Source organism: Bos grunniens, chromosome 24 (assembly GCF_055505025.1).
Source record: "Bos grunniens cultivar Pamir isolate PY7600 chromosome 24, Bosgru_T2T1.0, whole genome shotgun sequence".
In the NCBI taxonomy this organism is placed as follows: Eukaryota; Metazoa; Chordata; class Mammalia; order Artiodactyla; family Bovidae; genus Bos; species Bos grunniens.
In genome coordinates, this window is record NC_141188.1 from 43,483,932 (window position 1) to 43,626,685 (window position 142,754).

Sequence of the window (142,754 nt, forward strand, 5' to 3'; positions counted from 1 at the left end):
TGAGTTGGCTCTTTGCATCAGGTGGCCTAAGTATTGGAGGTTCAGCTTCAGCATCTGTCCTTCCAATGACTATTCAGGGTTATTTTCCTTTTAGATTAACTATTTTGATCTCCTTAAAGAGTCTCCTCCAGCACCACAGTTCGAGGAGATCACAGAGGAGACCTTAGTAGATGGTTGTGGTGGCCGAGTCATAAAGAGAAGGCTGTGGCTGGGGACGACCTGGAGGAAGGGGGTAGGAAATATGGTTTCAAGTCACCCCCCTGGATGGGGCACTCGGCAGGCAGCCCAGCCCAGTATCAGGAGTGTGGGCTCGGAACCTGCCCCACAGATGAGCTCTGGGACCTTGACTTGGTCCCATAACTTCTCTAAGGCTGAGTTTTCTCACTTGTAAGGTGGAGATCATAATGGGACTTACCTCAGTGGTTTGTTGTAGGAAATAATGCCTGTGAATTCACTTCAGGCACGGCATGGCCCCACACACAGAGCAGCCCCAAAACGCAGAGTGTCATGAAACTCTCAAATGGGACACTTGTGAAAACAGAGAGGGCAGGCCGGCTGTAGGCTCTACCCCAGTACAGGTTGTTACTTGACATATGATGTTTGGTTGGAGAAGGTCGAAGGGGATGGCCTTGCTGGTGCCATGAGGCACCTGTGAAGTAGGGGTGGGTAGAGACCAGGAACTGGAAATGGAAAGTGATGAAGCTGGGGTCCTGGAGGAACCAGAAATGAGGTCAGACAACCAAGGAGAAACAAATGAAGGTGAGGATAAAGGTCAGGAGGAGGGAAGGGGCTGCTTTGGGGACCTGTGTGCTTAGGGGGTCAGCTGCAGTGTCAAGCTAAGCAGAGAAGTTGTAGTTAAAGGGGAAAAAACCTAGGTGAAGATTACATGTAATCACATGCTGCTTGGTCTTGTGTGGAATATGAGTATGCAAATGAATGTATCAGTTAGAAGACTACCTTCACGCGCTCTAAGAAGGACTCCTGTCCGTCTTCCTTGGAGTAGATGATCAGAATGCTTTTATTTCTTCTCTGATATTTTTTTTTTCTTCAGAAAGCCCATTATTACAGGTTATGTCCAGCCATGTGACTCTCCAGGTCCCAGCACACCCCCTGGAGGCCTTTGTCCACGAGGTCAGCAATGTTCAACGGACACATGTGGGGGCATCCGAAGCCCTGCAGGCTGTGCACACATTCCCACCTGAGCAGAGTGGTGACACCCCCAGCTCTCCAGCCCAGGTTGTCCTGCCTAAGCAGGGGGACTTTCTCAATTCCTCAGCAAAAGCCGTCCCGTCCAACCAGGCTGACACTCCCAGTTTCCCAGAAAAGACCATTCTATCAAAAGAGAGGGAAATTCTCGATTCCCCCCAGCAGAACATTTTGCCCAAGCAGGCTACCACCCTCAATTCCTCAATCCAAACCATTTCACCAAAACAGGGTAACATTCCCAATTTCCCAGAAAAAACCATCCTGCCAAAAGAGGGTGACATTCTCAATCCCCCCAGTAAAACTACCCTGCACAAGCAGGCCAACACCCCCAATTCTTCAGAAAAAACCACCTTGCCCAAGCAGGGCGACACCCCTAAGCCCTCAGCCAAAACCATTTTGCCCAAGGAGGCTGATGCCCCCATCTCCCCAATCCAAACCATTCTGCCCAATCAGTCTTATGCCTCCAAATTCTCAGAAAAAACCATCTCGACAAAAGAGAGTGACATTTTCAACACCCCAGCCAAAGTCATTCCATCATGGCCGGCTGACTCCCCCAATTTCCCAGCCAAGATCAATCCATCACGGCAGGCTGACTCCCCCAAGTTCCCAGCCAAGATCATCTTACCCAAACAGGCTGACTCCCCTAACTCCCCAAACCAAATCCTCCCACCCAAGCAGACTGACTCCCCCAGTTTCCCAGGCAAAATCATTTCATCACAGCAGGCTGACTCCCCCAAATTCCCACTCAAAACTGCCCTGCACAGGCAGGTGGACATCCCCACTTCTTCAGAAAAAAACATCTCACCCAAGCAGGACAATACCCCCAATTTTCCAGCAAAATTCAGTTTGCCCAAGAAGAGTAAAACCCACAAGTTCACAACCAAAGCCATTCTGTCTAAGCAGGGTGACACCCCAAAGTCCTCAGCCAAAACCATCGTGCCCAAGGAGGGTGAGACCCCCAAGCCCTCAGCGGAAACCATTCTGCCCAAGGCGGGTGAGATCCCCAAGTCCTCAGCCGAAACCATTCTGCCCAAGGAGGGTGAGACCCTCAAGTCCTCAGCCAAAACCATTCTGCCCAAGGAAGGTCAGACTCCCAAGTCCTCAACCAAAACCATTCTACTCAAGGAAGGTGAGACCCCCAAGTCCTCAGCCGAAACCATTCTGCCCAAGGAGGGTGAGACCCCCAAGTCCTCAGCTGAAACCATTCTGCCCAAGGAGGGTGAGACCCCCAAGTCCTCAGCTGAAACCATTCTGCCCAAGGAGGGTGAGACCCCCAAGTCCTCAACCGAAACCATTCTACTCAAGGCGGGTGAGACCACCAGGTCCTTAGAGCACACAGTCTGGCCCGCAGAAGGCAATAGCCTGCAGTCAGAGGAAGACACAGAGCTCCTGGATGACAACCTGGTGAAGGTGATCCTGAGCAAAGATGACTTCAAGGTGGCGCTAAAGGAAGCTGGGGAGCAGCTGGTGGCCGTGGACTTCTCGGCCACGTGGTGCCGGCCCTGCAAGACCATCAAGTCCCTCTTCCAGGCCCTGTCCCTGAAGCACGAGGATGTGGTGTTCCTGGAAGTCGATGCCGACGAGTGTGAGGAACTGGTGAGAGAGTGCAAGGTCGACTGCATTCCAACCTTTCAGTTTTATAGAAAAGAAGAAAAGGTGGGCCAGTTTTCTGGTGCCCTGCACGAAAAACTTGAGACACTCATTGCAGAATTAAAGTGATCATGTGTTCCAAAAGCGTTAGAAATAGTCGGCTATTCATAGCTTCTGATTTTCTTATTTATGAAAAAAGATGAGGGGTGACAAAAGTGTGTGTTCAAGTGGCACCTGCTTGTAAATCAGAAACATTGACTCTACCCTTTCTGAAAAGCCCTAATACCTGTTGTGCCCATGTCCTTGTTGATGGAACGGCTGTGAAATTATAATATCATTTCCTCTGATGTAGATGGGAAGTCCGGCTGTCCTACTTCCCCCCACCTTTTTTTTTTGGCCGCACTGCATGGCAATGTGGAATCTTAGTTCCCCAACTAAGGATTAAACCTGTACCCCTTGGACTGGAAACCCAAAGTCTTAACTGCTGGACCATCAAGGAAGTCCCTGTCCCCTATTTTTTTAATCTTGATTTTTTTTTTCACTCACTCTTGAAAAAATTTGTTTCACTCACTCATGTAGTCCTAGTGGCAACATTGGAAATTTAGATCATTCTTTTGTTGTTGTTGTTTAATAGCTAAGTTGTGTCCAACTCTTTGCCACCCTATGAACTGCAGCATGCCGGCCTTCCCTTCCTTCGCTATCTTCCAGAGTTTGCTCAAACTCACGTCCATTGAGTTAGTGATGCCATCCAACCATCTCGTCCTCTGTCTCCCTCTTCTTCTCTTGCCCTCGATCTTTCCCAGCATCAGGGTCTTTTCAAATGAGTCAAACAGGATATGGCAAGAGTGAACATCAACATTTTAGGAATCAGTGAACTAAAATGGACGGGAATGGGATAATTTAATTCAGATGACCACTGTATCTACTACCATGGGCAAGAATCCCTGAGAAAGAAAGGAGCAGCCCTTATAGTCGACAAGAGAATCCAAAATGCAGTTCTTGACTGCAATCTCAAAAGTGACAGTGATTTTGGTTAATTTCCAAGGCAAACCATTCAACATCACAGTAACAAGTCTATGCCCCAACCTCTAATGCTGAAGAAGCTGAAGTTAAATGATTCTATGAAGACCTACAAGACTTCCTAGAACTGACACCAAAAATACTCTTCTGTAGAGGGACATGATTTAATGATGAGTGGGAATTTCTTTTCTGATGTTCATGAACCTTTGGGATTTCTGATAAGATATTTTTGGAAGTAAAGAATTTGAAAGAGTCACGTATCTAACCTCCTTCGTGTACAGGAAGTACTATGGTGACGTCAGGGAATTTCACAGGCTCTGTAAACCTCTAGAGGGTTCATCGGTGTCAGAGCTGACATGGAGGCCATGGTTCCAGATTTTAAGTTCGGACCTCTTTCTACTGACCCATGCTCACACAATCTGAGACAACGCAAAACTTGTGATTTGCTGCTACCAAGAACTTTATGATTCAAATTTCAGTTAGTGTGACCCTTGCTGCCATTATGACATCAGCACCCTAGTAGCAAGTTCCTGCTTTGTTGTTCTGGCAACTGGGTTTCTGACACCTGCTCTCAGGTGCCTCAGAGTATGTGTGTATGTACGTATATGCATATGTATGTACTCATATGGGCTTCCCAGGTGGCTCAGTGGTAAAGAATCCACCGGCCAATGCAGGAGACACAGGAGACGCAGGTACTGTTCCTGAGTCAAGAGATCCCCTAGAAGAGGAAATGGCAACCCACTCTAATATTCTTGCCTGGGAAATCTCATGGACAGAGGAACCTGATAGGCCATAGTCCATGCGGTCACAAAGAGTCAGATACAGCTGAGCACATACATACACACACACACACACACACACACACATATATTTCATGTGTATGCATGTAGTTAAGGGACGGGTACACAACTCTGGGCAGGCAATTCTGGGGGCCTGAGACACCAGGAGCAAATGGGTGGCTCTTGAGGGTCTAGTTTGATCCATGGAGGAAATCTACACTATAAGAGAACTGGTCCATGCTCCTCAAACCACCTCAGCACCATTCTCTTGACTGGATAATGATCAGACAGTGGCCAGGACAGAGTCATGTTCTCTGTACTCAGAAGACTCAAATTTGGACACTCCATTTTGCTAACTAAGAATCATGTACTATGAAAAATGAGCCAAGCAGCTGTTGTCACCTCTAATCTTTAGCATGAAGGAGAAATAAGACACACTTCTAATTAGGAGCATGATTCCAGATAATCGTCTTGACTGTGAATGATGATAAATCTAACTAGAGTCTTTGTAAGAATCAATGGAAAACCTGTTTGAGTTGATAAGAGAACTTGACAAAATGGTGGTATTCAGAGAACATCCAGAAGTCAACAGTGTCCTTTTGATTCAGTGATAAGTGATTGGGAATCTTCATGGGAAAATAGTGATGAAAAAATACCTGGCAACAGTCCTAACTAGAATGGTAAGGATGAGTAAGACTAAATCTAGAAGTTTGAAGACATAGTCAACAAACAGGTCTAAATGAAATGAGACAAGATATCGATTCTTTCCACTTAATTAGCAGACTATAATTCCCAAGCAACATTTCAATGAGTCATTGGGAGAACCTGAAAAAATACTTAAAAATCATAGATAGGAACAAACAGGAAAAAGTTTAAAAAGAGAAGAAATGAAGAGAAATTTGCCCCATATTAAGTATATAGTATAATTATACTGCTGCTGCTCCTGCTGCTGCTAAGTCGCTTCAGTTGTGTCCGACTCTGTGAGACCCCATAGATGGCAGCCCACCAGGCTCCCCCGTCCCTGGGAGTCTCCAGGCAAGAGTACTGGAGTGGGGTGCCATTGCCTTCTCCAATGCATGAAAGTGAAAAGTGAAAGTGAAGTCACTCAGTTGTGTCCGACTCTTCGCAATCCCATGGACTGCAGGCTACCAGGCTCCTCCGCCCATGAGATTCTCCAGGCAAGAGGACTGGAGTGGGTTGCCAATGCCTTCTCCGATAATTATACTAATATAATACTAATATGTCCTGGCTGTTCTTTGGAAGGACTGATGCTGAAGCTGAAACTCCAGTACTTTGGCCACCTCATGAGAAGAGTTGACTCATTGGAAAATACTCTGATGCTGGGAGGGATTGGAGGCAGGAAGAGAAGGGGACGACAAAGGATTGAGATGGCTGGATGGCATCACCGACTCGATGGACGTGAGTTTGAGTGAACTCTGGGAGTTGATGATGGACAGGGAGGCCTGGCGTGCTGCGATTCATGGGGTCACAAAGAGTTGGACACGACTAAGTGACTGAACTGAACTGAACTGAATATACATATAATTAGTATAGTCATTGTGTACAAGTGTGGTGATACCAATAGTAGTATTGAGGAAGGAAGAAAAGAGAGCAATGAATCATAACAATAACCAAAAATCAGAATTTGGTGTGTAAATAGTAGTATAGGAAAAAGAAAATATTTCAGTTCAAAGGACCATGACTAGATTATTATATTTTTAATTGTATAGGAAAATTTAGATCTTTGAGAAAAAAATCAGTTGACATCCTTATTCCCATGCCAGATACCAAATAAATAAAAAACTGGATTAAATATTGAAAAATAAAACATGAAATCATTTAAAAATTGAAGAAGATTTAGTTAAATCTTCCACCCATCTGATTCATGTACGGGCAAAGAATTTTTCAAATACAAGTGCAATTAAAGACTTCTGAACGTGTAAAACATTTAAACATTTCCATGCTAAATTAGAAACACAATAAGAAATAAAAGCTGAAAAAATATTTGCCAAATATATGACATAAAATTCAATGTTTTTACTCTAAAAAGTACTCTAGTAAATCAGTAAGAAAAATGGAGCACCTCAACAGAAAAGTAAGCCAAAGGCACAGTTTATATTAGAGTAAGAACAAATGGGTGATAAACGTGGACATTTTTTACTGATAGGAAAATAAAAGCAAAAGTCACCAAGACTTTGATAGCAGGATTCACTGGGATGCAGGAAAACAGCCATTCACCAGCTGCCAAGAGTTAAGATGCTGCCAAGCCTTGAGACACAGCAGGATAAGAAAGGTGCAGACCCTTTGTGAACCTGAGCCTGTGCACACATCTGCTCCAACTGCCGTGGCTGCCGGGACACAATCCCACACACCATGGAATTAAACAGACACGTCTCTCTCACGGCCTTGGGGGCCGGAAGTCCGAGGTCAGGGCGTCGTCAGGGTTGGTCTACGCCGAGGCCTCTCCCGGGCTTGAGATGGTTCCTTGTCACTGTTTTGCCTTCATGCGCAGGCCTGGCATCTGTGTGTCCAAACCTCCTCCTCTTATGACACCAGTCAGATTGGACTAGAGCCCACCCGAACAGCTTCATTTTAGTTTAATCAAGTCTTTGAAGAGCTTATCTCCAAACACAGTCATTTTATGAGGTATGGGGGCTGGGAATTCAATGTGTGGATTTGGGGGAGGACATAATCTAACCCTCAGCAGCTCTAGCTGAGGCTCAGGGTCTGCCCTCTGGGCTGAGTCTCAAAAAAAAAAAAGAAAAAAGGTCATTTCCAGGGAGATATAGGAGCTCATATCTGGACACTACCAATCAGGGAAGGGGGTGTCCTAAGAAACTCTGCCTCAGGGCCCCATGGAGTCAGCCCAACAGCACCAGCGGGGGCTTCTCCAAAGGCCCGGGAGGACATGGTGCCAAGTGGTCTGTGGTCCCCCTGGAATGCAGGCCTTGAAGCACAGACCGAAAGACCATGATGCTGAGGCCACAGGTGCAGTGAGGCCAGTCAGTGTCCATTGCTCCAGACGATTCCCCTACCTTGAGAGAAGCCTCGGAGGGCTGGGAGGGCTGGTCACCAAGCTCCCATACTGCAGGGCAGAAGGCCTGCGCTGACCTCTTACCCTCAAGCAGGCTGGCCAGGGGGGAGGCGGTGTCAGATCCCCTTCTGCTCCCCCTGCAGGAGGGAGGGGAGTGAACTCAGGGTGGTCAGGACCAGGTTAAACCAGCATTTCTCAAACCACCAGTAATAAAACCACATGCAGGGCTGCTAAACACCCAGATGTCCAGGCATCTGTTCTTGAGAAATCAGATTCAATTGTACATCCAATCGGATTTCCCCTGTAACTATAGGCCTTAAAAATAAATAAACTCTATGCTTTATTCAAAAGACAAATTATAACACTCGAGTTTCACAAAAGATAGCACATGGAACATAAATCCAAAGAGAGTAGGAAACGCTTATGAGCTAGGCACTCAGAAAGATGCAAAGGATACGAGCAGGGTGAGAGAGTTTGGAGGTCTGCTTTTCAAAGTGATGCTTTAGAAATGCATTTTTCTCCAAGTGTGAACAATTTAATTTCATGGTGGGGATCCACACAGAGGTTGAATTCATAGGGGATTCATCCTATTCCTCGGATGCTTAACATGTCTGTCTCTTTGAGGCAGAAATGTTCAAATGTTTCAAATTATACTCAGTAAATACGTAAAAGATGTTGGTAGACTGTTGCTTAGAGAATCCCATTGTGATTTGGGGCAGGTTTTTAAGATCTTGCAAAGGAATTATGAAATGGTACATTCCGTGGAGATAGAAGTTGACTAAAAAACAAAATAAATCAAAAAGTACAAAGAGAAGGTGGCTGCAAATTCTAAAATAATAGTGGCACTTTAATCAGGAGCTCCTTTACACCCGTGGTGAAAAAGAGTCAGCCACGGCAATGATGACTATAAGGATCAGTGTAGCAAGGAGCCAGGTAAAGCTCCATGGTTCGGGAAGATCAAGATTTTCAGCTTCTAGAGCAGAAAAAAATGATTGATTTGAATATATGAAAACATAGAGAGTGGTGAACATGAGGTTAAAGTTGGTAAGGAGAGGCAGTGATTGAAACGAAAGAAGGTGAATTGTTAAAACCGGGAGAAAATGTGATTTTTCTGTTGCCTATCGGTAGAAATTTTGGTGCTTTTATGCTCAAATGTCAAGTCGGCTTCTTTTAGGTTAAGATGGTGATTTCAAGCAAGGGTGAGACGTGGCCTGGAAAGATGGGAGAGGAGCAGGGTCGCTCCGGCATTGAGCGTGTCCATGGTCTTGATTGCTTTCACTAAACATCTGGGGGCCTCTGGCCTCCAGAGACCACTTACTGGTGGGGTTTGATGAGGGTAGACAGGAGGGCAGCTTGAAAGGCAAAGCTAAATGCAGCTCTGATGACTCATAGATCAATATCTTTCATGGACATTAAGATGGCTTGGAGGAAGTCACCAGCCAGCTAATGATTCTCAGAAATGGCAGATGAAGCCAGTCGCCTCCCAGAGAAGGTTTTAAGGAGATTTCCTTTAACTCATGCCGGTTAAGGAGGGCCAGGCTGTGGTGTGTTGTTAGGCTCTCACGGACAGCCAAGTAACTGGAATCGGAGAAGCCTCTTAGTGAATCAATTCTACATCAGTGGCTTTTGGGGCTCTGCTTCCTATGTTCATCTCCTTAAATAATTTCATCTCTCCCTCTCAGCTTGAAATCACTCTTATGATAAAAGTGATTACTTTCAAATAAACTTTGTTTTTGTATCTGAGTTTTTTTAAAAAAAGCATTTACAAATCTGAACAATAACCTCACTTCATTTTGGATTGCTACTTTCATATATGCATTTAGATGTAAAGATGCTAAAATAAAATCGGGAGTTTTGCACATTGGATAACAGCTGCCATCATTTCTCCTCTGCAAGTCCCACCCATGGTACTGATTCTTTCCTAAAAAAAAAGGGCCAAGATTTATTATATATGGTTCAGACACTACACATGTTTATTGTTGATATTCGGGTTGAAGGCAAAAAGATGGGTGCATATGTCAGAAATGAGCTCTATTCAGAGCCAGTCGAGAAACTGTTTTGAATACAATGAATACTTGGAAATCATAGGTTCTCCTCTGGGAAAACTATTTAGAGATTCATAGGACACGGAAAACTCCTCTGTTTCCAATTAAAATTAATAAATTGATTTGTAATTCTTAGGACTTTTCTACACCTCATTGACTTGCTTAAATGTGAGATCTTGATAACCCTTGTTTATCTCCCAGATGGAGATTTCATGTCTTTGCAACACTTCAAGTGAAATACATCCAAACATCCCCTCTGTGGGAGGGAAGAGTTGAGCTGACCAGCAGGGGCATGGGGACTTCTGCAGGTCAAGGGTGAGTAAGATCTCTCTCACTTCTGGCAGCAGAGGATGTCAACAAGCAGAAAATGAAGCAGTGAAGATGAGACCCAGGAAACTGGGAGGGGTCTGCAGAAGTTGCCAAAGCCATAGGGGTGATCTGTGGGTACAATATGGAACCTGGTTACTGGACATGGGAATAAGATAAGCTCAAGGGAGATGACGAGGGAAAGGATGAGAAGCGGAGGAGGTGGTCAAGCGGCAATGAGTGGGGCAGAGGTACAGCGCAGAGCTGGGTCATTCTGGCTTCAAGGCCATAGTCAGGACGGATAAACTCTGATGCTGCTCTTTTAATACATTTGTGGTTTAGTCGCTCAGTCATGTCTGACTCTTTGCTACTCCATGGACTGTAGCCCACCAGGCTCCTCTGTCCATGGGATTTCCCAGGCAAGGCTGCCATTTCCTCCTCCAGGGGATCGTCTCCACCCGGAGATCGAACCTGTGTCTCCTGCATTTCAGGCAGATTCTTTACAGCTGAGTCACCGAGGAAGCCCTGCAACACACTCATGATTTCTTAAATAAATCATTGGGCAACACCAGAACTCTAGAATTGTATTGCTTATGAAAATGTGAGAAACTGGATGGCTGTAACTAGAGTGTATTTACCAATCTTACTCTAAACTAGGTAATAGCCTGGGTGGCCAGAAACTCCATCTGAAATATAGTATGTTTAATCCTGTAATGGGGTTTCCCGTGCCTTATGAAAGACAATAAAAAGTTTGCTAACGTGTTGGGGGAAGGAATGAGCTGGATCTGAGGCAGCCTTGGGTATTCTGTGTACTTCAACTTCTGATAATTTTCAACCATATTATTTAAAAAAGAGAGAGACGCCTAGATTTGTTTAGTAATCACTGGCAAATTTACATATAACTTAGGTAAATATTACTTTTCACAATGCCTCAGTTATTTTTATAAGAGAATTAGAAACAGGGAAATAGTTTTCACATCATATAAAACAATCGGTTGATTGAATGTCTTTTATATTTTCAATGAGTAGTAATTATACCTTTTCCTGTTATTACATTTCTCTACGTTGAGTTATCTGTCAGAGATGATTTTAACCAAATTCTGAAGTTGATGTGAAATTTGTTAGTACGCACAGTAGTGGACTAAACGGTGGCTCCAAAGATATTAGATCCTAACCCCAGGAACCTGTAAATGTTACCTTATTTGGAAAAAGGGTCTTTGCAGATTGTGATTAAATTAAGGGTCTCAAAATGAGAAGATAATCCATAATTATCTGGGTGAATCTTAGAGGTCTTCAGCGTGGAGTTATCCAAGAGAGGCAGAAGGTGACTCAACACACACACTCACACATAGACACACGAATGCACAGAGAAGGCCATGTGAACGTAGGGGCCGGAAAGGACTGCCAGCAACCACCAGAAGGTGAAAGGCTTCACCTCGGATTCTTCTCTAGCATCTCCAGAGGGGTTGCAGCCCTGTTCACACCTTGACTTTGGACTTCTGGCCTCCAGGGCTCTGGGAGAATAAGTATCTGTTGTTTTAAGCCACACTTAGTGGTAATTTGTTACAGAGGCCACAGGAAACTAATATACTGCTGCTGCTAAGTCGCTTCAATCGTGTCCGACTCTGTGTGACCCCATGGACAGCAACCCACCAGGCTCCTCTGACCACGGAATTCTCTAGGCAAGAGTACTGGAGTGGGTTGCCATTTCCTTATCCAGGAAACTAATATACTAATGAATAAAATAATTTTACTGTTTTGCAACAGGTGCATAAACATAAAACAGCAATGAGAGGTTGGTGTTAGGATACACTGAGGATCAATGTGTTACTGCATCTGAAATAAGCATTTCTAGCATGATGCTTTCTTTAATGGTCTAAGAAGTTTGTATTCTGTCCAGTTATAAGAATATTATTCATACACATCTTTTAATTATTTTTGTTCATCATAGGGTCAGGTAGAATGCACATGTCGGCTATTTTATCATAACCCACAAACCATTGCCTGCAAAATACAATTGTATGTTTTATTATATTTCTCTTTTTATTTAGCTCTTCTGCTAGTTTTCTGAACCAAGAGGATGGTCAATATCACAGGTCCCACATGAAAGATGACGTATGAATATTTTTTTTGACAAAAAGATTTTAATTGTTTAAAAAATTTAATTTTATTCAAATTTGGTTGATTTCTCTCTATATATGTATGTATATTCTTTTCGATGGTAGTTTAACATGGAATATTCAATATAGTTCCCTGTGCTGTACAGTAGGAACTGTTTAGCACAGTTTAGGAACTATTTATCCATCACATATATAATAATTTGCATCTACTAATTCCAAACTCCTAACCCACCCCTCCTCTAACCCCCTCCCTCCTCCATGGCAAATACCAGTCTGTTCTCTATGTCCATGATTCTTTTTTTATTTCATAGATAAGTTCATTTGTATCATATTTTAGATTTCACACAGAAGTGATATCATATGGTGTTTGTCTTTCTCTTTCTGACTCACTTAGTATGATAATCACTAGATCCATCCATGTTGCTGCAAATGGCATTATCTTATTCTTTTCCATGGCTGAGTAGTGTTCCATTATATATACGTACCATATCTTTTTTATCCATTCAGGAAGATGACCTATGAATATTAACACATTCATTGGAAGGCAAACAAAGCTATAGGAAAACAGTGGTGTTGGAGCAGGAGACATTTCTAGGCCTTCCCCCCAGGATGGGTGAGAGGGTATGCCCTGGAACAGAGGAGCAGTTAGCCAACGGAGCTGCCGGTGCTCTGTCCAGGATCCACTGATGGAAGAAAGGCCAAGTCCCCAGGAGGAAGGAACACTGCAGTGATTCCCTCAGAACTACCCCCAGAGGGACCCCTGGCCATTGACTCAGGTCACTACATACCAGGGAGAAGGAAACACCCAGATTTTCCAGTGTTTGGGGCATAGTCTTAGCTAACATGTATACTGCAGATCAGAAATGCCACCAGACACGTATCCTTCAGCCTGCCCCCTGCTATAGGGTGCCTTACCAGTGGCCCCCTTACCACCACACCACCCACCTGATGGTCGTTTTCTTGGGCCCTGAGTATAAAATGCACATCTCAATGATTTCCTAAGAATGTACAGTTAGGGACCAAGCACCTTTTACTGCACTGCCAACATGCAGTAATTTATGTGTAAATATAAATTCTGGAACTTATATAATCATTTCCAAAATTGCACCATTACGAGGTTGTCTGGGCAGGCACACTCTAATTTCAGCTTAACATATTTCTTCTGAAACTGAACCACACTATAAGCTGGATCAGTGATAAACCCCACGCTCTCCGGGCTGGACTTTACATGGAGCTACAGACTCTTAAAGGACAAGTCATTCACTTTAAAATCCACTGCTAGCATATGAATTGTGATTTCATTCCCACTCTTCAGCCTGACAATTCTTCACAATTCATGTTTCTATTGATCTTTGGCCAGATTAAAAATAGGAATAATTATATCTTGGTTGCCACATGCTTGTTTTATTTCTCTGAGCTTGTCAACTCACCCTCCTGGGCAAGGACAAAGGGCAAGAAGCAGTCTGGCAGCTCAGCCTGCTGCTGACTCTGGTCGGGGCGCAGTGCGGGTGACCCAGGCTACCTTGGAAGGTGAAACTGGCCAGAGGAGGAATCGAAGCTGCCGTGGAGCCCGGATGTGTGTGTCACTTGTTTTTGCCAGCAGGATCCAGCCCTGGGCTCAGTCATTTAAAGAGAGCTGGGAGGCGGTAAATGGCGTGTGAAAAAGATAGGCATGTGTGCGTGTTTTCAAGGGTTCCAGGCTTTTTTTTTTTTTTTAATCACCTTTATAAGGAAGTAAAACCTTGAAATCACTGAAACTAGGATAAATTAAATTTCTCAGTCTTTTTTAAAAAATTGAAGTAGAGCTGATTTACAATGTTTTAAATTGTGCTGTACAGCAAAGTGATTCAGTTATATGTATATAAAATATATTCTTTTTTAAAAAATATTCTTTTCGACGGTAGTTTATCATAGACTATTGAATATAGTTCCCTGTACTTCCCAAGTGGCGCAGTAGTAAAGAATCCACCTGTCAATGCAGGAGACATGGGTTCGATTCCTGGGTCAGGAAGGTCCCCTAGAGAAACAAATGGCAATCCACACCAGTATTCTTACCTGGAGAATCCCATGGACAAAGGAGACTGGTGGGCTACAGTCCATGGGGTTGCAAAGAGTCAGACAGGACTGAGCATTAAGACCATTGAATATAGTTCCCTGTGCTATTCAGTAGGACCTTATTTATCCATTGTATATATAATAGTTTACATCTGTCTACAAGCCCTTTAGTTCCAAGGAAGGTCCTCTATCTGAGGAAGCAGCTTGGTGAGTTTCTATGATACAGCTGTGTGATTGCATTGGAATAAAATTAAATCTATGTACTTGGCTTTGATTTCTATTAAACATATAACAAGTAGACAAGGGCTAAAGCCATTGTACCAAGTAAAGTGCTGAGGATATTACAGTGTTAATGCTTCCTCTATCAACTCGATGTATTTCTTTCATCATACAAACCTGCCAGATGAGTTCATGGGGGTCAGTAGGGTCTGGCCACGCCTCCAGATCCACTCAAAAGATGGTTGACTCCAGGGTTCCTGCCCACCTCACAGGTGTTCTGGTGGTGGTGTGTGAACTCATCCCATCCACATTTAGACTGAACTTTCCAGGTTCCTGATTGTAACTGCTCAGGCCCCATAAGGCTGGGTTTCTACATAACCCTGGGGTCACCCAGCCTTCACTCAGGTCACAGGCTTAACCCACATTAGTACAGGTCCTTACTTATCTCTGCACTAAAATGCTAAGTCACTTCAGTCGTGTCCGACTCTGTGCGACCCCATAGACAGCAGCCCACCAGGCTCCCCCGTCCCTGGGATTCTCCAGGCAAGAACACTGGAGTGGGTTGTCATTTCCTTCTCCAATGCATGAAAGTGAAAAGTGAAAGTGAAGTCGCTCAGTCGTGTTCGACTCTTAGCGACCCCATGGATTGCAGCCTAACAGGCTCCTCCGTCCATGGGATTTTCCAAGCAAGAGTACTGGAGTGGGGTGCCATTGCCTTCTCCGTCTGCACTGAAAAGTGACCCGAAAATGCATTCTTATTCTTGTTTTTTAATGTCATGGTTAGAAACTTACTTAATATGCTGACAAGATAAATCCAGACTTGGGCAACACACAGGGATCAACAGGAGAACTGGACAGAATTTCTTTGGAAGTAACTATTTGTCAGAGTGTGCTGTTGAGTCTCCAGTGGGATCAGCTTCATTTTTAAAATTATTTTTTTCAGATACATTTATGATTCTAAGGAGATAATACAACTATATAACCTCTAAAAAGGAGCCAAAAATGAATGTTTACCCCACCTGAGAAAGAGCAATTATGAAGTAAATAACAGCAATGGTGACATTTAGTATCTTACGAGTGCCAGACATTGTATTTAAATGTTTACAAGGCTCCTCTGCTTTAATTTTTACAACAGTAAATAGTTGTATTATCCCCTTAGATACTAAAAGGCCAGGAATTGAACCCAGATTGGAGTGAGCCTAAGCTCAGATCCCCAGTATTGCTTTTAAAAGGCCAGGAAAAGTGATGTAAAAAAAGCCATTAAGAAGGAAGGAGATGGCCAGGGCTCTGTTACAGAAGGACCTGATTAACTGTGTGCACTGAACAAAAGAAACGCTTTCATTCTTTTATTTTATTGTGATAAAATATCTCTGACATGAAATTTACCATTTTAACCATTTTTCCAGTGTGCAGTTCAGTGGCAGTTTGTCCCAAACAAGACCTCAAGCAACAATTGAAATCAATGAATAAAAAAAAAAAGTTTTATTTTCAGAAAATCCTACAAAATTATCTTCTGTTTAGGAAGTATCTCATTAAGATGATGACATTTGGTTGTGGATTTAAATGTCTAACAACTTATATATGTGTATGGCTGATATTTCAAAGGAGCTATCAAACTGTGGGATCTATCTTACAACAATCATTTATTAAAAGCTCAGTGTTTGCTAACTATCACACTGAGCACTTTGTATTCATCAGCAAAAGTAAACAGAAGTTGGAATGTTGCCATATTATAGATAAGGTCATGAGTATAACTGCAAAACATATAACAGGGCAAAAAGTGATGGAGCCTGGATTCTAGTATCAGTTCAGTTCAGTTCAGTTCTGCCGCTCAGTCATGTCTAACTCTTTGCAACCCCATGGACTGTAGCACACCAGGCTTCCCTATCCATCACCATCTCCCGGAGCTTGGTCAAACTCATGTCCATAGAGTTGGAGATGCCATCCAACCATTTCATCCTCTGTTGTCCCCTTCTCCTCTCTGAGAACCCCAAGAACAGTATGAAAAGGATTCCAGTATGTTGATTAGCATATATGTGCTGTCTGCCCTGGGTCCAGGTTTTGGAAGGCTCTCCAAAGAAGCCTGTGTTCAGAGATTACAAGGAGTCAGATAACATCAAATGGGGATTTATTGTTCATAGGCATCTTTGGATTTCTTCTTGCTTGCTTTCCTTTATGAATAAATATATTTGGGGGCTTCCCTGGTAGTCCAATGGTTAAGACTCTGTGCTTCCAATACAGGTGGCATGGGATCGACTGCTGGTCAGATAACTAAGATTCCACATGCTGCATGGCTCAGGCAAAAACTATTTTTAAAAGGAATAAATGTATTTGTAGGAGAAAACACATTATTAACTGCAGAGAATCTGGGCTTACAGGGGCTCTGGTCTTTGTAACCTAGAGAAAGAAAATGGAATGAACAGGAGGAGAAGATAGATTCAATGGGAAAGAATGGATTGAGGAAAATATACCATTTTGGAGGCCAAAACTACTGACCCAAGCAATCCAAGGAGACATACATGCCTTTTCTTTAGTCCCTGGTGTGGAGAGGGATCTAGCATTTGGTGAGGCTGGGGGCACTGGGGGTGTGGGGGAGATGGACGCTCTCCTAAGTCCATGACTGGAAATGTGAACTGCTACAACCCTTTGGATGAAATGTGTGCCATATGTATCGAAATAGGAAATAGGCTTGATCCAGAGGTTCCCACCACTGGGCTTCTCCCTGTGGAAATAAAAGCATTCCTGTGGAAATGAAAGCATCTTGTGGTAAGGACACATGTTTATTGCTGTGCTGTTTGTTGGGATAAAAGCCTAGGTCAATTTACATGTTCATCAATAAGGGAACAAGTGGTACCATAGTAGGGTCATCTATTCTGTGGATTCAGCTATTAAAAGACTGAGTTAGATCTTTGCCAATTGACCTGATTAGATATCCATACTAAACTGTCAGGTGAATAAAGCAACTGGATATGTTTTTATATATTTTATAAGAATTCTTATTTTAAAAAACCCCAAACTAGCCATATTTTTCTAGTTCTGGATAAATTTGGGGAGCGGCACACAATCCAGACAGTTATACTGGTCACCTGAAGTGGAGTGACAATTGCGAGATTCAAGAGGAAGCTTCTTATTCATATGCTTTTTGGGTTGTGTCACTTGTTACAATAATCACATATTGCTTCTACAGAATAGAAGATTGAGAAAACATTCTTCAAATTGTTTCTCATAAACAAAGATTATTCCTTCTAGTTTTAACTGCTTTCCATAGTCATACAAGGGGCTTCCCAGGTGGCACAGCAGTAAAGAATCTGCCTGCCAATGCAGAAGATGCAGGTTTGATCCCTGGGTGAGGAAGACCCCTGGAAGAAGAAATGGCAACCCACTCCAGTATTCTTGCTGGAGAATCCCATGGAGACGAGAACCTGGCGGGCTATAGTCCTTGGGGTCCCAAAGAGCTGGACATGGCTGAGTGACTGAAATGTATCCTGGGATACATTTTTTTTTTTCTAACTCTTCTTCCAGCATTGATTTGTATCTGGTGAAGCTTCCACCTGCCTTCTCTTGGAATCTCTATTTTTCACAGAAGTCTGAAAAATATGCTATAAGGAGTACCCCCAACATAGCCACACTTTCATCATTGCTTCCCTGGGGTGCTTCCTGACCTCATGCTTGTTTCAGGCGGTTCTCACTCTCCATCGTATTTGAGTGTTTTAGAAAGAGTCCCTCATGCGCAGTGACTGTGTTCCATTTCCGTTTTACCCCAGCTCCCCCTTTTACACCCTTAGATGGATGGTTCCTGGTCTTGCCTTATAAGACCGCTCATTAGATTTCTACACCTCTCACCTTTCTTGGTCCACTCCTGGCTTCCCCGACACCTCCCTCTCCGCAGCCTCTACTATTATCACAGGCAGGAAGCAGCGCAATTAGGTACTTACACAACGTGGGGGAGGGGGCAGGCTCTCTAGAGCAGCTGCTGCCTGCGAGGCACCAGGTCCGACCTCTGACCCGGGGAGCTGGACTTTGCACTCAAGCAGGAGCCGCGGCCTCTGCTGATCCTGCACTACTTACTGCCTTTGGAGACCAGGAAGCCCGAGTCTGGGCACTGGATCACTGCTGCAGAAAGCGTCAAGGCTCCCCACTGCCTCCCCAGAAAACAGATAGGGGCAGAGAGCTGGCCTCCGTCTCACTTTCAAATATCCCAGGAGCCTAACTGACTGGTTGAACTGATGCCAAGAACAGAATCCTAGCTGCAAAGGAGCTATTTCATGCTTGTCTCTCCTCTTCAGATGGAAGGGCAGAGGCCATGTCAACTGGCTCACCCCTGAATACCCACCACGTGCTGGGCAAGGCAATAATTTAACATTGATAAAGTATTAACTCATATGATTCTTACGACAAACCTCGGATAGAGCTTTTGTTACTCTTTCCAACTTACAAATGTAGAATAGGCACAGAGAGGTGAAGGCAGTTGCTATGACCACACAGCAGACAACGGTACTTGAACCCAGCCTGTACTCTATACACTTTACTGCCTCAGTATCTGTTGAAGATATGCTCATTTAAATGTTTACTGAAATAAATTATGCAGAGAATTGTCCATAAATTCATAATTATACAGCATCTCTATAGTAAAGGTTAACATATTTAAAGATGGAGAAGACAATTGTACTTTGTTATCATTTGTACTGGAAATTGGTGTTTTTTTTTTTTTTTAAATTCTTGCCAAACTCCTAAGAGATAATCTGTACAAAGATGAGTATTACTCATGATTCAAGTGGGTTGAAGTAATATTCGAGGACTTTGTACCTCTTGGACACCTGAAAACTTGGGAGTTAAAGAATATGCTTGAGTATATCTTTGGTTATTATCTTAAGGGATCTTTGGGAAGCTGTGTGTCAATGTAGAAACAATATAAGTCAGTTACACTTAAAACAGTTGTTGCCTTAATCACTTTCGAATGTCATTTTATTGTGGCTTTGCGAAGAGCGAAAATGCACAGAAGAGAAAACTGGGCAATTCCTCCCCTCCAGTGTGGGTCTATTAACTGACATGAGATGCTCTCACCTATGTTTTCATTTCCATATTTAACAACAAAAGTAACACTTGCCAACTGTTATGAGGTTGTTCTGAGTAGCGAGTGATGTTTGTAAAGTTCTTCGAAGTGTAAGAAGAAAGGTATTTAAAAACACCAAAGCACAAACAAGACTTCTCTGGTGGTCCAGTGGTTAAGACTGTGTGCTTCCAATGCAGGCGGTGTGGTTCAATCTCTGGTCAGGGAACTAAGATCCCACACACCATGTGGCATAAAAAAACTAAAAAATGAAAACAAAGCACAAAGCACTTAAACAGTGCACTGTTGAATGAGGGGTAGGTGATTCAGGGGGACTCTGAGTCATTCACAGTGCAGTGCTCTAAAATAGTAATAGAAGAATTCTTCCAAAGAAGTTTCATGTATTCTTAGACCACCAGATATGTAGATTCTTTTGGGTTTAGACTCTATTCCATTTTTGAAGCTATACTGCAAAGAGAAAATCAGTTGATTGCAGAGGTGATAACTCAAATAGGCAGAAGTTTCTGAATGATACAGATGTGGAAACTGCAATATATCCATTTCCGGCTTCCTCCTGAATTTGTGGTGAATAGGCCAACCTGCCCCACAGCAGGGAAACAGGCAAAGCCCTCAGCCTGCTGGGTCTGCTACCGGGGGTTCCCAGTCAGCTTGCTGGGAGACAAGTGTTCACCTAGTCATGGAGGGGCCAGTTGGCCAGGCTAACTTACCCATGGATTAGAGTTCTGCAACAAGCTGAAAAGGAACTTGACTTTGTGATAGCTTAAAGGTCGTCAGTTCACGACTAAACATATATGGTACCACATACCATGGGGAGATTGTCAACTTCAACTATTTTGTTTTTAAATCTTAAAGCCTCTTGAACAGATTTTCTGTATTTTCCTTTAAAGAGAATTGAAATTTCAAAATAATTTTGTGAATAGCAGAAAATCAAAGGATAGGTAAATTTAGAAGATGCTTTTCAAACAATTGGCTCCGTGGTAAAGAATCTGCCTGCCAAGGCAGGTGACATGGTTTCCATCCCTGGGTCCAGAAGACCCCCCTGGAGAAGAAAATGACAACCCACTCCAGTATTCTTGCCTGGAGAATCCCCTGGACAGAGCGGCTTGGCGGGCTACAGTCCATGGGGTCGCAGGGAGTCGACAGGACTGAGGACGCACGCATTTCCAACAAATTAAGCTCTGGCATCCTGCTGAAGCTACACTGCTCTCCTTGGGCACAGCCTACAGCCTTGTGCGCATGCTAGGTTAGCTACTCCGGAGAGCTGTTCCCAAGTGGGTTCCGATGCCTGTACTGCAGTGAGGACGTGGACTCTGTGTCCACGGCTAGGCCACTGTCCCATTTGTCTGGTTTGTTTTCTAGAGCAACTGGGCTCCTCCTCCACCGCGGCAGCATCAATTTGAGCGTTGTTACGCGGTGCTTCCCAGGGATTTGAATTCCAGCAGCACCATGACGGCTGATTTACAGCACACTCGTTTGTTACATGTTCCTGTCCCCGACTACCCTGGAGATCCGTTAAAGACTGGTCAGCAACTCTGCTGTTGGCATTTTTTCTCCTTCAGCTTAGTTTACTACAGGCTCTCTTAATACTGCAGATGGAATTCGCTGCCAACATGTGAACGTGACAACTGTTTTGGTTTGGGCTCATCGTTATCAATCAAAACTGAGCAAGAGACAGAGGAACAAACGCTGTAGACTCTGACTTTTATTTCCAGTTTGATAACGCTTGCCTCATCAGGTCCCCAACGACGCGTCCTCGACAGAGGAGGTGTGTTTCCTCAAGGGCTTTTGCATCCCAGAAGAGAATTCGGGAAGCTGGAGAGCTTGGACTGGAGAACCACAGCTGTACCGACGGAGGGATGGATAGAATTAAGGAGGGAGCATACTAACAGATCCTGGCATGTTCTCCTCTGGGAAGCCTCTATACTTCTAACCGGGGAACCTCGGGGCAGTCTCCAAAAGTTGTTTTTCTTTTTTCAGGGCATATGAGACATCCTTTGGGAACCGAAATGAGAGTTGGCAAGCCTCACCCCAGCCTCCAACCGCCCCTTCTTCCCGCCCGCGCTCAGCCGCTACTACAACTCCCAGCAAGCACCACGCAGCGCCGCAAGAGGACCGGTCCGGCTGGAGACCCCGCCCCGCGCGGAGCATGTTGGGAGTTGTAGTCCACGAGCCTGTTCGCTCCTACTTCGGCTATTTGGCATTCCCGCTTGGGAGATGGCGATGGGCTACCTTAGCGGGTTTTCCAGTCCAGTCTCGTAACTGCAGCTGAACATGACCGAGGACTGCGCCCTCCCGCTCTGCGGTGCGCGCCGCGTCAGTGCCAGGGAGCTGAGCTCCGCCCCGTCCACGCCCGCTCCCTTGACAGCTGGGCTAGGCTCAGAGCGCGGCGGGCCAGGGACACGCAGGCGCAGCAGCCGGTCGCGCCTGACGGCGTGGAGGGCGGGCCGGGCGCGAGGCCTCGCGGCCGCCGGGGCGCGCACGTAGGCACGCAGAAGCGTCACGTGGGGTGCCGAGGATCGCAGTGCGCGTGGCCGCGGCGGCTGGTGTGGGGTTGAGTCAGTTGTGAGACCCGGAGCTGCGGACCGGCGAGCGGCCCAGCGAGTCGCCGACAGAGCGGCGGGTGTCGGGTTCGGGAGCCGAGCGCTGGCCCTGCGTCGAGCCGGGCCGACCCGCGCCGTCGCCGCCCCCCGCCCGCAGCTAGCGACCCGCCGCGGGCGCGCCCCCGCTCTGCGCTGTCTCCGATGGCGTCCGCCTCCGGGACCATGGCGAAGCACGAGCAGATCCTAGTCCTCGACCCGCCCACAGACCTCAAATTCAAAGGTTGGCAGGGGCGGCCTGCGGGAGCGGCGGGCAGTGGGTGGCGGCCGCGCCCGGTGGGCCCCCTCCCCCGCCGCCCGCGCCCGGTCCGGCCCCGCCCGCGCGGGCGCGCGCGCCCCTCCCGCCTCCCGCCGCCATCTTGCGGCCCGCGGGCGCCTCGCTGCGGCGGCGGCCTTGTCCTTGGCCCGCGGGCCGGGGCGGGGTCCGGGCGTGGGCGGCTTGCCGGGGACGCGGGGCAGGCAGGGCAGGCAGGGCGGTCGTCGGTCTGGCGCGGGCGCGGGCCGGGCTTTGCGTCAGCGGGCCGGAGGCGGCTGGACGTCCTCCGCGCCGGGCGACACCTGCGCGGGGCGTCACCTGCGCGGGGACCCGGGGGCCGCGGGAGCGACTCAGGCGGTTCTTGCTGGGGATGCTGCGGGCGCGGGGAGCTTGCGGAGCCCGTGACTCGTCCTTCATTCCGGGGGCCCCACGAGCACACGGGCTTGGGACTGTGAGGCCGCTCCAGTGCTTTAGAGAATCAAACCGAAAGAAATGGAGTGCGAAAGAAAACACCTTGGTTTCCGTAGGACACGTTTTAAATAGTTTAAGAGCTTTAAGATGTATTCTGCCGCTATGAGAGGAGTTGTGTATAAAACCTGTATTTTGCAAGCTCTTCAGTGCATTTGCGAGTTTCTTTGAATGGAAATGTCAGTGAGCCGCGTGTTAGGTGAGAATTCGGTTTTAAGACGACTCCATGAAATATTTAGCGAGGCTTCTTAAGTGCATTTTATTGTAGCAAGTTTATGGGCGTAACGTGAGTTTACATAGTTTTCGCTGAAAGGGGGGTTAATAAAACACCTAGGGGAATCATGAATACCAAAGTTCAGGTACTACCTAACTCTGTAGCTCTTATCTGAGAATAGAAGAATTTAATGTAAACCTTTATGGTAGGTAGTTCTTCTGAGAGTTTAGGTGTTTTGCACTTATTTTAGGGGAGGCTGATTTTACAGAGGAAGTTTTCTCGTTAATCTGTGTGTGTTGCCATTAGGGACCTGGACGCCGTTAAAACTAGTTTTAGGTCAAGAAGTGTTCACAGAGATCTCTAAGTTTCTAAGAAGAAACTTAGAGAAGTCGGTACGTTTCAATGACATGCTTACTGGCTCAGTCGTCTCCGTCTCTTTGCTGACTCCATGGACTGTTGCCTGCCAGGCTCGTCTGTCCATGGGATTCTCCAGGCAGGAATACTGGCGTGGGTTGTCATTTCCTTCTCCAGGGGATCTTCCCCACCCAGGAATCAAATCTCCGTTTCTTAAGTCTCTTGAATTGCAGGTGGATTTTTTACCGGCGAAATCTTCTTTGGATTCTTTACCGTTTGAGTAGTAAGAGGCTAATAATAGCAAAGAGGCAAGTTAAAGGAACAACCAAAACCCCAACCCAAAGACTTGCCAGATGCTTATTTTAGGTATTGAAGAATTAACTAGCTATGATTACAGAACAGATTCTTGTGTTATGGATGAAAGTAATTCACAAGGCCTATTAAAGTTTGGACATTAGTTGACATTTTTAAAAAAAGGATTTCATGGAAAAGTTTATTAGGGACACATATTCAACTGGGCCATTTACTTAGCGAACACTATTGAAAGCTTTGTACCATCTCTATATTTGATGAAGAGTATTCAACAATGAGTAATTTACTCAGCAAACATCAGCTTGTATTTGGGGATTCAGTGCTAAGCAAGGTGGAGAAAAGAACCACAGTTTGTAGTTTAAGGAGTAAAACATGTTTTTCTTAGTGCTTGAACTCCCAGATGGAAGAGGCCTGCAGATGCTGTAACAGAGGCAAAGCAAGTATGAGGAAAGAAGCCCCTTCTTCCTTCCTCCCCACTTGTTTTAGGAGGAGTTGTTCAGTCGCCAAGTCCTGTATGACTGTGACCCCCATGGACTGTACTGTAGCACATCAGGCTCCAGTGTCCTGCACTGTCTCCCAGAATTTGCTCAGATTCATGTCCATTGTTGGGTGATGCTATTTAACCATCTCATCCTCTGCCATCCCCTTCTTTTTGCCTTCAGTTTTTCCCAACATCAGAATCTTTTCCAGTGAGTTGGCTCTTCGCATCAGGTGGCCAAAGTGTTGGAGCTTCAGCATCAACATCAGTCCTTCCAATGGATATTCAGGGTTGATTTTCTTTAGGATTGACTGGTTTGATCTGCTTGAAGTCCAAGGGACTCTGAAGAGTCTTCTCCGACACTTTTATTGGCTTGCTTTCAATTGGGGAAGCGGGAGCGCAGGTCATGGGAATGCTTTGCTCCTTTCCTGATGTGAGAAAAGTTTGGCTTGTGCTTAGGTACCCAGGGTGTGCTGTGTGCTTCTGTTTAAGAGTACGGAATGGGGAGGATTGGGAAAGTAGAGCGGGTAGGACGAATTGGGAGGCTACATTTGGTGTCATTTGATTCCTTCCTTCTTAAAAGTTACTCTTTTAGTCAGAGGTAAATAAGTTGTTGATGGAAACCTCGGTATTCCAAAGACCAGTTCAGCATTAAGTGAGGAGACTCATTTGAAATCAGCAATTCTCTTCATGCTAATTTTGATGATGGTGTGAAAAAAATCTTTCAACTCTACTTTAAATCATCTGCAGTTTTTAGTTGAAGTCTGTTTAAGGATATTTTTGCAAAATGTCATCTTCTGGTAGATTTATTTGAATTATTTTAACTTTACATTTGATTAAGATAGTTTCTCCAAGAATGAATCATTTAATCATTTTGAGATTGTATGGTGCATTTTTCTGTTACATGCATAATAAAGTCATCTTGCTATGAATTATTGGCACTTTGCACAATTTTGGAGAAGCAAATAACAGTTTAATACATTTCCTACATTAATATTTTATTCTAGTTTGTTTTATACAATTGTTTATATGAAAGTACTTTTATAATGTCATGAACTCTGAAGTAGTTTTTTTGTTGCATTAGTAAAGAAAAAGATGTAGATATTTTAAAATTCTGTTTTTTAAGCTTTGGCAGTAATTTGACATAGAATTCAGGTGTGAAATTTTGCATTACATGTGAGACTTTTTTTGGGGGGGTCTTTAAAGTGTTTATTTACTCTTGTAAAATTTTTTCCTTTGTATTATACAACATTTTATTTTTCCAGCCTGTTCATTTTGGAGGGAAGTTTGGAGAAGAAAGTTTAGAAAGTGCTGAAATAAGTTGTGAATATATTCTTACTGGCCATGATCGGAGAAAGGAAAATAGACCAAAATCATTGTGTTGAAGGTGGCCCGTAGTAATAGCATCAGTAAAGAAAACTAAGCGCTCTGAGCGACCAGGGACCAGTGATGTTCAGACAAAGCATCTTTGGATAGCAGCACATCAGGAAGAAGAGACCCAAGGGAGGATGGGGAACAAGCCTCCTCCTGGAGGGTGTGTGGCACCGTTGCAGGCGTCTCCACTCACTCTCGTTTCACAGCGGCTACATCAGACCCCTGGCCTGTTTCCCCACACCCTGGACATGGGTGTCATATCTTCCTTAACCGTTTTCAGGGAGCTCTTGACTGCCCTCTGGGTGAGAGCGTAACTCTTTTAAGTGCGGCATACACGCCCTCTGGGATGTGCTGTCCCCTCTTGTAGCACCTGTTCGTCGGCACACGTCCACACTTCCCTGAGAAGGCAGAGCCCTTCTCATGTCCAAGCTTGTTGGTTCTGCTGGTTTTGCTGGTTAAGGTAGAGATGGCTTATGACTCAGACCCTGTTTCAGCAGGTATTTTCTCTGTCAACGTTTCCTTTAAACATAAGAACACATAAACCTAAGTCTTCCCTTTTAAAAACAAACAAACCAGCAAGATATTGTACTTCCTTGACTCCCAGCTCCCTGAGGCTCTCATGTCTCCTGGGCTTTGTTTCCTTTGTGGTCAGGCTTCTTGGAAAAGCAGTAGGAGTTCCGGGTCTCTTCTGATGGCCACTGTGGTGACCACGGTGCTTTCTGTCTCCCTGGACGTGTCTTTGGCACTTCCCAGTGTTGACAGCTCGCTTTTTAATAACTCGATTCTTCTGACTCCTGTGACACAGTTGTTCTCCAGCCTTCATCTTTGCTGTCTGATTTGTTACCTCCTTTTTCTTAAATGCTCGTGTTTTTGAGATTCTGATTTGGTTTCAATTTTATCTCACTCTGAACTTCCCTTGTTCAGTCTCCCTTGTTTTGAGGGCTTCTCTGTCTCCTCCATGCTCTTTTCACACATTGCTGTACACCCAAATCTGTGTTGAGTTCAGAGTTAAAATCAGCTTTGGGGGATTGCTCAGTGGTACAGTGGTTAAGACTGTGCTTTGACTGCAGGGGGCATGGGTTTGATCCTAGGTTGGGAAGTTCCTCATGTCGCCATCCGCTTTGGAGTCCATACTGATGGGGTGCATGCATGCTAAGTTGCCTCAGTCATGTCTGACTCTTTGCGACCTTATGGACTGTAGCCCACCACACTCCTCTGTCCATGGAATTGTCTAGGCAAGAATGCTGGAGTGGGTCGCCATGTTCCCCTCCAGGAGATCTCCCCAACCCAGGGGTTGAGCCTCTGCCTCTTTTCTGTCTCCTGCGTTGGCAGATGGGTTCTTTACCACATACTGATTACTTCTTGACTATCCTGGATTTGAATGTTGCTCAGGTGGCTCCCTGGAGAAGGCAGTGGCACCCCACTCCAGTCCTCTTTCTTGCCTGGAAAATCCCATGGATGGAGGAGCCTGGTAGGCTGCAGTCCATGGGGTCGTGAAGAGTCGGACACGACTGAGTGACTTCACTTTCACTTTTCACTTTCATGCATTGGAGAAGGAAATGGCAACCCCCTCCAGTGTTCTTGCCTGGAGAATCCCAGGGACGGGGGACCCTGATGGGCTGCCGTCTGTGGGGTCGCACAGAGTCGGACACGACTGAAGCGACAGCAGCAGCAGCAGCAGCAGGTGGTTCCCTTGGAGAAGGCAATGGCACCCCACTCCAGTCCTCTTGCGTGGCAAATCCCATGGATGGAGGAGCCTGGTAGGCTGCAGTCCATGGGGTCGTGAAGAGTCGGACACGACTGAGTGACTTCACTTTCACTTTTCACTTTCATGCATTGGAGAAGGAAATGGCAACCCACTCCAGTGTTCCTGTGTGGAGAATCCCAGGGACAGGGGAGCCTGGTGGGCTGCTGTCTATGGGGTCACACAGAGTCGGACATGACTGAAGTGACTTAGCAGCAGCAGGTGGCTCCTTGGTAGTTCACCTGGTAAAGAAACTGCCTGCAATGCAGGAGACTTTGGTTCGATTCCTGGTTTGGGACGGTCCCCTGGAGAAGGGATAGGGTACCCACTCCAGTGTTCTTGCCTGGAGAATCCCCATGGATAGAGGAACTTGGCAGGCTACAGCCCATGAGGTCACAAAGAGTCAGACACGACTGAGTGACTAAGCACAGTACAGGTGGTGGCTCAGTGATAAAAAATTCGCCTGCAATGAGGGAGACCTGGGTTCGATCCCTGGGTCGCAGGTTCCCTGGAAAAGGAAATGGCAACCACTCCAGTATTCTTTCCTGGGAAATTCATGGACAGAGGAGCCTGGCGGGCTGCAGTCCATGGGGTCACAATGAGTAGGCCTCGACTCAGCACACATGCACAGATATCTCAAACTCTGCGTATCCTGAACTGGGCTTTTTATGTGCACGCCTACTCCTTTTCCTATGTTGTTAATTTCTTTTTTGTGGCATCTTGATTACTCATTCCAGAAATGCTGTGCACATCTAAAAATTAAAGTCTGTATTTTTGCATCCCAGAGATAACTTTTGAATCTCTCCTTTTAAATGCAGCTCAGTTTCTCAATTCATTTGCTTTAATTCATTCAGCTATATAAGAAAGAATTGAGTTTCTACTATATGTGATGCACACTGAATAAGTGTTGGAACTACAGTTTTGAGTAAAAGAATCTTTATTTTTATGAGGTGATGGTCATGGGAGCGGTAGAAGCTAATCAGATCATCAGAAGACAAATTAGCTTTGAAGAGTCTGTGGTGCTGTGAGAACGTGAAATAGGGGTTTTTGATGTGGTCGAGGAAGGCTGCTACAGGTTGACTAAGATTCCAAGAGTGAGTGGAAGTTATCTGGGTGAAGAGGAAAGGAGTACACTCCTGGAGCGGCAGGTGCAAGGGTTCTGAGGCAGGAGGGTGTGGTGTTCGATGTGTTAAATAACCTCTCCTGTGTTTACAAGGCTGCGGGGTCAGTACCCCAGTCGCTGGGTCAGCCAGGATGCATGGGTGTTGGCTTAGCAGTTCTGTTTTTATCTTGACCCACTGTTGATCTTCAGTGGGGAGAAGGCAGAGGTGTGGAGGTAGTGGGCTGACACCACGTTTGTGTTGACAGGAGTGTTGTAATCTGGTCATAGTGTGGACTTGTGTTGGAGGGAGCGAGAGATGACCCATGCTGTGGCTGCCGTCCATGCAGGTGCTGACTGCTGGAGGGGCAGTGGTGGGGATGGTGAGACGTTTGAGGGGGTCTGTTGGGTGTGTGCACGGCGGGAGAGTGTCCGGACAGCGCTGCGGTCTCTGGCTGCACAGCTGGAGAGGGGAGCTGGCAGATGCTGGCAGCATTCAGGGGCCTGGGAGAGCACCTGCGGGAAGGTCCTGACCTCCTCAGATAGGGTAGCTGCATTTAGGTCCTCCAGCTGGACTTAAGGAGGGAACCCATGGGCATTTGGGGTCCACGTGCCTGACTCGGGAGGGATCTGGACTTGGCTCGTTTCTTTGCTTCAGGTGATTCTCTTTCCTCTACCGGTCAGCAGGCTGGTCCCTTTCTCCTTGTGTCCCACTTCCTCCAGCCTGTTGTCCTCACGGATGCTGAAAGAACTACCCTGTGAAAAGCGCACACCAGATCCTATTGCCTCCCTGGTTGAAGAACCTGTAGCATTTTCCTGTTACGCACTTACTGGAGCCCAGATCCGCGCCTGCCTCTTCAGTTCACCTCTGCTGTAGCTTTGCTTGCATGCAGCGGTTTCTCCAGACGCCGTCAGTGCTGCAGGCCTCTGCATGCTCGATTCCGAATGTCATCACCTCCTGTCCGGAGGGCTGTCTCCCCTGCAGGAGCCCTACCTCCGGTGCTGTCTCTGGCTCTCCAGGCCCCGGGCCACTGCCGTTTTCTTGACCCTGTCCTCGGTGCTGCTCACTGGCAATTACCGCACTCACCACATGGCACAGTACTGATGTTTACATACTTTTCTCTCACAAGCTGTTTGTGAAGCGCTTGAGGATATGCCCATTTATTTTTATATCCGTGATAACAAGATCTGGCCTGGGTGATTGCCCAGTCAGTGTTGATCGCGTTAATAAGACTCAGACCATCCCTCTGTCCTCTAATTGTCATGGTTTTAGCCTTGCGTCTTTCAGTAGATGCTTCGTCTGCCTTTGCAGGTAGTGTTTTCAGAGCTTTGTAGTTCCAGAAGAGGGTATTTTGTTAAGAGCTGACTACTGTGCTTCGCTTTTTTCATTTGTGAAGTGAGAAGCAGAGAAGCAGGGGTGGGTGATTTCTCGGTGGTGGTCTGGCTGTAAAGGTTTGTGAATGCATAGGATGGTTGAGTGCAAAACGGAAACACAATTCTATGAAATGGAAGAACATAAGAATTGGGAGACCTTGATGAGGTTCTTCTGAGTTTGGTATTTTGTGATTGTTAGTATTGGTAATTTTGTTGTTGTTTTCTATATTGTAATAATTACCTGTTCCTTAACCATGTGGAGATGAGCTGTGAGGCAAGTCTTGTAGCAAGGACCCCTTTATCATTGCTTTCAGAGGGGCTTGCTAACTCTTTGTCTTGCTGCTTCTGTTATCTTTACTGACCCTGCAGTGAACTCCTGTCTTTCAGAGGATATAGTAGTTAATATAGCATGGATCTTGCTTTCCTTAATAAAAAATTGGTTTAAAAGAACATAATATTCACCAGTTTATTAAACTTTACAGACCACAAAATGTAATATTGTGTGACCACTAAAGAAAATTTCTTGATTAAAAAAAATTAAATGTAAAGGGAGGGTCAGTTATTTTTGCAAATGCTTGTTTACTGGGTTTATTATGCCTAAAATATGACTCAGATTACTCTAAAATTCCTTATGAAAACTTTAAAAACATTCATAAAAAACTTTCTATAACTTAATGAACTTCTGTACTCTTTAATAGCTTCATATAATTGTAAGTTTAATGATTATTAGTATTTTACTGTTTTGGGGAGAGTAGGATTACTGCAGTATTTTAAACAAATTCTGGCTATCATAACATCTCAAGCCTGAATATTTGAGCTTTCATTTCTAATAAGAAAAAAGAGGCTTTTTCTTTACATAATCATGACACCATTGTCACTTCATAAAACCAAAAGTAATTTTTCAGTAATCTGATGTTTGGTCTGTTGAAATCTTCCCATAGTGCTGATTTTTGGTTGCTGGGTGTCAGGTTGTCCTAATCTTTGGCAATGCCTCGTCCACCTGCTTTTTATCGCACCATTCACTTGTTGAAAAGACCCCGTCGTTGTCCAGTGGAGTGTCCCAGACTTGTGATATTTCTGGTATGTATTTCGTGTAAGTTTGGAGTTGGATTTAAGGGCTTAAAGATTCAGGTTTCAGTATTTTTTTGGTACAGATACTTCATAGATAGAATTGTGTCACATCAGGTGATAATGGCTGCTTGTCCCCTTTCTAGTGATAAGTTGATTGGTGATGACAGCCTTATCCCGCCCATGAGAAGTTTCGTAAATATGAGTGTATTTATGGTAACGTGTGTGAGGAAAAAGATCAGAAAGAAAAGGACGTCAGCAGTCCTTAGGTCTACTTTAGGATGCTTTTGTTTTTACTTTTCTGTGTTTTTCAAGATTTCTGCATGAACATTCAATGCTCTTCATAGTAAGAGAAAAAATTATTTTGTTATTAGACTTGATACTTTGGGAGATTGTATCAAAAGTTTCAATTGTCCTACAATGAGGTGCCTATGTAAGGTCAGTAGAAAACAAATCTGTAACCATCCAGTAACAGTTAAAATTAAGGCATATGAAGACAAGTAGAAAACCATGTTTGTTTGAAAGTGGATCTAATTTATAAATCATAAGTGTCCTTATGATTATAAATCACAGTGTCCTGTGACAGCTGACAAATTGAACTCCTACTGTCAGCATCAGTTGGTGGTCCCTGGTGAGAAGCATGGTAGATTGTCGAGGGTGTTTGTTACTCAGAGAATCGGCCTTGCCCACACAGACTGTATTTAAGAGCAGTGTGGACGCTCACAGGAGCCCTCCCTCTGTGTCCAGACTACTGGACTCATTGGTCTTGTGGTGGGCATCTCCCCCAGGCTGGACCGTGTATGTATGGATGGCTGACAGTCAATGTTTTGATGTCTCCTCTTGAAAGACTTTTGAGGTCGCAGAGGGTTGGAGACAGTGGCTGCAGTGGGCCCTGTGCAAGCAGAAGCAGCTAGCTGAGAGGAAGGGGAGAGCAGATGACAGAGAGCTTGTGGATCCAGGTGGCAGTTTCTCTTGAAAGTAGCCTTTTGTGAGGCCAGCTGTACTTCATTTCCTGTGCCATAGATTGAGTGGATCTTTAGAATCAACTCTTAATGTGATTGTATTCTTCCTAGTAAAACTCCTTGCTTAAATAAAATTAGACTACAAAACTTAAGAGAATATGTTCAACTTGATGACTGTGACATGTTTCAGTTTACAAAAATAATCTCCACCAACGTCTTAAATTTTTATAGCTGCCATCTTTGATGCTGTGTTATTAATATGCTGTAGTTTGCTTAGCTGCTTTTCTCTGGCATTTGGGATGTTAACTGTGGTAGAGTTACTGCCAACATTTGGTACTGTTTTCAAAATTCATGTTTAAATTAATGAGATGTTTAGTTATTTGTATTTCAACTTTTAAAGGATATGATTGATTTCAGTTGCCATTTTAAAAAATAGATATGTTAAAGAATTATTAATATGCTGCTAAGTCACATCAGTCGTGTCCAACTCTGTGCTACCCCATAGAGAGCAGCCCACCAGGCTCTGCCGTCCCTGGGATTCTCCACGCAAGAACACTGGAGTGGGTTGCCATTTCCTTCTCCAATGCATGAAAGTGAAAAGTGAAAGTGAAGTTGCTCTGTCGTGTCTGACTCTTAGTGACCCCATGGACTGCAGCCCACCAGGCTCCTCCATCCATGGGAGTTTCCAGGCAGTGTTAATATGAGAGGACTTTAAAGTACTAGTTTGCAGTATAATTTGACAGGTTTCTTATGGGCTACATTTTGACAGCCTTTTATTTTGTAGCTATATATTTCCATATATATATATTTATACACATGTATTTTATTTTGGTGCTTGGATAATCTGACATAAATTGGAGTGACTGGTACACCTTTGAAGGGATAGAGTACCTTTGCATCACAGTGTGTGTTTTCTGTTTGTTTTCTCTATGAACAAATTTTACTTTTATAGCTTATAGGGGAAGATGAATTCCTTGGTTTTGTTTTCTGAGTATGGTTCCCACTGCCAAACATCTCAATAACCACATCTTCCAAAGATAGCTTTTTTGTATCTTCTCAGTACCCCCACCCTGACTTTAAAAATAAAAGCTTTTATGAATAAATTAAGCTAATATGAATCCATGTTTAAAAATCCCTTCTGATTGTAAAATCAGTGCTTGATGTCGAAAGTTGAGAAAGTATAGAACAGTATAAAGCAAATTCTCAATCCTACCACCTATAACACCTGTTGCTGCTGCTGCTAAGTCGCTTCAGTCGTGTCCGACTCTGTGTGACCCATAGACGGCAGCCCACCAGGCTCCCCCGTCCCTGGGATTCTCCAGGCAAGAACACTGGAGTGCGTTGCCATTTCCTTCTCCAATGCATGAAGGTGAAGTCTCTGAGTCACGTCTGACTCTTAGCGACCCCATGGACTGCAGCCTACCAGGCTCCTCTGTCCATGCGATTTTCCAGGCAAGAGTACTGGAGTGGGGTGCCATTGCCTTCTCCGTAAAATTTATAGTATTGTTGATAATTTTTTGATAACTATTTTGCTTCTAGTCTAACAAGAGCTTTAGATTTATAAGTGGTGCTCAAACATTTATTTCAAGTTCTCCCCAAAGTATCCATTTCTCTTTTATTCTTTCCTATCCTGCCAACCTAGGTTTTAAAAAGTAGTCTAAACTCTTCAGATATGAAGCACTTATTTCTCTTTTAATGAAGGTGTTCACTTAAGCAGCCTCCACATTTAATGTTTAATTTTAATTGCAAGCATTAAATTTTATGTGTGTGTACATACGATTTTTCTTTATAATGTTGCACAGTGGAAGAACATAAAATTTATATAAAAATGTTACAAATCAAATTGTTTCATTTCTTGGTGAATACAGTGCAGTTGTGTATTCTCTGTCACAAAGATTGTTTAGGTCAGAGTGAGCAGTCTGTGCATCAGAAGGTCAGAAAGAGTACTCCTAAAATGTTTAGTAGCTTTATGCTGAATGTCAGTAAGGCCGTGATCATCTGAGATTGGATTATCTGCCCTGCTTCCCTGGAGTAGTAGGTGTTTTCTAATTAAGGCAGTAAAGTTGTTCCCAAATGTCATGTAGTTTTAGGACTGAGAGGAGTTTAGGAATTGGAGCTGGTTTTGCCTGCTAAGCTGGAGTAGGGGTTAGGCTGTGCTGGAGAAGTGACAAGATTTGCTCAAGGGCACACCGCCCACAGCCCCGCCTCCCACAGGGAGGATGAGAGTCAGTGCTTTGACTGCATGGTGCCCATGCTTCTTCACTGGCAGATGATGGGTGAGTACTTGACTGTGTGCTCAGAACACTGCTAAGTTAACTGAAAGCGCTGCCAGGTAAAGAAAGGACATGGTTCCTGCCTGCTGGTCACTTGTAACCCTGACTCCAAGCCCCTAGAAATGACCACACACTACTACCTTAAGTGGATTTTGGAGATTTTTCATGATGAATTCTGAGGTTTTTTTGCTGATTATGTAATATGGATAAACGAGGGCAGTGAAACAGTTTACGAAATCAAAAATATAGTTCAAATCAAAGAAATAGTTCAGTTCAGTCGCTCAATTGTGTCCGACTCTTTGTGACCCCATGGGACTGCAGCACGCCAGGCCTCCCTGTCCATCACCAACTCCTGGAGCTTACTCAAACTCATGTCCGTTGAGTCGGTGATTCTATCCAACCATCTCATCCTCTGTTGTCCCCTTCTGCTCCTGCTTTCAGTCTTTCCCAGCATCAGGGTCTTTTCCAATGAGTCGGTTCTTCCCATCAGGTGGCCCAAAGTATTGGAGTTTTAGCTTCAGCATCAGTCCTTCCAGTGAATATTCAGGACTGATTTCCTTTGGGATTGACTGGTTGGATCTCCTTGCAATCCAGGGGACTCTCAAGAGTCTTCTCCAACACCACAGTTCAAAAGCATCAATTCTTCGGCCCTCAGCTTTCTTTATAGTCCAACTTATATGCATACATGACTGCTGGAAAAACCATAGCTTTGCCTAGACGGACCTTTGTTGGCAAAGTAATGTCTCTGCTTTTTAATATGCTGTTTAGGTTGGTCATAGCTTTTCTTCCAAGGAGCAAGGGTCTTTTAATTTCATGGCTGCAGTCACCATCTGCAGTGATTTTGGAGCCCAAGAAAATAAAGTCTCTCACCGTTTCCATTGTTTCCCCATCTATTTGCCATGAAGTGATGGGACCAGATGCCATGATCTTACTTTTCTGAATGTTGAGTTTTAAGCCAACTTTTTCACTCTCCTCTTTCACTTTCATCAAGAGGCTCTTTAGTTCTTCACTTTCTGCCATAAGGGTGGTATGTTTAAATAAAATAGTGAAGTTTGGCTTTTGTATTAATCTCGCGTCCATACTTTTGTAGTAATGAAACCTTATAAAAAGGTATGTTTAGTATTTTAATAACTATAAACCATCTTGAATTGATTCATTTTGTTTCCTGAAGTGGTCCTCTGTTTGTTTTTACACGAATGCTTCTATGATGACATTTATTTAGTACCTGCTGTGCCAGGGATTGTCCTAGCAGCTGGGGGCAAGCTGTACATGAGACCAGTCTTCACGGAGCTCACATTCTCTCAGGTCTGATATTTCAGTATGTTTGGGGGGAAATGGAGTAAAGGTAAATAAAGTTAGGTAGCTTTATGTGTTAGGGCATTCTTTGGTATAAAAGAGAAAAACTGTTTTCTTGGTGGAAACATTTCTGGAAATGTTTTTCCTGTGGAACCAAGGGAAATACAGTAACCATTAAAAATCTTTTTCCTGTATTACTGATTTGACTGCAGTTTCATGCCTTAATGCTGCAGAAGTCAACCTAGAATGGCTTATGAATTAGGAAATAAATACAGCCAGGTAGTTCACATAGAATCTATAGAGAATTTATGAGAATTCAGGCCCTGGAGACAAACCTGCTTTGACTTCCCACTTGCACGGTTCTGTGCTTGTCTGACCTTGGACAAGTGTTCTTATACTGAGTCACAGTTGACTCATCTGTAAAGTGAGAATAATAAGTAATAAAAGTATCAGCCTCATGGCTTGTTATTAGGGTTAGATGACATAATTCATGCAGAGTTCTTGATACTTGGTGAGTGTCCAGTAAAGGCTAGATTGTGAAAGCTGCTGTGATCACTTCAGGACGTTGAGTCTGCTTCGGTGTTGTGGGTGCTGTGGAAGGCATGGGACCCCTGGGTTTAGAGACCATGGTGTGTGATGGTCAGGGCACTACAGGCAGCGTCTTCATAGCTGTGTTGGTTTCCTTTGCCCTTCATTCCACGGGGTGACACACAGGGCTTCAGTGTAGGCGGGTGCTGCCCACGTGGTGGCTTTGTGTCATAGCTGGGAAACTTTGAGCCTAGGGCCCTGAATCTTTCAGGATGGGCTGCACAGAAACCTGCCTGACCTTTTTCCAGAGGAAGACCTGAGTTTTATCATGCTGGATAGTAGAGAAGCCTGCTCTCTCCAGGAGGAGGAACTGTCTTCCAGGGCTGTTGTCTCTGGTGTACATCCTTGGAAAGACTGACTGTGTGAAAGCCCCCAGGGCCTGCACTGGCCAAGCTGCAGAAATACCAGGACCCATGGAGACTGGTCTGCCAGCAGGCCTCCGAGTTCCTGGTCTAAAGGATGCCACAGCCTTTGCAGGGTACCATTCTTGCACACAGCCGTTTATTCTGGAGCCGCATCCCAGAGACCTTTTCTATTTCTGTAATGCTTCATGCTGTATTCAGGACCACGTATCCTGAAATAACATTTGATTCTGTTCTCAGTAAGCAGATACTATTGAACTCAAGTTGGTATACATGATGAGGTGTTCAGGAGTTTTCAGAACCTTGGAACGTAGGAAGATAAGATGGATGGACACAGATGGCTAGGTAGGTTGCTAGGTCTTACAGTAACAGCAGGTGTCCGTTGTAGAGTCTAGGTGATGCATATAGGACTATTCACAGTTGAGTTATTTTGATATCTCTGAAATTCTTCAAAACGCTGGGAGAAAAGGCAACTATTCTCTCCCCCGCCCCCCCCCCCCCCCAGTCAGTTTTCTTTGTAACTAAACAAAGCCTGGCATTTAAAGAAAACTTTTAACAGCAATTTACATCAAAATATGGACAGATGATAACCATTTTAAAGATTGTTTAGTCAGAGTGGTTCTACTTTTAGTTGTTTTTAGCTCAATTGTGTTCCTTTTAAGATTGGATGGTTTGGAGAACTATTTAAAAGGAAATCATTGGTCTAAATTTTAGATAGCCAGTGTTTCGTGCCTGGAATACATTTTTAGGTAAAAGAGTCAGGCCGGTCTCCCTAAGGACAGCCTTCCAGGTGAGTGGCCCTAAGCTTTTCCTACATTTCTGAAGTCTGAGGGTACAGGTTTTTCCAGGCTTTTTAACACTGAGCCCACATTGAAGTATGTTACATTTCTGTCAGTTTGGGGCTGAGGCTAGGGTGCTGGTTTACGGGGAATGGTAACTGGTAGAGTTAGGGCGGAGTACTTGGTAACCCCAAGTGGCCTGGCTGCTTGAGAGGGGAGGAGAGGAGGGCAGCCTGTGTGGTGAAAAGGTAGACTTTTAATAAAATTAATTTTGTTTTGTTTCTTTTCCGTAAGAGAGTTTAAATGTAATCTGTATTGTGTGGAATTTTGTTTTATGTGGAATATTTTTACGTGTAAACAGTGAAATTTCATCTCTCAAGTAGGGAATACCAGATGGTATCTGTGGTTGGTGATTAGTTTACTACCAAATAATCTTAAATGGACTGTTGTAGTAATTGTGTTTCTAAATGTTAAACTAAGCATTTATGTTGGACACATGGCTGGATTTCTCTCAATTACAGGGATTGTTTTAGAAATCCTCAAAACATGGGTGTTTATTTCCTATGTAGTTTGCTTCAAATGTTTCACTTTTTCATCAGAAGTGCTTTTCACAGGTTTTTTTCAGTTTTTTTTTAAGGTTATACCAAGAGTCATCTTTTCTTAAAAAAAAAAAAAAGTACTGTTTTTCATAAAAGAAAAACCACGTGCAGTTGATAGAATTATCAGAGAGTCAGTAGCCGTGCAGTCACGGCCCAGGCTCAGAAATGGAACTTGGCTTCAGCAGAGCCCTCCTCCTTTCCCTGCACAGCTAACTACTCTTTTTTACGGTGACCATCTGCATGTTTTTCTAAACAGTTTAAACACCTAAGCATTAGGTGTTTAAAACACAGGATATTAGTAAAGCTGGAGAGTATTGATAGAATGCAGTAGTTTTTAACCTTATTTGACACAGTATCCCATTTTAACATTTTATATTTTGTAGTGCCCAGTATTGTATTCTGAGATGAAATTCATGTATGAATTACAACTACCAATGTACATAGTGAAAATCTTAATATATGCCCTGACTATAGCATACAGGAGAAGAAACTGGATTTGTAATAAAATAGGCATTTCGATGTGTAAGTGTTGGGTATGACTGTACTGGAAGACTAGTAGAAGATCTATCCTATGTAGACTGTACTAGATGTAGTGTATCTGTATATAGATAGATAGATAGTACATCTATATAGACTGTACTGGAAGACTAATGAAGTAGCCGGATGCCTGTGACCTCCCTCAACAAGTGAGCTTTAAGGGAAGTGAGGTAAGAGTTGTCTGGTGGAGGCTGACTGGTTTTCTCTAACGTCTTGAAATCAGCGCGAGAGAATCTTTGTGCATGTGGGTGCACTCACATGACCGTCACCCACACACGTGTGCTGACTGTCCCAGACCTGTTGCAGGATTCACATGTCCTGAGTGGCATTGCTGTTGGTAGAATAATTTTCTGTATTGGTGAACTCACATTTTAGATTTTTGGACAAAGAGAGAACAGAGTTTTTGCAATAGATGTATTTCTGGAAAAGAGTTTTTTTTTTTTTTTTTTAGCAGTGTGGCTGTCTGGAGGGCTGTGTGCAGGTTTGGTGGGCCCTTGACTGCACGGGTCTGCCTGGGCGTCACAGAACACTGCTGTCCTGTTCCTTCCCCCAGCAGCAGCGCCTCCATTCCTCCCGTCAGACAGAATACCTACATTTAATTTCGTGAGATTCTCAGAGTTTCTGTGACCCACAAAGTGTAACATATCTCTACCTGAACCTGCTTCTAGCTATAAATCTGGTTCTTACGCTTGTGGTCATTAGTACTTGGTGATTTTGCATTTTAACCTGGAAAATGGCTTTGGACTCTGAACTGTCTGCTGGAAGCAACCCTTATTGAGAGACTTGGTTAGAGGGACAAAGCGGTGCAGAAAACCTTAGATGCATTTGTTAGGTGGGTTTGTTACAGGTGATTTTACGTTTTACTGAGGAGGTTAACATATTCAGTTAAGAATTTGGTTTTAGTGAATTTTTTTTCTTTTGACGTATTATTTTCATCTTTAGATAGTTTGCATTTTCATGTCTAGAAAGATCACAGTCTGTTAATTTAAGATTTATATTCCCTGATGTGCAATCTAAAATGTGAGTAGTGTTTCAGAATTCATGTTGATGAAATTGACACATGGTCATTTAAAAAATCAGTTTAAAAAAACAGTTATTTTACCTTATTTTGAATAGTTCGCACTTTCCTCTAAAATAGGGGAGATTTTAGAAATTGAATTTAAAATGACAAGGTTATATAATTATGTTATGAAAATGCAGGATTGTTCTAAATTAAGATTCGTAAAATGTTAGCTGTTTTACTAAGAAACTTCTGAAAACAAACTTAAAAATTATACTTAGCGGTAATGTTAAAATCCTAGTTGAAATAATAACATAAAAATTGACACGTTCTCAGTTACCTGTAGTAACTTGTGGATTTTGAGAATGTTAGGAAATGGGATCTGTCTCTCTAAGATTCATAGTTTTACCAGTGGATTCACGTGGCAGAATGTAGCTGGGGGCTTCCCCTTACTCCCGGGATGGGTGTGTGGGGATGGGGTGTCAGCTGCTTGTCAAAACGTGCAAGCAGTCGTTGTGCTGGGAGGAGCAGCAAGGATGTGCAGTAATGTGCAGATACAGTGAGTGACTCGACCGTGAAGTGAAAGCTGAAGTGAAAGCGAGCTGTCCAAGAGATTGTAGTTTGTATATGTTAAAAAAAAAAAGCCTACTTGTTGATTTAAATACCTGTTTCATGTTAAAATTTTTTCTATAACTGGTTCTCTGCCTTTGTGTTTTCTTCTAATGTTCTCTTATTTCTAGCTCCTCCCTCTCATCCCAGTTCCAAATCTTTGTTAGAAAATATCTTATAACTCAAAAAACTTTTAAGCACAGATTAGAATTAATTATTTCCTTGGGCTTGAAGTAAGTGCTTTTTCCTGGCCTTTGATTTGAAGTCTCTCTTTTCCTCTCCTCTTATCAGTTTGGTCTGCTTTCCACCCCGTCCTCCTCACACTGTCCTTCATTTTTGTGTGTTGTTCCCTTCAAGCCTTTGTCTTAGATAACTTCCCACTACTGAGCAAAGTGGGAAACTTGTTTGGCAGAGTTGGGGAATTTTCTCAGTCTGGGATCCTTACTAGAAACATTTTAAAGCATACTAGAAATATTTTACAGTTTTAAAAGACATGTTTATTCTCGTTTATTTAATTTCAGCCTTGAAATTTGATTTCAGCCTTCTAAAGGTTTTTTTTTTCCGTTTAGAAACCACTTAAAATTGCTTTTGGGTTAGTGAGAAGTGTGTGGTTGTTGCTTCTCATGGGGACATATTTTTTAAGTTCTATCTTCTGTCTCCTTATTAACCAGTATTCAGTTTATTGTCTAAATCTGCATAAAATGTCTTTAGGCTTTTCTTGAACTGAGAACTGTACTGTTTCTCTGCACCCCACTCTCCCCCTTTTTTAAAAACAAAAAACGGTCTTAGATTTACTTAATTCAGGCAGGACTGCATCACCGTTTGGTTTCTTTGTTTTGCAATTTTATGTTTGGGTGTTGAACCAAAGTTTAAAAAACCTTTGTATGTAGAGCATTTGACATAGTTATCTTAGTCAGCATGTGATGAACATGAGTGAGAGAAGGAGCGAGTGAGGGGATCAAAGCTGATGGAGCTGGGGTGGGACCACCTGTCTCTGGGCCTGCTGGCTTTAGGTGGAGAGACTTTGCCCTTGGCTCGGTCAGGTAAGTCTGAAGACGGGCTCTGGTTTGCAGGGCACTGGAGAACCGATCTTTTCAGTAATGTGGTAAGCATGTACTGGGAGAATACAGTTTGGGGCTTATTTCGTAAGTTGTGAAACTTTCAGAACACATTTTACTTGATGAAAACAAGAAAAGTTCGAGTAGGAATTTTATGGGTTGGTTAGCAACGAAGGAGAGAGCACGGCTCCTTGAGTCCCCACCTGTACGTGGACTTCATAAAGTCAAGGTTTTGTTTGTCCAGTTTTGAATACTGTTTTTGTGTGGGTGTGAATCCAATTACATTCCCCCCCCTGTTTTTGTTTCTTAAATCTTACAGGCCCCTTCACAGATGTAGTCACTACAAACCTTAAGTTGCGAAATCCTTCAGATCGAAAAGTGTGTTTCAAAGTGAAGACGACAGCACCTCGTCGGTACTGTGTGCGGCCCAACAGTGGGATCATTGACCCCGGCTTGACTGTGACCGTTTCAGGTAGCACATGTTCATGCTGCCCTCCCTGTGTGCACACTGCTGCAGAGACAGTGGAGTGGGGTGTGTTTGAGGGTGGGGTGGGCTGAAAGCAGTCACTGTCCGTCTAAAATGTTATGTTGTTCTTTATTTCTGCAGCTTACTACCACCACGTCCTTTGCCCTTACTATTTGGTCTTTGAAATTTTGTATCAGTTTTGGCTTTTCTCATCTCTCCCATAGATAACTAGCTGGTACGCTTTACATGCAGCTATTGAGGGATTATTCTCAGTCTTTTGCTTAAGAATGTACAGTGTATATCTTTGGCCAGTAACTTACAGTAGTTGATGAGGCTTCTGTCTTTACTGTGAATGCCATGTCAGTTTTGTGGCCCTTCTGTGTTTACTTGAAGTCCGGGGCCCACGGTGGCTCCTTCCTCACATGGATTGCTTGCTCCTGCCGTGGAGCACAGTCAGTGCCCCCACACTGCTCCTTCTTCCCTCATGACACTGTCTCACAGTGGAGGCAGGAAGGTAGTCGAGGGTACAGGTTACTTAATGGCAGCGCCTCTCAGGCCCCACACCAAGACAAGTTACTCCTGTTTTCCGGCCGTGGTTCTCACCTTTGTGAAGGCCTGTCATAGCAGCACGGGCTTCTCCAGAGTAGAGTCTCTGCGGATACAGCCCAGATGTGTGTGTGTCAAAGCACACAGAGTATCCTGGGTAATCCTGACAGGTGTGACTAAGACAGCACACAGTTCTGTATCAGTGTTCCAGTTTGCAGGCCCACAGAGCCGGCTGGGGGCTGGCTCCTTGAGACGTTTTGCGGTGGAACCTGATGCGCGGCAGTTGAGGCCAGATCGCAGTCAGGGTTTGTGGGGCACCGAATCCTCCCTCGGTCCCTAGCCCCGGACGCAGAGCCTGGAGGCCCCGGAGAAGGAGTTTTATGGTGTGGCAGCCGGGCAGGCTTGCTGTCGTGTTTGTCCGAGCTGTCGGTTCATGGGAAAGGTGGCGGGCAGTGAGAAGAGTATGCAGTGGGCACGTGTGTTCTGGCAGTTGCTCTCTAAGGCCACAAGCCTACAGCTCAATTGGAAGAAGATAAAATAATTTCTATCCACATGGTTAAAAATGGGTTTTGGCGCAAGCATCTGTACCCTAGGATTCCATGGAACTATTCAGAGTGACTTTCTTGGAGGGTTCTAATTCACGGAGCTTTTCCGGTATTAGTGTTTTTTAAGAATATGTATATATTTCTCAAAGCACTTTCTCCCACAATAAGCCCCACCTTGTATTGAGCATCTGAGTTACTAAGACCTCCAGACACACTGGTTCCTGTGTCCACACGCATCCTTGACGCCTTTTCTCCACTTGGAGCTTGGCACTCCAGCTTAGTGCAGCACCTCAGTGGGTGAGGGGTTCTCCATTAACACTTCGTCCAGCAGCCCTCCTTGATTGACTGCATATTCACTTAGCACGCACTTTTATGGATTAAGATTGTCTTTCTCTTGTTATGAGGTCTGTCAGCAAGTCACCATCACATCTTTGTTTGGAGTTTTCTTTTTATTCAGTTTCTAGTGAATATCCTGGGGTGGTTGTTCAGTGAAAGGTGTTCCTGGAGATAGATTGTGCATTATCTGGATAAATTTACTTATTTATGGCTGCTGGTTCTTTGTTGCTGCATGGGTATTCTCTGGTTGTGGTGTGCAAACTTCTCATTGCCGTGGCTTCTCTTGTGCAGAGCACAGGCTTTAGGTACTCGGGCTCAGTAGTTGTGGTTCCTGGGCTCCAGAGCACAGGCTCAGTAGTTGTGTACCAAGGGCTTATTAGTTGCCCTGTGGCCTGTGGGATCTTCCTGGATCAAGGATTGAACCCGTGTCTCCTGCATTGGCAGGCAGATTCTTTGCCACTGAGCCACCAGGGACTCCCCCTATCTTGTGCATTTTCTACTGCTGTGTATTTGGCCGTTAAAATTTTTTTTTTTTACCATAATGGGAGTTAAGGATCTCTCAGACGGACCTTATAAAGAAGTTCTTATAAAATTGCTATTTCTTGGATTTGCTTAATTTCATCTGAGTTTTTGAAAATGTTGACATCTATCTTAGAAATAATCTAAATATTAGCAGGGAAGTTAACTCCACAGTATTGTGTACATATTTTGTGGAATTGCTGATTCATTCTTTATAATCGCTTATTAGATTATATTACATAATTTCAACCATACAGAGCCTCTAAAAAATCTCTTGTAGGCCATTGAAAACCATAAATGCTTGGGAAAAAATTTTAAATATAATTAGTAGGACAGTGGGAAAAGTTCAGAAATGATGAGGCTGTATGGTTTCCTTCTACACTTTGTTGGCTTAGACTCATTTAAACACACTGATAAACTCTTGAATAGGTGTTTATTTAAAATCTATTTTAGAAAAAGCTAGTTATATTGAAGCACTAATAAATGGTAGTGAGTTTTAAGTTACCTAGAATTTCTCTTATAAATATTCTAGTTGTCTGATTTTAAGAGCTGTTATCACTAAATACTAATGTGAAAACTAAATTTATAAGTGGTTTTAAATACAAATTTACTAGATTTTGAGTTTATAGGCATTGTAATAGTTAACGTTAGCAAAGTTTTGAAAATTTTCCAAACTTAAGTTTAGAGAGGGAAATTATAGATACTTATTTTTTTAAATAGCCATTTATTTTGTGGGTTGTTAAAGATGTAGCAAATTAAAAACGTAGACAAGGTAAAAATAATTGAAAATCATAAAACTGATTCTGAATCAACTTTAATAATCCAGTGTTTCTTGCAACTTTCCTGGTTTTCTTTAAATTTTCAAATTAGTGAGTGAGTGCTGGGAACGGTCAAAAGTCAGTGATGTGTCCTTTCTTCTGCAGTAATGCTGCAGCCTTTTGACTATGACCCCAATGAGAAGAGTAAACACAAGTTCATGGTACAGACCATCTTTGCTCCACCAAACATTTCAGACATGGAAGCTGTGGTGAGTAGAGAAATTGAACAGAAATCTTTTGGGGGAATGTTGTTTAAACTTGGGTTTTGTTTAGTTCTTCATTGAGAAACCTACTTTTTAAAATTAAAAAGATCTGTGCATCTCTTCTCTATGGATAATCCTAACTCATGTCAAGAATGAAGGAATTTTGAAGTCGTATTTGTTAGAGACAGTTTAGAAGTGCATTGCTAACAGTGAAGCCTGGTCGTTTCTAGGGATGTTAGTGTGGTTTTAATGGTGGTGACAGTAGCTCTTGTAAGGTTCTGTAGAAAGTTCTGTGGCACCTGGAAACCTCCCAGCCTGTCTCCAGGCAGCTACACTAACCCTTTGGTTATCCCTTGAGAGGAAACCTACTTATCGCAATTGTATTTCCTCTGTCTCATTGTTTGGTTTCCTTTGTTTTTAGTGGAAAGAAGCGAAACCCGATGAATTAATGGATTCTAAATTGAGATGTGTATTTGAAATGCCCAATGAAAATGATAAATTGGTAAGTAGAAAAATTTAAGAAAATTGGAAGCTGCTCAGCTCTTACACTGAGATTTAACTTCTGCTGCTGGTTTTGGCCTTGGTGGGTGTGTGATGCATGATATAGCTGTTCTAGATTCGATGCCTAGGCTTTTTTTAAAAACATGGTGTGGACGTGCTCTTTTCATGTTACAACATTTTGTTTGTTCAAGAGGAAAAGTACTTTTAGATACTTTTGATTAAAAGTATGATTAAAAAAGAAATAATTAAAAAAGCTGCATGATGGAGAAGAACCATCTCTTCCTACCAAAATCTTACCACTTAAACCACTTCAAGTTCTTTGTTAGAATAAGATGTGTGTATACATAAATATAATTAAGTTACAGACATAAACTGCTTTTTGGCAGCTATACCTGCAGCCTAGGGGTAAGATTTAATTTAGATGGACAAACATTTATTCCAGATTTGGCTATTCCCAGGTATTTTGTTCACTATTGTTATTGGTCAAAATAATTCTGATTTTATCCCTTAGTAAATGATTTTTATGTTGTGTTTTGATTAGTGTGAGGCAAATAAAATTTGAGAGACAGTTTAAAAAGTAGCCTTAGAGAATGGGTTGTGGTTGCTTTCTCTGTTCCTTTTGTGAAATGCAAATTTGAATTTTTTCTGTGGTTTTTAGGAGGGACTTGAGGGGTCGGTAGATTTGTGTGCATGTGATTTAACACATAAAGTAATATGAACACATAGCATTGTTTGGCACAATTAGGTTATAATCTTACATGACTGTTGTCTTTGCTCTGGAGGCCATTTGCCCTGTTGAAAAGTAAACTTGGAGGTTAAATACATGGGCTCGATTATTGTGCTGCTTTTTGAGGATAAGCTGAAATGAAAAAGTGCCTGAGTGGTAATTAGGTGTTGACCAAATCATTTATTGTGTTTTTAATGCCTTTTTAAGGGGATCTTAAAATATTTGCCAAAGACAGAATGTGAACACATGTTCTTACTGGAGAGCAAGGTTCTGGTGGTGCAACAGCACTGAAGTTTTGACACTTCCCACATGGAGTTCACATTCTTTTTTCGCTGAGGCTGCCAGGAGGCTAATAGCTTGCGTAGTTCTTACTGGAACCAAGAAAGCACAGTAGCACGTTGTCTGGGTTGACTTGTTTTATTTCTAGTTTTGTTGAGCTGTAGTTGACATGCTGTGTAAGTTTAAGGTGTCAGCATAAAGACTAGTCTTCCATACGTTGTGAAATGATTACTGCAGTAAGTTTAGGTAACATCCATTGTCTCATACAACTACCAAAAAAACAGTTTTCCCCTGTGATCAGAACTCTTAGGATCTGCTCTCTTAAAAGGTGTTGAGTGTACCACACAGCGGTGTTAACTGTAGTCACCATGCTATATGTTACATCCCCAGTTCTTGTTTATCTGGGGGTGTGTATCTTCTGACCACCTTTATCCAGTTGCTCCTCCCCATACCCGACTCTTATAGCCACAGACCTAATCTGTTTCTGAGAGTTTGGGACTTTGTTGTTGTTTTAAGATTCCATGTGTAAGTGAGCTCATCATACAGTATTTGTCTTTCTCTCACTTCACTTAGTATAATGCCCCTAAAGTTCATCCATGTTGTCACAAATGGCAGGGTTTCCTTTTTAATGGCTGGATAATATTCCATTGTATACACGCATTCCAGTCTGTGCGTATACACCACAGCTGCTTCATCCATTCTCTTGATGGGCACTTAGGTTGCCCCATGTCTTGTCTGTCGTAGATGCTGCTGCTGTGTGAACATGGAGCTGCAGGTATCTCTTCCACACAGGCTGTCCTTCCCTTCAGATGTGTTCCAGGAGGCAGCGTTCATTGGAATAGGGCTGACTTGTTTTAAAAACACATTTGGGTATTTTCTCACTTTTATGAGCTTTATGATTTTTACAGTTGTTAAATAAGCACAGAGCTGTCTTTCAACTGGGCTTCTCTTATGCTCTGGATTGGAGAGCATTTGAGATTATAATCTGAAAAGGGCCGGGACCCAGGTAGTATTGGAAACCAAACCAGAGATTGAGGGAAATGACATGACTCTGATAGATGGGCCCGGCCATCTTCCACCTTAAACAGGGAAGGAAGTAGCAGGGGCACCAGACAGAGGTGTAGCCCAGATTATCCAGCTAGAGTGGCTTTGGGTCTGCTAAAGGCTTGAACAGATACTGCGTGGTGAGCTCAGAACCCCGCACCATGGAGCTAAAGCCAAAGTAGTTTGGTCCTAAAAGTTTTCCAGAGCAGGTTGTTAGTAACCTGGAGTGTGTTCAGCAATTTCAAAGTTCGCCAGAGAGTGGCTGATCCTGAGCTTGATATACTGGCTGCAGAAGGATGTTCACTTATTGAACTACTTGGACTTGCAGTATAGTTTTTACTGACCAATTAAATTATAGGGGATACTTGCTAAAGGTAATGAGTTTTTAAAAGCAATTGACTATGAAACCTTTAAATACCTAGAAAAATGAACAGTAAGTTAACCCCTGTGAACCAGCTTGATTTTCTCTCATCTCCATCACTTCCCATCTCACATACTGTGTGAAGTCACATCTCAGACATAATTAATGAATTAATTTCAATCCGTTATTATTTCCGTATATATTGTTCAAAGCGAAGGGTATTAAGAAGAGTAGAAGAGTGAAGCCACCACTGTCGTTAGTCTTTGAAAGTTTAATGCGTCATTAACATCACACTGCCAGGCGGAGTCACAAGTGTCATCTGGACGTTTGTAGTTTGTTGGATTTGAAATCAAACATACTGCTCTTGGATGATATGTTTCTTAAGACTCTTAAACTGTATATTCCCTTGTTTTCCTCTTGAACATTGTTTATTGAATCAGGTTTGTCCTATAGAGTTGCCTGTAGCCTGGCTTTTGTTGGTTGCATCCTTCAGATGTCATCTAACTTTTCTGCTGTTTTTGGTATTTCCCGTAATCGAATCTAGAGACTGGATTAAATTGAGGCTTATTTTTTGCTGGTGAGGGAGAGGGCAGGACTGCTGTATAGATGATTATCTGTTCTTTCAGGGAGGCACATAGTGTCTTTTTTGTTTTGAAGCTAGCAGCTGTTGGTGTGTAGACAGTGGTTCCCAGCCAGGGGACATTTGTCCATGTCTGGAGGCATTTTTGGTTGTCACAGCCATTGGGGTGGCGGGGGGGGGGGGGCGGGGGCGGGGGGCGGTGTCTACAGACAGCTAGTGGGTAGAGGCCAGGAACACACTCACAGGACCTTTCCCAGAGCAAAGATTCTCTAGCCCTAAACGTCAGTAAAGTTGAAAGTGAGAAGACGTGGTTTAGGTCCATTAATTCACTGAAGGTTGGGTAGTGGTGGTTCTGTCACTCCTGCCTCATTGTGTTAGAAGTACGTGGCGCTCATCTGATGCTTGCTGGTACAGTCAGGGGCGGAGTTCTCAGTCTTTCTTAGGTTAGAGGCCTCCACTCACTGTGTCCTTCTGACGATATGTTCCATTAGCTTTGCCACCTCCTTCCTTTTCTCCTCTTTGCTGTGTTCTGTGGACTCTCAGACTTAAACTCATTTGTGTTTCAGCCCCTTAGAGTTTCCATTTTGGTACCAGGTGTTCTGTAAAATACTCATTTGGAAAACTGTTCCTGCTTAAACTCATTCTTGTGGTGCTGCTAACCTGCAGGTTCTATAAGAAACCCCTGTGACACAGGGATCACTGAAGTGGGTGCAGCCAGCCCCAGACCTGCCATCTGAATTGTTGATTAGTGACTTCCTGTTGAGGTGTCAGCTTTCCCTTGTGTCAAAATCTTTATAGAAAATGTGAAGCATCAAAGTAACCAAACCTGGAATGTTTATAATATAAAAAATACAAAGTTTTTGTGTGTTTGTTATAATGGTTAAGGATGAAACCTTATATATATGTATGGATACACACACGTGTGTGTAAAAGTACATTTGAAACACCTCTTTTCTAATGCTTTATTCATCTACTGATGAGACCCTGTTGGTAAGACCCTAATGGAATCTTGCCACTCCAGTTCAGTGTTAACTACAGACGATGTTAATGAAACTGCTCTAAGATCATAGTGTCTTTGACATACTACTTTCTTTCTAACAGCCATAGGTACAGTTATGAAATTACTTCATACCCCATTTCTGTATATGTATCTTCACTTTAGTAAGAACTTTGTTTATTAGGGAATTAGGGCATCATTGAGTCGTGGTTTGCATAGATAAAGTTTGTCAGTTTACTACAGATAAATTGGTTAGGTGCCATATGAAGCTGAATGCTGTCTACACAAATTGATTAAGGAGGACACTCCCTTATTCAAGGAAAACACACTTGAAAACAGTAGCATGTATTTTTAGAAGTAAAGTACGAAACATTTTTTAGTATGTAGTACGATTATAGTGTAGTAAATTCCTATGGTGACATGGTTTCACCTCTTATTTAGTTTGTTCGTTTATATGTTTTTAAAAGTGTGTTAATTTCCACAAAATTCAATTTAGTCTTGACCAAGTTGCTGGTGACAGCCTGTGATTTAATACACAACTCTGTCCAGATGGCACTCGCCTTGTGTTCAGCGCTTAGAGTGTGGACCTGAAGAGAAGCCCATGCCAGTTAGCGGCCCCTTCCACATTCACTCTGAAGAGTTGCCCATCTGAATTTAGGACCTTTAGTAATCCATTTAGAAAGCTTTAGTTAATATCCAAAGCTGATAGATGGTGCGGTAGCTATCATAGTTGTTATACTTTGTTCTCAGAGTTGGTGTAGGCAGCAAGTCTCAGCGTTGTGATGTTGACTCAGTGTGTCTTAACGTTTGGTACCCCATCCCCTCTCACCCCTGCCCGCAGCCCCTCACCCACCTCCCTGAGCCACCCCAAAGAAGTAGACAGTCAGTTAAGCACATGAGGTACGGCACCCTGTGTGAGGATCCGTGTCTGTTCAGGTGTGCTGTTAGTTCTTGGCGTTTGCTGTTCCTAAAGGCAGTTGGAAAAGAGTATGTTATTATGTTGTTGATTTCCTTAGGGTTTTTAGAACCTTGATGCCAAATATATAACTAAGAAAATGAAGGTTTTGGTTATCTTGTAGGAAGGGTGCTAGTATACTGGTTGAGTCCATGTATTTTTTTGTCTATTGTTTAGGGAGGTCATTTTTGTGATGAAACAGTCATAATGTATTTGAACCATCATTAGAATATGGGCTTCTTTTTGGGAAATAGGTCTCTGATTTGGATCGTACCTAGAATGGTCTAGGAGTCCAAGAAACCTTTCATTTTAGAATGAAAAGAGGTCCTGTTACTAACACTTCCTGGCCAGTTCTGCTTTTAGGCACTGAGACTTGTGGCCCCCAGTCCTCAGGGTCCTGAGCACGTTGGTGGTGCGTTTTAGTAAGTTCATGGCAAGCGCAGTTGTCTGAGTTATTAACGCTTGTTAGTTATGATTATCTCTGTATTGTGAAATCTGACGTCCAGTTACTGTTCATGGTTTTAAATTAACTTGTTAGTAATGATATTTGATCACTTAATTCTGTTGAAATAAAATTTTTTTTTTTAGGCCACCAACTTTACTTGACATTTTCCAAATTTTAAAAAAGTATTACATTTCATTTATAAGCCCTCCATTTAACATCTGTTAATGACATTTGCTTTATGATACAATGTTATTTTCAAGGAAAAAATACTTATCATAATGAAGAGTGAAGGGCAGTCAAGAAAGGGAACCTCAGGGGTCCTGTGTATAAAGATTTTTTATGATTAAGTGTGCATTATTTTCTGTTGAGATAAAGAACAGATTGGCGACAGTGCCTTATCAAGTAAGATGGAGAGGTCTTATCATAGTTATGTATAGTGACCTGGATATTAGTAAGTATTATTTGAGTCTGCTACAGCCTTTTTGTATGGTATTATCTTTAAGTGTGTTAAAGGAATTTGAGAAGATAGAGAACTGTGGAGATACAGTGGTGTGCTAGAATGCTGTGTGTGTGTTTGTGTCTTGATCCTGGGAGGCAGGTAGGGGTGTGTGCACGCGCATGTTTGTGTTTGTGGGAGGGGTGTCTGTGCTGAAAACAGAAGTGTATAAATATATTGTAATTTTTGAACCCTTGGAAAAATTTATTTAATTTAAACATTATTCAAGTTGAGTGTTTTCAAAGGTAAGAAAACTGAAGTGCTTGTTCTTCAGGTATTGACAAGTATTCATTAGTAACAAAAATTAGAAGCCACGCAGGTAGAAGGTCCTCATTCTAGGACAACATGAGGCTGGCCTAAGGTTAATAAGGTTTATGCATTTAGTTTAGTGAACGTAATGCAAGTTGATTGTAGCTAATTCATAGAAAAACTTCAAAAAGGTACTTTTTGCTTTAACATAACTATTATTTATTACTATTTCTTATGTTTGACACGTCTTTATAGAATAAGTTGAATGTTGAGAGCCTAATGATCTCTGTGTTAGTCATCCCCAGTCCCTCGCAGGAGTGGTCAGAGCTCGGTGTGAATCTGAGACTGTGTTTCCCCTGCACCTCAGGGTCTCGCTCCTCCAGGGCCCGCCGTGGCCGTCGCTCCGCTGAGCAGCATCAACAGCACAGGCACAGCACCTACCACTTATAGTGCGAAGAATGAGCCCAGGGCCTTCAGTGTGTTCAAACAGGAGAAGCAGAAGGTTTGTTTCAGGGAGCTGACAGATAGACGAGTCTGCCAGTGTCACTGATCACGGTGACGTAGTCACTGAGCACGTGCGAGGTATTTATTGTGAGTGTTTTATGTGCAGTAACTAGAACTGAAAATTTCAGCTATGTTTAAAATGACAGCAGAACCACAGTCACTTAAAAACCACGCATGCAAATTCTTCTCTTTTAACATCCCAGTCGTGAGCAGAACAGTGTAAATGGGAGCATTATTATGAAGTGGGCATGCTTTTTCACTGTCGCTGAGGTTTGGGGAGCATCTTCTGGGAAAAATCTGATGGGGGCAGCAGGTGTCAGTCAAGGGGGAGGAGCTGGTGGATGTCACTCTCCAGGCAGGTGTTTTATGTTTATACATAAGAAAGATCAGTGAGATTTCTGCCTCACATCTGTCCCATGCAGCTGACGGTCCACTGTCTTTAACTGTTGGTGCCCCCGGGGGAGAATGGTGGCAGGAGCCCTACAGATCTGAGGTCACATTTGAGTTTTAGTGTCTCCGTGTGTGCGCCTTTGTGTATGCTTGTGTGCACCTAACATCCAGTTGAGTACGACACTGGCACACCTGTCGACCTTGACCTCCTGGGGGTGTCCCTGGTGCCATAGGCTGCCTCTCTCTCGCATTTCCTGCTTCTGGGGAGCTCTGGCTTTCAGAGAACACGTACACTAAGGCTTCAAAACCTACTCCTTTCTCTAAAGGCCTAATACTTTCTAACAGTTTTGTGATTTTAGTTTAGACTGCAGATGTATTGATATTTTGGTAACTTTATATTCAACACTGCCTCCTCTCAGCTGAGGTCTTATTTGAGCCTCCTGCGGTTTCCTGCTGCAGCTCTGGGCTTTGCTCTTTACCCCCTGCACATGCCCTGGACCCCTCACTCCCCCAGGAGCCACGAGTGTTGCCCTGGGGTGCGTTCTTTCCCTCCTCTGTCCATCCCAGGGCTTCAGTGCAGAAACCATATTTGCCTTTTATCGCACCTTTCCTTTTCTGGCAGCCCCTAAGCCCTCACTTTTTCTAAGTATCCCTAAAGGGAATAATTCAGAGTATTATTGGAACTGAGATTCTAAAGGAGGCTTTCTAAAAAGTACAGCGGTAAATTCATCTCCTAGGTGGAGGGGCTTACTGCTGATAGGCTGAGTCATGTGAAACAGGGCAGCATGCTCTTCGTGGTACCATGGCCTTGACTGCTGAGTCTCTTCCGAGTTGCAGTGTTAGATGTGCGCAGCGTCACTGCTCCTTGGCTGCTCGGCGTCACAGCTTGTTGAATGCCTCCAGTTGGTGTCCAGACGGGTTCAGAAGAACCCATCTCCTCTTTGGGGGAGCGCCTGAAGCAACTCTGGAGGAGGGACCATGCAGTGGAGCCTGTAGTTAGGTCCCAGCAGCCTTGGTGTCTCCAGCTTGTCCCACACCAGTGACGCCCCCCACTCAACCCTTCTTTAGCCACCCCGAGTTAGCTTCTGTATGCTTCCACTGTAAAGTAGTTAATCAGTAAATTGGATTTCCTTTCCCCTGCTGTGTGTGCTGACTGGTTTGTAGGGACCTGAATCTTGTGATCACAGGGTGTGTGTGCACGTACTCAGTGTGACTATCTCATGACCTGTTGGGCTCACTTCTGACAAGTGTTTAGGCTTCACTATTATCCCATGCATTCTACTCTTTAACATGTATGCACCACAGATTGGTCATGACATTTCTTTTCCTTTTCCTTATAAAGGCAATATAACTACATTAAGGAAAATTTTCAATTAAAAGATCTCATTCTGTCACTGTGAGATGCTGTCAGTTGAGGTGGTATTTAAAATCCCAGAGTGGGAGCTTCCCATCAGATGTTAATAAGAGTGAAATGTTTAAGTAACTTTGGTAAGGCACAGAATAGTATTTAGTGACATCATGTCATTTAGAATGACACTTAAAAGATGTACGTATAAATGAATAAAGAAAGATTTAAAAGTTAAATGTATGCTGAGTTTATAAAACATGCATATGAAAGAATATTGGAAGATAATACAGGAATAATAGTTATGTTGAATTGATGAGAGAATGGGAGGTAATTTCCTCTCTTATATTCTCAATTTTCTAGAATTTCAAAAATTTGTTCAAAAATAAAAAGCCATTTGGGAAGAATTTGATGAGTCCTCATTCTAATTTTGTCTTTGCTTGGTTGACCTTTTGTATCTCCTGTTAATTTCTTAGTTTTCTGGCATGAGGGTGATACTCTTTCCCCGAGTTGTGGTATCGTGGACCGTTGGTCTTCATGGAGGAAGGAAGGCCGTGTGCCATCCTGGTTCCCAGTCGCTGGGCTGCTTTCAGGTGGAAAGTGAGAAGTCTTGGGAAGCCATTTTGAAGTGAACTCTAGTGACTATGAAGGAAAGGAAGAGAGAAGCTATTGGTGGAGGGTACCATCGTCTGAAACGGGATTTTTAGCAGACCTGAGGGGCTTGGCTGGAAAGGGAGAGAGGGAGGAGGAGGCTCGCACAGAAGCAGAGAGGATCATGAAGCAAGCTTCTTGTACCCGGCCCGGCGGGGATGCTTCGGAGAGAGAGGGGGATCTGAGTGTTGACTGGGACCTCAGTATAATCAGTGGTGTTCATTTTTACATGGATCTAGACATAGCAATCAGAGCACAACCCCTTCATAGGAAGTATGTCTTGTCCCCACTTGTACTCAGTGTGAATTCCAGAACTGGGATGCTGTGGCAGTTGTTGACTGTAATTAAATCCTCTGGTGAGTACTGTGGAACCTGCCATAAAGTTGACTTTGAAAATGTTTTTGGTAGAATTTTATATCTGAATAAAGCAGTTTATACCTTGCTATCTGAAAAGTTAAATTTTTAGCAAGTAAAATTTTAATTGAAGACAAGACTTGCTGTGCTAGTCCTGTTGGGGTGCTTGAAGGTGGAGAGGAGGTTCAGGTGGACAGGTGTCCAGTTGAGGCTTAGGGCACCTGGGGGCCCGCCGGGTCACATGGGTCAGTGCTGGCCTGACTTAAGACGCGGGGGTTGTAATTTAGAGTGCCAGAGCACCACTTTGGCCCTGTACTGAATCTGATGACTTACAGCAGGGAGTGTTACTTCATAAACGTGGGGGCCACTCATGTTTGAGCGCAGTTGTCAGGCGGACTCTCCCTGCCTGCTTTTTCCCCATGACACGTGTTTGTGCTCATTATCTCCTCTTCAGGCTCCAGGTCCTCCAGTGACTTTTTTCTGTGAACAGAACTTGGGTTTTCTCTCACGCATTTCTCTTAGGTGGTCTGATTTCATTTGAGTGGTTGCGACTGCATCCCCCTGCCCTCCGGCACCTCACTCGGGCTGCAGAATCAGCACTGACCGTGAACTTTGTGTGTGGATACGGGCAGGCATCCCTCAGTGTCCTTGTTGAGTGACCACTGGCTGGGGTGCTGGGTTTAGGGGTGAACGCACAGACGAGTGACTCTTGCTCTCCCAGACTTTGAGGTGTGGTAGGAAAGAATCTTGGAGGACGATGTGAGCTGCATGCTCGCTGCTCTGGGGTGGGAGGTGGGTGCAGAGCAGGGAGCCACGTGCTCGGACCTTGGTGACCACTCGTGCTCACTGTTGTCCTGTAGAGCTGGTCACAGGGGACCAGATGTTGGACATTTTAAAACCGTTAATAATGAAATTGAAACCTGTCAGAACTTGCTGTGTAAATAATTTCTTGGACAAGGATGTGGAGTTTAAGTTTTGTTTAAAACCAGTAAGGAGAGTTGTCAGTTGACAAACTCCCCACCTGCTATCTTTGTGATGCAGAACGACATGGAACCCAGCAAAGCCGTTCCCCTGAACGCTGCGAAGCAGGACGGGCCCGTGCCAAAGCCGCACAGCGTTTCCCTCAGTGACACCGAGACGAGGAAGCTCATGGAGGAGTGCAAGCGGCTGCAGGGGGAGATGATGAAGCTGTCGGAAGAGAACCGGCTCCTGAGGGTGAGTGCCCGCCCGGCCCCGCTCGGCAGCGGCCTGGGCGCTGGGGGCCGGCCTGGCCTTGCCGCTTTCTCGCTCGCTGGAGCAGCCTCCGTGCCCGGGCCTGGCCTCGTCGGTTGCGGCAGCAGTGCCGTCCCCGCGAGGAGCCCCTGTCGTCCAGGGCGGGCCACCAGGGTGTGCTTCGTTGGAATTAAGATGTGCTGTGATCACATAGTGCAAGAAAAATCCCTGTTTTGTATTGTTATGTTGAAATAATATTGAATTCTGTTGGATTCAGTAAAAGATATATTATTAAAGCTAATTTTATCAATTTTGGTACCTTTTTAATGGGCTTAGAAAATTTTAAATTTCATGCATGACTCCCATTGAAGGCTCCTGTGAGGTGGCTTGACCTGTGCTGAGATGGTTTTTCTGGCTGTTTCTCCCTCTCCCAAGCCCCTCTCCAAGGCCCCTGCCTCGAGCACCTACCTGGAGGGTGGAGAGATGGTCTCTGTTTCACAACCACGCACAGCCCCATGCACTTGTAAGGGGGCTCCTGTTTGCACTTTGCCTTTACCTGCCGTGACCTCAGTTCTGTGTTTGGTGGACGGTGTGCTCCCCAGCGTGCTGAGCCCAGGTGTTCAGAGAGCTGAGGCCTGAATGCCAAGAACTGCCAGGCTGAGCACGCTGGGAGACAGGTGGTGGAATTGACTGATGTTCTCTAGGAGATGCTGTTTGAAGAAGCATCCTGCTTTTTAAAAGATAAAAGAACCTTGAAGGCCACTGGTGCACTGAGTTGACCTCTGGCCCTTTAACAGCTCACATCGAGGCTGGCATTGCGGCAGCCTCCCTGGGCAGGATCTCCCACTGCCCTTCACCTCCCCACCCCCTCTTCCTCATCCAGCCTGTTCATTGGAGTCTCCTGTGAGCTCTTACCTCATGTCCGGGCCGCACCCCAAACCCAGGGAGGCAGAGTCATCTGGAGTGCCTTTTAAAGTTCTCTCTGGGACTGAGAGTCATTTTGGTGTCCACATAGGACTAACCGGAACAAGACCCAAACCCACAGCCCCTCCGAGCAGCCGGGCATACAGGCAGACAGCATGACGCCAAGGGCATGTGGTGTTACTGATGAATGCACGGCGGCGGGGCGGGGGGAGTGCGAGAAGCGAGACCAGCATGTGCTGAGGATGTGAAGCGTTGCCCCCTCTCTGGTCACAGTGGTAGGCCAGGTGAAGCCAACTGCCTTAGTGCAGAGGTGTGGGTGTTTTCCAGTGTCATTCTGCAGCTGGTGAAGTGTCGTAACAGCCTCCTACTTTGAGTGACTGTTGTCGTGTTACTGAGAACCTTGTCCCCTAAAATCCCAGGCTGACTGTCAGAAACTGCTGTGTGAGACAGCATCAGTCAGGATGGAGCAGCCGCTCTGGTCTGGAAGTGGAGATCACCTTGCAGAAAAGTGGTCTCCAGTCCAGGTGCAGAGCCTTGGGCCTGGGTCCTGCGAGCAGCTCTTCCCCTCTTTTGTGTCCCTTCTTTCTTACAAAACAGGGTCCTGTGTCTCCTCCGTGGTCCAGGCCAGGTGCTAGCCCTTTACTCACACCCTCCCTCTCCCCCAGTCCCGCGAGGTCCCGGCTCTCCCTGTGTGGGGCTGGCTTGCCACGTGTGTGTAAGCCGGACTCTGACTAGCACTGGCTGTTTCTGGTCGTCTGTGGCTGAAGGGCCGTTTGTGAGGACACTGTGGGCCCCCGGTCACCTGCGTATGGCTCTGTTGTCTGTCTCTGGGTTTGTAGCTTGTGGTCTGATGCCATTTGTTTTTGAAATCTCTTTTTGTGCCTGTGTTTTTTCCTAGGATGAAGGCTTACGGCTCAGGAAGGTAGCACATTCGGAAAAACCTGGATCCACCTCAGCTGTGTCCTTCAGAGAGAACGTCACCAGTCCTCTTCCTTCACTTCTTGTTGTCATTGCAGCCATTTTCATTGGATTCTTTCTAGGGAAATTCATCTTGTAGAGTGAAGCATGCAGAGTGCTCTTTCTTTTTTTCCTCTTGACCAGAAAAGATTCGTTTACCTGCCATCTCACTGGTAGTGTGGCCCACGGTGACCATGTGGCCCACGGTGACCATGCTTTGTGTGTACAGCGTCATGTAGGCCTCGCCCGTAACGGTCTCACGGTTAGAAAGAAACGCGTAAGAGCAGAGTGCTGGGCTCCGGACAGCGCCACCGCCACCAGACCGTCCCTAGCAGGCGTCATTGCACATTCAGTCCTTTATGAAATTCATAAATAAAGAATTGTTCTTTCTTTGTGGTTTTAATAAGAGTTCAAGAATTGTTCAGAGTCTTGTAAATGTTATTTTAATAATCCCTTTAAATTTTATCTGTTGCTGTTACCTCTTGAAATATGATTTATTTAGATTGCTAATCCCACTCATTCAGGAAATGCCAAGAGGTATTCTGTGGGGAAATGGTGCCTCGTACAGTGTAAATTTTCTCCTTCACCTTTGCTAATATCATGGCAGAATTTTTCTTATCCCTTGTGAGGCAGTTGTTGACTGAGTTTTTCATCCTTCCAATCCTGTCCCATGGTATTTAACACAAAAATAATAAAACTGTTAACAGATTCTTGCTCGATAGCTTGTGTCTGTTGTGTCCTGAGGCGGGTGTCAGGGAGCGCGCTGTGTGGCGATCTGGGTTATGAAACGCATGACTTATCTCACGGAAACCCTTGCAGGTGTCATGGTGTTTGTGGTTCAAAGGCCTCGTTCCTTTAAGGAAAGGAATTGGTAAGATTTCAGGACACTTTTGGTATTTTAGAAGGTCATAATCCGTTTGTCTTCAAGATAATACAAAATAAGCAAATATCGTGAGAGTTAAAAAAAAGTGCTGTGATGTCAGTCAGTTTACGTGTCTGCCCTGTGGTGCGATTCTGTTTAATTTACCCTGTTCTCAGGTTCTTTGAGTGTCTATCTTCTCGAGAAAGACTAATTTTCCTTGGTTCTAATCACTGCTTTTTGACCAGCCTAGTGATTTTGTAGCATCTCGGAATAACACTTAAATGTACCCCCTCAGTTCGCCCCCACCCCGGTCCAATTTGACATGTGAGGTAACTTCCATTATGGAATTTTGGTATTACTGAGTAAGCCTGGGGAATTCCTTTGTGAAAAATGACCTTCTTTGCAAGTCTCTGTGTCAGCCACGTGAAGTGGGTTTTCGGTGTAACTGCGTGGCGGGGTCTGGTGTACTTCCCTGCACTTAAGTCTTATGTCTCACTTAGTTACTTCTGTGTTGGCATAGAAAATCTTGAAACTAGAAAAAATAGATTCACTTTTTGTACTAAGTACAATCTAATCCAAGCAAATTTTGATTTTTGAAAATAGGTGTTGGTTTTGTAAAAGAAGCACTCATATCTGAAAGGGAAGTTGGACTTGGGGACCTGGCGTGCAGTGAAGGGTGTTGGCCCCACATCTGTGTGTGCATTTTATGAAGGAGAGAAACAGTCTGAAGTATTTGGTTGCATTTGCATTTCAGATGTGTTTTGGGCTTGTCAGATCCATGTGCTGTGTGGTGTCTTCTAGAAAACCCCTGGCCTGTGTGCACAAGTTACAAGAACATACGCATGTCTCTGGAGCCACCCGCCTGCGTGGAGCCCAGGGTGGATGCTCCTTCTACTTGGAACCTGGAAACACACGCTGGCAGCAGCCTTGCCATCCCACCCCGTCAGTGCAGAAGCAGGTGCTCCCTGGCCTGAATCTCTCCCTGATGAGCATCAGGCCGGTTGTTTTAGAGCTGTCAGTTTTCAAGCTAAATTTAGCAGAATCCCATTTGATGGGAATCCTGTGTAGTTAGGGTTCAGTTTGTTCAGCTCCTGTGTTTTCTGGTTGAGGGCTCTGAGGCCTTTTGGGGAGCTGACAACTTCGTTCATGTCTCATGGGAGGTGGAGGCAGGGCCGGACCAGGAAGCCTGCTCTCCGGACTCCAGCTTCCTGTCTGTTTCTGATAACTTTGACATGACAGGAATAGTGGACATTAATATGCTGTTTAATAACAGTGTGAAACTTCCTGTCCTAAGATGAAATCACAGGCCGCCATGGAATAGTCTCACCTACATGTCTGGCTTTAATGTTTAGGCTAGGATTACCCCCTCCCAACTGGTAAGAAGTAAATGCATTTTCCGGTAGGCATTTCACAGACTGCGTGACGCAGTGGTTGGTCTTAGCTGGGAACCGTGTACAACATAAAAAGTCCACGTGGGCTGCTCCTCTGCTTTACATTCCAGGAAGCGCTCTGACTGTATGGGAGGCGCCTTATTTCCATATGAAGTGTGATTTGGCCGCTTTATGACAGTTACTTGAGAAGAGTCCCAACTGTATTAATTGACTGGTAATATAGAGGTTAAATTATCTTTAACACTTACATGTTTAGAAATCTTTGCTTTGCCTGCCTGCTTACTTGGAATGTAAGCATGAGGGGAACGCGCTGTTGACGTCACTGAAGCCACAGCCAGGTATCTAAGGCCTTAACGTTCTTATGTGATGCTAAGTGCACCGCCTTCCTATGTTCTTCCTGTAACTAATGTACGTAATTTTGCCCATTCTTGTATTTACAAGAGACAGATTTAAGAGTTATATTCTGAGTGTGTCGTATGTCACCTTAAATGACATTTGGAAAAAAGTATGTATCAAAGTCAGAAATTCTCATCAGGGAAAAGTAATATTCTTAATTTTTCTTTCTATTATCTTAGCTCAGAAGTTCCCCTAAAACGGATGTTGTCTGCCATGGGATTTAGTTCTGGATTGTAATCATCCGAAATATACCACTTTGAAAACAAGTTTTACCCATAAGGTAAAAAATACAGTTCCTTACAGGGTTTATCCCTGAATTGTAATCTTCTGCCACTTTAAAAACATTCAAGCACTAGTTTTCCCAGAGCTTTGCACATTGCTTTCGGTGATTCTGGTATGTGCATAAATTTTAAAACATTGACCTTTATGAGAATTAGGGGACGATCAAGGTTTTACCATGTGGAAAAACAACAAAACAAGGTAAATAAGTGATCTTCATATGCTAGCTTTCAAAGGGAGATAAACTATTGTGTGAATAAATAAACTGTTCAAAAACGTGGTGAAGTGTCATTTTCCTTTCTAAAAAGCAGCAAGAGGGGATTTGATCTCCATGGAGTACGGCCATGCCTGTGCTCATGTTGCGTCAGGGAGTGATGGCCTGTCACTGACTGGGACTCCAGTCTGCTGGCAGGTGGTCTTCTCTTAGTGACCTTGACCTGGAGGTCAAGGGCTTTTGCGTAGGAGATGGGGACAGCTGCACTCTCCCGCCCTGAGAGCCAAGCTTCTGGAGAGCCCTGGGCACCCGTGGCCTCTTGGGAACTCCCCGCCTGTGGGCTGGGCGCAGAGAAGTGAGAACATCACCCTTGAAGGGAGAGAGAGTTCAGTTTTCCTGCATTTCTGATTGTAGAAATCATGAGGTGTGCATTTTAGGCAATTTGGAAAATATATTAAAAAACTAATGCTAAGTTCTGCCATCCAGCATCAGTTTCTGCGAATATTTCCCTATAATAGTACTGATCAAGCATAACCATAAATTGCATACAACTTTGCATCTTTTTTTAACTTAATATACTTTCTCAGGTTTATTGAAAACCAAGTATAAGTGACTGCAAAAATGGTTTTTGTGATCCTAAAGTATCTTTGTGATCACATTCTTGATTGTAAGGTTTTGAGCATTATAATTACAGTGTAAAGCTCGACTGGCCAGGTAAATTCCCTTTCTAATTATTCATACGTTCCCTGTTACCACATTGCTCTTGTTTTAAAACTGGTTTTCTTGTTTTCCAGTTGTTCCGGTGTGTATTAATAACACCCACCTTGGAAAAGGTGTAGGAAACTACGAAGATAGTTATTCATTATGTTAGATTTCAGTGGTGGGTGACCAGACCCATGCATTAGCGGGTGTGATGCAGTTCAGAAAGTGTCCTGACCCTTGACTGGTACCTGTGGAGATACCCCTTAATTGGTGGAGAGTGGAGACCTGGCATGGTCTTTTATTTTAAGCTCCAGTCATTTAAATCTGCAGCCAGAAAACTGCTTTAGAGGCTTTAAAATGCCAAAGCAAGGTACAAAATCAGTTTTAAGTAAGACTGAAGTCTTAACAATATAGGTAACCTGCATTTTCAGAATTCTTAGTATGTTAACCTTTATTAACTTGCAGGCATCACCTTTAGGGATTACTACTGCATGAGCTGTCTTTGTGAAGTTAGGTTGGTTAGAACACCAGTAAAGTTTTTTAGCTTGCAAAAGGATCTAATCATCTGTCCAAAAATGAATGATTTGACAAATGTTTTGAAGTTCAGCTTTAATAACTGCTTTGCTAGCAGACACCCAAAGTGATTACCCACCTGAGGAACGTGTTTCACCCGTCATGTTTCTCAAAGCACGGAATGGTTTTCAAGATCTTGATCACAGTGTGCCAGTGTTACTTTTAGGTCAACTGGTAGTCCTCACCCCCGTCCCGGGATACAGGTGCTGTTCTTAGCACCTTTGTCGGGGAGGGCCAGACAGGCTTAGGGAAGTGAAGGATGCTCAGGCTTAGGGGATCTAGGTAACAGGTCAGGCGTTGGGTCCTGATGATGTGGTCCTAGAGCCCAGGCTCTGGCCCACTGAGGTCCATCTCGTGGAGGGGGTGCCTCATGTCCTGTCCTAGTCAGGGCCGTCGCTGGCATGGTCCTGTGATGCCTGTGGCCGACTGCACAAATGATGCAGCCCTCCTGTGCCCGAGGATGGATGGGTTCCAAGATTCCGCCAGGAAACCATAACCCAGGGGTGTCCGACAGTCAGTTGTGTGAAGTGACTGAGTCCCGTCAGCTGTCTTGTATCCATGATGCCCAGCCCACACATCCAGAGGGTGGACTGGAACCTTGGAACCTTGTGGTCCTGAATTTTCTAAGACCTTTTTTCTTGCCTTTATTTCCCGTAGAATTGAAATAACTGGCCACTAGCAATCTCAGCTCTTAAATAAAGCCAGGATGAGCATAGCCAAACACTTTTATCAATGTCACATAAGCAGGAGACAGTGGAATTCAGAAACTGGCTTCTGTGTGACCTTCACAGCTGGAGGAACAGAGTGTGACCTCAGTCTTTAATCTACAGGGTCCTTAAATATTTAATGATTAAACCAAGTGTATGGATTTTGATCATTCATAGTCTAAAACTGTGATACTGTTTATAATCCTGGAGAAGGAAATGGCAACCCACTCCAGTATTCTTGCCTAGAGAATCCCATGGACAGAGGAGCCTGATAGGCTACAGACCATGGAGTCGCAAAGAGTTGGACATGACTGAGCGACTTCACTTTCACTTTCACTTTCACTTTATAATCCTACAAAGAACAAAAGAGATCAAGTGTTGTACACGTTTATGGAGTTTGAGGAAAAATGTAGATTTTGGAGGGGAAAGAAATAACTGACAACGGAGTTATAAAAAAAGTTATGAAGAATTGCAGGTACTTGTCCATTTGACATTTCTAGCAGAATTCCTCATTTTAGTGAATTCCTTGTTTTAAGAAGTAAAGGTTTGTTGGGAGTTACATAAAGAATTTAATGTAGTTTTGGGGGCAAGCTTGCTTTTTCATCGTGTGCTGTTTTAATCCTAAGTGTGTATCCTTAAATGTGCAGTATGTAGATAAATATACAAGGGTGTGTAGCAAGCTGCTTTGATTTAAATTTAGGGAAATAATTGATTTGAAAAATCCAAATTTAACTTTAGAGAAGCAAAGGGAAGCTTTGTTGCAAAGTATTTCTTCAAATGCCCTTCTGTACTTTGCCATCAATTAAGTTTTGTGAAATAACTGAAATAAAAATCAGAATTTCTTGTAAAAGTTTAATGATCATGTTTATCAAGTTGAATTCTCATCTTCTTAAGGGGAAAATGCTCTTAGACCGTGAGCACCCCCTGCCACCCCCATGGAATTTGTTAACTGGGGAATTTCCTTACACGTTTTAAGAAATCAGTTTCTTACCAAGATCCTACATTCTACAATGAGGAAATGGCTTAAGAATCTTAATTTTTAATTGGGTAAAGTGTTCCTTTGTCAGACAAGTGGTCGGTGGAATTTTAGGGAGGTAAGTACATCGGAATATGTGCTTAGGTTCTTGACGGTGAACTTTATAAAGTGCTCAAAATTTGTGTGTTTGTCCTTATAGTGTTTGCATTTGCACGGAGAGGCCATACAAGGGCACATGCTGTTCCAAGTTTTTAACAATGTAACATTGTAACATTGCTGTATCTGGTTGAGGCATTAACGGTACAAATGTTTCCAAGAAGTAGGTTTCAAATGTAAATAAACATTTCTTTCCATCCAATACTTAGATCCCTTAACTCTAGAAAAGTACCTTGCAGAGAGAGGCCTGGTTAGATTGCACCGCTGACTCAATGGACATGAATTTGAGCAAACTGGGAGTTAGCCAAGGACAGGGAAGCCTGGCACGCTGCAGTCCGTGGGGTCACAGTCAGGCACGCCTGAGTGACTGAGCAACAACAGAGGCCAGTAGGAGACAAGGTTTCCGTTTGCCTGTGTCCCCACCCCAGGGTCGCAGGGCTGAGATGGGCGTGCCTGCAGGATGGGGTCGCCTTCCCCCTGGGGCTTTGTTTTCACCATGAACTTTTCCTCAGCTTTGGCATTTCATTTTTCCATATTTGCCTTTGATTTCTTGGCTTCTTTTAAAGTAAATCATCTACTGCAGAAACTAGCACAAGGTTAGTAGTAAAGCAGCTGTACTCCAACAGAAAAGGAAAAGAGCAAAGGAGCTCATCAGAGAGAAGGACTGACGCCCCCTCTATGCCCTCTCCTGAGGACGCTTCCGTCAGGCAGACCGCTGGCCCGCGGAGTCCGGGGGTCCTCCTCGTCCTTGCGTCAAGATGTCACCCCTCTAGTACGTCACCATCAGCACGTAGTGTATTTGCCGGTTACAATCTGTGACATAAATGCCATCCTTTACTCAGCGGGCTGTGTCGAGTTCTCCCTCCGCTAGAAGTTCTTGGAGGCGTGCACACGTCCGGGAATCTCCTTGGCATGTCTCGTACGAGTTCCAGGACCTGACACACCACGTGCTCCTCTTCCCTGCCAGCTTGCACTCGTTACAGGGATGTTTTGCTGCCAAGGCTGGCACTGAAATTGTGACAGCAAGACCCTGAAGGTCCCGGCCCTTCTGCTAAAGCCGCGTCTCTCACGGTTTCGTTGTAGGAGGGAGATAGGAAGGTGGGCAAACGCTGCCCTACAAGCCGCCTGTGTGATGTGTGTACACAGCCGCACAGAACTTGAGCTGTAAGGACAGTGAGTCTACGGGGAGGGAGGCGAGAACGCAGGTCCACATGTGGGACCCTCACGTGGCCACACCGCCTTGCTGTCTGCTTAACGCATGTGCTGCGGACTGTGTGTTCATACGTGTGTTGGATGGAGGTGGTTTTTCTTGCATGTTTTGAAAATGGAGGAATGTAAACACTGGGGCTTCTCACTTTGGGGAAACGCGAGGCATGGACTTGGTTCCCACATGTGATTCACTTCCTGTTAGGAAGGCTCTGTCTTGCTTCTGGGTTGGTGGGACGAGTCCTGGACTCACCTGAGCTGGAGCCGGCTCAGGTCCTCATCTCGTGGGACTGGCGGTGACTCCTCCCCTGAGCTGGGCACTGGCGGGCGTGGGCCAAGGTACGATGACACCAGGTTGGGATTGAGTTGTGGGCGGTGGGATCCACGGGAATCTTATTCTCAGGGGACAAAAGATCCCTGAAGACACTTGACCTTTTTCAACAGGTGGTTGGGCCCAGACGGTCCAAAGCATCGTCAGCTGAAACACCCTTAAAGTCTGAGGAGCAATGGAAGCCACTTCTAGGAGGAACCGTTGTAGATCAGAGCTTACATAACTTCTCTCTGGAGCACCTTTTAACAGAGGAGAACTGGGAGGACTGGCCTTTCCAGGCTACTGTAATGAGCCAAGTCCTGGTCCAAGGCGTGGGTCTCCACGGGCCCCACTGTCTTTGAGAAGAAGATGGATGAAGCTGCAAAATTGGCTTTTGTTGTTGTTTAGTCACTAAGTTGTGTCCAACTCTTTGTGGCCCCAAGGGGTGTAGTCCGCCAGGCTGCTTTGTCCATGGGATTTCCCAGGCAAGAAGACTGCAGTGGGTTGCCGTTTCGGCCTCCAGGAGATCTTCCTGACCCAGGGATCGAACCCAGGTCTCCTGCATGGGCAGGTGAGTTCTTTACCGCTGAGTCACCAGGGAGTCCCCCATATTGGCTTCAGTTCAGTTCAGTCGCTCAGTCGTGTCCAACTCTCTGCAACCCCATGAATCGCAGCACGCCAGGCCTCCCTGTCCATCACCAACTCCCGGAGTTCACTCAGACTCACGTCCATCGAGTCGGTGATGCCATCCAGCCATCTCAGCCTCTGTCGTCCTCTTCTCCTCCTGCCCCCAATCCCTCCCAGCATCAGAGTCTTTTTCAGTGAGTCAACTCTTCGCATGAGGTGGCCAAAGTACTGGAGTTTCAGCTTCAGCATCATTCCTTCCAAAGAAATCCCAGGGCTGATCTCCTTGAGAATGGACTGGTTGGATCTCCTTGCAGTCCAAGGGACTCTCAAGAGTCTTCTCCAACACTACAGTTCAAAAGCATCAATTCTTCGGCGCTCAGCCTTCTTCACAGTCCCAACTCTCACATCCATACATGACCACAGGAAAAACCATAGCCTTGACTAGATGGACCTTTGTTGGCAAAGTAATGTCTCTGCTTTTGAATATGCTATCTAGGTTGGTCATAACTTTCCTTCCAAGGAGTAAGAGTCTTTTAATTTCATGGCTTCAATCACCATCTGCAGTGATTTTGGAGCCCCCCAAAATAAAGTCTGACACTGTTTCCACTGTTTCCCCATCTATTTCCCATGAAGTGGTGGGACCAGATGCCATGATCTTCGTTTTCTGAATGTTGAGCTTTAAGCCAACTTTTTCACTCTCCACTTTCACTTTCATCTAGAGGCTTTTGAGTTCCTCTTCACTTTCTGCCATAAGGGTGGTGTCATCTGCATATCTGAGGTTATTGATATTTCTCCTGGCAATCTTGATTCCAGCTTGTGTTTCTTCCAGTCCAGCGTTTCTCATGATGTACTCTGCATATAAGTTAAATAAGCAGGGTGACAATATACAGCCTTGACGTACTCCTTTTCCTATTTGGAACCAGTCTGTTGTTCCATGTCCAGTTCTAACTGTTGCTTTCTGACCTGCATACAGATTTCTCAAGAGGCAAGTCAGGTGGTCTGGTATTCCCATCTCTTTCAGAATTTTCCACAGTTTATTGTGATCCACACAGTTAAAGGCTTTGGCATAGTCAATAAAACAGAAATAGATGTTTTTCTGGAACTCTTTTGCTTTTTCCATGATCCAGCAGATGTTGGCAATTTGATCTCTGGTTCCTCTTCCTTTTCTAAAACCAGCTTGAACATCAGAAGTTCATGGTTCACATATTGCTGAAGCCTGGTTTGGAGAATTTTGAGCATTACTTTACTAGCGTGTGAGATGAGTGCAATTGTGCGGTAGTTTGAGCATTCTTTGGCATTGCCTTTCTTTGGGATTGGAATGAAAACTGACCTTTTCCAGTCCTGTGGCCACTGCTGAGTTTTCCAAATTTTCTGGCATATTGAGTGCAGCACTTTCACAGCATCATCTTTCAGGATTTGGAGTAGCTCAACTGGAATTCTATCACCTCCACTAGCTTTGTTCGTAGTGATGCTTTCTAAGGCCCACTTGACTTCACATTCCAGGATGTCTGGCTCTAGGTCAGTGATCACACCATCGTGATTATCTGGGTTGTGAAGATCTTTTTTGTACAGTTCTTCTGTGTATTCTTGCCATCTCTTCTTAATATCTTCTGCTTCTGTTAGGTCCATACCATTTCTGTCCTTTATCGAGCCCATCTTTGCATGAAATGTTCCCTTGGTATCTCTAATTTTCTTGAGGAGATCTCTAGTCTTTCCCATTCTGTTGTTTTCCTCTATTTCTTTGCATTGATCGCTGAGGAAGGCTTTCTTATCTCTTCTTGCTTTACTGATGTTCAATTCAGTACAAATGAGAGCATGCTTTGGTCTTAGTCTCTCAGTACTGGATGTATTAAGTAATTTTCTGCTTTTGAAAATCTTGGTGTCAAGACAATATTCTACACTTATTACACACTGCATTAGTGGCTAGAAGCTTGTGGCCACGATATGGTTTCAGAGTTTAAGCATTTTGCAACCCAGGCTCTTTACAGCTGGCCTTTCAAGCAGTTAACTCAGATGACTGGCTATATATGTGGTGTTTAGTGTTACAGTTTCGAGTATGAAGCATGAGCTGGTTGGGAAGGGAGCATGTCAAAGGGTTTACCAGTCTGGGGCCTGGGCTGACGTGGCGGGTTTATGTTCTGAGTTTGGTCACATCCCTGGTTATGACCTGGGGTGTTTTTTCTCTGTGCCCCAATTTTTCTGCTCATAAGAGGGCATCCTATCCATGCCTGCTTCACTGAACATGAAGGGGGTGGGAAAGCAGAGCCTGGTGCCAAGCGGACGCTCAGCAGATGGAAGCAGGTGTTGTCCACCTACAAGGGAGGCAGAAAGTGGGCCGTTGTCTGATTATTCGGGTCAAGAATTAAAGTGCAATATTCAGAGAGGGGACTGGCTTGACATTTTGAAGTCGTGAACCAGATCTGCTGAATGCAGTGCCTGGTCGAATGCAAACACCTTTAACTGACCTGGCTTTGGAGAAGAGATGAGCCTGGGTTCGGGTTTCAGCTCCACTCTTGCACATGGCGCGACCTCCGCAAGGCCCCCTTAGCAGCCACACGCCTGCTGGTCACACTTCCCGTGCAATCCAGGGTGGGTGTGGTGAGGACTGCAGGGCACTTTAAAGAACCCAGCATAGTTTGGGGTACATAATAAGCATATTAAAATTGGCGTTTGTACTCTGTCCTTTGATCATGTATCAGAAAGATACAATAAGTATTTAGAAGTTTCTAACAGCTGTGTAATGAAAGTGAGGACCTTGAGTTAGAAAATGTAAAGATACCTTAACATTTAGGGTTGTTCTCACAGTGTTACACATGATGCATTTTGGTTTTTTATTTCCTTTTTTTTTTTCTGAATATGAAGGTGACGCTGACTTTAGAAGCTTAGAAATTATAGAGATGCATATAGTAGAAAAGAATTCTGATACTTCTCCCCAGAGATGGCTAATCAGCAGCTTCTTGAATGCTGAGCTAAGTATCAAGTACGTAGAGTTAGTATAATATTTGACGTAAATATGCATTAATTACTGAAGTCCAATACTTTGGCCACCTGATGTGAAGAACCAACTCATTGGAAAAGACCCTGATGCCTAGAAGGATTGAAGGCAGAAGGAGAAGGGGAGGACAGAGGATGAGATGGTTGTATGGCATCACAGACTCAGTGGATGTGGGTTTGAGGAAACTCTAGGAGACCGTGAAGGACAGGGAAGTGTGATGTCCATTGAGCCCATGGGGTTGCAGAGTCAGACACAATTGAGCGACTGAACAACAACACATACAAGTCTAGTTCTGTGTGGTTGTACTGGGCTGCATTGGGGTCATCCTGGGGAGAGTTTTGGGTCCTGCTGAGGGCACCCCCAAAGCCCTTTCCCTGAGAGGCAGCAACGCATCCTCTTCCTGTCCACAGCTCATTAGCTATTGTGCTAAACCACTTGGTCTTAGAAAATTCTCCTTAAAATCTCAGCCTTAATATTGTAAGTGCTGTGAGATGTTTGAAATGAGAATCACCAGAATTCATTGGTTTCAAGTAACACCTGTGCTCGTAGGTTCTTTGAGGTTTTCTAAAACTAGGTCACTAACTAGTAGGTTTCCTAACCTCCAGAGCCTTGTCATTTGGCTTTGGCCGAGAGGCACGACTGGGTTTTAAAGCAAACAGGGATATTGGAAGTGTAGTGTGACCTCCATGGGGTACCTGGGGGATACTCACTGAGTTCTAGGTGTCCGTGGGGTTGGGCTTTGTTCCAGGGGATAGATGGGGCTAACGGCTTTCCAAGAAGATTTGGAAATTTTGTTTTAATTTGGCACCTTCAATCCTGTGTCCCTCAGACCCTTCCCTTTTTTTTTTAAGTTAAATGATAACCACCTTTTTATTTTTAAAAATAGTAAACCAAAGGCTGTGTGTGTGTTTGGTGTGTGTGTGTGTGTTTTGGGGGTGTGTGTGTGTGTGTGGGTGTGTGTGTGTGTTCAGTCACTAAATTGTGTCCATGTCCAACTCTTTGAGACCCCATGGACTGAAGCACACCAGGCTTCCCTGTCCTTCATCATCTTCCAGAGTTTGCTCAGATTGATGTCCATTGAGTCAGCGATGCCATCCAACCATCTCATCCTCTGTTGCCCTCTTCTCCTTTTGCCTTCAATCTTTACCAGGATGTTGGTCTTTCCCAAAGGCTGGCAAGCTCACAAATGAATTGTTGTCAAACTTAATTCCACCAGGTGGCAGTGCAGTCTCAAGTCTTGAGGGGGACGGGCAACCCAGGCGAGCTGGTTTATCATCTCAAACCAGAATTTTATGTTTATTATGCAAAGTGTCATTACCAAATGAAGGAAGCGTTTGTCTTGATTCTAAGGATAGATACGAAACTTCTCCCCTCTCCTTCAGAAGATAACATAGCTGATGTAAAGTTTGTTTTTCCATTATAAAATTGGGATAATTATAGCAATAATGTGGGTAAATGCTAGTGATGTCTTTAATGAAAAGATGCTATAGAATATACCTTTAATTTCATTACTGACTTACATTGTAAGCTTTAACTTTTTACAATATCTGATAATTGCGTAAGGCGTTATGTGCTTTTCTATCTGATTCTTGATGAGCAGCTTTTTAAGTTAACAATTGAAGTGGTTGAATTCTGGGTTGCATGTGCACACCCTGCCCACCTGGCTAATGTGTAAGAGGCCTGTGTACTGACTTTCAGGTTGAACCTTGGAGAGGGAAGAGGAAAGCTTCAACACGGGCTTGAAAGCAACAGAAATTTAAAAAGTAAATCTCCTAAGCAGAGACATCACTTTGCTGACAAAGGTCTGTATAGTCAAAGCTATGGTTTTTCCAGTAGTCATGTAGAATGTGACAGCTGGACCATAAAGGAGGCTGAGTGCTTAAGAACTGATGCTTTTGAACTGTGGTACTGGAGAGACTCTTGAGAGTCCCTTGGGCTACAAGAAGATCAAACCAGTCAATCCTAAAGGAAATCAACCTGAATATTCATTGGAAGGACTGATGCTAAAGCTGAAGCTCTAATGCTTTGTCACCTGATGGAAAGAACCGACTCATTGGAAAAGACTCTGATTCTAGGAAAAATTGAATGTAGGAGGAGAAGGGGGTGACAGAGGATGAGATGGTTGGATGGCATCACTGACTCAATAGACATGAGTTTGAATAAGCTCTGAGATGGTGAAGGACAGGGAAGCCTGTGTTGCAGTCCATGGGTTCGCAAGGAGTCAGACACAACTGAAGTGACTTAGTTTGCACACACATCTTCACAGCAGAGTGTTTCCTGAAAGTCTCAGTCTATGACAGTGATGCTCCTGGCTAGAGATGCCTGTGGTGCTCACATCGATCATCCCACCTGCAGCAGCCCCTACAGACATCTCCCTGACCAGGGTCCAAGGATGTGGCTGGATCAGGCCTTGTGGGTCTTATGACTGCAGAATGCACCTCAGCAACAAGCACCAGGAAAGTTTGGAAAAAAGAAGATTTATGACTCAGCAGTCCTGGCGGACGTGCAGCACACCCTGACCACATACTGTGGTCAAGGTTGAAGGAGGGAAGGAGTGAGGACCAGGGGCTCGCCCTTTATTAGGGTCCTGGGTGGGGTGCTCTGTGTTTTGTAGGTTATTTCAATTATTGGCAAATTGAAAGCATAAGGGTAGGAACTGGGGTGCAGGCAGAGAGGAGTGGGTCACTCGACGGGTCAGCTATCTGGGTCACCCAGGGCCTTCTGAAAGGGGACCTTCCTGGGTGGCCGGCTCCTCACCGAGTTGTGTAGCTGTTGTCTTTGAAGAGGGTGCCTCCACAGTCACAAGCTGATGGTCAGGAACTTACTGTCCTGGCGGGGGAGCTGCCAGGATCCTGACCTCATCTGTGCAAACCCTCCACCTGGGCAGATGCGCAGAGGGGACGATGCCTCTGGGTGAGGAGCTCTGGTCCCATGGCCAGTCTGGAAGTGAATGGCAGTGTCTCCCCTGCGATGAAGGGGGCATCTTCCCCTCTGCCTGGCACAGTGCACGAGGACGAAGGGAATGATTGGCCTGCTCCACGAGCAGCTCCTTCTGAAGCTGCCAGCCTTGAAGCGAAAGGAGAGGGCGGGGGCCGCTGGGACCGTCTGCTTCTCGTTAGGCTATGCAGAGAGTGAGGCATGGGTGGAGTTCATTATCGCCAGTATATGGTTTATCCTAAGGATGAATAAATACACTTCCTCGACCTACCTCAATGGAAAGGAATGATGCCTCAGGACACTTATCAATTAAAAAAAATCTGATTTTAACTTTTGGGGAACAGTTTTAGATTTATTCCTTTGCATACCATTTCTAATGATGTTCTTTGACTTCTAAGAAGACATTTTTGATTGACCGTAAAGAATAAAACAATCTTTGTGGTGTCCAAACCATGTTCCACAAATTCAGCCTGGAAGCATCTGTAAAAAGGAAACAAACCAACCAAAAGATGCCACACAGACTTTCAGAGACTAGAATGTAACCTTAAAGAAAATGTCGACTGCAAAGCAGGCATTCCATTGAGTTTTGATGTAGTTTGGATGGTGTACTTCCTGTGAAACTGGCTTAGCTGTAAAGGCCCACCTGCCTTTTCTCCACATCACTCCCTTCCTTCTGCATCCACAGACCCTGCCATTGTTTGGGGTGGCATTTGCCAGGTAAAAACATTGACACTGCTTGTTGGGGGGAGATCCCGTGATATGAGCAGTCAGAAGCAAGTGGGAGACTGCTGGAAGCTACTAGGACATTTCATTTTCTTATTTTTGCTTATGTCATTGTTTCCTTGATACTGTTCTCCAGATTGAAACGTGAACTTGGTTGGCTTTGGGACCAAAGTGGTCGTCTTGGGACCATGAAGTAAAGACTGAGGATCATAGACCTTTTCTCCTGCCAGCCTTCCCACCCCTCACAATTGACCAAAGGTGTCCATTCTACTTCCAAAACCAGGCAGAGAGGAACTGGGAAACCTAACTGCCACTGGCAGGGTCTGCTGCTTCCCAGTAGATTCTGCTGTGTTGGAATGGTGTTCCTGAGCGCTGATGTGTCCTAGCCTGCCCTTGCTACAGCCTGTCTTTTAAATAATTTATCTGAAAATGTCATCATTTCATCTGTATCCTGGGACGATATTTTTGCTGGGTGTACCATCTAGGTTTGCAGTTATTTTCTTTCAGTCCTTTAAAAACATGCTTCCATTGTCGTTGGCTCCCACTGGTCCTGTAAGAAGTCAGCTTATCAGTCTATTTATTACTCCTTTAAAGGAATTTGCCTTCTGGTTCAGGTTGTTTGGGACTCTCTGTGCTTCCTGGACGTGCATGTCTCTTTTCTTCAGTAGGTTAGGAATGTTTTCAGCTATTATTTCTCCCACTGGGTTTTCTTTTCCTTTATCTTTCTCTTCTCCCTCTGGGACCCTTATATGGCAACGTTTGTAAGCCTGATGTTGTCTCTTAAACTGTCTTCTTTTTTTTTTGCTGGTTCTGATGGGAGTGATTTCTACCAGACTGTCTTCCAGATCCCCAGTCTATTCTTCTGTATCATCTAATTTGCTCCTGATTTCCTCTAGTATATTTTTAAAATTTTAGTTATTGTATTCTTCAGCTCTGATTCAGTTCTTTTTAATATTTTATCTCTTTGTTGAAGTTCTCAATGTGTTCCTCCATTCTTCTGAGTTCAGTGAGTAATTTTATTGCTGTTACTTTTTAATATTTATTTTTATTTATTTGACTGCGCTGGATCTTAATCACAGCTTGTGGGATTTAGTTACCTGACCAGGGACTGAAACCTGGCCCCCCACATTGGGAGCGTGGAGTCCCAGCCTCTCAACCACCAGGGAAGTCCCTACTCTTGACCCTTTACCTGGAAGATTGCTTATTTCTGTTTTGTTCTTTTCCTGAAGTTTTGTCTTGTTCTTTTGTTTGGGACATATTCCCTTGTCTCCTCATTGTGCCTAACTGTCCAAAACATATGGACATTGGTGTTTTGCAAAAGCTCCTTGTGATTTTAATGAATACTGAGATTGAGATTTTCCCAGCATAAAATATGATAAAGGTAATACTAAAAGGGAAAACAACAGCCTAATCTCACACGTGGATATAGCTGCAATAATAAAATATTAATATATAAAAGTCAACCATCATAAAAATTTCACTAAATAGACTTTATTGCAGCAACACATGAATGAGTCCCCCACAGAAAAGTTATGAGCATAATTTATTACTTTGCATTTCCTATGGAGAAAACCCATAAGAATCTTTCAATACATGTTGAAAATTTAACAACCAAATAAAAACTTTTTAATACGAATGGAAAGAAATTACTGAGATGTAATAAAATCTGTTTGGTAGATATTATACTTCCTACCAATACCTGGTTTCTGTCTGCTTCCAGCCATCCTGGTCGGGCGCCTTGAAGCTCTATGGGTGGAGTCGTGGTGCGGGTGGGGAGGTGAGAAGCCTGTGTGTTCTTCCTTACTCAATGATCCAGGAAGCTTTGTGTTGTGGTGGCAGAGTCATGGGATCGAGACATGTTTTTCCATGGGGAACAGGGTGCCTGGGGTTTATCCAGACCCATTGTGTGAATCCACTGAGATTTTGGAGTTGTTTGTTACCACAGAGAAGATAACCTCTTTTGACCAGAGGTTTTGGGAAAAGTTTGCCTGCAAAGGGCCCAGATAGTAAATATTTCAGATATTACAGGACACGTGTGGTCTCTGTCACAACTACTCAACACATCCGTTGTAGCAAAGAGCCACCACAGATAATACGTAGTTGAGGGAGCATGCCCTGTTCCAGTAAAACTTAATTTATGAAAGAAGGCAGCAGTTGAAACATAAAACATTCAGCCTTTCTTTCTGGGTCTGACTTTACTCACAGAAGACCCTCCTGGTCCTTCCGTGTTGCTGCAAATGGCAACGTTTCTCTCTTCTCCGTGGCTGAGAGTAGTCCAGCGCGTGTGTGTGTTTGTATTCACACACCCAGTTATCGGTTGGTGGACACTGAGGTTATTGGCTATTGTCAATAATGCTGCTGTGAGCGTTGGAGTGCAGGCACCTTTTCTGGTTAGTGTTTTCATTTTCTTTGAATACAAACCCAGGAGTGGAATTGTAGGTCATATGCTCGTTCTGTTTTTAATGTTTTGAGGAACCTCCATACCGTTTTCCACAGTGGCTGCATCAATTTACATTCCCACCACCGCTGTGTCAGGGTTCCCTTTTCGCCACACCCTCGCCAGAGTTTATTACTGTCTCTTTGGTGGTAGTCTCCTGACAGGTATGAGGTGATATATCATTGTGGTTTTGATTTTCATTTCACAAGCCTGTTGACCATTTTTTGTATGTCTTCTTTGGGGAAATGTCTATTCTTCTGCTCATTTGAAAATTGAATTGTTTGCTCTTTTCATCGACTCAATGGAAAAAAGTTTGAGCAAACTCTGGGAGCTGGTGAAGGACAGGGAAGCTGGCATGTTGCAGTCCATGGAGTTACAAAGAGTCAGATACGGCTGAGTGACTGAACAACAATATGAAAATATATATGCATATATAGAGATACATATGTCCATGCACATATATTTGGCCACACCTCGTGGCCTGTGGGATCTCGGTTCCCTAACCCTGGTTGAGCCCGGCCTGCAGCAGTGAAGGCTCTGAATCCTGGCCACTAGGCCGCCAGGGAGCTCCCTGTTTGTTCGCTTTCCAGTTGTTTGAGTTTTTAAATATTTTTTGGATATTAACCCCTTATCATATATATGATGTGCAGACATTTTCTCTTATTCCATAGGTTGCCTTTTCTTTTTGTTGATGGCTTTCTTTGCTGTGCAGAAGCTTTTTAGTTTGACCCCACGTGATCATTTTTGCGTGTTTTAGATGAGCACAGGGGCTCTCGCAGTCAGTTGGTTAACAGGGGAGCTCGGCAGTTGGGTGTGCAGACTGCCCTCCGCACGCATCCAGTTAGGTGGGGGCACAGCACATGAACATAGGAGCTTGGACGTCATGAGCGACAGGAACGAAATAAGGAAGCTTGTTCTGGCTCCGCCGTGGCTGCTGGAGGAGGGCAGGCAGGGAGGCTGCAGCTGATGCCTGCCTGCTGACCTCAAGGGCCAGACTGCTGCTGGCTTTGCCTAACCATGATGGTCAATGAACCTGCCTCCTATAGAGTCTGCAGGAGCTCTCCTAAGAAGCATGCAGAATACATACCCAGATGATTTTGTGAAAAAACTAATTAGGTTGTTTGGTACAAAAGCTGCACATGTCAAGAGTTTGTGAAGCTTCTGAGGTCCCAGAGAATCAGGCTTCCTGGTGTCATTATCGAGCACCATCAGTTTTCATTTTTTCCTGAGGGGCAGTGGTGCTGAATTAAAATCCATCAATCACCTCAACTCATCGGGATGTGCAGAGCTTAGACTGTGGGCTCCACACCAGGCTTAGAACCTGGACAACAGGAGCTATGTATGACACAGTCCTGACCTCTGAGGAGTTGAGAGCCCATGCTTTAAGGAAGAAGTCCAAGTTTCTTATGTGGGCTTTCACGTCCCGGCCCCGCCTCCTTCTGCCCTCTCTTCTCTGGGGCAGATTTTTACTTTTTCAACAAATAAAATGTGGGGCGGTCTGAATCTCCCTGTGTCCACGGAATTGGGCCCACCGTGTCCTTGTGCTGTCTGGGGGTCTTGGGGATGTCACCGTTCTCCTGGAGAGCTGGTGGCAAGTTCCTTATGGTTGGCAAGACCTCCAGGGTCGTCCTGGTTTTCTTGTCATCTTCACCTCTCAACTGAGAAAGCAGGAGGGGAGGAGGGGGTGGAGGCTTCAATATTTGAAAGCACCAAACTCAACAGAATTTATGTGGACACTGTAATTATTACTAGGCTGAATTAATGAACTCTGTCCTCTCCTTTTTTGGCTGGAAGAACATAAAAATCCCAATGAAAGGAAACAGATGTCTTTGCTCTGAGCATTTCCAAAGGAAACTGCAGTTAAAAACTGAGACACCACAGAAAGGCCTGCCGAATAACAGAGATGCTCCAGTAGTGTTTCTGCTCCCTAGCTGCGTGTGAGCGGAGTGGGTGCCTCTGGCCAGCACAGCCCCCACATAAGAGGAACCACACCAACAGCATCTTGGAAACATTTGGGGAAAAGCTTGAGTCGTGCTTCTTGCTGCACTCTGTTTTCCTTTCAACCAAAAGCGGAGTCAAAGAAGTCGGTCCCCAGGAGAACTCGTGGGCTGGTAACGAAACGTGATTTATGAGCCAGGAGGAGCAAAGACCGCCTGCGTGGAGGGTGATCCTCTGTGCTCAGTCTCTAGGCCCTGGGGTAGCCGGCGAGCGCTCGGGGTCACCCCTCAGTGGACAAGACCCCACATCCCCAGCGGGAAGGGCCTTCGCCCAGGGTCACTGCTGTTAGGGAATTCGAGGCCAGCCCTCCTGCTGGACTCTGTGTCCAGGGTGTGACCCTGGCTGGTGGCTTGGGTGCACTGGGGAAGCCCCCTTTCTCCATGCAGGCTGGAAGGACAAATTTCTTTTCTCTCCAAGCACGGAGGTCAGTGCACGCTGTTCCTCTTAGAGTCTGCTTTCCTGCAAAACATCAGAGTGCAGAGTTCTGTCCAGGTTTTCAAAGAGGCCCAGGACTCATCTTGTGTCTTTCCATCTTTGCCTTCTTCATCCTCCCTTCTCTTCCTTTCCTTCTACCAGTGCTGTTCAGAGACTGAGACTCAAGGAAAACAAGAAGGAAGCTGGCACACCCCACTACTGTGGTGGGGCCCCAGAGGTGGCACTGGTGCTTGCTGTGGGCGGAGTCTGCTGGGGGCACCCAGCCCTGGGTGCCAGGTAGGCGGCATGGCGGGCCAGGTGGGAGAGCACTGGTTTGCTTGGCTCTCTGGCAGCCCTTCTGGGACCAGGAGGCTCAACTTCGCTGGGCCCCTCTGCTGGCCCCAGCCCCCGGCTGTGTTCCACGGGCCGAAGAGAGGGAAAGGCCCTGTGGCTCTCGACATCAGAACATTTGCTTTAATAGATGCCTTCATCCCTTGAGGCCACTGGACCCTGCAGGGCTCGAATGAATCACCGGCTAAAATGGATAGGGCATCAAGTGTCCAGAGGAGATGAGGGCTGGGCTTCAGGTCAGCTCAAACATTCTTGCTCTCCTGTTGGATCTTGTTTGTTGGATGTTCTCTGGCAACTTTCGAAGGATGTGGGTGGGTGTGCCCTAATTTTGATTTGTGGTTTAGCTGTCTACTTCTAAATTAAAATGCCCAGCAAACAAAAGGCCTGGCTCTTGGGTCCAGGAAGTGAATTGTAGAAGCTTGGGGAGGGGTGATGGGAGCCAGTGCGCACAGGCTGAGACGGGCTGAGATGGGCTGGGACGGGCTGCAAGCTGGTTGAGGATGAAGCTAATCCTCAGTCCTGGAAGGTCGTGCCTGCAGGGAATCTGAGCTGCCACTGCGCTAATAGAAGGGCAATGTTGAAGGCACGAGGGCTCATCCCACTCAGGCTTTGCTGGGCCACCGAGCAGTGCGACTGGTCCTGCAAGGGGCGCCTCTCTCCACATCAGGGGCACATCGGATGGGGAGCTTTGCCAAGAGGAGAGCTGGGGCCTCGTGGGCCCGCACCCATGCTGTATGAGAAATGGGGGAGGGGACACACACCTGACTAAGAGAGCTGACGAGCCCCTGGACGGCGTAGGCGCTGTTCCCATGAGGCTGGGCCAGGACACGCTGTGGGGGAGCGGGGCTCAGCATGAAGGGACCCTCCAGTCGAGCCCCTAGGGGGCGAGGGCCCCCTGATGGGGAGATTGCATACCTACCTGTGGTGCGAGGGTCACAAAAAAGGTTGAAATAAGTGACTTTAAAGTCTTCTCCAGCTGGGAGACTTTTATGATTTTCAAATGGACAAATCTGTATTCTTCATGAGTTTGAGTGAAATTTGGTAAGTGTGTCAGGAGGAGTCAAGCTCCTGGGTGACCCGTAAGAGCCACTGGGAACAACTGGAGCAGGACTTGGCTCCATCTGTGCCCAGAGCCCACACCCTGTATGACCCTGGATTCTCCCTGTGGTTTGATGCCCTGGAGGCATGCCTGCCTTGGCGACCCTGTCCACGCCCCTGTCCATGTCAAGCGTGTCCCTGGGAGCGGATGGTTAATTGTCCATGACTTTTGCTGATCATCAAGAAGTTGGCAGGGACCACAGAACACAGGATTCGTTTCCCTCCTCTGATGCTGCCGTGCAAACCCATGCGTGTTCTGGGAGAGGCTGAGCCAGCCCTCTGTCCGGGCTGACAACGAGGAGACAGGTCCAGGCCACCTCCAAGGAACCCAACACACAGGAGCAAAGTGACAGCCCAGTCATTCCAAGTTTCCGATCTGGGGCCAGAACTCAGGCTTTCAAACCCTGAAGGCAAGTCCTCCTGCTTTTGCTTCTTCAAGAGAAACGGAGGGTCAGTGCCAGTCACCCTGGTGGGCCCCAGGGCAACCAGTTAGAAATGTCCCTGAAGGCCGTGTGTTAAGGCCATGTTTCTGAAGGTCCCCAGAGAAGAAGGGGTGACAGGGAAACTATAGATCACCACCCCCACCCCACCTTCCCCCACCTGCTTAAAACAGGTCTCCGGGCCGCTTGGAGGGAAAGAGTATCAGACACCCAGGGGCCTCCTCACACCACCCCGCAGCTGCTCTGAGGATCATGGCGCCCACACTCCTGAGGCTGGATGTCAGCTGCCTCACTGGGTCCCACTGGGCTCTTGGTGGGCACTGGGACGCCCAAAGGATGCTGTTCTGGTCTGAGGGTGAAGACGACATATGAGCCTGCTTGGTACTTGCCTTTCTTATCGTTCACCATCCCCTTGGGGTGGGCAGGACCTTCTAGAAAGGCTCTGAGACTCTGGCTGGTGTGGATGAGCTGCCAACTAAGGGACAACAGGTGTCTGAAGACCCTCAGTGGGGGTCACTCTCCAGGCTGACATTTGAGACCAGGGTTCCCAGCTGGGTCACTGTCCCGGGGCATGGCTGGCCGGTGAGGGAGACACAGACGTGAAAACAGGGGCATGACCCAAGTGAGCTGAGGGCAGTGTGTGTGCTGTGTGTGCATGAATGTGCGCATGTGTGTGGTGGGGCAGACAAGGAGGGGCTGAGGGAGAAATAATTGATGAACTTGGGGAGAAGTTGAGCTGGACTTATTCTGACCGCGTGTAGCCCTAGAGCGGTCATGTTGTAAATCATTTTCTTATGAGGAATTCACTTCCTGAGCTTTGCACAACTTCCCAAGCCTGGCCTGTGCATGAGAACAGAACCTAGAAATCCAAGAAAATGATGGTTTATGCAAATGTGGTTTGAGACCACAGCGGGTGATCCTGCCAGCTTGGGGGAGTGGGGGCTGGATGGGCTTTGGCTCTTGCTCCCAGAGCCTCCAAGGCAGAACTTCCAAGAGCACTGGTGACCACAGGGCCTTGAACACTGGACTGAAAAGGGAATTAAAAGGAATTGGGGCCTGGGGCTGTTCCCTGGGTTGGAGCATCAGTATGGCCACTGTTCCTCAAAACTGGGGTGTCCAAAGCCCACATAGTGCTCTCTCTGGTCCCATCTGCAAGCACATTGTGGTTCTGACACGCGTGGGCACACACTGTGTGCTCAGAAATCGTGACTGATTTAACTCATGAAAAATGAAGTCCTCGAACAAACGAATTGCTCTGGTCCTGAGTCAACAAGAAAGGTTCTTTCTTGAGTGGTGTCTTTTTCCTTCTGCCCCTTGGCTGCTCTATGGCTGCTCTGTGTCATCCGGAGCTTTCTTTGGGGAGGTTCTGTGATGTCTCAGCCCATGGAGGGTGCAGCTCAGAGCCTCCCGCACGTCCTGCCCAGGTTAGAGTAAAGTTGACCTGGGTGGATACCTAATCGACCATCTGTTAAGGTGTAGCAGGCAAATGGAGGGAGAGGCTCTGAGACTCTTCTGAGTGAGGTTCTGAGATGTGTCATTGCATCTAAGGCACTGCAGTGATCACGCTGCGGAGATTAAAATGAGTTTCACCAGCACCATACGAGTGGGTCTGCTAACCCTGAAGGTCTGAGGGCCCGGGGTCCCCTTTGTGCTGCTCTGCAGCTCAGACCACATTTGCCTGTCTCCTGGGCACTGCTCTCGGATGGCGGGGTGCACCCAGGGTTCTCACCTCCCCCCCACCAGCAGCAGGATGGCAGGTGCAGAGCAGACCCGTCCTGGGTGAATGATGACTGCCCCTCGGGGGGCCGGCAAACCCCTACTGCCACATGACCCCGTGTGCAGTGCCCTCCCTGAGGTTTCCCTGGGTAGAGGCCGCACAAGGACCATCTCCAGGGCTAGGCTGCAGCTTCCAGTGCCTGGCGCTCCATAGTCACCATAGCTCTTCCTCCCAAACTCTGCAGGGAGGCCTTGGTTTCCATGGACAACCCTTTGGAAGTTGTGGCACGTGGGCGCAGTGGTTACGGCTCCCGGGTTCCAGAGCACAGGCTCAGTAGTTGCAGCTTGAGGGCTTAGTTACTCCACAGTATGTGGGATCTTCCCGAACCAGGGATCACACCTGCATCTCCTGCATTGGCAGGTGGATTCTTAACCACTGAGGTACCAGGGAGGTCCGTGCATAGTATCTTGCACACACTGGACACCAAGTCAAGGAAAGCTGTGCTTCTTCTGCACTGAAAACTGAGGGGCGAGGCTGGCTTGTGTATTTCATTTCTGTTCGCTTTAGGATTTAAAATTCCTCTTGACAGTGTACAACAGAGACCAGTGGGATAAGCACTTACCTCCTGACTGGGTATTTAGAAGTCATCAACTGGCTGAGCAGACAGAGCCCACCCTGAGCTCTCACCATGGTGGTGGTTTAGTCACTAAGTCGTGTCCGACTCTCTTTGAGACACCATGGACTGTAGCCTGCCAGGCTCCTCTGTCAATGGGATTCTCCAGGCAAGAATACTGGAGTGGGTTCCCATTTCCTTGATGGATGTATCGCCATTTCCAGGATCCAGGGGATCTTTCTGACCCAGGAATCCTGGTTTCCTGCACTGCAAGCAGATTTTTTACCGACTGGAGCTACGAGAGAAGCCCTACTCTAAAGGCAAGCCCTTTCTTTTAAGAGAACAAACAGTGTTCTGGGCTCATGTGTTATGGCTGGAAAGAGCCACAATAGGAAACCAAGGAAACGGCAGGCTGGATGGTTTGCATCAAAACCGCTGGGCATTTTACAAAGCATCTCAATGGAGCTAATTATAACCCCAGCATCATTCTGCCCATTCCTGGTCTTCAGAAGGCAAAGCAGGCACTGACGTCATGCGCTCCCTTGTTTGTTTAGCTGGTTTCTGAGGCACGGAGGATTTATCCCACCGAATCTGTGAACCACAAGCCCAGCCTGTGATGCCTGCTTGCAGTGGGCAGGGCTGGTGCTGCTGGCCAGGTGCTCGGGGCCCGTGGAAAACACTCTGCAGTGCACCATGCACATCATTCTCTCTGGGCGTTGGGCTACCTTGGCATGATGGATTCTAAACTCCATGAGACCAATGCAGTGGGAATTTCCCAGCCTCTAGGACTTGTGTTCCTGGCCTGTTCTCTCTGTGACTTTGAATCCACGTGGTGAAGATGCCAAACCCCCTCCAGAGCTTTATGGCCAGCAAAACACTCTTACACTCGGTGGTCTATTTGTCCTCAGGACAATCTGTGGGGTGGCCAGGACAGTGTGATCAGATGCAGGGTGATTAAGTGTTCTTTGGTAGCAAGCAACACAAACCAGTTTTGGCTAACTTCAGCCAAAAAAAAAAAAAAAAAAAGAATTTATTGGGAGGCTATAGAGGGGTTTTATTTATAAACTTTCTTATTCTGCAAATTATTTTGCATCCATTTATAAACATGGGACAATGCAGAAGAAAAAGCAGTCGAGGGAGGCAGAATGAATGGAAAATAGAGGATGGAGTTCGGGCTACTGAAGCCAGGAAAGGGTCCACATCTGTCCCCTTGATGGGAGAGTCCGAGGCAGCAGCCCTCGGCGGGCATGGACAACGGGAGGGTGGCATTGTGTTCTGGGCTCTGCTGGCGAGGCTCTTGTCCAGCTCTCTGTAGTTTTTTCAGAAAAGAGAAATACCCCCGGCTCTATGCTTATTGCCTCGAGCCACCTCCTTTTCTTTGTCTACTCCCCCGACCTGGCTGAGAGCAGCCTCGCCGTGGCTTCAGCACCTTTCCTGAGCTCCGGCCTCCAGTTTCAGACTCCTCTCTGGATGCTCCCACCTCCAGGCCCTGCACACGCTCATCCTTATTACGTCTACAACAGAAAGGATCGTGTTTCTCCATCTGTATTTTTCTAGCTGGCACATGAGCACATGACATTTCCCATCTGGAATGCCTCAGGCCCTTTCTCTTCTGTTTGGGGAATGACTATTGACCTTTTAAGTCCTGTTCAAAGGTCACCATCTCTGAGGCTCCTGCCAAGTCCTCAGGATAGAGTGGTCGCCGCCTCCTCGGTGTCCTGGCATCTGGCCCCTGGTGGTCACTGAGCCCATGGGCTACTGCCACCCTCTGTGTGTCTTGTTCTAGGGTTTGCTTTGACCAACATGTACACCGGGATCAGTGCAGCTTTGTCTGTGGGAATTCCTCCATAAATGCTCCCTGATGAAGAAGGCTGGGGTAGCCGAGGTAGACCCATTCCTGATTGCCAGGAAGACAGTCGGATCACTGCGTGCGAAGATGCGAGCGCTCGGCCCAGCGATGAAGAGAGACCCTGGAACTTCTCACCTGGTAGGTCAGGGCCTCTGCAGGAGAAAGACGCAAAGAACTTCTGCAGAGGTGACAGTAACAAAAGCATGGTACGGTTTTTGGTTTCTGATCTCTGGGAAGAGCTACAGAAAACAGAGATTATGCTATGAAACAGCAGTCAGAAACATCCGTCTGGCTGTGGAGTCAGAAGCTTTTGCCTGGCTGTGATAAAAAGTTTGCCTGCTGCTGATTTAATGCAAGACTGTCTTCACCTCTAAAACATCCCAGAAATACTTGAAAGTGGCTGTGTTCTGGGAGATTCCTCCAGGCAAGATCTCCTTGAGCTTGGGAGACACTAGGGCTTAGTTAAGTCTGGCATCGATAGATAAGTCTGTCAAGGAAAAACTGAGAACTTGATGTGAATGATTAGATGTTTCTTTGAAGCTTGCCCTTCTTATGATAATGAGCTATAGTTAGTTACATGCTTGCATCTCAAGAGGATGTGGCCAAAGATGAAAAAAGTCCCTGAAATAAAAGTATCTAAAGGCCGAGTCATCTTGAAAATATCAACTATGACTTAAAATATTTAAGATGTCTCACAGTGTTTATGATGTATTTTAGACTTTTGGATGGGCAAAGGGCCCAAGATGAGCAAATAAGGCCATTAAGACTTTTGCAGTGTGGAATGAAAAGATGGGAAAGGGTGATATTATACAGTTGATGCGATCATAAGATGCTTCAATCAGCCTAATGCTCAACCTAGAGACCAGAAGGGAAGTTCAGGCTGATCACATGTTTCAGTGTACTGAGTGAAGTAACCTTTTGTAGAATACGAATTCCTATAAATACACAGAAGACTAACTCAGCCGGGAACTGAAGTGTGGGACGCTGGGGTAGGCAGTCCCGTCCTTCTGCATCATTACTCCTCCTCTGCAGCCAGCGAGCCTTTCCAGTCACTCCTCTGTCGCAGAACCTCAGTGCAGAGAGGCAGATGGGTTTGCTGACTGGCTTGATTTCCTGTCTCAGATTGCCTGGAGAATCCCATGGACAGAGGAGCCTGGTGGGCTATAGTCCACGGAGTTGCAAAGAGTCGGACATAACTCAACAACATGTCTTAATGACTAAACGACAAACAACATATTGTGGTTAATTTTCTAAGTTGTCTCAAATGTTCATGGCTATGTGTGCATGTGTTCTTTTTCCTACTTACCTACCCACCTGCCTTCCTACTTAACTACCTGCCAACCTACTTATTTACCTACCTATCTTCTTATTCACCTACTCACTGTCTTCCTAACCATGTATATGGTACCCCAGAGGTGCTTAGTTGAATTAAAGGAAGAACATGATGAGATTGCTGTGCGGTGCTGTGCTCACTTGTTTCAGTCGTGTCTGACTCTTTGCGACCCTACAGACTGTAGCCCACCAGGCTCTGTCCATGGGATTCTCCAGGCAAGAATACTGGAGTGGGTTGCCATGCCCTCCTCCAGGGGATCTTCCCAACCCAGGAATCGAACCTACGTCTCTTACACCTCCTGCATTGGCAGCCAGCTTCTTTACCACCAGCACCACCTGGGAAGCCCTATCCACGCCAGCACCTCCAGGTAATTCCAACAGGTCTCCCTGGGGCATGGGGGCTGCTGCTTTGTTTGTCTTCCAGTGAAGAAAGATAACATGACGGGATGCATGGCAGAGGCCTTTGGAAACAAATGTGGGTGTTCTCGCTCTTATCTAGAGGGAAATGCCAGCTCCACAGTGTAATCAGCTTAGAATACAAATCAGATAGTCACAGGCATGCCTGAGCCCTTCTACGAGATTAAGACAAATCAAGGTCAAAGAGAATGAGTAACAGACATTCGGGAGATGCTGAGGCCTTAAAAGTGCTTTTCATCTCTGACTTTGAAAAAATTATCAGCTGGGATGAGAGAAGTGGCCACTCCCAAGGCAGCTAGTGCCCTTGTCCTAAGGTGACCGCTTGAGCAGAAGGAGCCCTGGGAGCGGCCACCTCCAGCCGGAGGTTCTGAACTCGCTTGGCTTCCCTTGTCAGGACAGGCCCGTCACGCGTCACTACATGATCGTGCTGCTGGGGGACAGACTCAGGGGCGGGCATTTCAGGGCGTGAGTCCTGTTAAGGTGGGGATGCTGGCGTGGGGAGAGGGCTACCAGATTTAGAAACAAAGAAACAAACTCCCCAAACCAATAAAGACAAACAAAACTCTCCCAGACCAAATGCCCAGATACATTGATTTCAGATGAATGATGAGAAGTTTTTAGGATAAGTATATCCCATGAAACATTTGAGATGTGCTTAAACCAAAGCATTGTTGGTTGTGAACCTGAGCTCCACTCCTGTGGGTGTCTGCATCCCATCTGGTGGCCCTGTTTGGTGGGGAGCAGGGCAGACTCGGTCTGTGAAAGAGCCCCACACTGCCAGGCACATCTCTCGCCACACCCTGGCAGGTAGGACCGTGTGTATCTCTGTCTTCCTCATGAAGCTCAGTTCCTGGCAGGGCCTGCCCACCGTGGGAGGGCAGCACCAGTCCCGGCCTCCTGCTCTCCTTCACGGGGAGCTTCCTGGGGAGAAGCAATCAAAGGACCAAGCCTTGGCTGCATGGTGTGCGGTTGTGAGCTAGGCCTGTGGCCTATCCAGGCATGGCTGACCATCTAAAGGGATGTGGACAGCTCAGGGGCAGGTGGGGGCCTGCACTCCAGGGCTCTGCTGTCGGCCGCCTGGGGGCAGCAGAGAGCAACGGATGCCTGGCCTCTGAGTGAGAGGTGGGGTGCCCTCAGGCCTCTGAGTGAGGGGTGGGGTGTCCCCACCCTGACCCCATGGGTGCCTGGATGGTTCCAGGCAGCAGGGCAGGCCTGTGAGCCTCTGAAGGACTCAGAGAGCTGGGGGGGTCTAGTGGACGAATGCAGAGCCCTGGGCCCACGATGGGGGCATCTCTGCTTTGACCTGACCCCCTTGGCGCAGAGGAGCCGGACAGTGCTACCCAGTGTCCAGTGGATGCTACGGGCCCAGGGGGGCCTCTGGGGAACCTGGATGGTATGTGTGAGGGGGGCAGGGGTGGCCCCATGCAGGGGAAGGAGAGGGGGGAGAGGGGAGAGGGCGGTCCTGGACTCGGCAGGTTTATAGGGTTGAATCCTGAACTTTGATAACTTTAGGAAATGATGCATTTTATGGACAAGTTAGGGGATACGCATAAGCAAAGGAAGACGGAAGGAAAGTCCATCCAGGCCCTTTTCTCGTCATGACCACAGCTGTGGCTGGAATCACTAGTCTCAGACTTCCTCTGTGGACTCAACTTGTTTTATTTTTACAAAACTTCAGTCACTCCACCCGTGCTGTTAAGCTCCCCGGCGTTTCCTCAGGACTACGGGATGAGCGTTTTCCACGGAAGTGACACCGAAGATGACTTTCACGGCTGCACCCAATTGCACTGTTTCCACGGAAGTGACACCGAAGATGACTTTCACGGCTGCACCCAATTGCACTGTCACTGTGCTGGTTTGTGTCACCCCTTGCTGCTATACCCTGCCTTCTCCGGTGTCTGGATGGAGCGGGTTTCCCGGGGACTGGGTTTCCTGGAGACCAGGTAGGGGCTTTTTCTGGGGGAGGGGCTGGCAGAGAAGGAGGTCTGGACGCCACGTGGCCACCATAGGCAGAGAGGATCCTACAGCCAGACCTGGGGTCATGGTAAGCTTCCGCTCAGCATCCGTGCCTTTAGCTCTGTGGGGCTTGTTCACCTGAACGTGCCCTACAAGCTTAAAGTATGAATTCACGTCCCCACTCAGAGGAACATCTGATGGGGACTCAGGAGGGAAAAGCTGTGCGTCTGCTGGCCTGGCGGGAGGATGCAGACGTGGAGGAAGAGATAAGGTTACACGCCCCAGGCCCCACCGCCGGCGTGTGGAGCCTTTGATAATCAGCTCCAGCATCTCTTTCATGTCACTGAGCACAGAATGAGGCTCCATCAAAGAGCCTCCTTCAGAGAAGAAACTGGAACAGGCTGGACGGCGGAGCAGCGCTGGGAGGGGCAGGGCTAGGCGGTCAGCACTGGGTCCCAGGCCTCCATGTGGCTTTGGCAGCTGTGCTGGCTGTCCTGGGGTCTCCGCTCCCTCCAGAGCCTGGCAACCTTGGCCTTGGAGTCCTGGGTTCCCGGGAGCTTGTCAGGCTGAGCCCTGGAGTGGCCGCAGTGCATCAGCTACACAGCCTCTCTGTTTTTTCTCCCCAATCCCGACTTTTTCTTCGCGTTAATCTGCTCTGAGATACGTGTCCGTTTTCGGAGACACTTGAGTGTCCAACAAAAACAGGCGGAAGAATATTCCTCTATTTGCCCGCCTTTAGGAATCCCGAGGGCCTGCGGTGACTCACGGGGCTCTTGGCTGGAGTCTCCCAGCGCCCAGGGACCCTGGGGTCCACTCAGTGCCCAGGGCATGTGATTTGACTCTCAGGTCACCCACGGGAACTTTGATCCTCTCCCTGCCAGTCGCCTCCTGACCTGCAGTGTCACCAGCATTTGTTGGTCTTCAGTGAGTTTTCCTTTCCCTATAAATGTTTACATTTTGACATGATGTAAAGTGAAGAAAGTCCTGCTGAGAATTCCCGCCTGAGATGAACATACGTGATGAATGAGCACATGTAATGTATGAACACACGTGACGTGCTTTAAACACATGATGTGCTTTAAACATGTGAAACCCAGGAGTGAGCCACCAGGAAGCCTCCAGCCGCTTCCCTGGAAGGCAGTTAAACAGGGTGGACAGTCCTTGTTAAAATTCCTGCCCATGGTTTAGAAATGAGCAAAAACGCTTGGCATGAAGGCTCATGATCACTGGGAGGGAGGTTCATGGCCATTTGGCGGTGTTTCAGGACGGTAGGTTCTGACTTCTCTCCTGACGATGCCACCGCAGTTCCAGCCTCTGTCGTCACATCTCGCTGGTCTCATTCACTCTTTCACTTCTCACTGAATGGCGACACCCGGGCAGGAAGCCATCCTAGAAAGGGTGGGAGTGGCTGTGGGCTGGGCCAGGCCATGGACAAGCCGCACCTCCTGCGCCATCTGCCCTGCGTGCTCGATCAGTCTAGACCCGTGCTTGTCATTGGGAAGGAGGGGCTGACCTTTCTTTCCACTGAAGCTTGAGAGTCAGAAGAAGCTGCTTGGAAAGCACATTCGGGGCTGCTGAGGATTTTGTCAGCTATGATCCACACCTTAGAGTCCAGGGTTACAAATCGGACACATATTGAACATAGCCTGGCCTTCAGCTATCATAGGGTCAACCGCTTGACCGAGTGGCTAACCTGGACTGCCGTTTCCAAGCCAGCCAGCTCCAGCCACCTGACGCCAGGCAGGTTTCTGACCTCGGTTTGTCCCCTCGGGGCCAGTCCTGGGCAGCGGCTTCCCTGTTGACCTGGCTCCTCTTTCCCACACTGACTGTTGGGTGCCAAGCTGGGCACTGGTCCTTGCCCCGGCCCTGCTTCATCTGTGGGTGTTCCTGAGCCTTGAGTGAGAGGCCCGTACTATGTGGGTAGGAAGAAGTCTGCACCCGGGGGTGGAGAGCGGTCTCCCCATTACCTCTTCCTCTTCTTCCTCCTCCTCCCTCCACACACAGGTCTTTCTCAAGGTTCTGTCTTCATCCTTGTTAATATTAAAAATATATATATACTTCCCATGTCAATCCTGTGACTGTAACAGTTCCCTTTTATGCATAGTTGTCCTGCAGGAGCTTTAGGACGATCCACGTTTTATTTCACCTTCGTACCCCCATGGTGCTTAGCATAGTGCCTAGTACATGGTTGGTGCTCAATGAACATCCATTAAATATGCTAATACACGATGGGAAAAGATGACATAGAAATGAAGTTTGCCAGGAGTATGAGCTCCATCTTGGCTGGTGGTTTTCCCTAAAAGGGCTGTGACGCTCCAAGGTATCCAGTTCCTGGCCTGGGAATCATGATTTTTCTCAGGATCCAGGCATGTAAAGGGTTGGGCAGTGAGAATGGGAGTGGGCTGTGCTCATTTATTGAACATTTTATTGAAATTAAATATTCATTGTTTCCCCAACCATGAATGGAACCAATGTCATTAAAAAAAAAAAATCCTACCAAGGAGGAGAACAAAATCTCTAATTCTAAACCCCAGTGTATCAGTTTGAAACCAAACCTGTGTGTTTTAATTAATTGAACTAGGAAAAAAAAAAGCATTAAAACATTTTAAATTCAAAATATTTTAATTTCGAATGGTTTAGTTGTTAGGGTCCATGCAAAAGCACATTCTCTGTGCTGGGTGTAGTCCTCCTTGGTCGAATTCAACAAGTGTTTATTAAGAGCAGGACATTTATATGTAGGTAGCATGTAAACATGGTTCGGGAACCCAGGATGCTCAAGGCACTGAAGACGTTTTGCTTGGTTTCCTGGAAGCCCAGAGGGTAAGAGATGTTATAAGTGGGAAAGAGATAAAAGAGAACATCCCTACGAGTGCTAGCAATGATACCGGGCCTGACTTCCCCTGCTCAGTCTGCTGGGGACTCTGAAAGTCTGCTGGGGACTCTGAGAGGTCGGGCGTCCGCTCTGGCTGTGGACCTGACGAGTCGAGTGGCCGGGGGACAGGCTGTGGGCAGCCTTCGCCGTGCGCCTCTCTGACCCTGCCGGGGGTGTTGTCCTGTTTGACTGGACCAGGGACCGGTGTCTCTGGCTCCCATGGGAAGACGTCCAGGCCGAGCCCTCCTGGAAACAGACTGGGAGAATTTGCCAGATTCCTCCAGGAAAGCCAAGAAGTCCTAGTTGATTTCATGGTCATTTCCACACCGTTTATCAAAGATTCTCTGCTTCAGTGTAAAGCTCCCAAATATGGTATTTTCACGAGCCAGGATGGAATGTGGCCAAGTGGCTGAGCATGTAAATGTTTACCAAATAAGCAAATACATTTGGGGACGTGTTTCTGAAGTAGCACCAGCGCAGCAGCTGTGGGCGTTAACTCTCAGAGGAAGGCCATTTTCTGGATTCTTCCCAGCAGGGCCTGAGGAAGTTTATCAACCTACAGATTTTTTAAGGTCCACAGAGCCTGTGGAGGACAGTCTGCGTTTCCCGAGAAAGGTGACGTTTTGTGTGCCAAGAGGCTGTGGTGACCGCTTTCTGAGCTGAGAGTTGTGGCAGAGAGAGACGTGGTGAAGGAGAATCCAGAGGCATCAGTCAGACTGGGGATCATCTGAGTCTGAGCTTGGGTGCACTCTGTGACTTCCTGCAAGTAACTCGCCCTCTCTGAGCGCCATTGCCTTCTCTATAAACAGGGCAAGCAGTCCGTGTTCTGTGGGGGTGTTGAGGGTCGGGGGTGATGAGTATAGATGTCTAGTCAGACCGTGCACTCATTAATACTAGTTTTCCTTTCTTCTGAATTATTGTAGGGTTCTCCCCAGCATCACATTCTGCCCCACCAGGACATTTTTTGCAGCCCTAGAGGCAATGACGTTGAATCCACTTGTTCCTCATCTGTGGATACTAAAAACATCAAAATGTTATTCCAGGAGATGGTTTGATGTTCAGAAATCCTAAAGTGGCAGGACTCGGAGAGCGTCTGACAGCTGGAGTTCAAGGCCATGTGGGTCACTGCTGTCCAGGCCCTGTCCATTTAGACAGACCCCGAAGACAACCCGTCTGTATAATAGTAAAGAATGACATGTGATTGCATTTTTTTTGCTCTCCGGTATGATCACAAATATCTTCTCATTTAATCATCAAAACAACCCTGTGTGAGCATGTGTATGTGTGTGTGTGTGTGTGTGTGTCTGTTTGGTGATGACATCGTTATCTGACTTCACAGATAGGTAAACTGAGTCTCAGAGGGATCAAGCAACTTATCCAAAGGCAAAACCCCCCACTTTTGACAAAAGTGAGTTTCAGACTGTATTTTCTGTCTCCACACCTGGAGCGTGCCAGTCTCATGGGATCTGGACACCAGAAGTTGTTAAGCGTGATCCATTTCTCCCTTTGGCTTAATTTTGCTTGGTTTTCTCTGGAGACCCCCACAGAGGTCTCAGGACTGAGGCAGATCTTGGGGACTCACTGAGCACTGAACAAAGTTACTGAGGGTCATGCTCAGAGCAAATTTTTCACGCTGAGTGATTTGAAAGAAAAGCAACCTGGCAAGAATCAGAGTTCAGGACACGGGGGACTTTTAGAGGTTGTTTTGTTTGGGCAGGCATTCCTTAGTTCATTCAGCAATTTTTATAGGTCCTGCCATGCAGCAGGCACCATGTGAGGTGCTGGAGGGCCATTGTCAGCTGTGATGGGCAGTGGCCTTTTTAAGGGGTGCAATGTCAGCCCTTCATCCATTGCTCTAAGCTCACAGGTGGAAAATGGGCTCAGCGATGGGAAATCGAGGGCTAGGTGGCTGGTCACTGATGGCCCATCCTTGGCCCTACAACTCTCGACTTCAATCCATTGCCCATGTGGTCACCAACTCAGAGGAGAACAGGCAACCAACACCCCTCTTCTCTCTACATCAGCAGGAAGAACACACACCCTCTTCGTGGAGAGTGGTTCCAAAGCTCTGCTTTATGTCCTATCCTTCTGGCCTGGGTGATGGTGTCCATTCAATGGATCCCTTGGGAGAAAAACCAGAACAGCATCCCTGGAGGGGGATCAGTAGGGGGCTGTTGCTGATGCCACGGCCCCCAGACCTGGGCACCAGGAGAGCAATTCAGGGCTCATGTCCCTGCCTCCCTGTGCTCTGGACCACCAGCCCTGGTCCTGCCTCTGAGAGGGGCACTGCTTCCCACAGGAGGAGGACCAGCCCCAGCAGAGCCCGAATTCTTTTCAGTGGTGCCTCATAAGCCCAGGCAAACAACCCCAAATACATGGGGGTCTAGTCCTGATGCGTCAGGCCTTGTTCCCCTAAATCAAGACATCCAGTCACTTCATTTCAGTGGGACAAACAGTCTTTTATTCTTAAGCCAGGATTTAATGTCTTTAATCTTTTCCAGAAGAAAAGAGTTCTCATTACGTCTGCGTCTTATCACATCGCTGTGTATCGTAAAGATGCTGTTATCGCCTCTGCCTTCTGATTAACTGTCCCTGAGTGATTCTGGCCAACGTTGTGAGCCACGCTCAGAAAACAATGGCTCCAGTATCCTCAGCTGTCAGCAGAGGCCGAGCCATGGGCACAGTTGAGGAACACACCAGAATTTCACAGGGCCTTCATCATGAACACTGACAGCAACAGTTATTCGTCCAAACCACAGTGAAGAGAGGCTTCCTGGGCAGATACACTGTGGCACCTGTAGCCAGAGCCCGAGCTGTTGCTGTTGTTCAGTCACCAAGTTGTGGCTGACTCTCTGCAACCTCATGAACTGCAGCACACCACGCTTCTCTGTCCTTCATTATCTCCTGGAGTTTGAGCAAGCTCATGTCCATTGAATTGATGATGCCATCCAACCATCTCATCCTCTGTCCCCCACTTCTCCTCCTGCCCTCAATCTTTCCCAGCATCAGGGTCTTTTCCAGTGAGTTAGCTTTTTGCATCAAGTGATCAAAGTATTGGAGCTTCAGCTTCAGCACAGAGCAAGACTGGAGCCCCACAGACCTGGGAGCCCACGGCTTTGACCCCGTGACAGTAACTAGGCCTGAGAAGAGGGGACAGTGGTGGATCCTAATTCTGGAGCTGGCAGAGGTGGTGACTGAGTGGAAGAGAAGGGATGAGGAGGGTCGAGGGTTCCCTGCTCCTCCCAGCTGACCTGGCCGCACCCCCTCCTCCCAAGCCCAGCAGCTCCAGGCCCCAAACAGTCCTTTCCTGGCCAGCTGCAAAACCACCAGGCCTGGCTGCTCCTGCTCAGCAGCTCCCCCAAGAAGGGATCCATTCCAAACCAGCATGGCCAAGAGCCTGTGTGTCCTTCTCCAGGAATCAAAGAGCTGCACTCTCTTCCCATTCATTCTGGGGGACCCAGCACATGGAGGGCTGGTCTGGAGCTCTCCCCTTTCACCCATGGGTATGACTCTACCTCTTCCCAAGCTTCAAGGTGCCCTCCCCCCCATCACTGGCCCAACCATCCCTGCCCTCCGCTCTTCCTGACAGCAGCTGTGTGGGGATTTGGGAAGCAGCCTCCCTTGTGAAAGCACGCTTGTAAGTAGGCGGTGCATAACTCACAGGCCATGCAAAAAGCCTGGCTGAATTCGATTGCTTTTGAGACAGCTGGTTCTGTGGCCATCGCTGGGCTGACTCTGTTTCTCCATTGGAGGTCCAGTCATCTTGGTGGCAGGTGGTTTTCTGAGATCCACCTGCTGGGCCATTTCAGGCCACTGAAACTCCCTTGCTGGGATTAACTCCGCTTAAAGCTTACACTATGTTGTTTTCGCAAAATCCTCTTGGTTTAGGAGAGACTGAGAAGATTCTTGGTGAAAGTTGGACAAACAGCTGAGTTATTTGTGTCCAAAGGTAAATCGTGCCCAGGGGCAGGCAGCCAGGGGAGAGGAGCAGATGGCACACTGATGACGCAGCCGCCACCAGGAGCTGGTCCATGGAGGGGATACAGCAACACCCGACGCTTTCACCCGGTTGATCTGATGAACACAGCCGAAGACTTCCGGCAGCACAGGCCTGGGTTCTGTGAGTGAAGGCAGGGACACTGGTGGCATGGTGGGGTGGGGTGGGAGAGCTGCCTGTCCGCATCCTGGGACCGCCCAGGTGTTTCTGCCTCTTGGAGACAGGCTAACAGAACCAGGGCCAAACCGAACCTGCTTCCATTGCCATTGGCCATGGGCATGGCAGAAAGCAGAGATGCTGGCTTGGCATTGCAAAATGTGTTAATTTACCCATAAGCAAAGGAGATTTCAGTTGATCTCTGCTTTGTTTTCCCTTCCTTTCTGTCTTGTTTGAATGCAAGTATTATCTCTAGAACTGGATGAAAACAAAGCTGCACTTTGGAGGGGACTGTGGATGGCATGACCCTGAGAGCCGTGTGAGCCTGGGTCACAATGAAGGCACGTTTAGAAACAGGGGTCTTGGGGAAGTTGGGCATGAGGCGGCCAGGGGTGCAGGACCCCGGAGAACAAGGACTAGTCAAGTTTGGTTGGGAGTGGAAGTAAAGTGCAAAATAGAGAAAGTAGGTATTTCTTGTGGAATATGTTCCAAAGGGCGGCAAAAGTGCTGGCTTGAGTGAACGGGGAGACACTGAGCCCCGAGGCCACGGTGGGGCAGATGGCTGCTGGAGATCTGTGTCTGGTGTATTCCAACTCACCTCCCTGGGTGCTGGAGAGCATAGGGAAGCGTTCAGAAAGCATCCGTGCTACTGCCATGGACAGCCACCTCCTCTGGCCCGAGAGTCCCCTTCAGTTTTATGTGGAGAGCTTCCCGGGCTGGCGCCACGTCTGGGCGCACTGTCCGTGTCTCATGGTGATGATGCTAAGGGCCTTGGATGTGCTGCTGGGTCCTCATGGCCAATCAGGTGTGGGCCACCCCCTTGTGAGGCCCTCAGGACACTCCTGCTCCTGACTTTGTGGCCCAGGATGTCTTAGAAGAGAACCCCAGTCCCCGGTGTATGCCCTGGGCTCAAGCTGGGGACAGCTTGTGTGGTGGGCACCTGGCAGGACAGTCCACCTCCTTTTTCTGGAGTCTGCCCTGTTCCTTGTGAACCTCCATGGTCACCAAGTACCTTCTTTCCTTGGAAGGAGTTTTCACTGCTCCTTAGGCCCAGAAGCACCCTGTCCATTAGCTCGTCCTCACTAGGGACCAGAGGAACATGGATCCCAGGAGCAACATAACTCAGGCATCCGGGGGGAGGGTGGGGATGCCTGCCACCCAGAGTGTCATAAACAGCCTCTTGTTAACAGGGTTCAGAGGTCATATGAAAACAGAAGGGTCTCTATCATGGAATCATTGTGAAGGTGCAATGAGCTCTTGTCACAGGCCTAACACAGCACAGGTGCCAGCTTGATACATGGCAGGTAGATGCTCACATGGCCCTCACCTCAGATACGGCAGGGCATGTCCTCTGCTGGCACCACCGCCACCCTCCAGGCCACCCCAGCATCGCTGCAGCCTGAAGGAGGGGTGCAGAGCTCGTGGTTCACAGCAGTGGGACCAGCCGCCGCTTCTACTCGGCCTGGAAGACCTTGAGCCGGTGCTTGGCATTTGTCAGTGATGCAGCACACGTGTGACATGTGAAAATGCACACTTGAACTTGAGCTTTGGTGTCTGCTTCATCACGTTTGCTGTGACAAATGGCATGGAACCACTTCACAGGGAAAATGCATCTTTTCAGAACAAACATCCAAAGACAGAGAAATCAAACTGATAACTTGGGGCTGTCGCTTGGCCATCAGCCAATTCTACTCATTTCCTCCTTTATCAGATGTGGCTGCTCCCCTGTAGTGGGCAGTAGACGCCCAGAGTGAGAGCGGGCAAGTCTGGCCCTGGGGCCGCCTGCCAGAGACGCTCACAGCTCAGGGACCACTGCCCACGCTGGGGTCTGTCGGGCTTCAGCGGGGAAAGGGGGCACCTCCATCTCCTCAGCTCTGCCTCCAGGGCTCAGTTAACTGGTCCCTAAGATGAAAGTGGGAGGAGGGCATTTGGAGCGGTGTTTACCCTCCTTCTGGAAAATGGCCTCGAGCTGCGGTTTGAAATAAGAGGTGCTCTTTAAGGATTAGTTGTATTTTCAAAAACCACATCAAATGGAAAACCCAGAACCACAGAAACTCTGGGCTTGGCCTTGAGTCGGAAGATGTCGCAATGGTGTGAACCAGCAGTGACCTGCCGGGAGGTGCCTGGGGGTCTGGTCTCACCTGAGTCAGCCAGAGAGATGATACCCTGATAGAAAAGAATCAGCCCAGCTCCTGAGTCTAGGAGTGCCCCAGACTCAGACGGCTCTCACAAGTACCCTTCTGGGAGGTGGGCCTGTCCCGGAGTGGGCTGGCGTGAGTCTCAGCACCTGGGCTGGCGTGAGTCTCGGCACCTGGGCTTGGAGTCCTTCCCTGGTGCTGATGGGGTTTAGGGGAGCTGTGTGAGATGTGATTGTGTTTCTCCTTTATCAGGAGGTTCTGTAGGGACAGGCCATCTTACAGTCTGATGGTGAAGTCCAGTTGGCCGAGCACTTGCCCCACCAAAAGGAGTTCTTTCTGGGGAGGTGGGGGGCAGCCTCAGAGATCAAGATGGGGGCCTGGAGGCAGCTGAAGTCGAGGGCTCTGTCCAGTGCCATGGTCAGGAAGAGGTCTGGGGGGTGACTTTGTAGGTTGACACTGTCCTCACTTAAAGGACGTGGTCCCAGGGCTGTTTTCTTATCTTCCCCATCCCCCTTCCCAGGGAGGCCACCAGTCACCTTGCTCGTCTCTCAGCCTGTGGTCTCAGAGAATTTTGCTTGCAGCTCCACCTTCACACTCTGATCACTTGGAGGAAAATCAAATGAGCCCCCCAAAGTGCTCTGCATGGGGAGGATATGAGCATTCACAGCCCCTGGATCCAGCATGGGCAGGAGGTCTTTTTCTGCTGGTTCTGGCCCACCGTGTCTGGTTGAAGCAGGTTGAGACATCCAGGTGGGTGGGGCTCTGCCTGCATGGAATCCAGATGGCGGGTGCTGGCAGGGAAGAGGGGACACGGAGGCGGGGAACGCTGAGAAGGAGGTGGGCCGGGATCATAAAACGCTTTGCTGTGAGTCATGAATGAGACCGCCCTTTGCCATTTCCCTAGAAATGGCCGTAAGGGTTTCGGTTGCTGTTCAAATATCTCTGCTTGTCAGCCTGCCTCGTCCCTGAAGGTAAGGGCCAGCAGGTGTGCTGTGTGCTGTGCGGGGGGCCTCATGAGGTGGCCCTCATTCCCCATCTGCAGGGCCACCTGCCTGCTGTGCCCTGTGGACGCTTGGGCAGTAACACCTGACTGTCAGCGGAGGGCCCTCAGGTCATGTGATGTGTACAACGAGATTTTAATAAAAACTGTTTAACCCAGGCTGCCTTCTTCTTCTCCTGCCCCTCCACACCATCCCTACCTCTTCTTCTTCCTTGTCCTCTTTTTTTCCTTCCTCCTCTCTCTCTCTCAATTGTGGTAAAATATACAGAACATAAATGGTCTATTTCTAACCATTTTTCAGTGCACGGTTGGGTGGTATTAATTACACTCACACTGTTGTGCAGTTAGCACCACCATCCACCTTCAGACTCTTGTCATCTTACAAAACTGAACTCTGAGGTTGTACAACCTCTCCCAGCCCTCCCCCAGCCATTGGTAAATAACCCCAACCTGACCTTCCATCTCTGTGGACTTGACCGCTCTAGGTCCCTCATGTGAGTAGAGACATTAAGTCTTTTTCTTTTGGGACTGGCTTACCTCATTTATCATAATGTCCTTGAGGTTCATCCCTGCTGTAGCAGGTGTCAGAACGTCCTTCTTATTTGGGCTGGATAATTTTACACGTATGCACAGACCACATTCTATTTATCCGTTCACTTGTTGGTGGACACCTAGGTTGTTCCTACTCTGTGGCTACTGTGGATAGAGCTGCTGTGAACATGGGTGAGCAAATATCTGGTTGAGTCCCTTTCCCTCAGTGGTTTTGAGGATAAATACCCAGAAGTGAAATAGTTGGATTATATAGTAATTCTGTTTTTCGTATTTTGAGAAGCTGTCATACTATACTCCATAGTGGTGACCACTTTACACTCCTACCAACAGTAAACAAGCATTCTAATTCCTCCTTGTCGTGGCTAAAACCTGTTCTTGTCTGTTCTTGTTTATCTCTAGGACAGTAGCCATCCTCCTGGGTGTGAGATGGTATTTTGGCATGTCCTACTCTCTTTTGACAGAAAGTGAGATCACACTGCTTCTCTGCTCACAGCCCTCTAAATAGCACCAGCTGCAGTCTTCCTCACAGGCCCCTGGGCTCTGAGGGGGTCCTCTGGCCTCATTTCCTGGTGGCCCCACACTTTCTCAGACCCACCCTGGGACCTGATGTCCTCCCTGTGAGACTCCCTTCTTCTCCAGCCTCTCCTGGACCCAACTATTCTGCTCTGCAGGGTTGAGGGAAGTCAAAGGAGCCTCGATGTCAGTTTCAGTTGCTGAGACCTCTTCCTCTCCAAGTCAGCTGTGCAGAGACAACTTGTTTATTTTTCCTGCTAAGACAGCAGCCTCTCACCCGGACACTTAATGCCTCACCCAGTCACTAGATCCCTCACCCTGTCACTGGATCCACTCACCTGGTCAGTGGATCCCTCACCCAGTCAGTGGATCCCTCACCCAGTCACTGGATCCCTCATCTTGTCACTGGCTGCCTCCTTCACCCTATTTTTCACCACTGGAGTATCACTCCCTGGACTTGGTGCACCTGCTGACAGCCTTGTTTGCCGTCCAGCCTCAGGAGGTATCTGCACAGGGAAGGCGAGGGTCTGCGCTGCTCTGTAAATTGCCAGCATCCAGACCACCACGGGCAACCAGCAGGTGCACAGTAGTTGCCAAATGAGTGAAAGAAAGCAGCTTTGCTGAACCAGAAACCCATTTCATAGACTTATGAGTTTCTAGGTACTGACTTGTGAGGAGGTTTTTCTAAATTAAATTTTTAATGAATTTTACTCGATTTTCTGGTATATAATCATATCATCTACAAGCAGGGACCATTCTGCTGTATCCCCCTCTTCTTCATCTGTTTACATCTCCGGTGTAATTCTGGACACCAGGGTGGCAGGGACCCGCTTGCCTGGCTCCTTCCTCCAGGTATACATTCCATCGTATCAAGGACGTGCCATCTGTTCTGATTCTACTTAGCAGTTTTGGTTACATCAAAAAGGAGGGATAACACCCTAAAACACCTCTTTGGCTTCTCATGGGCTGACGGTTTCTCTGGGCTTCCTGATGTAGGGATTATGTTAATGGGTTTCCTAGAACTGGTCCATCTTTGCACCTTCACCTTTCAGCCCCCAAATCACTCTGTGGTGGATGCTGGAGGCAGGACCCCTCCTCTCCAGGAGCTGAGAAACCCCCACCCCCTGCAGCCTCTCAGGCTTCCCAGGGGGGACTCAGGATGGCTTCTTGCTTCTGAATCAAACAAATGAAGAATGTGATTCAATTAGAGGCCGCATAGTATAAACCCAGATGGATTTATATTCAGCCAGGCAGACATGTGGGGCGAGGGGAACTTCCCTCACTGCAGGGTGGGAAGCTGGCTTTGAAGTCTGGGGCTGGGCCTCCCGCACTGTCGTCACCTCCCCAAGATGCCCCCCAGATGGTTCCCACCAGATATTTCAGGCTTCAGTGGAGAACAAAGCTCCCAAATGTTCATCTGGAAGCCCCTGGCTCTTTGCTATGCTGCCCTCAAGGACAGAAGATGTTGTCCCCGTTTCCTCACTTCTGAGTGGGTTGACGGCACCTCCAAGCCCACAAAGTGACTCTGAAGAATAGATAAAATTGGTGAGGAGGTGAATGTACTCAATCTGTGTCTCCAAACCAGTCTGTCTCTAGAGAGCATTAAACAGGGAAACAAGATCCCCTTTGTTGTAATTCTCTATGGCTTCCCTTGGGCAGGAAGATAAGCCTGGAGGAGGACGCTGTATGCTTTTCTTGGTTGAGAAGGATGGATGTGTGTGGGACCAAGCTCATCGGGAGGGACCACCTGCCACCTTGAAGCCCACCCAGCACTGAGCTGTCCTGTCTGCACTCTGGTCCCTGCATCCGCTCTGCTCCTGGGTGGCTACTAAACGCTGGTCTCCGCGTCTACTCTGCTCCTGGTGGGTGCTGGCTGTCCGATAAGGCTGCTGTGCTCAGAGCCGGGAGCCGGGGACAGGGCAGACTGGGTCTTTCTCTCCCAGACCTGCATCTTTGGGACATTCATCATGTCCTCTCTTTTGCTTGGGTCTGATCTTTTTCTTTTCTTCTTCTTTAACTATTGAACCTACTTTGTATTTATTCTAGGATTGAACAAAAGAGCAAATATGTTGTAGGTAACGAGAACCATGTTTCTCACAGTTGGAAAAGATGTGAATAAGCTGAGGGGTTGGCTGGAGCAGGCCCTGCAGTGCTGGGTTGGCTTCTGAGATCTGAGAACAAAATCACATCTTTGGTATACAGGCACAAAGTTAGATACTTGCAGGTAGAAACTTGGTGGGTGACACAGAATTCATTGCACATAAGGACGGACTATTTAACAAAAGCAGCTGGGACAGATGGCTATTCATATGAAAACAAATAAAAATCATGGCCTGTCTCATACTGTAACAAAAACGAATTTCAGTTGTGTTAACACTTAAATGTGAAGTAAAAAAAAAAAAAAAAAAAAAACATTGGAAAAGATTATAACAGCACATCATTATGTCCTTTGGAGAGAAATTTTTTTTTTTTAAATCAAGACTCAGAAAAACACAAGCAATATATTAAAAAGTGGCTCAGCTGGTAAACAATCTGCCTGCAAAGCGGGAGACCTGTGTTTGAGCCCTGTGTTGGGAAGATCTCCTGGAGAAGGGAAAGGCTCCCCACTCTAGTATTCTGGCCTGGAGAATTCCATGGACTGTATAGACCATGGAGTTGCAAAGAGTTGGACACAACTGAGCGACTTTCAGGGCTTCCCTGATAGATCAGTTGGTAAAGAATCCGCCTGCAATACAGGAGACCCCAGTTCAATTCCTGGGTTGGGAAGATCACCTGGAGAAGCCAAAGGCTACCTGCTCCAGTATTCTTGGGCTTTCCTTGTGGCTCAGCTGGTAAAGAATCCACCTGCAATACGGGAGACCTGGGTTTGATCCCTAGGTTGGGAAGATCCCTTGGGGAAGGGAAAGACTACCCACTCCAATATTCTGGCCTGGGGAATTCCACGGACTGCATAGTCCATGGGATTGCAAAGAGTCAGACACGACTAAGCGACTTTCACAATACATTTTATCCCAATAAAATGAGAAATTTGAATCATCAAAAGACACCAAAAAAATGAAAATCAAGTTACAGTCTGGAAGAAAATGACGTGACACACTGAAGTAGTTAAGTACGAGCATCCAGTATGTGTAGAAACCACTGGGTCTGACCTTCCTAGGACAGTGTGTTCCACGGGACAGCCTGTGTCGGGTGAGAGCTGCTCTGGGAGGGGAGGGGGGAGGTCAGGTGTCGGGGGATTGATGACTGGTTGTGGCAGAGCTTACAGTAGTAAGAAAGCCAGGGGAAGTCCAGGGCCTGCAGAGTGCTTGGATGATGAGGCTTCTGAACAGCAGCCTGGCCGGCCTGGGAGGAGAGAGGGAGCGGGGTGCAGGCGGGTGGGGGGTGGTGGTGGTGCGGGGTGGGGGAATGGGGGAGGGAGCCAGGCCCTGAGGGGGTCCTGAAACAGTCTTTAAGAGACAACAAGTCAGGAGACTGCCCTCCAGGGAAAGGAACCGTCCTAGATGAGCAGAAACGGAAAGTCTTCCTGAAACATCATTTGGACTCGGGTCATTGTATTCCTTTGCTCCCTTTGCCTGAAAGAGTATTAGGTTGCTTCTGAAAAGGAAGAAGAAATTCGCTCAAATGTGTATTGTTTTCTTCCTATTAATTACGCTTTTCTAAAAGTTAAAGCATCCTGACCTGGCCTCAGATTCCCCTCCTCTTGCCCACTTCCTCCCCATCCCCCCAAGAAGGCCCAGCTGCTGCAACCAGGGGTCTGCTTGGTGGGGGGCAGAGCAGGGGGAGGGTAGAGCCTGTGGATACCAGTTTTCTCATTGGGTCTTTTGGCATCACCTTGGTTTTTTTTTTTTTTTGGTGGCTTCGATGGTAAAGAATCTGCCTGCAATGCAGGAGACACAGGTTCAGTCCCTGGGTCGGGAAGGTCTCCTGGAGAAGGGAATGGCTACCTACTCCAGTATTTTCCCCTGGAGAATTCCATGGATAGAGGATCCTGCTGGACTATAGTCCATGGGTTTGCAAAGAGTTGGACACAACAGAGTGACTAACACTGCTTTACAAAGATTAGGAGACACAAATAATTTCCTTTAAAAAATTGGTTCTATGGCTTGTTTTCTTCTCTAGACCTTTGGGAAAAAATTCAGTGGTACTGTGTGAAGGGGAAAAAAAAGTTAATAAAACTCTTCCCAGCTTTCGTTATTTTTATATCCGGGAGGGAGTGGAAAAATCAGCTTTTCAGGATCACTGACCCTGTGGCAGTTTGGGCGTGCTCCTGTCTGTGTTTAGAAAGCCTGTCAAGACTGATTGGATTATCTAATTAAAATAATGGCCACAAAGGGCCTGTTTACTTTGGCCCAGGCAAGGTCAGCCCAGCCAGCCCCTCCCTGGTCCTGCCTGTCCTCCCCGTCCTGCGAGGGTCGCTTCCCCTTAGGCCCCCAAAGGACTCAGCTCTGAATAAACATGTGAGGGTGGGACCCAGATCCACCGATGGGTTAGGACTCACTCCAGCGGGGTGGAGGCAGTGCTTTAGGTCACTGGGACCTTGTACTTGTCAGGATCTATTCACTGCAGAGAGGCACCCTGTGAAAAACGGAGACAATCGTGACATTTATTATTTATTTATTTACTTATTTTTAAATTTTTAACTGAAGTATCATTGATTTATAATATGTTAATTACTGATACACAGCAAAGTGACTCAGTTATACAGACATATACATACACCTTTTTTTTTAAAATTGAGGTATTGTTACTTTATAATATCGTGTTAAGTGAAAAAGCTGGCTTAAACTCAACATTCAAAAAACTAAGATCATGGCATCTGACTCCATCACTTCATGGCAAATAGATGGGGAAAAGTGGAAATAGTGACAGATTTTTATTTTCTTGGGCTCCAAAATCACTGCGGATGGTGACTGCAGCCACAAAATTAAAAGATGCTTGCTCCTTGGAAGAAAAGCTAGGACAAACCCAGACAGCATATTAAAAAGCAGAGACATCCCTTTGCTGAAAAGGTCCCTATTGTCAAAGCTATGGTTTTTCCAGTAGTCATGAATGGATGTGAGAGTTGGACCATAAATAAGGCCGAGTGCCTAAGAATTGATGCTTTGAATTATGATGCTGGAGAAGATTCTTGAGAGTCCCTCGGACAGCAAGGAGATAAAACCAGTCAGTCCTAAAGGAAATCAACCCTATATATTCATTGGAAGGACTGATACTGAAGCTGAAGCTCCAATATATTGGTTATCTGATATGAAGAGCTGATTCATTGGAAAAGACCTTGGTGCTAGGAAAGATTGAAGGCAAAAAGAGAGGGGGGACCAGAGAATGAGATGGTTGGATGGCATCACTGACTCAATAGACATGAGTTTAAGCAAACTCTGGGAGATAGCAAAGGGCAGGGAGGCCTGGTATGCTGCAGTCTATGGGGTTGCAGAGTCAGACATGACTTAGCTATTGGACAACAATGATGGAACCCGGTCTCCAAAGCCAGGCTGCTAAGAAAAGACTCCTATTGTCCCCAGTACTTTGCAGATGAAAACCTTTGGAAAACCGGGTCTTACACGCAGATGCTTGAAAAACCTCCCTCCGTGTGGCAATGGCTTATTCTTACCTCGGGCAGTCCATAGTTCATAAATAAAAGGCATGATCGCTGATTCAATCAAGTAGCCTCAAAGATGAGCACATGCAGTTAGACATGAAAATACATATTATATCGCAATGTTTGATTTTTACTCATTGCTACTAATATAAAAGTTCTGTCATTGATGGTTACTCTCAAAATTACACTGAAAGTTAATTTCATTTTGAAATAATTAAGGGTGGTTTTATATAACATCTCTTAAAGTGTTGGAGGGCAAGGAGAATGAATTAAAACAAACAACACCTGGAAATACTCAGGTTGGTCTAAATGATCAGAAAGATGGAGCAGCATTGGTTCCTTTGGTCTAAAGCCACACAGACACGTGCAGTTTCTGAGGATTAAGAAATACAAATCCATACACTCCACAAACTCCACTGAGGTTGAACCTCACCTCATAAATAGATGTAAGGCTTTTAAAACTGATGCTCGGACATTCCAGCTACAAGTGATAAACCCTCACTGCCCACGGCTCTCCGAGTCTAATGGGCATTAAGGGAAAAGCCCTGCCTGCCTGGGCTGCCCCGTCAGAAAATCCATCTTCCCCATAATGAGGGGAAGGCAGCCCCGCCGCTCCCCTCCGGCCAAATCTTCCCTCCTTCTAGTGAGGCCTTGAAACAACTGCCCCCTGGAGAGCACAGTAAGGCCCTGATGGCCTGGGAGGACTCAGACCTTTCTGGTCTGAGGGGAGAGTTTAAGCGGATAAGATCCTAAACTCCTGACCCCCATTATCACTCACTGTCCTTCTGTGAGTTCACATACAGCCAGCCTGGAGTGTTCTCAGGCGGGACTCTGCCTCCCTAACCCCACCCCTACAACACCTTCTCCTGCCACACCCCAGCTCCCCTCCCCCTCCCATCCTGTCGTTCCCCTCCTCCTGCCCCTGACTCCCCACCCCTTTCTCCTCCCCCCTCCTGCCATCCCCCTCCTCCTGCCCCCCACTCCCCATCCCCCTCCCATCCCTCCTCCTGCCACCCCCTTCCTCCTGCCCCCCACTCACTTCCCTCTTCCCATCACCCCTCCTGCCATGCCCCTCCTTTTGCCCTCCCCATCCCTCCCCTCCCATCCCCTGACTCTCTCAGGCCTTTCCCGTGGGATGAAGCTCTGCTTAGGACATGCAGGGGCCATGTAGTGACCAAGGCAGACATCCCAGGCCACTTGCATGAGGTTGGAGGGTGGAGATGAGAGGAGAGTGTGGGCCAGGGCACCACAGGGGACATGACTGGGATGAGGAGCAAAGTCTGCAGAGACTGGAGCAGGACTGGGCAGAATGCCTGCCCCTCTGGGCTTCTCAGTTGTAGCATGAGGTGCCCGGCCTCCGTGGTCCTGGAGAGCAGAGACCTCAGCTCCATCAGCAAGTACCCTGGGGATCTCAGGGAATCGTTTTCCCTCCACAGGACTCAGGCTCCTTCACTGTCAACAGATGGAACAGAACCTATAACCTTCGAGGTTTCTGCCCGTTCTGCCCCTCTGTGTACCCCATCCTGACCCGGGCCAACCTGAAGAGCCTCCTTCCTTGGTTTCCTCCTCAAGGAGGGAGGGAGGGTGGTCCCGGACTTAAACGTACAGCTGCACAGGCTAACTGCACACGGAAGCCTGGATCCTGGATGCAGTTAGTGTGCAACCATGGCATGAGGGGCCAGGTGGTCCCGGGACCCCGTGGAGCTGTAATCTTCATACCTCTTGGGAGCAGCTTCATTCATCAACGCTCAGTCTGCAGTCCCTGCTAATCCTTAAATTCTGACTCACCTGGGCTGAGACCTTTCTTCTTTGGGTGGGGAATTTCCATTTGTTTAAGCGGTTGCCTCTCTCAATATTTTGGTGCTTAAATTAGAGGATTTTTCTGCTTTTAGGAAAAGCAGAAAAATCCTCTTTATGAGCTTAACTCTTCTGGGAAAGATCAGAGTTACCACCTGATCAGAATTCCCACCACATTCCTGGGGGAATGTCAAGTCCACCTCTGATCACAAAAAGCCACCACCATTGCTGGGGAAAATTAGTAAAATGTCCCGCCTCCCCAGTTCCCTGACCTGACTCTGTGCACGGAGGGCAAAATTACAGCAGAAACCACAATATTGCCCCTAGTGATAAAACATCTGGACTTTGTCTTCCAACAGCATTTATTACTGTCTTGGGACTTGGTGTGCTGATTTTTGCCCAGCAAACGGTGTCATGGTTGTGAGTGAGGTGACAGGTAAGGCTGTGGGGTCATCGCTCGCCTCCCCATCGCTCCCCATCGCTCCCCATCGCTCCCCCATCGCTCGCCTGCACCTGGACCTCCTGGAGCCTCAGTCAGTGCAGCCAGGGCAGGTAGGACATGGTTACCCTCCTCTGCTAGTTTCGAGCATCTTGGATGAGCTTTGAGCTTTCCTCGCTGGATTGTCAGCTCCTTTGGATTTTCGGCCTCTCCCATCATGCACGGTATATAAACTCTGATCCTGCCCCCCAGGGCGGGGTGGGGGGCTGTGGATCACGAGCAGGACCGCCAGGTCACTTTGTAGAGCCCTCGTTGTCTCATTTATAAAATAAGGGTAACATCAGTCTCCTGGGGTTAGTGTGAGGGTCCAGTGGAGGCCGTCCTGCACATCAGACGCACGTCCTCTCTATCAGAGAGGGTGTGGTTTGCCAGGAAGCAGAGCTGGGCCCCCAGGGCTCAGGGGTCCCTCTGCACACCTTGCCTGGTGTCTCAGAAGGAAGGCTCAGGTAAAAAGTTCAGGGACCAGGACTGGCTGCCATTCCCCCCAACCTTGACTAGGATGGGGTTCCTGACAGCCAGTCATGATGCAGTGGCCAGAGGGGCGTGGACTCCGTGGTGGGTGGCGCTGTGAACCATCTATTCCTTCGTCCCTCACCACAGTGGCTCTTCACCCTGCACATTGCACCTCGGTGGACGTGGGGATCTCCTGGTGGACCATGTGTTCCCTTACTCAAGCTATTAACACAGAGCAAATTAAGTCAGCAAGTTTCGGCCCAAACCCTCCCCTAGTTCTCTTTTGCTCATGACCTGTGTCTAACCATGCAAGGCTTTTTGCATTCAGCCATGGATAGTGGAGATGGGAAAGACTTTCAACTTTGGTCAGTTTACACACAAAGGAAATGAAGTCCAGAGAGGTTGGACCACTTGCCTGTGGTCACACAGTGTGTTACCTATAGAACTGAGACTGGACCCCAGCTCTTTTGGCTTTCAGCCAGTCTCTCCCACTTCTCTGTGCTTCTGGATCAAGTGATGTGCACAGTGAGGATAATTCAGAATTGAATATATCCTGTGCACAGTTTGTAAGCACTGCTGTAGGCAATAAGGTATGCGATGCCGAGTGGGTACAGAGGCTCAGGGATTCTGAGTCCCACCCCTGCCTGCCCACCAGCTGGGCTCCCGGGCCAGTCACTCTGCCTTTTTGGGCCCCATTTTTCTTGTTTTAAAATAAAAAATTTGGATTCTAAGGCCTCTTCCAGCTTCAGAAATTGGAATCCGTTCCTAAATTGAGCCACACTTAAAGAAAGCTTGTGGTTTAAAGGTGTTACCTGATGAACATTGGGTCTTTCTGGAGAAGGGTCGTTACACACAGAAGAGGTTGCTCTGATAATTTCAGATTTCCCGTGTCAGTCTGTTTGGAGGTGAGGTGGTTCTCTGAGGCTGTACAGCCTTGGACCACAGAAGCAGAGGGCGCTGGCAGCATCTACACAGAGGCCCATGACGTGTGTCCCAAACAGAATGGCCTGTGGCCTTGCCCAGAAGCCCAGCGCACCCTCATCCATGCCGGGCCCCCGGGGCAGAAGGATGAGATGCTGGGGCCTGAAAGGACAGTGACCATAAACACAGGCCCTCGCCCTGCAGGCAGGGTCCCCCACCTTCAGCTCCTACCTCCATACACCTACCCCACAGACCGGCCAGCGCCTTGGGGCTTCTCACTGTCCACAGGCTGAGAGAAGGCTCATGAGCACGGACAGGCAAAAATGAGGCCCACGCGGTCATCCATGTTTAGCAAGGGAGCGGTCTTATGAATAATTCAGAGCTGCTACAGATCCACACAGCTTTCCCACATCGCCTGTTTACAGGGAGTGCTCCATAGATGTTTAGTGAATGACTGAATAAATTAACATTCAAATGAGTATTCTGCAACGGGTTTTGGTATTTCCATTTGCACATCTGTTTGTTAAATGGTCTGAGGATCCACAGCCGCCCTCATAAAACAGTGAAGGCACGCACGGCCTGGAGACCACACACACCAGAGCTTACATGGCTCCCTGCTGTTCACCTGGCAGTGGAGACTGGGGGCCCGAGCCCTTCACCTGAAGCCCAGCAGCTTAGAGCCCCCAGGCTCCTGACACACATATTCTGTGCTGAATCTGGGTGGTTCCACCCTCATCCTGGGTTGTGACTGTCTCCCCTGGCCTTGGTCAGAACTGCAGATGGCATGGCCCCTGTGACGCTCACACCCTCCTTCCTGGGACCTGTGACCACACCATGTGTCACGTTTGCAGATGGTTACTCACCAGGATTCTTGGCCTCCTTCATCAATGGGATTCCATCAGAGACCAGACAAGAAATTTAGGCCAGTCTTTACCTAGGCCCTGGCCATGGGGCTTCCCTGGTGGCTCAGATGGTAAAGAATCCGCCTGCAATGCAGGAGACCTGGGTTCAATCCCTGGGTCAGGAAGATCCCCTGGAGGAGGGCATGGCAACCACTCCGGTATTCTTGCCTGGAGAATCCCATGGACAGAGGAGCCTGGTGGCTACAATCCATGGGGTCACAAACAGTCAGACCTGACTGAACACATGCACACAAGATATAGAGCTACCAGCCCACATTCAGTAAAGTCTTGGGAGATGCAGCTGGAAAAGTACTTTTGGAAATATACAGTCAAGATATCTCAAGGCATGTTAAAAGAAAAATCTTAATATCAAAGCAAAGCAAAAAAAAAAAAAAAGCCCTTAAAGTGGCATCTGTATATCCATCAGCTACACAGATGAGGAGGTTGGAATTAGCTGGAGTCTGGAGGGAGGGTATTTCCTTCAATGTCAGTTCCTTCTCCCCAGGATTTAAATGTAGAAACTGTTCAGAGAACAGCTGAGTTGGGGTGAGACAGGAATAGTGCATCTCCAGCAGGCTCAGAGCCCACGTTGCCATCCAGTTCTGGCTCTGCCCTGCTCAGCTCTGTGGCTTTGAGCAAGTGACTTAACTTCTCTGTGCTTTGGTGTCCTTGTTCTCAAGTGTTGTTATGAAGATGGAAGGGATTTAAATATATCCATATGTATTGTTGGAGAAGGAAATGGCAACCCACTCCAGTATTCTTGGCTGGAGAATCCCATGGACAGAGGAGCCTGGCAGGCTATAGCCCATGGAGTGGCAGACAGAGGAGCCTGGTGGGCTACAGCCCATGGGTGGCAAAGAATCAGACACAGCTGAGCATGCATGCACACATATGTAACATGTTCAGAGTTTTGCCTGGAACAAGGCAAGTGTGTTGTGTACATGTGGGCTGTTCCTGTAGGGTCGTACGTAACAGGGCCTTCACACTGACTGGGTGATGCTGACTTCCCAACAGTCCTCCCCATCAAATGAGCCGGCAGGACCGGGTGAGGGGTGAACCCTGGGACCCGCTTTCTCACCTGAGGTTTTCTGTCTGGTACCTTCTGCCTGACTCAGCCCTTCTTGGGTCTCTCAGGAGCCGGTGGCCAGTGGGATTCTGTGAGCAGGTGAGGTCACTGCCTTCTTTCTCATGAACCAGGATTGCTGTTACAGATGGATAAACTTAAAAAAAAAACACATCTTATTTAGTGCTCAGTATTTAAAAATTATGCCAATTGCTTTAGTGGCTCAAGATCAGCCAAAGAAAAAAGGGGGAAAAATTTGCCTTTCAACAGAGTGATCCAAAAAGCTGAAATTCCCCCTTGCTCCACCCTGCACCCATAGGCTTATTTATGGCTTTCTTTTCGGAATTCCTTCCTTTGGTGGTGAAGACAGGCACGGCGCCTTTGAAGTGGGCCAGACATGTTTTCTGCATGTGTGAGCGGCTGTGGTCTCTGCAGGCCTGGTGCAGATAAACCGGTTTCCCTACGATTTCCAGCCATTGGTGAAGGATCCATGTCCTGCAGGACTGTGCAAACGATTTGATCATGGCGGACAAATAAGGGGGCTTCACACGCAGTCTCTCAGCCCCTGGGAGTGCTGGCCTTCAGGCCGCTGCAGGCTCTGTGGCCCAGGACCCGCTGCGCTGGCCCGCAGGCTCAGCATTGCTCTCTGTCCTGTCTGCATCAGAGTGGCCGCCGTGTCGGAAGCTGCTCTGCATCAGTTCCGTGTCGAGGAAGCAAGTCCCACAGCTCAGAGGAACGAGCACAGGGGCCGGGTCTCCACGTGTCAGCCTAGGTCCCAGACAGAGCGTCCACCTCGGGATTCCGTTCCCATTGCGGTGACGGGTTGGTCCTACTGAACTTTTGGCCTCGCCTTTCCTGCTTAGAGCAGAACCTATGATTCTGTAATTACATATCAATTAATGTGACAACTCACGGACCAAGTACAACCAACATGCAGGAGGCCCTTGGTAAACTTTACTGCCGTGACTCTCATGATCACATGTGGCTTTAAACAGGGATTTCAAAGGAGTTCCCTGGTGGCCTGTTGGTTAGGATCCAGACTCTCACTGCTTCAGCCTGTGGTCAGGAAACTGAGATCCTGCAAGCCACAGCCAAAAAGACTCAGAAAACCATGATTTCAGAGAAAAACAGCCTCTGAGATGGCATCAGCGATTCTCCTCTATGCAGTCTTGTCCAGGACTTTTCCTTTCTCTGAGTTAATATTCCTAACACTCTCCGGTCTGCACCCACTGAGGTCCCCATATCATGTCTCTCCTTCCCTACAAAGTCAATACCCAAGAAGTTGGCTTGGCTGACTTTTCCTAACTTTCCTTTAACCACCGACCCTCCACTGCAGTCTCCGCCACTAACAGCCACTGGAACCGTGGCTTCTTCCCACAGCCATGCCCTTGGGAAGCACATTGGCCCTTTACTGCTCCGGGTCATGTGGCCCCTTGGCTCTGTCTGCCCTGACCACTGTGATGTCCAGAAGGGTGGCCCCTGGACAGATAGTTATTGAACCAGGCAAATACATTGTTCATTTAATTATGTAGCACTTAAATTTAAAGCAGCTATCAAAAAACTGTTCAGTATGACTGCACCACTTGGGTGTGTGTATCTAGTGTTTTCAATTGCAAAGGCTATGAAATCTAAACACAGAGCAAGAATTTCTGATGAAAATCCAGCATCTGAAGGGAGATGTGCTGAAGGGTAAAACACACACCAAGTTTCTGCGATCTGTTTCGAAAAGAAGATCGTAAAATCTCCCAGTACAGTTTATATAGATTACATTTTGAGATCATAATATTTTGGCTGTGTGGGATTAAATGCAATTTATTATTAACATTTATTTCACCTGTTTGATTTTCTTTTTAATGTGGCTACTAAGTAGAACCTTTGTGGTTGGCATTTTATTTTGAGAACTTTTAAGATCTAGTCTCTTATTGTTTAGTTGTGAAGTTGTGTCCGACTCTTTGCGACTCCAGGGATAGCCCGCCAATCTCCTCTGTCCATGGAATTCTCCAGGCAGGAATACTGGAGTGGGTTGCCATGCCCTTCTCCAGGTGATCTTCCCCACCACCAGGGATTGAACCTGAAACTCTTATGTCTCCTGCATTGGCAGGTGGGTTCTTTACCACTAGGAATCCCCTTGTATTAATTATATATATACAATTAATATATTCTATTGAAATTTAAAACCATGACAGTAAAATTGTTCTGGTGAATGTCGAACTTGTACGAAAGTCCTGTCAACCAGATGTGGAATTTTGCTGGCATTTCCTGGGATAACAAGACTTCTGGATTCTCCTCCCCTCACAATGGAGCTTCTGCTCCATCCATCAGGATGGCCTGGACACTCCAATCAACTAAGGAAATAATCAGCACCATGCTCTCAGGGGATCTGTTGATTTCTGGTCCATTTGTTATTCATAACAGATCAGACGGTTTCCACCCATCTGGACAGGTTTTATTCATCAGTGTGTGTGTCACACGTGTGCACAGAAAAAAGACTTGCCAGGTTTCATTAAGCAGAGCCTTCAAGGAGCACATGAGATGCTTTGTTTCTTTTAGGAGAATACCTGGTGCGCACCGCCTTTGATCTGGGCACGAGATTAGTGGTGAGTCAGATGGACCCTTGTTAGTGCGGAGTCAGATGGAGCAACGTTCCGATGTCACAGGTGAAATTGCTGAGGCCGAGCTGCCCAGGAGTGACGTTAGTTCAATAACTTAAAGCCACATGTAGGAAGAGGGAAAGGCCTTCGCATTGAAAGCCTGTCCACGGTTTGCTGGACCAACGACAGGAGGTGAATTTCAGTTTGTCAATATTCTAAGTGTGCTTTGGGGCAAGACTCGTTGACTGGGCAAGAAAAAAGCATTATTTTACTCATGTACACGTCTCTGAAAAATTTCCTGAAGTTGGAATGAAAGAGGACAAGGTAGAGAGTGTTAAAGAAGTCGTTCAAAACAAAACAGGCCATGGTGCCCAGACCTGGACCTTAACCCAGGGAGGCATCAACTCTCCTTCAACCAGGGAATTCTTTCAGGCTGTGTCTGAGGGTATAACTGTGGACACACAGGTCCCAGGGGTGATGGGTGACCCACTGTAGGTGTGTTTCACTGAAGGAGCAACCCCTGTGCGACTGGGAAGGGGGCACGAGGTGGTGGCTGTTTCCTCGCTCATCAGATGGCCTAGGTCAAGCCAGAAGCCATGGGGCAGCTTACAGACCAGGGCAGCTCTGGGTCCCAGGCATCTCCTCGTCATCAGTGTCTCCTGCGGGTCACCCACGTGATCCCAGCTGGAGACGGTGATGCTGTCCCTGTCTGTCTCCCCAGCAGGGCCCTCTTCTCTCCCTGGGGCCCAGCCCTGCTGACCTCTGGCTGAGCACCAGCCCCAGAGGTGGCTCACTGGGCTCTGGGGCCCGTCTTGCAATTAACCCCAATTTCCAAAACAGCTCAAGTGGTCTGTGGCAGGAACACACCTTTGACGTTTCTGAGAAGAGTACTCTGGGGAGAAAGGCAGTGGGCTCTTCTCTGCCCCAGAGATAATGACAGGAGGCGAGAGTGTGCACTGGAGGCTGGTCCAGGGACATGCTGCTGGGGTGGGTGCCCGACCTTGGTCGCTGTAACTGAAGACCAGGGGGAGTCTGGCTCAGAGAATCTTGGAATCAGGTAGGCTGTCTCTTTACCACATGTATGGTGTTGCCGCTCGGCAGCTCCTGACAGGAGACCAGATCTCAGAACAGTGATGGCCCTGGTTCAAGCCCCAACCCACCTGCTGCTGACAACTCTTGACCTCTGACAACCTACTTACTCACCTCAATTGAAATATGAGGGAAAGAGCAATTCCGGTGTTACTGGTTATTTGGATATTTAAGCCACATGATTTTTGTTTCAATGCCATGTAGTCCACAAAGTGTTACACAAATGTTCTCTTTGTTGATGTTCTTTAAAAGGGCTTTCCTGGTGGCTCAGATGGTAAAGAATCCGCCTGCAATGCAGGAGACCTGGGTCCAGTCCTTGGGTGGGGAAGATCCCCATGGAGAACGGAATGGTAATCCATTCCAGTATTCTTAAAATAGTAGAACAATGGGTTTCCACTTATCTGTCTCTAACAATGTTGTGGAAGGAAAGACATGGATGCATTGAAAGTCAAACCGCACTCAAAACAGCAGGTGAAAATCATCACCATTCCCTGGTGACCAGCCATTGAAGACACTAGGATTGATGTCACAGGCTTGTCTCTGCCTCATCTGAGGCAGGCCCAGTCTGGACCAGTGGGAACCTTCAGAGAGAAACAGGCAGGGACCAACACACACCGATCCTCATGTAAAAGGGAGAGAAACTCCCCAGCTCAAAGCCAGGGAAGCCAGGTCCTCAAGGCCTGCCCCACTCCCAAAAAGAAAGGATGGGATTTGTTATTTTAAAAGATATAAAGACCAAACTCAAGCAGGATCCTGCATGGAAGTTTCTACCAGGCTATGTTTCTCAAAGACTCCTTCTCACGATCATTTCAAATCGGCTGAATTCATAAAATTTTACTGTGCGGTGCTGACCTCCTCTCATTCAGAGGTGTTCTGAGCAGTCTGACACTTATCAGAGCGCTGTGATCTGAGAACGCAGGGCAGCGCTGTGGACTTTGGTGACTGCATTTGCAGACGAGGTCCAGTGAAAATCTATCCTGTTCTTGAAGGCCCACCTGCGTGGGGTGGGAGCACTTTTACCTCTGAAGGCAGGCCCAGTGGTGTCCCAGCTGGTGTGGTGATCGCAGGACAGCCTGGTCTGCACCAGGAGGGTGGGGAGAGGATGCAAGGACAGGTGGCAGGGGGTGGAAGCAATGACTCCAGAGGTTTGGGGGACAGCAGGGCCCCATGAGAGGCTCCCTGGAGCAGGCGGTCATGAGACAAGGAGGCTGCTGTTTCAGACATGTGGCCCCCTGCAATCTGGCACCCACCCCTCAGAACCACAGTTTGTAGGGCCACCTGGGGGCAGAGGCTGCTGTGGCCCCTCCCCCCCGGGAGGGGTTCTGACCCGTGTGGCCTGCGGCGGGCTGGGACGTCAGACAGGTGCTGGGGGTCAGGAAAGGGGTAGAGGTGATGCAGGGGGTGGGGGGTCATTCAGGAAGGTGCTAGGGGGTCAGACGGGTGGGGAGTGAGGCAGGGAGCAGGGGGGTCAGGCAAGGGGACTGATGCCCTGGGGAGTCGTGGGTCCTGAGGAGGCACCAGTCTCCCTTTCTGTCTCCAGTTATCCTGCTGAGGAGCTCTGCAGGGACATCAATGCCAGGCCAGCCCGAGGAGACACTCCAGAGACCCCCACACTTTGCGCACAGTAGGGTCTTCGTGGGCATTTATCCATCTGAGCTGTTTATTCCTACGTGGTGGATCCTATCTCACCCCGGCCATCCCAGTGGATAGGAATTGACTCCTTGTACCAGAAACGCTCATGGTTACCAGGTCCCCTGATCTTTTTCAGTCACTTGAGACACTTTTCGCTTTGTAATTTAAAAAGCCCACAAGTTCAGTTTAAAGAGCCTCTCAGCTGTGCAGGCGGGAGGAGCCCGGGGACCCCACCTGCTCACAGGCTCCTCAGGAGAGTTCGGACAAGAGGTGAGAACCCACGTTCAGGGAGGCTGAGAAAGCATCTTCCTTCTCCCCGGGGCTGGTGGAGGGGAGTAGAGCGGGGACCCTCTTTTCCTGGACCCCTGGTCTCCACTGCAGGTCAACATCAGCTCCTGGAGGTGACCTTGTTTCTAGTCAGGTGATTGCTGCCAGGAGCCCAGGAGCTGGCTCCCAGGTGGATGAAAGCTGGGCGGAGGGGGTGGAGGCTCCTCCGAGGTGCTGGGGGAGGGCAGGGTGGAGGAGGGCTAGGGTGGGAGGGCTGTGAGCCCAGGCTCCCTATGTGAGCAAATGTTACAGATTTGTGTGCAAATCACTGAGACCTTTTTCTTTTTTGGATTCTGATAATTATTTTTTTCTTAATCTATTTATTTTTAATTGAAGGATAATTACAATATCGTGTTGGTTTCTGCCATACAACATCACTGAGATTTTAACTATATGTATTTCTGCTGCTGCTGCTAAGTTGCTTCAGTCGTGTCCGACTCTGTGCAACCCCATAGACGGCAGCCCACCAGGCTCCCCCGTCCCTGGGATTCTCCAGGCAAGAACACTGGAGTGGGTTGCCATTTCCTTCTCCAATGCATGAAAGTGAAAAGTGAAAGTGAAGTCACTCAGTCGTGTCCGACTCTCAGCGACCCCATGGACTGCTGCCTACCAGGCTCCTCTGTCCATGGGATTGTCCAGGCAAGAGTACTGGAGTGGGTTGCCATTGCCTTCTCCGATGTATTTCAGCAGTTTGAGTTAAAAGATCAGACCAGAGGCTGGGCCTGCTAGTGTGAGTCAGCAGCTGGTGTTGCCCCAGTGGGTCAGATCGTTGGATTTGGAAGTGCATATATGGAGATCGCTAGACCTAACCCTTCACTGTTAGATGTGGTATGACCCAGGCGCAGGGAGGGGAACACGTCCTCAGATACAGCCTCCCCTGACTCCCTGCTCCCACGCCTGGCTTCCTCCTGCCAGGTCCTGCCCAGGCAGGCGGCCTCCTGCCAGAGTGATCAGCGATGCCTGGCATCGGGGTGGGGGTGGGGAGCCTTTGCTAGAAGCTGAGCTGGAAGAAGCGAGGGCGGGTCGTGCCCTGCTTCCAGGGAGGAGGTGGGGAGGCAAGAGCCTCTGCTTGTCCCCTTCTCTGTGGCCCCCGCCGGAAGCAGCAGGAGAGCTTTCAGCAGCTGTGGGGAAGTGCACATGGGCTGGCGCTTTGTGTCCTTTCCAGGACATTTGATTAGCTTCCTCAACTTTATATATAGTTTTCCAGGAACAGGCTGATGAGCTTCTCAACACAGGGATATTAATACCCCAAGCAAAGCACATGAAGGAAAACAGCCACCAGGGTGGGACCGTCGGGAGATGGGGAGGGGGAGGAAGAGAGGGACTCATGGCCATGGAGAGAAGGGACACAGGTACGCCAGGGCACCTGCTGTGGATTGCGAATGATCTGTTTTATAAGCAGCTTAGAATCCCAGGATTCTCTATAGCCCACAAGGTGACAGGAAAAGTTGCTTCTGATGATTGAATTTCATATAATGTCATAACTTTATATATTATTGTCTGATACTCAGTGGACAGGAATTTGAGCAAACATCAGGAGATGGTGAAGGACAGGGAATCCTGGCGTGCTGCGGGTCATGGGGTCACAAAGAGTCGGACGTGATTTAGTGACTGAACAGCAACATCTGATACTCAGCATATTGGGGTCAGCATGTGGGGACTACTTAGCAGTAGTTTCCACTCCCAGGTGGAGCAAGTGGTAAGGCACCCGCCTGCCAACGCAGGAGACATAAGAGCCTCAGGTTTGATCCCTGGGTTGGGAAGATCCCCCAGAGGAGTGCATGGCAACCCACTCCAGTGTTCTTGCCTGGAGAATCCCATGGATAGAGGAACCTGGTGGGCTACAGTCCATGGGGGTTGCAAAGACTTGGACATGACTGAAATGACTTAGCACAGCACAGTACCACTCACAGACAAGCTCCCCCCTCCCACCCCGCCCCTGCAGGTTGCTAACCCTCCATCATGGTGTTGAGAGAACCCGAGACGGAGCCTCAGCTCAGCCCGTGCAGAGGCAGAGCCATCCCTGGAGGGTAGGGCACTGTTTTAGGAAGACAATCTGGGGGCAGCTCCACAGTGGAAAATCCCTGGTTCTGTGAGCATCCAGGGTTAAAAAAAAAATGTGGACTTATTTCCTCTAGGAGGCATGAATGAAAAACACGACTTTTATTGCACAACTGGAAAACTAACCAACATGGAGCTAAGGAAGACTGTCTTTGCTTAACTGAGCTTGACAAGAAAACTATCAAGCCTCAGCTTTGGGTAAGCAGCTTCACTTTTATCCTGGGTGAAAACTTGAAAGTAGCAAGTGAGTTTGTTCTCAGGGACACCTGTCACACACACAGAGTGGACACCTCATGTATTTGTGTGTGTGTTTGAGTTTGAGCCCCTACAAATGGGATGGTGGGTGTGGAAGCTGGATGAGGCAGGAAGGTGGGGCCCTGGCTGTGTAGGGGACATGCAGGTTTGTGGGACCAGCTGGAGAGAGGAGGAAGGTCTGGGGCTGCGGGCTGGGAAGGTTTGGGTCCCACCCCCAGGGGTCACCCTACCCTGAGAAATACTCCATCGAGGGAGCAGGAGAAGTAAGGGAGCTGTGTCTTCTGGGGTTGCTGTAACTTGGGAGGCTGGGAGCCCAGGTGACAAAGCCCATGTGACGTGTGGTCCCTCCCCAGAAGTGCACTGCCTGGAGCGCTGTGGGGATGATCCAGAAGAGATGCCCTATGTAAGCCCAGGGCCAGGATGAGGGAAGCCGGGCCCAGCAGTGCTTATGTGTGTAGGGCCAGACTCCACACATGTGGACACAGTGCCCCATATTCTGTAGGGGAAAAAGTAGGGTCCTGACTGGAGATCTTATAGAATCCTTGTGGACCAGACCAGGGACTATTGCAACGACTAGGGGTTTGAGGAGGGTCAGAGACCAGGGTCCTCTCAGGATCGAGGTGGGTGAAGGTGCCCACACCACGGGAACCACAGGGCTACAGCCAGGAAATTGGCCCACCCAGTTGCCCTCCCAGCAGGACTGAAATGCCACGGAATCTCAGGAGGGGAGGGGGCCCAGACGGCAGGGGTCTCGAGGGAGCCGCTGGGTGAGTCAGGGGCCGAGACACACTGCGGGAGGCAGTGTTCCCCACCCTCCTGCCCCCATTCACCTGCTCGAAGGCTGGCAGGTGTGACCTTTTTTGTAATCAGGGTCAGTGCAGACGTTGTGAGTTGAGCTCACATGGGAGCAGGGTGAGCCTGGAGTCCAGACGCCGTGTCCTTGTCAGAGCAGGAGAGGACGTAGAGATGCGTGTGGAGGAGGCCGCCTGGCCGACGGAGGCGCAGATGGATGCCACACGCGCCGAGGACCACCTGGAAGGGGCAGGAAGGGTCCTCCCTGGAGCCTTCAGAGTGGGCACCGCCCTGGCCACACTCTGATCTAACTTGAGGCCTCCAAGGCTGGGAGAGAGTATATTTCAGTTGTTTTAAGCCCCTGGTTTGTGGTCGTTTATTCCAGCGGCCCCAGGAAATGAGACCGAGAGGTTTATAACACCCGACTCCTGCGGCCTCTAAGGTGTCAACAGATTTATATCCAGACACTCACACAAGGGGAGAGGAGTCCGGGCAGCCTGTTCCTCTCTGGAGGCTAAGGACCAAAATTCACCAAATAGCGGCACGTTGAGGATTGCAGGGCTGCGTGAGGCCCGGTGTGAGGGGGTGCTCGCTGACAGTGGGGGTTCTGGAGAGGAGCCAGGGTGTGGGGGCATGACCACCACTCGGTTGCTGAGAGCGGGTCTGCAGTGAGGCGACTGTGAAGCAAGGCTGTGACTGCGCCCCACCCCCCCAGTCTCCCTCTTGGCTGTTTCCCAGGGAGACCGTGCCCTGGGGGAGGGGGAGATGAGACTTCGGCGGGGTGGGGGAGGGTATGCGAGCCTGGCTGGGACTCACGTGCCACCACAATCCATCAGCCAGGGGAGGGGGTGTTGGGGTCAGGTCCCCCGACAGCCGGCCAGGTGTGTCTCTGAGTCTGTCCCACGTGTATGTCTAGTTCTCGACTCCATCGTCTGGACGGACACACTTGGCAGAATTCCCACATTGCTCCTCTGACACATGGAGCGACCCACAGGCTTTCGGGTGGGAAAGGCCGAGTGGAAGACTCCAGAACAGCCTCTGGGCGTCCCTGGAACTGCAGAGCTTGGGGCCACTACCAGGGATGTGAAGGTCAGAGTGGTGCAGCCTGCCGTATTTCCGCTTACCTTGCCTGTTCTGCCCGTGCAGAAGATGAGTGGGTTTGAGGGACCAACTGTGAATCACTGTGGACCCAGTCAGATGGTGGCTCAGTGCAGGGGCTACTTCAGGTGCGTGTTCTCCGTGTCCTCCAGTGTCTGGTGGTATGCAGTCACTAGGCTGGAGGGCGCTTTTCCCACTGTACCTGTTGGAAAGGACCGCGAGAAGCAGTTTGCCTCCCAGCAGGGCTGGTGACACACCTTCGGTGAACTGACCATCTGTCCCTCCGCCACTGTATGATCCATGGGGCCTGTGATCCACGGGGCTCATGCTGGTCTCTGCACCAAGCAGGGTAGTGCACTGGCCTAGGACATCATGGTAACTGATGACCTCACGCTAACCGGACTCCAGGGACTGAGCTGGAGAGAAACAACCCAGACTCCGATAAGACCTGTGTGTGGCAGAGAGTGGACGTTGATCTCACAGAAACTCTGTGGACATCTTAAGGGGCCCAGTGCTCCAAAACTTGTCAGAAGGTAAGTTTTGTATCTCACACTGCCTCTGCTAAGAAGAAAACACAAAGTCCAGTGGGCTTTCTTGGAGCTTGAAGGCAGCAAATAATTCCTTTGGCCACATCACTCTGACCTATTTGCTGAGTGACCCTCGAGGCAGCTGGTTTTGGTGGGTCTCTCGGCAAAAGAAGGTTCTGCAGCTGATGGCCATTTAACTGGAAATTTAGCAACAAGCGAGGGAGGTGGGAGCCTCGGGGAAACTGATAAGACGTGTCTGCCGTCTCCAAAGGCCACGAGGCAACCCTTTTCATGTTTTACCCCCTAAGCACATGTTCATGGAACTGGGATTGAGTAAACAGGCTTCTAAGATGAATTTGGAGATATTTCTTATCTGGATCCCTAAACAAACAAACTGACCAGCCAGCCAACCCCAGAACACTATAAGGGTTACAGGAGTCTTAGTTCCAGAGATCCTTAAGGCTAGAGCTTACAGAAAATTCACTGAGCACCATTAAGTGTGTCTATCTTTGTAGGGTAGGGGACTTGTACGTGTTTATATCATGGAGGGAGCACAGTCATGAGACCAGAAGCTTGGTGCTTTCATAAGAGCTCTGATCAAACTAGGAAATCTAAGTTCTCATCTGGGTGTTCCCAGAAGAGTCGCTTACTCACTCTCTCTAGTTCAAAACTTCCTCATCTGCAAAACAAATAGGCGGGTTCAGATCAGAGGAGAGATTAATCTCCCGATTCAGTCCCAATCAACTGGAGACCAGGGGGGCGTGGGGACAGATGTCTGCCTGGAGCTCGTAGTTTAATGAGAACCAGCTCTTCAGACCATGATCTCTGAGGCTCAACTTTGCCACTTGTCAGTTTTGTGTTTGAGTTCCCATTCCCTCAGTTTTAAAGTGGAAATGCTATAGTGTAATACCTCCGTGATGTGGAGCTCATACCAGTTAAACGGGTGTCTATCAGGTTCTGAGAACTGTGCCTGGCACCTGGCCAGAGTTCAGGAAACGTTAACCGTTGGTGTTAGAGTCAGCGACAGTGTTGCCATCATTTAGTCCCTGCTTCCTGTTCCCAGGCGCCATTCTGTGCTCTGATGGCAGAACCCGCTGCCTGCATTTTAGAAATACTGACTCCTGGTTCCAGAACTGGAGATTTTGGTTCCATGGATCCAGTTTGGGAACAGGGATCTGTATTTCTGCAAAGTTTTTCAGATTCATGATGACTGGGAGCCTTGTTTTGAAATCTAGGCTCTTGCCAACACATACATGTACACACACACACACATGCAAACACACACACCTCAGGTAAACACTCCTACATTCACATCTGTGTAATAAAGTCTATTTAAAAACAGAGTTATAATTAGAAAATTCCTGAGTCTCACAATAAAACACTTCCTTATTTGTACCCGGCCTCTTCTACATGGTTGTGGTGGCCGAAAGTGCCCGGGTGAGGAAGCCCTGATTAAACTTCTTCATCTGACTTGCAAGAAGGCTTTGGGGAAAGACTCGCTTGGAGGAACGTAGGGGATGGTCGGCGTCTGGACACTACTGCTGGGTGATGGCACGTATCTGGCGCTTGGGACCAGTGGAACATACTCCCTCCGCCTTTCCCTCCAGATGTCAGAGGATGTGAGAGACAGCCCAACAGTGAGCCCTTGATCAGACTCTGGCCGATTAGAACCTGCAGCCCAGCAGGGCTCTCCGGTGTTTAGCGCAGATGTCCAGGTGTTTCACACTGCCCAACGGGCCTTTGGTCAAACAGGCCGTGGACCTTCTCGTCCTCTGCCCCTTACACACACGTGCCTTGGAGGCCCAGAATCAAGTGTGACAGCTGCACATGTGCGAGTGGGCATCCCAGAGTGGATGTGGTGGACACTGTCTGGCTTCCATGGAACCTGAATTAAGCAAACACCCTTCACATTCCTGCTAGGCTCTACTGAGCCTTCTCAAGGTTGCTGAAATTGAATTCAAAAGCCAAACACGTGCTCTGGCCGGGCTCATAGAGCAGCTGCCGATTGCAAACACATGGTTCAGCAATGCATGAGGTGCTCGGGGGTTTGGGGTTGCTGATTAAGTGGGATAATCACCAGAAACATCATTCAAATCCCTTGCCCTGTACACAAGCACATTTAAAAATTTTTCTTTCTTAAAAGCACCAAGTTAAAAAAAAAAAAAAAACTCAGATGAAAATGCTTAATGATCCTAAAGATGGAAGCTAAATTTTGGATTTGAATTTTACAGACATCAGTGGAAAATGCCACATAAAGCAGGATGCTGTGCACTTAGCTTGCTCTTGCAGCCTTGGGTGCAATTTCTGAAACAAGGGAGATTAAGATCCATGACCATAAAGAGTCTGATGAAGGTATCTTCGGGTCACAGGCAAGAAAGAAATCCAGCAGGAGACAATTCTGTTCCATCAGTCAGGGTTGCCTGTGGGTACCAGGTGCCGTCAAGCCACATGCTTGACTCAGAGAACAGTCTTGGGCATAGAGGGGGCCAGAGGAGGGGGTCACAACCTTGCATCCCCTCCAGAATCCTGGGTGGAAACACTTCATTACTGGCAAGTGTCCAAGTCCTTATCTTTGCCAAGTGACTCTCTGAGCAGGTCTGGTCTTAGCAGCACGGGGGAGGATGCTGTGGGTGGAGTTTGAACAAGGATGGTGGTCCCGCCACATGGAGGAAATGGAAATCTGCTGCACAGAGACCCTTGCTGATGACCAAGCCATTTCACCGTTGGGAATATTTTCTTTTGCTGTGTGCCACTAAGCTAATACCCAGCTGTGGGAAGTTGTACGGGTCAGATGGGCAGAGTGTGCCCAGTGCAGTTTGGAGGGCAAACAGTTTGCGTTACCTGTGCCCACAACTTTTTTGAAGTGACAGGGGTGTTGAACCCCACAGTGGGTCTGTCTGCCCAAGTTTCAGGGTTCCCAGTGAGGCCCTGGTTAGCAGCGAGGGCCACTCTGAATTAAAGCAGGGCACCACACGTGAGGATTTGTGTCCTGTTATGACCAACCTAGATAGCATATTCAAAAGCAGAGACATTACTTTGCCAACAAAGGTCCATCTAGTCAAGGCTATGGTTTTTCCAGTGGTCATGTATGGATGTGAAGAAAGCTGAGCACCGAAGAATTGATGCTTTTGAACTGTGGTGTTGGAGAAGACTCTTGAGAGTCCCTTGGACTGCAAGGAGATCCAACAAGTCCATTCTAAAGGAGATCAGTCCTGGGTGTTCTTTGGAAGGACTGATGCTAAAGCTGAAACTCCAATACTTTGGCCACCTCATGCGAAGAGTTGACTCATTGGAAAAGACTCTGATGCTGGAGGGATTGGGGGCAGGAGGAGAAGGGGACAACAGGGGATGAGATGTCTGGATGGCATCACTGACTCGATGGACATGAGTCTGAGTGAACTCTGGGAGTTGGTGATGGACAGGGAGGCCTGGTGTGCTGCGATTCATGGGGTCGCAAAGAGTTGGACACAACTGAGCGACTGAACTGATGCAGACGATTTTTTTTCACTTTGTTTCATTTCTCCCCGCCTCCAGTGCGAGAGTAGGGTCCATGGTAGCTCCTGGTTGTCCACAACAACGGGTTGTGGGTGGGCTCTGGGTTTACTGGCCTGTGGTGAACTGGCCCCTGGCTTGTGTGGTTCTCCCAGAGCCCTCTGCATCGCCATCATCTTTTATGTTTGCTAACATAAGATTACCCCACTGGAAAAGCCCCTGATGCTGGGAAAGATGGAGGGCAAAAGGAGAAGCAGGAGGCAGAGGATGAGACGGTTGGATAGCATCCACCAACTCAATGGACGTGAATTTGAGCAAACTCTGGGAGATAGAGAAGGACCGGGAAGCCAAGTGTGCTGCAGTCTATGGGTTTGCAAAAAGTCAGACATGACTGTTGAACAGCAACAACAAAAGTGTTCAGACTCTTGGTATTGCCTTTAGCTTTAGGTGAGAAAGATTGATCTCTGCTTGAGTGAGAGCAAGTTCTAGTGTTTCAGATCATCAGATTTTCAACGTCTGGTATCTTCTAATCACCTTGTAGTAGTGCATTTAATGATGGATTTATTGCATTTATTACAATCACGGACTGCTTCACAGTTACATCAGTAAACAGTGTTTCTACTCAAAGCTCTCCTGTAACTGCTGAGCAGTTGTGAACTTGCTCATCTTCCAGTCTCAGCACAGCGGGTCATGTACTCAGCAGTGATAGATGGTTCTAACTGCTTTTCTCCAAGTGTTTATTTCTGCATTTACTTACGCAGTAGGCATCTGTCTCCTGTGTATATGGCCTCTGTTCCAAATGTGCCAAACATGCCCCATCCAGTTCACATATGATCACTGCTCCCTGACATGTATGAGACCTCATGGTCCCAGGAGCTGTCAGATCCAGGGGGGACCCTTCATGTGCCCAGGACTTGGGGGGACTGGGTGCTGGTTATCAGCAACTTGGACTGCTTCCCTTGACCTCTGTGATATTTTGCTGTCCTTCTAACTCTGCTGACTCATCTCTTAAATGTCAGAATTTCTCAGAATTCAGCTCTTGGTCTTTTCCTCTCAAGCTGTTGCCCAGGCTGGGCCACCTCATCCTGTATGCCAATGACTCCTGCATCTTTCTCTCAAGGCTGACATTGCCCTGGAGACCTGCCCCCTGTCTCCACCCCCACCCCAAGGGGGTCTATCAGTCTCTGTCTGAGATTGATGTCAGCCCCCTGTGTTCTCAGGTTCTCTGAAAATTCCTCCTCCAGGAACTGTGTCCGTGTTGATCATGAGGGGGTCAGAGGTGTTCAAGATCAAACACTGAAGGTTAGTCTAATGTATTAGAGTGGATTTTCCCTGAAAAGCACAAATCTCTTACCTTGAAATCTTTCTGGAGTGACTGAGAAAGGGTGGCGTTAGGGCCACTTTCTTGGCAGGCCTTGGAGGGTGTTTGCCTCTCTGGGTGAACCATCCTGGGTGTCAGGGACCAGGAGAGTTTGGGAACCAGTCATATCTTATCCTGTTCCTGGTAGCTTGTCAGGCTGGGAGTGAGTGCACTGAGAAGATGGAGACGATGGGGTTCGAGGAGGGTCCCCACCCCTCAGCCCTAGGGCAACCGTTGCACATGGCGTTGGCTGCACAGAGTTCCCCGGCTGTGCTACATCCTGGGGTCTGTGCCCAAATCCACGAGGCTGCTGGAAACCCTCACTCATTCATTCATCAAATATAAGTGAAGGGGTGACCTGGCAACACCCCACCCCCTAGGCTTTTACCCGAAGGAACTGACACAGGGGCTCCAACAGGCATGTTCACAGCAGCCAGGAGACGCAAGCAGCCCAGATGCCCATTGATGGATGGATGGATAAATAAAATACGGTATACATATGCAATAGAGGGGTTTCCCAGGGAGCTCAGTGGTAAAGAACCCGCCTGCAGTTCAGGAGATGAGGGTTCGATCCCTGGGTTGGGAAGACCCCCTGGAGAAGGAAGTGGCAACCCACTCCAGTATTCTTTCCTGGAGAATCTCATGGTCAGAGGAGCCTGACGGGCTACAGTCCATGGGGTCACAAAGAGTCGGACATGACTGAGCATGCACACATATACGATGGAACATAATTCCACAGTACATAGAATGAAAACACAGATAAACCTTAACAACGTTATGCTCAGTGAAATAAACCAGAATCAAAACCACAAATAGGAGTCCACTTACATGAAATATTCAGAAGAGGCAAATTCATAGAGACAGAAAGTAGAGGTTTCCAGGGGCTGGGGGGAGAGAAGAGAGGGGAGTTATCACTGAAGGGGGACAGAGTTTCTGTCTGGGATGATGGGAATTTTGGAAACACATTGTGCTGATGGTTGCACAGTACTGTGAATGTAATTAATGGTTGAAACAGCTAATTATATATATATTTCACCAGAATAAAAAAATATGTAAATGGAGGGGTGACAGTTACCATTATGGTTCCTAGTGTGCTTCTGCACACCTGTGAGGGGGCGGTTCCGGGGCAGGAGTCAGGCCTGGTGGCACTGCAGCCTCCAAGTCCAGCCCCAAGGAGGATCTGGAGGTGGGTCTCAATGCTGAGCCGTGAGAGGCATCTTATTAATAATACGTGGAGAGAACTTTTTATTTCCCTGGGACTCAGGTGCCAAATTGGTAAGCCCCTTTTCACTCTACAAATGTGGGAGTTTACCCCTTCTTTTCGGAGAAGCCAATGGCACCCCACTCCAGTACCCTTGCCTGGACAATCCCATGGACGGAGGAGCCTGGTAGGCTGCAGTCCATGGGGTTGCTAAGAGTCAAACACGACTGAGTGTCTTCACTTTCACTTTTCACTTCTATGCATTGGAGAAGGAAATGGCAACCCACTCCAGTGTTCTTGCCTGGAGAATCCCAGGGATGGGGAGCCTGGTGAGCTGCTGTCTATGGGGTCGCACAGAGTTGGACACGACTGAAGCGACTTAGCAGCAGCAGCAGCATCCCTTCTTTGTGGAGGGGGCAGAGAGGCTGGCTGTGGGCTGTGTGAGTGTTCCCTGGTGACACGCTTTAGAGGGCCTGGCTGTGGAACGTGGTGTGGAGGACCCAGGACGTGTGTGGAAGCTGCACGTGGAAAATGGGGTGGAGGCGGCGGGGAGGCCTTGACTCTTGGTTCAGAGTGTGTGCTGGAGCCCAACAGGCTGAGGGTTCCTGAGCAGTGTGGATGGGAAAAGCTGACCTCCCGGGGGCAGGTGGATGCTTCCTGGGTAGGCTAGACTGTCCGGCAGCTCCCCGGAGGCCCACGTGACCCACTTGACTTCAGTGCGGGGCAGGCACTGGCATCCGCAGGTTGTAATTATGTTGATCATGATTCTTTTCCACCCCAGGCTCTCCTTTTTCTTCTTCATTTTTCTCCCCTTAAAAAAAAAAAAAAAAAAAAAAAACACACACACACACAGAAAAGCACTCCTCCCTGTTTCCTTCAAAGCTCTGTGGCATCTTCAGATCTGGGTACTTGAAAGCTAAGGCTGATCTTAATTTCCGATGGACGTAACGTGCGTTGGAAATTCTTTTCCACATCAAATTAAGTCTGTCTTGGACTGATTTCCTGGAAGTGTTTTTCATTAGAATAATAGTCCTCAGCTGAGAGATCAGAAGACCTGCTACCACAGAAGGGGAAACAGAAAAAGAGACAGGGTATCGTCAAGTGCGCCCCCCAGGAGGCACCCAGGGGACGTGGCCAGGGAGAAATGCTCCCATCTCCAGGCTGGTCCCCGGAAAGCGGCTCTGGGTCTGATGGGCTACCAGTAACTTCAGTAACAAAGCCTTTTTTTTTTTTTTTTCACTGAAAGCATAAAGAAGAGAGAAACTGAATTCAACCAGCCAACCCGCCAATCGAGTAGCCAAGTTCACTGTGCACCTACTGACTGCCCCCCCATCTGAGGTGCCAGGCATCTAACCATTAACAAGACAAAGTCTTGAACGAGAGTAAAACTCTCATGGGACTTGACTCGGGGACGAAGACAGAGCTCCTCCGTCTGTGGTGATTTCTTTCCTTGGTGGAAACATGCCCCTCTGTGCAATGCACACGCGCACACACTTGGCCTTGCCTACAAGGGTTCCAGGAGGGCGGAGGAAATCCTTGAGAAATTCTTTCTTCCTCCTCCCGTCTGAAACTTGACTTGTTTACTGCAGCCTGTTAACGGCCTTGAGAGTGTCTTTAATCCCTAGCCAGGGTCTTTAAATGTAATACATCAATAACAGGTAATTACTCACTTTGACCTCCTTGCTCTTTCCCTGTGCCCTGCAGGGTGAGCCTTGGAACTTCCAAGTCCTGTAGCAGATTCTTCCCATCAAAGTGTCAGAGCTCGGAAGGCGCACATCGGGGTACTGGTGCGCTGGCTTTAATCCATCCCCCACCCCCTCCTCTCATCCCAGCCTCGTGGTCACTGTCGGGGGCTGGCGTTCTACCTGCAGGTTTAAAGTCGGCACCACTGCAGGCCCAGACGAACTGGCCCCGTGCACCCACCTGCTGCCCCGAAGGGTTGTATGCGGCTGGTTAGTTGCTCCCAGCCTGTCAGGTTGTTCCAGTTTTGTATGTTCAGGAAAATCCTGTTAAGTTCAAAACTTCCTTTTGCCCCAAACGGATCTTTGCTCTGAGAGGCCTGAACACAATGGTCGGAGGAGCTCGCTCCTTGGTTTGGTGCCTGGAGCTCCTGTAGCAAGATTCCCAAGGCGGCAGGGTTTGTTTGTTCTGTTGCCAGCTCAGGGCTGGACGGCCTGGTCCCTGGCTCTGGTGAACTGCTGGATCAGCCCTGTCCTGAGGACAGCGTTGTGCGCCGTCTATGGGCGAGGATGTGTCTCCCCCACGGAAGCCACGTGCATAGCCTGCCTTCCCTTCCTGACACGTGGGAAAGTGAAAGTGTTGGTTGTTCAGTTGTGTCTGACTCTTTGTGACCCCATGGACTGTAGCCCACCAGGGGCCTTCATCCGTGAAATTCTTCAGGTAAGAATACTAGGGTGGATTGTCATTCCCTTCTCCAGGGAATCTTCCCGACCCAGCAATCGAACCCAGGTCTCCTGCGTTGCAGGCTGATTCTTTATGATCCGGGAAGCCCATACATGTGGGAATAGCCACACAAATGTTCTAACTTCATTGCTAAAGCATTGCATTAAATGCTGCAGGCTTGGTTCTCTGTTCAAATGACATCCTTACCGCCCACCCCAGGCTCCCTTGTGTGGATGAAGAGATGTCCCAGACATCAGCTGAGGCAGGGACACTAATGACCATAAATGCTGATCACTCAGAGGAAGTGAAGTCATAGTGTGCCGAGTCTTGTCAATACATCCTACCTGGGGCTCCCACAGAAGTGACATAAGCAGTGAATGAGGAACCCACTGGAGGCTTAAGGGTTGGCCCCACCAGGGCTTCCCTGGTGGCTCAGAAGGTAAAGAATCCTACTGCAATGCAGGAGACCTGGGTTCGATCCCTGGGTTGGGAAGATCCTCTGGAGGAAGGCATGGCAACCTACTCCAGTATTCTTGCCTGGAGAATCCCGTTGGACAGAGGAGCCTGGCAGGCTACAGTCCATGGGGTGGCAAAGAGTCAGACATGATTGAGCACAGCACAGCACAGAGTTAACTTGAGGGGAACACTGAACATATTTCCTGACACTGGAAGCAATACCTACGTTTCTAGACCCAAACAATCAAAACTGCACAATTGAATCCTGTGATGTTACTCAGACGGTTTCCGCACTTGCTAATGATAGAAACTCACTTTGAAGGTAGACACAACAAGGTCTTACAGGATGTTCTGGAGTTTCAGGGGGAGCTGTGACTAACAGAGTGGAAACTTTCACTTTTAAACCTGATTTCATCCTTAACCTTGCTGGTGACCTCTGGCCTCTCACCTACTCTTTTGGTGCCTGTTTCCCAGTGATTGTGATGGCTACGCCATATCAAAGGGGCCTCTACATGTCATGGAGACCTCACATGATAAGAAATATGTTTATACTGAAGAGTGCTGAGGACGTCAAACTCCGTCTCTACAGCATGTCCTGTATTTCAGTGGTCCCCAGCCTTTTTGGCACCAGAGACCAGTTTCATGGAAGACAATTTTTCCATGGACTGGGAGTTGAGGGGGGATGATTCAAGTGCATTACATTTATTGTGTACTTTATTTCTATTATTATTACTATTATTATTCTATTATTATTACAGCTCCATGTCACATCATCAGGCATTAGATCCGAGAGGTTGGGACCCCTGCTTTATTGTAATCAATGTGGTAAAAAGAAAAGTCATTTTTTGGATGTTATGGAGCTCCACATGCTTCTGGGCTGAAGCCCACTTTCCACAAGCTGACCATCAGCTCCCTAGCGTGCCCTGTCCAGTCAAAGACAAGCATCCCGAGAGGCACTGGGGGCATTCCATGGGAACGATGACCAGTAGTCTCTTCTGCCCATCACAGAATCTTCTGTAATTTTTTCCAGCAGAAATTAAAATAAAAGAGGATCTCCCTGGAGTGCCTGGCAGATGGTAAGTGCTCAGTAAACACTATTTATCACCATATCATTGTTGGTTTTTTTTGCCCAAGTCCCAGGCAGAGGAACAGCTGGTGGTTGATGTGAGGAACTCCTGGACCAAAGACGCGACCACCATTTTTTCCTTTCCTTTGGAAATAGACAGATCAAGCCACCAACATTCATTTCTCACAGATCAGTGCTTTTTATGTTAGGAAATCTTTTCTCTGATGTGCACACAAAAATCCTCCTTTTCCTTGATCCCTTCCAATTCTCAGTTCCTCATGGAAGGAAAATTTCTATCTGACTCAAACTTGTAGTTAAGTGCAAGAAAAAACTAATGATGTTCCTCTGTTAAGGAAAGAACAATCTGTAAGTTTTAACTAAAATTCAAATGATAAAGTTTAGATTAATCATCTCAGCAAATAGAAGCCAAATATCCATTGCTCTGAGTAGTTGACTACTCAAACATTGAGACAAGAATAATGTAAATTAGAAGATTTAAATATATTAATATATTTCACTTGCCTTTATATATTTATCTGTTGTTGTTCAGTTGCTAAGTCATGTCCAGCTCTTTGTGACCCCCATGGACTGCAGCAAGCCAGGCTTCTCTGTCCTTCACCATCTCTCAGAGTTTGCTCAAACTCATGTCCATTGAGTCAGTGATGCAATCCAACCATCTCATCCTCTGTCGTCCCCTCCTCCTCCTGCCCTCAATCTTTCCCAGCATCGGGGTCTTTTCCAATAAGTCGGCTATTCACATCAAGTGGCCAAAGTATTGTAGCTTCAGCTTCAACATGGGTCCTTCCAATGAATATTCAGGGTTGATTTCCTTTGGGATAGACTGGGTTGATCTCCTTGCAGTTCAAGGGATTCTCGAGAGTCTTCTCCAGCACCACAGTTTGAAAGCATCTATTCTTTGGCCTTCAGCCTTCTTTATGGTCCTATTCTCACATATATTTACTTATTGTTAAAGGTTTTTTTTTTTTTTTGGACCATTTTTAAAGTGTTTACTGACTTTGTTACAATATTGCTTCTGTTTTCAGTTTTGGTTTTTGGCCGAGGCATGTGGGATCTAGTTCCCTGGCCAGGGTTAGAACCTGCACTGCCCGCACTGGGAGGTGGAGTCTTAGCCGCCGGACCAGCAGGAACATTCCGACTTACTTTTCTCTCTCTCTATTCTGTACAGGCAAGCCAAGCACTCAGGCAGGTGAGACTTGCCATGCCTGCCTGAGTCCTGTGTCCAGGGTTCGGAGCTATTTCTGTGTTTTGAAGCACTGTTGTTCCTGACAACTACGGTTCACAAATGACTTGTGTCCAGCCTTTCTCAGAAATCTAGCCCTGGTCACGGGGAGGCCGATCCGGAGGAGAGACGGAGCTTGAGAAAGTGTGGGCTCTGTGCAGAAACCACCGCAACCAAGAAACTCAGCCTGTGCTTCCCTCATCATCAGTTTATTCTGAAATAGACTACTGTTGACCATGACAGAAACTTCCTGCTACTAAAAGAAGTGACGTGTTTGTCTGAGGAGTGAAACAAAGCCGACCCAGCTGGGTGGCCTGGGGCAGTATTGACCATGACTGATGACGACTCAGCTTTTCACTGTCCCAGAGCAGCAGAATTGAGCCTTACCTGTAAGGTTTTTGCAACCACCTGAGAGGGTGGAGGAAAGGACTGCCCTGTCCCACTCCGGCCTAGCTGTTGGAGACCCATGGCCTGCCTCACTGTTCACACAGGCAAAGCCAAGGTCCCTCCCCGGTGACCTTAGGGGACGCTCTGAAACTGGGGAGATCCTAGAACAAACTGTAGGAGCCTGTAGGAATGACGCATAATCATACCTTATAACATTTAAAACGTGAGATAATTAAACTCTTCATAATCCACTTGTGGTTTAGGATGTATGTCTCCTATAAGAATATTCTAATAATGCTTTATACATGGAAAATGTTCACTAAACATCTTCCATCAAAATCTCGCACAGAAGATTCTTTGGGTCCATGTCTGAACTACAGCCCATCGCTATGCGTGTCAAGTGTGGATTTGTTTATGGGAGAGTCTGGGCTGCTGTGCGTACAGGAAGCAGGTGTGTGACTTGGTTTGGGGTGACTTAATGTCACCTCCTCACTGTACTCCACTGCGTATGAAGAATCACAGGATTAATTTCTGGGTGTGGACGAGGGCCGATGGGGGGTTGCTTTATTATGTTCACCCTAGCCTCTCCCCAAGGGACAGTGTGAGCACGTGCTGCAGCAGACGCCGGATGCCAAAAATGCATCCAGAAGTGCCCTGGGACTCTGCCGTCCCCCCCACAAAATTTGAGACAGCTCTGTATTCTTGGTGAATGGTGTTTATTTGCTGTTCCAGCTCCTCTTCTGGCCTCAGCTCCCTCTGCCTTTAGGGCTGTCTGTGTCACCCCTGTCTTGGTCTGCGGTGCTGAGCACAGAGCATCTGGTCACACAACTGCTTCTGGTGCCAACACACGTTTTGTCTCCCATTGCTGTTAACTCTGCAGTGAAGAGGGGAGGTTGGTGGGGAATGTCCTGGGTCTTTCAGGTCCTACTTTGGTTTCATAGTCCCTGTAATCCGAGCTCCCCAAACTGAGTGCTTGGGTGATGACTGTCGGATGATGGCTTTATCCTAACCGGTTACAGGACAGTCACGTTTGGAGGTGTGTTTATGCTGTGATTGAAACAGGGGTGCTTAGAAGACCCTGGGGGAGTCTTGCGTGGACAGGCGGTGCTCCTGCTGCTATGAGGTCAGCTCCATGTGATGCCTGCCCCCTGCCCAGAGACCCCTGGTGCAGCTGACCTGTGGTGGGAAACCCACAGCTCTGTGTGCATGAGCCACTGCTGCTGCCCGTCTGAAATAGCCACGGCTGTCATGGGGGCGGTGGGAGAGGGTGGTCATGACAGAAGAAGGGCGGGGGCTCCCCTAGTGAGGCCTCGAGGCTACGGAAGAGGCAGACTGTCCGGAGGTTCATGGTGGCAGCTCTGACTCCATCCACCGTGGGCTGGGGGATCCGAGAGGTGCTTGGAAGGCCTCACGTTCCTCTTATTTAAGAGGTGTGTGCTCACATTTCTGGTGCAGCTATTTATAAGCACACTCATGTCTCAGTCACCATGCTTATTAAAGGCACAAATACTTTACCTCTTAGCAAAGATGAAAATAGTTTTCACAGATTTCCTGGCAGGCAGCATCACAGCCTCGCCAACTCCTTTCATCTGCAGATTTCAGCCTCATAAAGTATTGATCTGGGGAACAGAGCTCGTTTCAGGGCCACATTCCCGAGAAACATAAAACCAGCTCCCCCAGGAATGGAGTGCCTGCCTCCACCCGAGGAGATCATGAATGTAAGCTAAGTTGTTCAGTCATGTCCAACTCTTTGCGACCCCATGGACTGCAGCATGTCAGGCTTCCCTGTCTGTCAGCAACTCCCAGAGCTTGCTTAAACTCATGTCCATTGAGTCAGTGATGCCATCCAACCATCTCATCCTCTGTCTCCCCCTTCTCCTCCTGCCTTCAATCTTTCCCAGAATCAGGCTCTTTTCCAATGAGTTGGCTCTTCCCACCAGGTGGCCAGAGTACTGGCACTTCAGCTTCAGCATCAGTCCTTCCAATGAATATTAAGGGTTGATTTCCTTTAGGATTGACTGGTTTGATCTCCTTGCAGTCCAAGGGACTCTCAGGAGTCTTTTTGAGCACCACAGTTGGAAGCATCAGTTCTTCAGCTCTTAGTCTTCTTTATGGTCCAACTCACGTTCGTACGTGACCTGTCATAGCTTTGACTTACATGGACTTTTGTCGGCAAAATGCTGTCTCTGCTTTTTAATACTGCTGTCTAGGTTTGTATTAGCGTATCTTCCAAGGAGCAAGCTAAAAGAAAAAGTAAAAGTGTTAGCTACTCAGCTGTATCTGACTCTTTGAGACTCCATGGATTGTAACCCACCAGGCTCCTCTGTTTCTGGGATTCTCCAGGCAAGAATACAGAAGAGGGTAGCCATTCCCTTCTCCAGGGGATCTTTCCGACCCAGGGGTCAAACCTGGGTCTCTTGCATTGCAGGCAGATTCTTTACTCTCTGAGCCACGAGGGACGGCCTGTGATAAAAGAGATCTGGAGTCAACTCCTGGTCTGTTCATTATTGTTTCTTGGGGGGTTGGGGGGGGGTGATGGTTTCTACTTCTCAGAGGTGCTCTGAGGATGCAACAGGACTTCAGCACAGTGCTGGCCACAGAGTAGGTGCCCCCAAAACAGTAACTACAGTTAATAAGTATTGATTGGTTCATTAATCACATGAACAAATTAGCAGGGACCCATGAGATTTTGGCTATCTCCCTTCAGGGTGTGTAGCCTAAATACCAACTTCTTTCTTCCTAGATCATATTCGTCAAATTCTCACCAAAGTGAGTACATGCTTAGTGGAGAGCAGCTCAAGAAGAAGCCTACAGACCTGGCCCCACGCTGCTCCCCTCACAGGTGGTTCCTAAGCAATTGTCCAGCGAGGCAGGCTCATGAAAAACAGGCTGGCCAGGAGAAGCCTCTCATGTTTAATACATGTTTAACACACTGTAGACCCAGGGAATTGTAAAAATAAATTAAAGGCTGTGATGTCACCACTTTTTGAAGCCCTTAAAAATTCTTTCTCTTTCAACCATGGGATGAGCAAGCATGATTGAAAACTCTGTGATGCTTTAAAGCGGATGACATCTTCTTACGGTTTTTCTGATGACACCTTTAGAAACATGGCATCTTCTTGTGGTTTTTCTGATGACTTGCACCCATTTTTCAGAGTATTGCAGGCATTTTCATTTGTTTTTCCAACACGATGATTGCCTAGAAGAGAAACTTTGACAATAATACACAGCTTTAATTGTCAAATGCATCTTTGATGATATTTATGGGCAGAAATGGAACATTCTGGTGAGTGAAACAGAAACCTTCTTGGGGGATGGATGGTGGAGGAGTGGGATGGAGTTTCAGCATGGAGGCTGGAGGGGACCCCACTGGGCAGCAGCCTCCGACTTTTCCAGGAGAGGCTCCCCTGGTGGCTTCAGACAGTGGGCTCAGAGCAGTCGGGCCCTTGACTTCAAGGACATGCTGTCCAGGACAGCAGCTTGGCTGAATCGTCCCCAGACCTGGAGAGGCATCTACTGCCACACGGTAATAAAGGTCCTCGAGCCGTGCTGCTTCCTGACGGGCCATTTTAACTTCCTCGGCTCCCACCTCTCCTCCACAGCCTGCCCATGTCTCCTGTCTCCCATCCAACCTGATCCAAGCTGTGGCTCAACTAGACGCAGCCTGTGAGTTGCGCTCGTTATGGAAGCTACTGGATAAATGAACACTGCTGACACTGCTCCAGATCCCAGGCCCCCTCTCTTCTCCTCAGCTTCCTTCCCATTCCCTCCTCTCCAAACACAGGGCTGGCGTGAGCGATGGGATAGCTGACGGAACAGAGGACAAGAGCCAGGACTCTCTAGGTCGTGCTCCTCCCCTGGACACCGGAAAAGGGAGTGAGAGCAGGGGGAAATGCCTAAGTGTCCTCTGCTCAGCCTTTGCGTGTCTTTACAGGTAGTCCTAGAGAGGACTCCCTGCTTCCCCTTTCAGACCCTCCTCATAGCCTCTGTGTGCAGTCCTGGACGAGCCTATCCTTCCTTCACTCCATCTGGTTCAACCCCATCCAGTTCAATCACCTGGAAACCAAGGCTGGTCTGTGCTGGGCACCAGCCACCGGGGCCCTCTCTCTGCCTTCGGGAGCTCAATTAACTGCTGTAATAATTTGTTATTATAAATGTACATGTTTATTTTAGAAAACCTGAAAGCTAGAGCAAAACACAAAAACTGGAGGGAGGGGGAAAAACACCCTTGATCACACTGGAGAGAGTCCACTTAGATAATTTTACTATGTGGATGTAGGTACATATATAGTATATACTCCCACACAGTTGACTTCTGTGTTTTAATTACACGTTGCCTTGAATCTTGGTTTATTTACAGGAGCTCTGTCTGGGTACTCTCTGCCTCCCCGGGGTCTCAGTGTCTCCATCTGTACCCTCGGTGGACAGCAGCGTTGGTTGTTTCCCTCATGAACATGTTGAAAGGCTGACGCAGAAGTAGACCATTACCTGCGGTCCATCCAGCTTACTTAATCTGTGCCTTATCTCTGCGGCTCCTGAGGCTGAGTCCACAGCACAAAGAATGGCTCCATCTTCAGTCCAGGGCGTCTTGTCCATGGGAGACCAGCCATCCCCAGCCTGGCTTGTTGGGAGGACACCCTCAGCTCTGAGCAGGCAGTTAGTCAGAGCCAGGAGTCAGAGGGCAAGCAGAAATGCAGCCCCTCTGCAGAGGGGCCTCAGGACCTCTTCCCAAGGGCAAGCAGTTGAGAGGAGCCTTATCTGCGAGGGTAATCTTCAGGAAAAGCTGGACGTTTTCTGTACTACAAAGGAGCTGCTTTCTTCCCAGCCCTGACAGGCGCTCTGGAGATCAAGAAAACTGTTGGCCACAGTTCTGAAAACTCCAGATAAAGGCTTTGATTTGTTAATTAAATTTTTGCTATCTACATTTGATATCTCAGCCAAATTGTATCCGCTGCAGAAACATCAAGAAAGTCCCCCACTTCAAAGGGGCGCCCACTCGGTGACCTGTAATTATGGAATTTACTGCTGGGGAAGCGATGTCTGGGGCTCTCCTGCCGCCCTAGCGCCCCGCACACCACCCCCACGGTCCTTGCTGGTTGGCTGATGCCAAGGGGCTGGGCTCAGGGCAGGGGCAGAGAGGCAGGGAGCCCACCTGCCTGCCGGCCCCGCCCACCCTGGAGAACAGGTCTGTTTATTGAAATTAGAGAGGGGCACCTACTGGCTGGGCTTCCCAGGTGGCACTAGTGATAAAGAACCCACCTGCCAATGCAGGAGACTTCAAGAGATGAGGGTTCAGTCCCTGGGTGGGGAAGATTCCCTGGTGAAGGGAATGGCAACCCACTCTAGTATTCCTGTCTGAAAAATCCCATGGACAGAGGAGCTTGGTGGGCTACAGTTCATGGGTCGCAGAGAGTTGGACATGACTGAAGTGACTTAGCAGCCACAGCAGCAGTAGCTCCTGCTGGCTTCTGGCTCCAGGCAGGTCTCTGTCATTCATTTCCTGTGGGTGTGGGTTTTATTAAAGGATATGTAGGGGCCCTTATGCTTCCCTGGTGGCTCAGGCAGTAAAGAATCTGCCTGAGAACCCAGGAGACCTGGGTTTCATCCCCGGGTTGGGAAGATCCCCTGGAGAAAGGAATGGCAGCCCACTCCAGTATTCTTGTCTGGAGAATCCCATGGATGGAGGAATCTGGTGGGCTACAGTCTATGGGGTCCCAAAGAGTCCTTATATAGGGCTGCTTCCCCGGGGGAAGTGACTTACACATGCGCATGCACATTCAGAGTCTGCGGGCAGAAGGCACCCCAATCCAGCCAGGGTGGAGCCTGCCTCCTGCCCTTTATCCTCACCTGTTCTCAACATGCTCAGTGCCACTCCCACCTGCTGCTCTAGTGTCTCCTGCTCAGATCAGGGGTGGACATCTTGCAGCTGGTGGGTGTGGGGTTGGACGGCACCCGGGAAAAGGCAGAGCTCGTGCCATCAGGAACCATAACAGTAATTAATCGCCAGGGTAATAATCATCTTGCTGTAGTGGCAGTGCACTTGAAAGAATGTTCGTTGGATGTATTTTTTTTAATGTTCTGGATGAGCAGGAAGATTGGGCTTTTGAAGACATAAAAGAAACCCGAGGAGGACCAGTCTGGGATCCATGTCAAGGGCACCCATCGTTGTTATTCAGCTGCCAAGTCGTGTCCAGCTCTTTGTGACCACATGGACTGCAGCAGGCCAGGCTTCTCTGTCCATCACGTCTCCTGGAGTTTGCTCAAACTCATGTCCATGGAGTCGATGATGCCATCCAAACATCTCATCCTCTGTCGTCCCCATATCCTCTTGCCTGCAGTCTTCCCCAGCATCAGAGTCTTTTCCAGAGTCAGCTCCTCACATCAGGTGGCCAAAGTATTGGAGCTTTAACTTCAGCATCAGTCCTGAGGGCATTGGTAGTCACTAACTTGGCACCATTGACCTTTCTGGGCATTTTTTCTTCGAAAGTGTTTGAAAAGTGTAAATCCAGGAGACAGAACAATGAGGGCGAACCCCAGGGCCCTGCTTCATGTGTGGACTCCGCCCTTGCCTGCTCTTGAGATGGGGGCCAACTGACCTCTGCTAACCCCCGCCTTCCCGGTTTTAAGGGTCCACACAGACCCTGGGACAATTTTGAGAACCATCGCTGTGGACTCTGAGTTCTCAGGTCTGGCTCCTCAGGCTACCAGTGATTCCATGCTGCTGGCCTGGCTCCGACTTCTGGGCACTGACGGATGGAATGGTACTCTCCCATCTTTCCCTCTGCTTCCTAGCTGCTCTTGGAAGCTAACACTTACTCTAGTCTCTCCAGCTCCTAGGCCCTGTCCTTGCCCTTGCAGGGTCCTTGCAGGAGTGAGCTCACCCTGAAGTTTGCTTGTTTGCAGGCTGAGAGCTGGTGCCAGGCCCGTGTGTGCCCTGCTCACTGCCCCTTAGCCCCTGCAGCCAGGCCGCATGCAGGCCGAGGGTGAGTACCAGCTGGGGTCAGGGCCAGCCCCTGGGAGCCCTGAAGCTGCTCCTGAGCCGGACACCGGGCAGCCTCGGGTCTCAGCCAAGCACGGGCCTCCGAAGCCCAACTCTCGGGTTGTTTCTTCTTCTGGGATGTTGTCTGCTTGAACACAGCACAGGGAGCCAGAAGTGTGGGAGGCAGGCAAGTGTGCCCCACTTTCACCAGTGAGCCCAGAGACCAGAGAGGGCCATGACGGCCTGCCCCCTGGGTCTGGGCACTTGTTCCTGAGCCGGCCCTGCTCTCAGGCCCTGGTCTGGCCTTTGGGCTCAGCCTTCTGCCCACTCTGCCTCCACGCCCCTCCCACGCCCCCACCCCCGGGATTGGCAGGTGCAGTTTCTGTTGCTTCCTGCCCCTGAGTCCTGTCCTGGGAACGTGCCTAAGGGCAGGGCCCCTGGATGGTCAACACCCGCTGAGGAGCGCCTCCTCCTAGTCATAGGAGGTACTTCAGAGCAGAGTAATCCCAGGCATAAGATTCTGCTCTTCTGTGGCTCAGAAATCTTCAGTGTCTTCCCCGAATCAACCAAGTAAAGCCAAAGCCCTAGGAATCAAATGGCTGAACCACTTGCTTTGTGTCACTATGTTCTTTGTCTCGCCCGGCACCAGCTATAGCCACATGAGTGCCCTTCACATGGGTCTAGGCTCCCTGATGACAGCCCCGGGGCCAGGTGCATCTCAGAATTCGGAACTCCTCATATTTCAGAAAGGACATAAGGTGCACGTGGCATGTACCATACTAAGTATGAGACACAGAGACTGTAAATAGCTTCATGGCCATTCAGGGCAGGTTTTGCTGCCAAATGAGGTTTGAAACCTTTGTGTTTCTGTGCTTTGTGAATTTCAGGCTGGAGGCAGAAGCACCGAGGGCATGTCTGTCGTCATCACCCTGAGCTGGGTGGCCTCAGAGGGATTGAGGGACCTTGACTGGGGCTGGAGGGACAGCAGGCCCCAGGTGATGGGTGGGGTCAGAGGACATCCTGAGGAGCAGGGGCCGGGCACCACCCATCAGGCAGGGACCAGGAAGGCGCCCCAGAAGGCGCATTGTGCTGGTAACCAAGGTTACCCTGGGAAGGACAAACACTGGCACAGCTGGGCCCTGTGGGAGATGCCTGCAGTGAGAGACAGAGCCAGCATCTCCAAGTGTTCCTTGGCTACTTGATGTCTGACTAATTCCCATGGTGGTTGGGAGCTTCTCTGGTGGCTCAGATGGTAAAGAGTCCGCCTGCAATGCAGGAGACTTGAGTTCGATCCCTGGCTTGGGACGAGCCCCTGGAGAAGGCAATGGCAACCCACTCTAGTATTCTTGCCTGGAGAATCCCATGGACGGAGGAAAACCTGGTAGGCTACCATCCATGGGGTTGCAAAGAGTCGGACACAACTGAGCGACTAACACTTAACACGCACATAGTGGTTGGAATGTTCCTGTGGACACTGGGAGGACTGGGTGGACGGGGAAGCCGTCTCTGGCAAGACTCGGAGAGGCCACATGCGGTGGTGCTGGCACCGTGCTCATCTTCCAGAGAGGATGCTGCCGTTCAGTGACTCCCCCAAGACGGACAGACAGGAGATACCCAAGGCCGGCTCCCTTGATTGATTCTGAATTTTCCTTCTTTACTAAACCATGGCCCCATGTGCTCTGAGACTCCATGCCAGAGGGGGAGCAGGAGGGAGGGGGAGTACGTGTGAGGGCCGCACGCACCCAGGAACTCAGCTTCAGTGCTGTAGCTGATGGCCAGTCAGCAAGCCCCTCATATCATAAGCAAGGTATTTCTTCTCAGAGCCATCTGTCCCCAGAATCTGAATAACCAGCTGCATGGGACTGGGAAGCCGCAGAGAAACAGTATTTCTGAAATAATGGAGCTTTGGCTTCTGCAGCTTTATCTGGATGCCTTGAGTTCTATTCCAACCACATTATTTTCGAAATTGGCATAGAGCATTTGCTTTTTCTCCCCCCACCCCAGTTTGCTGTGTACCATTAAGGATATTTTCATGAGATTGTTTTCACACATGCTTTGGGTTATTAAAAAATTGCTTCTTCCTGTCTTGCCAGAAAATGGAAAGACTTCAGGATAATTCAGTCCAACAAGTGTTTGGATTTTCTAGGCTATCACAGTGCTCCAGCCTCATACTTTGTATGAACCCAAAAGGGAGGAAAGGATGATAAACTGGCTGAGGAGTTCTGTGTGGAAAAATGAGGAGACTCCTCACAATGGGAGGCGAAGGGACAGGTCATTTTGTCCAGAGTGAGAGAGACGGCGCCCAGTGCTTATGGACTTTTGTCTGGTTCCATGCTACGTGACCCAGCTAACGAGCTTTCCATAACCTGCCTTTGGAAAAGTATCCATAAACATACAGGGTTTCCTAGATTAGGAAAAACTCCTATTCTCATGAATTTTCTTGCGATGCTGTGTCCTTCACTGACAATTCTGTTCATTCTGCCTTGGTGGTTACACCCTCCCAGTAGGACAGTTGACAACATTTTTTTTCCCCCTCAGCCGCATCTTTCAGCCTGCAGGACCTTAGTTCCCTGACCAGGGATAGAACCCGGGCCCTTGGCAGTGAAAGTACAAAGTCCCAACCACCAGACTCCCAGGCTGTTCCCAACGTTGTACAGCTCCTGGTTTGTGTCTGTCTGGTGTAGCCCCATCGTGTAGCCTCAAAACACCTTGAACTTGCTGTGTGCTTCTCCACTTCCTGAAGGCTCAGAGCCAGGTTCAGAATGTGAGGTGATCTGAGCTGAAGTTCAGAACTGGCATTACATCTGAATCTGAGAATCAGGGAACTATTGGTATTTTCCAGTGAGGAAGGACATAGGACCAGCCGCTCCCCTACTGGACCTGTGGTCCGTCTCTCAGAGCCTCATGACCTTGAGCAAGTTACACGACTTTCCCAGGCTCCATTTCCTCATCTGTGAAGTAAAGAGCCTGTAGGACAGGGCTACACAAGTGAAGTGCTTGGCACGTCCCTGACTGTTGGCCACCGCTGGTGCTGGGAAACAGAGCTCAGGCTCCCGACAAGTCGCGGGAGATTTAAAGTAGATTTTCTCAGAGTTTGGATCCTTGGCCCCCTCTCCATGGGGCGTGGCCTGCTTCTCCTGCAGTGGCTGTCATCCCGGGCTGGCCTCAGATCCCTGGGATTGGCACCTCTCACCCCTGGTCCTTCACAGCTACTAGGAGCATCCTTTGCTCTCCCTGCATCACCTCACCAGGCCCGCTTCTCTGCGGTTCCCAGGTGAGCAGCCGCAGGGTCCCTGCAGGGCCACCCTGGAGGGTGCTTCTGCACGGTCATCAAGGTAACCCCGAGGTGAGTGAGCACAAGAACGCTCCTCCCTCCCACTTCAGCGGTCTTGGTCCCCCTTCTCTCCCCTTCACTGTCACCTTCTGCTCTTAGGCCACCAAGCTGGCAGCACCTCCCTCCACCACCCGCTCAGCGCTGTCCCAGTGTTGAAGCTTCGTGCTTTCGGACGTCAGCACTACTCTGCAGGGGCTGGCTGCATGGGTCTGGGACACTGAGTAAGCCCTCACGGCAGACTCAAGCACTGACCTTATATCAGGAGAGGTCCCTCCCCTGCATGAGGCTGTCAGGGACAAGGACTCCTCGGGCCCAGCAGCTCCAGGTGCTTAGATACAGAATGGAAGCAACTGGTCTCCACCCGGGGTCTGGGGTTCCTCCCAGGGCCCCAGCCACCTTCCACACGTCCATGTTTGCAGAATGGTCGCTCCACCTAGGCCCCCCAGTTCCACCAGGTCACCTTACACAGGAAAGCCTGTTCTTGTCCTGAGTCGACAGGGGGCATCTACAGGAGAGTTTCCCTCTGTCTGTGGCAACAGATTTTCAGATTTTCCTGGTTGTGATGCAAATCAGCCATGCAAGATCCCTCTAGATCTGGGCATGGGTCGCCATGGCTGCAGGGTCTCCCTGGACCTGGCCCCTGGCCGCGATCACTGATCACTTTACCGAGCAGTTCCTGGCTCAGTCATCACTGAGTAAGCCAGCCGGACACCATTAGCGGTGTTTGGCTGTTTGGCTAAATCTGCCACCATTTCCTGTGTGACATGCCAGGTCTGTTCTGGTCCCATTATGGCCTGTGCTTGTCCTCACTTATGAATGTTCATTCTTATGGGAGGAGTCATGGTAACACCTCGGTCATCTCACCTGGCTGGTGTCCAGTTCTTAATGGAAACACATTAGGAGTATCTTTTGTATTTGAAAAAGCAAACAAATGTGCACTTTCTCATATTAATCTAGGGCAGGACAAAAATTCATGTCAGGAAGAACAAAGCGCTCAGAATAGCGTCTGAAATGTAACTCACGTCTAAGGTGTTTCTGTCTCAGAGGGTCGCAATCCGGCTGTCTCATGGAGGCAGTTC

At 47.5% G+C, this 142,754-nt stretch overlaps 2 protein-coding genes and 1 long non-coding RNA gene across 6 annotated transcripts; 2 read left to right on the plus strand and 1 right to left on the minus strand.

Moving 5' to 3' along the window:
* The first annotated feature begins 499 nt into the window (after positions 1-499).
* TXNDC2 (thioredoxin domain containing 2) lies at positions 500-2,940 on the plus strand. The gene is made up of 2 exons (XM_086373198.1): positions 500-759; positions 1,052-2,940. Exons 1-2 carry the CDS (start codon positions 687-689, stop codon positions 2,923-2,925), a joined length of 1,947 nt encoding a protein of 648 aa, XP_086229324.1. The 5' UTR covers positions 500-686; the 3' UTR covers positions 2,926-2,940.
* A 19,025-nt stretch (positions 2,941-21,965) lies between these two features.
* VAPA (VAMP associated protein A) lies at positions 21,966-60,458 on the plus strand. Of its 4 annotated transcripts, none has more exons than XM_086373199.1 (7): positions 21,966-22,265; positions 41,166-41,318; positions 44,182-44,285; positions 44,701-44,781; positions 51,281-51,415; positions 55,199-55,372; positions 57,192-60,458. In XM_086373199.1, the coding sequence occupies exons 1-7, from the start codon at positions 22,187-22,189 to the stop codon at positions 57,348-57,350; spliced, it is 885 nt and encodes a 294-aa protein (XP_086229325.1). In that variant the 5' UTR covers positions 21,966-22,186; the 3' UTR covers positions 57,351-60,458. The 4 variants fall into 4 exon arrangements, with proteins under 4 accessions (XP_086229325.1, XP_086229327.1, XP_086229328.1 ...); XM_086373200.1 differs by lacking the exon at positions 21,966-22,265 and adding an exon at positions 22,546-22,965; XM_086373201.1 differs by lacking the exon at positions 51,281-51,415.
* Positions 60,459-117,276: 56,818 nt separating this feature from the next.
* On the minus strand, positions 117,277-119,917 carry LOC147346149 (uncharacterized). The gene is made up of 3 exons (XR_015153970.1): positions 119,782-119,917; positions 119,257-119,432; positions 117,277-118,372 (listed from the first exon to the last, which is right to left on the minus strand). It is a non-coding gene; the product is annotated as an uncharacterized LOC147346149 (long non-coding RNA).
* Between the last annotated feature and the right edge of the window lie 22,837 nt (positions 119,918-142,754).

Excerpts from the sequence above, each read along its gene's own strand:
- TXNDC2 (XM_086373198.1), top strand. The coding sequence starts at position 687 with ATGGAAAGTGATGAAGCTGGGGTCCTGGAGGAACCAGAAATGAGGTCA. Across the intron at positions 760-1,051 it reads CCAAGGAGAAACAAATGAAG|AAAGCCCATTATTACAGGTT; the intron begins GTGAGGATAAAG and ends TTTTTTCTTCAG.
- VAPA (XM_086373199.1), top strand. The coding sequence starts at position 22,187 with ATGGCGTCCGCCTCCGGGACCATGGCGAAGCACGAGCAGATCCTAGTC. Across the intron at positions 22,266-41,165 it reads CACAGACCTCAAATTCAAAG|GCCCCTTCACAGATGTAGTC; the intron begins GTTGGCAGGGGC and ends TAAATCTTACAG. Across the intron at positions 51,416-55,198 it reads TCAAACAGGAGAAGCAGAAG|AACGACATGGAACCCAGCAA; the intron begins GTTTGTTTCAGG and ends TTTGTGATGCAG.